The sequence below is a fragment of the Periplaneta americana genome, chromosome 11 (genome assembly GCF_040183065.1).
Source record: "Periplaneta americana isolate PAMFEO1 chromosome 11, P.americana_PAMFEO1_priV1, whole genome shotgun sequence".
Classification (NCBI taxonomy): Eukaryota; Metazoa; Arthropoda; class Insecta; order Blattodea; family Blattidae; genus Periplaneta; species Periplaneta americana.
In genome coordinates this window covers 39,089,149-39,233,327 of record NC_091127.1, presented here as the reverse complement: position 1 = coordinate 39,233,327, position 144,179 = coordinate 39,089,149, and the positions used below count along the sequence as shown (strand labels likewise).

The following is a 144,179-nucleotide window of genomic DNA, read 5'->3' as shown; positions in this document are numbered from 1 at the left end:
TTTTTTCCGGGGTTTTCCCTCAACCCAATGCTGGGTAACTTTCGGTGCTGGACCCCGGACTCATTTCACCGGCATTATCACCTTCATATCATTCAGACGCTAAATAACCTCAGCGTCGTAAAATAACCCAATAAAATAAAATAAAAGTCAGTAAACAACCTGCTTTGCATTGTATTGTGTAGGATATTGCAAGGGTGTGGATAGAAGAGGAAAAGCATGAAGTCATTCTCTGCGATCGATTTTCTACAAGGGGTAACACCTCATGTAGTCAGGACTACACGAGTGCCGACCCCTCAGGTAGCTCAGTGTGAGAGGGAGGACTAAACATTTGCAAGAAACCCAGACTTAGCTGGAATAGATACGCCTTGTGGTATCAAGAGTCTCTCCGTACGTAAGCCGCATTCTGCCGAGGCGTTACCACTCGCTCGCTTCGTCTAATGGCTTGAGTTTAGAAGGTTTTAAAATTAAATTTACACAAAAACCATGCATGCTATTGAAATACGCCAGAGGAATTAATTATTCTTTATTAGATTTCCTATGGATATGGACAAAAATCACGATCTTACTTACAACAGTTACCCAATAAGAGATTGTTAAACATTTGGGAAAAAAAATTCTAAAAAAGCTATGAATTTTCCACCAATACGACATTAAGTTTTTTGCTATAGCGAGCATCACGTAAGAGCAGTTCCTAAAAGAATAATTTGGCCGTCTCTTCAGTGTTGCCAACTAATACTAGATATCACCAAAAGAGGGTAAAATCACAATGCCATGTACTATAATAATAATAATAGACGTAATAAACAATAATAATAATAATAATAATAATAATAATAATAATAATAATAATAATATAGTATTAACAATAACGATGTCTTACTTATTTACCGCATCTCATCTTAATGTTGGGGAGGTGTCTTCTAAATGGTTCAATAATTTGTGAAAGAGTATATTTTCCTTCTAGACCTCTCGCACATTATGTTAGTAGTTAGTAGATTAATGTATGATCTAATATTAAAATATATTTTGTCTGATACCATGAAATTCATTCCTTTGATTAAACTGTTTATTATTCACGAGACCTAACCTCAAAATGTATTTTGTTTGATTACGTGTTATGATTAGTACGAATTCCGAAAACGAATGCCACTTTGAAATGTATGTTTTAGAATATTTATTCCATTATTGTAATAAAAGTCTAAACACGAAAGAAATTAATTAAAATGTGAAATGGTATTTCTATCGATTACCCGAGGGCATGTATCACACGAAATATGTTATATTTATTTACACTTAGCCTACCTGACTCTAATCTTGAAATTGTAACCACAACACAAAGCAACACATACAATATCTATTATGTATGTATTAATATTAATACTGATATCAATTAATTATTAGTATATTCAAATTTCATTAGCTTCCAGTAATCGGCTCAGAAATGTAGAACAATTTGAATTCTCAGAATTTAAACTACCGACAACTTGTGTCACTGCTGCCAACATAACAGTTATAAAATCACTACCAGTTGTAGTATTTCTCAGTACCGAAATTCGAAACGAAGTTGGCAAAAGAAAATTCAACCTGCAAACTAGAAAATCACCATAATCCACTAGCTTATGTAGTAATGGGGGAAAAATAGTTAGGTTTCACCCTTCGGGTATGAAGTAAGCTGGTCCGGACTATACATATAACATGAGCTATTCGCTCTGGAAATCTGCAAGGCTATTTCACTTCCACCCTGTATATTACACAAATTAAATTTTTGGTCGAATATTTCGCCACCCTGCATATTATAGATTGAAACATCGACGGTATATTTTATAAAAGAAGCACTAGGAAAGTGCAGGGATGAGCTAAAGCAGTGTTTGGCACATCGCCAACTTCTTTGTTTACTTTGCCTCTTTTTTTTTTTTTTTTTTTTTTGGCTGTAACAGATTTTATTGCACTTAATGTCGGGGATTGAACCCGAGTCCTCGGTCTAGTAACCCCGTGCTTTAACGCTGAGCTATCGAAAGGGGTAAAGATTGCCTTGATCGTACAGACCCTGTCACGATGCGCGGGGTAAGATTGGTACGTTGAATAATATCGGCTCTCGACCGGACATTGCGGTGCTATGCCAACAATGAGATGGAATATACCGGGGTTCGCGAGCATGGGCGTGGCTACTCTGTCCCCTGCGAGTTCAAATTAGAAAACAACCCCCAGCAGGGCTGTCCAACTAGCGGTCCGAGTGGACTCGAAAGGTAAATTGCTGTATAAGACATTTCAGGCTTCCAGATGACAGTATTGTTGATAAACCTAAAATCCTCCTAAAAAGTAGCGCTTATAACTAAGGAGCGGATTCCTATGTAATTAAATATTCTTTTTGCGTGTGATAAAACACAATTAACAAAGTTAAGAATTCCGAACATGAAGTTTCAAGTTTAAAACCCGAATTTTATTTCACATAAAAACACATGTTTTCACAAAAAAAATTATGTAAATACATATTTTCAGGAAATCCATTATAAACACATAAATCTTGGAGTTTTTTTACTTAAATAATTTTTTATAAGAACTTTTAAATATTTTAAAACTACATCAATTATATCACTCAGAAGTACGTTATTTTTTAAGAATTCTTGGTTGCTTCGTGTTTCTAAGCGCTGTGTTTTGTATCCGTGATCCATTTTCGTAATAGTATCACCTCAAGTTCTGAGAACTGCTAGGCAGCATATCAGTGTTATTATTAGAGAATAAATTAACATGGACAAGGAGGAGAGATCTTGCAACACATAATTAGGAAAGTCTATTGTTGCTGAAGATGTTTTTATTCCACGCTTTGTTTGTCAAACACAATAGATAAGAGCTCCTGTATAAATATTAGGCTATTTAATTTAAACAAATCTCTCGTCTCTCGCTCATGCCTGTCAAGTAAGGCAATACATCTTGTTGTGATTCCCTGTTATCGGGCTTCGTCAATCGATATCCTTCATGATATACTGAAAGATGGTTATTTAAAAAACGATTTGGCTTTCCTATTAGCAAATTTAAGCTCTTTGTGTGACACCATAAAAAAGTTCGAAACATCCAAAAACCTATTGTCTGAAACAGGGAGGTGCGTGCAATGGAAATTAAACTAGACTCGCTACCAGGTTCAGAAGCACAATTACTAAGGGACAAATTCCAGAATCTGTTTGGGAAAAACAGTAGATATAAAAAAATGTGTGAAGGTGCTCAAGTATTGGAGGATGTGCTTGTAGGTGAAATTGACGGCGTTTGTATTTGTGACATTCCTCTCTTTAAATATATACGTCTGACGTCCTGTGATGTGGAAAGATCGTTTTCACAGTATAAGTCGTTGTTCGGAGATAATAGGCATGCATTTGTGATGGAGAATTTGGAGATGACCTTTGGCCAACTACTAGCACTCAAGTGTGGTTGGTGAGTACCTAGTAACGATTTTTTTTCCAAGCTAAGTAAGGTATTTTTGTCATATTAAAAATATATTTTTTTATTTTTTGCAAATATTTTCGTACTTTTTAGCACATAAAAATAAATATATTTAAATTTATAGCACATAAAAATCCGCTCCCTACTTATAACTATATTCTTATAAATTATCTACAGGGTGAACCGTAAGTAATGTCATTAATTTCAAAGGGCGGTTCTTTGAGATACAGTAAAACCTGTCAGAAAGACCACTCCTCCTAAAGACCGATTTTTTAAAGAACCGAATTAATCATCCGTAAAACCAATGTAAATCACACTCCATTTAAGAAACTACCTCCCTCCCCGACACCGATCGGTGATTGAATAGTCATTTTCTTAATTTTACTTCTTTTAAAAGACCAAACTGTATTTTTTAAATTTACAATTTAATATTTTATTACATAACTGTAGCCTAAATAAATTCAAAGAAATTCGTTACAGTACAATACAGCAGAATATCAGATAATCATACCGTAGTTGACACCCCAGCCATGAAATATTGAAAACAAATTAACGTATTGCATGCCTTGCTGGAGTATGTGCCATGTCAGCAAAGACTGCAGATGTGGTTCGTGCATGATGGCACACCAGCACATTTTTTCCGCGATGAGCGTGAACACCTGACGATGACATTTCAGGACCGCTGGATTGATTGGGAAGGCTCCACACATTGGCCTGCTCGTTCCTCAGACCTAAATCCCCTAGAATTTTGGTTATCAAGAACAACCAGGTCAATTTCAAAGAGTGTGTTGTAGGACCCATGTTTATTAGACATTATTTTCTTGTTTTGATGCATACTAGCACCTCCTAAAATATTGGATACTTTCTTTTACACCCTGTATTCATTGCCCTCAAAGAAAGTAGTAGACTATTCAAAAAGAACTCCTTGCGCTCCGAAGCAAATGATGCAGTGTCTCAACATTGGTCGATCAAAATGTTCAGGTATCTGTGAAATTCGTCTATTTTCCATTTATGTAAATTATTTTACTGTATTTCTCCCATTTCTACATCCTCCAAATATAGTTTGGATTCAGTTTCATTATTTACTTTTATTTCCTTACGTCGAAGGGCAGAGGAATGCATTGCCATGAATGGACATTATTTTCTTGTTTTGATGCATACTAGCACCTCCTAAAAATATTGGATACTTTTTTTTTAACTCTGTACACATTGCCCTCAAAGAAAGCAGTAGACTATTCAAAATGAACTCCTTGCGCTCCGAAGCAAATGATGCAGTGTCTCAACATTTGTCGATCAAAATGTTCAGGTATCTGTGGAATTCGTCTATTTTCCATATATGTATATTATTTTATTTCCCCCATTTCTTCATCCTCCAAATATAGTTTGGATTCAGTTTCATTATTTACTTTTATTTCTTTAGTTTTGTGTTTATTTAGATGCAGACCAGCTGCATTCGCTAACCTGTCCAACTGCTGTAGTTTTCCTTGGATATCTGAGAATCTGTATGCTAACAAACAAAATCACCTGGATATTACACGTCTTCTAATCTCTCCTTTAGTCCTCATTGTATGTCTCTTCGTCGTTCACTGCATACTACTTCTATCATGTCATCCAGCACTACGATAAACAGAATTGGAGACAGAATAAGTTTCTACGAACCTCGTTGCAAATAGTCTGCAGTCAGGACGATAATCGATTCGTCAGCAGATAACATTCTGAAAATGTAATGTATTTAGAGACTCAACGTAAAAACGTTGCATAGAGGCACGAACTCAGGAAAAGAGAACGTTTTCACGTGAAATCTGCTGTATAGCCATCAGGTAGCACGGTGAGACCTTGAGCAGAGTAGCTGTATTCATTTCTGTCGCGTTTAATTGTGTTGGATCATAAGTGAGGCCGTACGAACGAGATAGACTGGCCTTGCCCGGCGCTGCAGGAACGAGCGAGATGCTGTCTGGGGGATGAGATGGAAACCGGGAGGGTGTTTCCATGGCTACGGAAGGGAAGGAGAGCCAGAGTGTGCAAATAGCTGATCCGGAGGACGCTGCAAGCAACTCACTTGCGGGAAAACACCGCACTTAAAATATCATAATCGTCGTTATTATTATTATTATTATCATTATTATTATTATTATTATTATTATTATTATTATTAGTGATGAATTCAAGAATGGTCAAGAGGAAGAAATTTCCTAATCCAAAGTGGGGGGGGGGATTTCGATCGAAGATAACTGTGTATAGTGCATTATTAATAAGACATTAATATTTACCACACCTAGAAAATGTATCGTTATTTGAAGGAATCATTTATCATTAAATCGTAAACTGCCTGGTACAAAGTAACGGTTATATTAAGGTATGTATTAACGTTTGAAATGGCGTTTTTATGACTAAAATTTCTTTGTAATAATGTTAGCTGCAAAATCCTAGTACAGAGCATTGTACGCATAAACAGCAATAACTCAGTGAAAGAAATTTCAAAATTGAGTAATTTTTAGAAAATATATGGCATTTTGAAGAAATAGAATAATTTTTAATTAATTATTTTTTTAAGGAATCAAAAAGTGAAATTGAAGTTTCTGATATATGGTTATGTTAGCCTACTTTCATATGTTGTCTGATAAATATCTTAAAAAGGTTGGTTAAAAATGTAGATTTTCCTCCAAAACGTTAATACATACCTTAAGGGGTCAGGTATAGCTTACAGCAATAAAATTTTGGAAATATTCAACATTTTTTTCCTTCATTACTATATCTTGTATAATAATGAAACTTATATGTAAAACACTGTATTTCTGCTATATGGAAAAAAAAATAAAAATAAATAAATAACTATATTTACTTTTTTTTTTAAATTCAGTTCACTGAGCAGTGATGAAGCGTTTCCCACATAACTAAAAAAACTCTCCAACATTCTGTGATGCAATTTTTTTGTGTGTCATAACTACAATATCTACAATACGATGCAAGATCATTTCTCTACCTTTGATGGATTGTCTGATAAAAAATAAATTCATTTTAAAAAATGGTCAAATATCAGTATTTTCTTCTAACACAAAATAAAAAAAATATTATGTACTAGCCGTAGCCGTGCGCTCCGCTGCACCCGTTAGAAATGAATATAAAGTAATTGCATAATTAAAATAGGACATTTGATCCAGGGAACATTCGTGTTTGATAGAAAGATAAATCGTTTAATATGTTACTTAATTTAAATTGTATTTACATAATTAAAATGCGATCACTTTGGTCCAGAGAGCACTCATTTGGTGCAATGACAATTCCTTTAACATGTTTCTTAATTTTTATTGCATGCAACTATAGTTTAATGAACATTGACATCATTTAGATTTAATGTGTATACTTTACTTTAATTGCTATATGTTTCCATTGAATTATGGTAATAACTTAATTTTAACCCTTGTTTTCTACGTATTCAGTAAATGGCGCTTGGCCCACTATGGTTCTAAACCCTTCAAATAACTTAAATTATATTATATTATATTATATTATATTATATTATATTATATTATATTATATTATATTATATTATATTATATTATATTATATTATATTATATAAAAAGTGTGTTGATAACGGATGTAACTTACATAAACATTATTTTAAGAAATACAGGAAACGAATGTACAGAATAGCCTATCAAGTTTTCTGTGCATAAGAAGCTATCTTAATCTTACCTGTCCTCAATTCACTCAGAAGTTACTGTAATAACATTATAGCATTATGTCCATCTAGAGAAACTACATTTTCAAATGGTGAAATAATAATTAATTATACAAATCGGTTAATGTAGCTTCCGATATTACTTTATACAAACACAGAAACATTCTCTGTACTATGTTACATAGCTTTCGATTGTTGTTGTCCAAGGCCCCTTATAGACGAAGTCATTTGTTTTTTATTTCATTACACCGCCTTAGATGGCAGTTATTTTAATTTTAAAACTCATTTATCTCATTAAATATCAGTCCTATCAAAATTTTTCAAAGAATAAAACTTATCGGAAACGATTTTTAAAGAAACTTTTGTTCAAAAAAATCAATAATAGCCTAAGCGAGATATTTCGATTTATTTAATTCAGGCCCCCTTATAACCCCCCTTTTAAATAACGTATTTTGAATGCCATATAGCCTAAAATCTAAGTTTCAACGAACTTAATTTATATTCTAGTTTTCATCGAAATCCGTTCAGCCATTATCGCGTGAAAAGGTAACAAACATCCAGACAGACATACAAACAACAATTTCAAAAAAGCAATTTTCGGTTTCAGGGTGGTTAATTATACAGGGACATCATTTTATTTTTACTTCAATTTTTATTGTACCTGCGTTTCTAAACGTACTTGACTCCCACCCCTTTCACTAATGTTCTTGCTAACGTCATTCACACAAACTTACGGCCGCTGTTGCTAGCAGTGAAATAAACAGTACAGAGTACAGTGTGTTTCAGAAATATGTTGCGTTTGCTATAGAAGAAAGAGCTTATATTATTGAAGTTTATTTTCACACAAGTATGTTGTGTAGCATAACTGAATTTATCTGTGTGGACTGAGCACAAGTGAAGATTAGAATTACCGAAAGTACGGTACCCTATAATATGGTAAGGTACTTAACAGCATTATTTAAACAAGAGTTTTGTTTTACTGTTTGTAGGTATGAAGGACGATGATGGAAACTGAAATTACAATATAACCGAATGTGAACAACAGTTTTTTTCACAATTTCCTGATTATATCATTACGGAATATTTTCGTAGAAATGTCATTAATCTGGTAGATAAATTTAGAGCAACAGAGCGTACAGAAAGGAAGAAAAATGTAAGATGGCCAACAAAGGTGACAGAAGATTCTGTAGAAGATGCTAGAGAAAGGATGCAGCGAGGTCCTAATAAGTCAGTCAAGAAAGTAGCTGTAGAAATTGGGGTTTCTTACGGAAGTGCTCACAAAATTCTCAGGAATAAATTAGGTTAGTAATATGCTGAATAAAGTAGACATTACATAATATATATAACCGCCTGAAGACTTGAGTTTGTGAAAAAAAATTGTTGCTATTCTAATGTTTTTTGATAAAATACTGTAAAGTAATGACCAAACTGAAAATCGTAATACTATATTTCCCTGTAACATAAATGGATACACTACTTTTCTCTCCTCCTATAGCTAGTAAAATGATTTGTTTACATATTGCACTAGCAACTCCAAACTCCTGTAATGGAAGGGGGGTAACAGCGTTTTCGAGTATAGCCAGGTTAATGTTAAAAATGTTAGTAAAAATAAAGTGATGTCCCTGTATATGTTAGGACCAATTATTTTTGGAAAATCGAAAATTACTAGAAAAATTTCGGCTATAGGAATGTAGTTGAAAGAGCATGAAATTGTAAACATGAGTTTCAGCAGTTGGGGATTTTCTTGGGGTCCTCCTGTTTCTTCATATTAGGCATCTACATAATTTCGTCAACATTTCTCCATTTAGTCATCATTCCATAGAATTCCCAGAACGCCGTCTGGCGACGTATGGAGGGGTGTGGCCTAGGGACGAGAGGTATCTTGCTCGAAACCTGGATACGCAGCGAACCTTAGTGTAGTCAGCCGGTGTGGGTTTGGGAATGCGCCTAGCTTGAGGGTTAGGTCAGTGCTGGGTGATATTGCCCCTCCCGAAAAGTTTATTCCATTCTATAATCTATAAAATATTGTAGTATATATTTCTAAATTTCGGAGACAATAATAGTACAATATGCAACGAGCCTATAATGGTAGTAATTAAGACGCAAGTATGTTTGTTTATGATACTCGCTTGCGCTCGTTTCATAATTTTCATACGAGCGTCTTAATTACCATTATAGGCAAGTTTCATACGACTTTCTATTCTCGACCATATTTCTAACTTGAAATTATTCAAAATTAGGTCATTTTATGGTTATGTGCGAACTGACCTGAATTGTGAGATGTGCGCAGACGCGAAAGTATTGATTTTTTCCGAGGCCGAATGTCATTGACCTTGATAGAGAATAAGATGAACATTAGTCTGATATAACCTCGAAATTGATTTAGAATTGAAAAACGAGATGACAAATTAAATTTATTTGAATATTATTTATAATTAACGCTAATTATTATAGCAACAGAACATAACCTTCTGCGACAGTATTGGATTTCCAGCCTCCGTGACTTTTCGCTAATTGTCTTTCGATTGCATATCCGAGAATAATCGATACTTGCGATTTTATAACGGTACAAAGGTGACTTGTCATTGGCTGAACACCTGAACTTTAATGAATAGATGTACTTTAATGAGGTGCATTAAAGGGCTTCTACCAGGTGTATAATTACTACATTTCGGCATGGTCCAGCATATGTACTTACGAGCGTTGCTTGTGTTGTACCGATGAAAATATCACTTGTGACTAAATTCTGACTCTGGTAATGGCATTACATGAAAGTAACTTCCAGACGAAAACAGAAGGGATATTTTGTGCAGTACTTTAGTGAAACGTAGACAGATTAAACGTATTGTAGTCTGGAAGCTCATATTAGCACCTATGAAAATGTTAATGAGTCCAATTATCAGTCAACGCCAGCGGTTCCTGAAGCTATGTTAAGAAAGGAATCAGTATATAAGACATTAGAGCCTATGCTCTGTACATGATTTTATTTTTTTACTACCCGTACCCGTGCGCTCCGCTGCACCCGTTAGAAATAAATATAAAGTAATTACATAATTAAAATAGAACATTTGATCCAGGGAACATTCGTGTTTGATAGAAGGATAAATCGTTTAATATGTTACTTAATTTAAATTGCATCCAAATAATTAAAATGCGATCATTTTGGTCCAGAGACACTCCTTCGGTGCAATGACATTTCCTTTAGCATGTTTCTTAATTTTTATTACATGCAACCATAGTTTAATGAAGATTGACATAATTTAGATTTAATGTGTATATTTTATTTTACTTGTTATAAGTTTCCATTGAATTATGGTAATAACTTAATTTTAACCCTTGTTTTCTACGTATTCAGTAAATGGCGCTTGGCCCACTATGGTTCTGAGCCCTTCAAATAACTTAAATTATATTATATAATATTACATATTATATTATATTATATTATATTATATTATATTATATTATATTATATTATATTACAGTATATTACATTATATTATATCAGAAGTTACTGTAATAACATTATAGCATTATGTCCATCTAGAGAAACTACACTTTCCAATGGTGAAATAATAATTAATTATACAAATCGGTTAATTTAGCTTTCGATATTACTTCATACAAACACAGAAACATTCTCTGTAGCTATCTTTCATAGCTTTCGATTGTTGCTGTCCAAGGCCCCTTATAGACGAAGTCATTAGTTTTTTATTTCATTATACGGCCTTAGATGGCAGCTATTTTAATTTTAAAACTCATTTATCTCATTAAATATCAGTCCTATCAAAATTTTTCAAGGAATAAAACTTATCGAAAATTATTTTTAAAGAAACTTTTGTTATGTAACATTTGTCACAAAAATCAATAATAAGCGAATATTTCGATTTATTTAATTCAGGCCCCCTTATAACCCCCTTTTAAATTTTAAATGCCATATAGCCTAAAATCTAAGTTACAACGAACTTAATTTATATTCCAATTTTCATCGAAATCCGTTCAGCCATTATCGCGTGAAAAGGTAACAAACATACAGACAGACATACAAACAAAAATAAAAAAAAAGCGATTTTCGGTTTCAGGGTGGTTAATTATATATGTTAGGACCAATTATTTTTTGAAAATCGAAAATTACCAGAAAAATTTCGGCTACAGATTTATTACTAGTATAGATTGGGTTATTTTACGACGCTGTCTCAACATCTGGGGTTATTTAGCGTCTGAATGATATAAAGGTGATAATGCCAGTGAAATGAGTCCGGGGTCCAACACCGAAAGTTACCCAGCATTTGCTCGTATTGGGTTGAGGGAAAACCCGGGCCACCTGGTTTCGCGGCCAGACGCGCTGACCGTTACTCCACAGGTGTGGACTCTGTACATGATATTCTATGAAATGGTGTACCTTGAAGAAAACAAATACACATAAATAAATAGTTAATTCTTACTTTTATGACGATATTTGATAAAACAGAAACTATTCCTCTCGTCTTTCGAACAGGTAACTTATGTACAAACATTATAATATTTCAATAGATTCAGAAGCAACTGAACAACCCCAATCACAAACAAGAAATGAAAGAAATGCCACAACTTCGTCTCTCAACTGCCAACATAAAGTTGTTTTACAGTCGTAATTTTCCTATTGTGCAATCTTTAATTTTTTTTGTAGGTTATATTACTACGCTTTATCAACATCTTAGGTTATTTAGCGTCTGAATGAGATGAAGGTGATGTCGGTGAAATGAGTTCGGGGTTCAACACCGAAAGTTACCCAGCATTTGCTCATATTGGGTTGAGGGAAAACCCCGGAAAAAAAACCTGAGCCAGGTAACTTGTCCCGATCGGAAATCGAACCCGGGCCGTCTGGTTTCGCGGCCAGGCGCGCTAACCGTTACTCCACAGATGTGGACGCAATCTTTAATAATGAGACTGTGATCACTTATAAAAATAAACGGTGCGCTGTAAATGGCACATATTTTCTCACGCATTTTGCGCAATAACTAATAAAATTACTATTTTATATAACCTTGTGTCAATTGAAATGTGGATGATCATTGTTCAACATAATTTCCTCATCGAAAATTCACAAGTCTTCCATAATTATAACAAAATTAAGCCAAAATGGTCTTTTCAGTTTAAAAAATATATAAAAATGAGTTTAATTTCTATCCTTGCGTAGCAATAATATTTGCTTTTGCGAAGAAAAACAACAATTAGAATTAGTTACGGATTTGACTTTAAATGGAAGTCTGCTGTATTTTAATAATAACTGTGCGCTATTCCAACGAACCATAGTTTTAATATGTATGTAAATATAATAATTTTATCCAGTCCTCTTGATAAACGATTTAGCAGATATATTCATTTCTTGCTTTCATTGGCGATAGAGCCCTTATGTAACTCCGAGATGTTGAAGATTTATACGTCTATAATAGGGTGTACAATACCAAAATTTCACACCACAATAACGCCAACATTTGTCTAGTTATTTGATGTGTTCATTCTAACTTCAACAATAATAATTAGTGCTTTTCTTCTTATGGAGAAAAAGGTGGTGGTACTCCGTATATGATATATTATAGCGGACGGGAGATGATTTTATTACCGTCCAGTGCACGGGAATTTTGTCGTTCTTAACCCCCTTTTCGTCCAACTTAAAGACTTCCAGTGCGTATGCTATGCCTTTAAGCGGAGTTCAAAGAAAAATTGTTAAAAACATAATTAACGCATTTCGCGGTTCCATGATGAAATATTTCCAAAAAGAAGCCTGAACGGTTTGGCGCGTTCCGCCAGAAAAGAAAAGCACTGATAATAACAATTATAATGTTCTCGATAACATGCTGAAACTTTCCTTCTGGAATGTCAAAATGGCTTTAGAAAAGAAAGATCATGTGTAGATCCATTATTTAGTATCAAACAATTGTTAGAAAAAAGAAGAGAATTTAATTTGGAAACCCATATAGCTTTTATTGATTTTGTGAAAGCTTTTGATAAAGTCCGAAGAGACCTTTTATTCGACATATTACAAGATAAAAAAAATTCCAAATTTGCTATTACAAAATATAATAGAAATCTACACAGACAGCAAAATAAGTGTCAAAATAAATAACTGTATATCCGAAAGAAAATTTAGTTAATAATGGAGTTCGACAAGGTTGCCCACTATCACCAACTTTATTTAATATTTATATAAATGAAATTATTTTAAAATGGAACCAAATCTACACACCAGGAATCAAAATAACTAGTGCTTTAACATTAAATACCTTACTCTATGCCGATGATCAAGTCATTATTTCCAATTCAGAGGATAATTTACAAAGAGGATTACAGTATATACATTAAATACAATATTAAAAGATTTTGGGATGGAAATTTCAGCACAAAAATCAAAACTAATGGCAATTTTAGGACAAGACCCAGTCAGAAGTAAGATAATACACAAAAACCAATGCCTCGAACAATACAAAATTTCAATTATCTGGGTTGTGAAATATCTTATCAAAATGAAAAAGATGTGAACAAGAAAATTACCAAATTTACACAAATTCTAGGAATAATAAACAATACATTAAAAGCTAAATTAGTACAAAAATCTACAAGAATAAAAATACATAATAATACACTAGCATTACCCTCCCTTTTATACGGAAGCGAGATTTTGACATTAAAGAAAAAAGACATGAACAGAATCAAAGCAACTGAAATGAAATTTTTCAGGAGGAGAGCAGGATATACTCTTTTAGACCGAAAAAAGGAATGAAGAAATTTTAGAACAATTAGAAGCAGAGTCAGTAGAAGAAAAAATCAGCAGATACAAATTCAATCGGCTAGATCATGTACGAAAAGAAGGAAACAAACGGCAAACCGACGCTGTAAAGCACCTCGACATTTCCCCCGTTAAAGTAAGTACAGTGCATATCCCTTTCAGTTCTTCGGTAAAAAATCTTGGCATTCACATGGATAATAATCTCAACTGGGTCATGCAAATCACAGAAATCTGCAGAAAAATATATTCTATTATCCATGTGCTAAAAAGGATAAATGTTCATCTTCCCTCTTGCTTAAAAAAGTCCCTTGTGCAGACGCTTGTATTTCCCTATTTTGACTATGCTGACATTTTACTGACTGACCTTTCCAGCGACAACAAAACGAAACTTCAACGTGCTCATAACTTGTGTGTACGTTTTGTAAGTAATGTTCGTAAATATGATCGTATTACCCCATCCCTGGAAACAATAGGTTGGCTTAAACTAGATAAGAAAATAAATTTACATTCACTTCTCCTTCTCTTCGAAATCTTGAACTCTTCTATTCCTTCGTACCTGTCGTCTCGCTTCACTTACCTTTCTTCCCACCACAATCTGAACACACGCTCTCGCCATGAAACAATACTAACAATACCATCCCATCGCACCTCCTCATACTCATCCTCTTTCACAATAGCCCTGCCAAGACTCTGGAATTCGTTTCCTGCTAGCATCAGGGACTGTCGAAATAAAATTGAATTCAAACGCAAACTTACTAGGCACTTGGCCAGTAATTGAGACTCGTTCAGACATGGTTTCTTGTAAATAGTTCTCTTAATCTATCACAAAATATTTCAATATCCGGTAATTTCATTACTATAGATTTTTGTTATTGTAGGTTGAATTTGTTCAGTAAATACAAAAATATTCTTTGTTCTTAACTTCTATGATAAAATGTCTAGGTTTCATTAATCAGGTAATCTTGTCGTACTTTAATTTTTATTGTAATTGTAATTGTAAATTTAATGTCAATTGTAATTGTATTGTTCATATTATAGTTGTAATCCCCTGGTAGAGGGGCAGAGAAGGCCTGACGGCCTTATCTCTACCAGGTTAAATAAATAAATACTAAGTAAATACTAAATACTAAGAATGGAAAATTCAAGAATCCCAAAAATGATGATGCAGTATAAACCTACAGGACATCGTCGACCAGGAAGACCTTTTTTTAGAAAACTGCTAGATGGGGCCGAAGCAGGTCTACAGAGGCCTAATTCGTGAAGGATGATGATGATGATGATAATGTTATCGATGTAATTATTTCAGTCGAGAGAAGTATAATAAAGAAGAAAATTGATAAACTCGTAAAAGTGCAAAGTACCATCACATAAATTACACTATGTAACAATATTTTACATTGAATAACTTTTATCTACGAGTCTACGCTAGACATAAAATGAAAGTCACGTCGGCGCGTAACATCGTAAAGGCGCGTATCCTCTCGCGGCAGCATCGCTTGTTGTTTGCCTCGCGGTTTTGTTCGTTTGGTACTGAGGCAAGAACGCAAAGTAGCGTGAGCCACCAGTTATTGCGCGGCAATTGAGGCAGTTAATATCGGATTACGTGATGGCATCTTTACCAACGAATAGTCCACACGGAGCAAGTTAATCACTGCGAGGCACCTTTGACTGGAATTGGTTCACGGGTGAGACAACATCGCATCATTGCGAGGGCGCCGCGCACTACTGCGAGCGAGGTATCCACTCAGCGAAGTAAGCATCATGAGTATCATGACTAAAGATAGGAATTTACCCACTGAAACTATAAGGTTAGGTATGCATAGAGTGTTCGTTGTTGAAAGAGTGAGCGTAGCTAACAATGCAGGTGCATGGGTATCTGTTAACGAACTCTGTTGTAGTATAAGCAGGATGAGATTGTAGCTTGTGGTTAACCAATCAACGAATCGCAGTGCAATGTAAACAAACCAATTGCTGGAGCACAACGCTGAACCCCACGCACGAGAAACGTATCCCCATTCAATTGCTACGATACAAAACACATTTCAGTTGTAACCTGGCCATACTCAGGCTTCACCTCATTCATGACGTAACGACAGTCTAAGCGCAACTAGCCTAATATCCTCATGTTGTGGTACAAATTTCTACTTTTAATCATGACTCATGAGACAGCCTGGCTTCGTGGATACGTGGCTTTAGATGCTAATATCTCAGTATCTATATAAACCATAAAAACTTAAATCTATGTGCAACTTAAAGATAGATAAACAGCTGTCTACCTACGAAATTTATTTGATCCTATAATGAACATTTTACACATTGTTACATAATTACAGAAAATGTGCAACAATTTTCGCTCATTCTCCATCTTCAATCCCTTACCATACCCAAAATACGAGAGTTACATCTGTACATAATTTATTGAGAGTGAAATACGTAAGTAAACACAAACTTTTCAAACCTGTATTCAGATTTCAGCTAACTTTTATGGTTTAACGTTTTTGGAGTAACGGTTAGCATGTCTGATCGTGGAACGAGCGGGACCGGGTTCAAATCATGGTTGGGACAAGTTACCTGGTTGAGGTTTTATCCAATTCAAGACTGACTTTGCCATCATAATATTATACTTGCCTTTTGCTCATCATTTCCGTTACTTTCTCATATTCCAGGCTTGCTCCGATGTAAAGTCGACCTGAGAATCGCTACCGAACTTGAACTTGAACCCCATGGCATGTGGCCATTAGTTGCTGGTGGTAGTGCTATGCTGGGGTTCTTAGTGGTCGTAGAGCCTGAGGTTGAGGAACAGCGGGGATTATAAGGGAATTCTGTAAGCTATAGGGAAGTTCGGAGACGCCCATAGGGGAATCTATATCGCGCAGTGCCTTAGAACGAGCACATCGGGTAGTAAAATGGCCCCACCTAAGCGGCCTACATTTAAGGAAAGTTCCAGCCCATACTCCTCCTCTCAAGGGGGACTTGTCGATAGAAATTCCAGGGTCTTATATAGCAGGCGAAAGGATTAGATCAGCGGTCCTCAGCACAGAGCACCTTGGGGCTAGCGTGTCTTACCCGCGGAAAACACAGTGCACCATGGTGCACTCGTAGCTGCTAGCGGGTATGCTCTCTACCTCTTCCTGCTGCACGACGGTGCACACGGGACGGCACCGCTTACCCTTTGCACATTTCAGCGAGTGCTGACGACCACTGGATTAGATCAATGTAGAAAATCCATGACCTCACCTGGAATCGAACCCGCGACCTTTCGGCTTGCAGCGTTACGCTTTAATTGTGACGCTTCCGTGCTCCCCAGGCGGTATCAAAGCAAGGGGTAAGTAAGAAAAAGAAAGAAAGAAAAAAAAGAAAGTAAGCAAGAATGTTTGATTGAAAGAAATATAAAAATATGCCAGTTGACCCACTATGTCTGACAAGGAGTTCCCACATTCACTTAGACCAGGAGTCGTCATCTCAGTGCACTATGGTGCAGGCACAGTTTGCTCGCTAGCTCAGTTCTATCCCTTAGACATCAACTGTGCAGCAGGAGTTGGGGGGAAGGAATCAGGTGATGGCAGTGGCGTCCGTTCACTTGTTCAACCCTTTTAATCAGTCTCTAATAATTATAATAAAAATAAACACGGAAGAAGCATGTGCTTAATTTATTTTAAGAGGAATTGTGTAATAAGTAAATCACCTTTAATTTAAAGACAAGAAAAAAGTTGTATTTTTCCGTCATATTGGACGCAAATAGTTTTTTTTTTTTTTCATATTAAAATAATTGAGAACTTACAGACCTATAGGCCTAATGCATTTTCACTGTTACAAAATATTATACAAATCGAATCCTTAGTAATATTTAAATCTTATCATCCTATTCCTTTGTTCAAGTGTCGTCAATAAATTAAAATAAATTATCCATATTTTATCTGACACTATATATCACAAAACCAATTATTTGTTATTATGTATAACATATGAAATATATTATCGTTTCTGTTACAAGACTGAAGTAGGTCCAAATTATTTTATTACAATGTAAATAACAAATGATAAAACGTATTTTCGCTGATCATTAGCTTTGGTTTTACTGGATTTTTTAATTTGTTTTTCCCTCACCAACTGGTCAATGTTAGGTGTCAATGCTCGTGTAGAACACAATCGAAGAAGACATTGTAAATTATGGTCAGAAAGTTGGCTTCTGTGATGGGATGCATTGGCTTGGCTCGACACATTGCACACTACTACCTCCTCAGCCAGCGTCTCGGCGCTCCGAACTAGTATGCAGGCCAGTTGACGATGGCTGACTTAGACGCATAATATCTAGAAATCTCGTTGAATTGGACTGCGATGTGTTGGTAGCAATTAAATTTATGCGTTTCAGTTTTAATATTTGCGTTGATTACGTTGTTTTTCTGTTATCTACATTGCTAACTTGATTTCTGCGGTTATGTTCAGGAATTGCATTTCTGCGGTTTCCACCATTACCTTATCTGTTATGCTTATTGTTCACATCTCAGACCCGTACATTGCGACAGGAACAGCAACTGCTTTACATATATAGGCTAATTTAAGTACTGTATCCTTTCATATCATATTATTTAGAGATCTATAGCCGTATGACACGTCACACTAGAAATTATTTGAAACTCTGTGCCCATTCAGTAACTTTGTTACTTGCAACAGCTTTCGTTCTTATTTTATACTAGCCGTACCCGTGCGCTCCGCTGCACCCGTTAGAAATAAATATAAAGTAATTACATAATTAATATAGGACATTTGATCCAGGGAACATTCGTGTTTGATAGAAGGATAAATCGTTTATTATGTTACTTAATTTAAATTGTATTACAAAAATTAAAATGCGATCATTTTGATCCAGAGACCACTCATTTGGTCATAAAAATTATTTTAGGAAATACAGGAAACGAATGTACAGAATAGCCTATCAAGTTTTCTGTGCATAAGAAGCTATTTTAATCTTACCTGTCCTCGATTCACTCACAAGTTACTGTAATAACATTATAGCATTATGTCCATCTAGAGAAACTACGCTTTCCAATGGTGAATTAATAATTAATTATACAAATCGGTTAATTTAGCTTCCGATATTACTTCATACAAACACAGAAACATTCTCTGTAGCCTATAGTTTCATAGTTTTCGATTGTTTTTGTCCGAGGCCCCTTATAGACGAAGTCATTTGTTTTTTATTTCATTACACCGCCTTAGATGGCGTTGTTATTGTAATTTTGAAACTCATTTATCTCATTAAATATCAGTCCTATCAAAATTTTGCATAGAATAAAACTTATCGGAAAATTTTTTTAAAGAAATTTTGTTATGTAATATTTTTCATGAAAATTAATAATAAGGGAGATATTTCGATTTATATTTAATTCAAGCCCCCTTATAACCCCTCTTTTAAATAAAATATTTTGAATGCCATATAGCCTAAAATCTAAGTTACAACGAACTTAATTTATATTCCAATTTTCATATAAATCGGTTCAGCCATTATAGCGTCAAAAGGTAACAAACATTCAGACAGACAGACATACATACAAACAAAAATTTCAAAAAAGCGATTTTCGGTTTCAGGGCGGTTAATTATATATGTTAGGACCAATTATTTTTGGAAAATCGAAAATTACCAGAAAAATTTCGGCTACAGACTTATTATTAGTATAGATTTACTACGGAAAATATAACCATGGGCATCAATAATAATTATTGATTTTTCTACAGTCCGTTATGTTTTCAAAGACGTTCAAAATTAATCTTAGAATGTAGGCTTTCACGGCCGGCGTTGTTAGGATGGGTATTTTCCGGGCTAGAGGGCCGTGGTATATCTGTAACACCGACAGACCGCGGCCCTCTAGCCCGGAAAATACCCATCCTACCTAACGTTCAATATTATTCAAAATTATTATTATTATTATTATTATTATTATTATTATTATTAATATTATTATTATTACCATTCTTATTTATTATTATTATAATTATTACCATTCTTATTTATTATTATTATTATTATTATTATTATTATTATTATTGTTATTATCAATAATTGTCTTATTTTTTGATACTTTGTATATCTCATTTATTTTGACCTGCTGTTCACATTTTATTATGCTTTTTCCTTTCTTTCTGTACGTTATATATTATGTCTGATTTCTACTTACTTGTTGTTTACATTTTATTATTATTATTATTATTTTATTCAGTTTTGTGTGTAAAATTGTTGTGTACTTTGTAAATTTGTAGTGTTTTTTGTAACGCAGTTTTACTCTTGGTTGAGTGTTAGAGAAGGCCGTATGGCCTTAACTCTGCCAGGTTAAATAAATAAATAAATTATTATTATTATTATTATTATTATTATTACTATTATTATTATTACATCATATTATTTTTTGTTTTTACATGTTCCATACCCGAAAATCTAAAAACGTTCGTTATACTTATGAAAATTTATACACTCTTCTGCAATATTATTTATTTTGCAGGAAGCCTTTTGAAAATCCTCTTTTCAACTTGCTAAAATAAGCTGGTCATCAGGAAATAAGAGGCTAGTTCTTGTACCTTATATTTGGGATGCGAATCTGCGTATGTTGTAAGTATGTTCAGATATTAAAGGTAGGTCTAATTTTATTAGTTGCGAAATGTACCAAGATTTGAGTTTCTGGTGGAATCTGGCACAGATTACATTGGATTCTGGTGAGAAAGAGGCTTACAAACTCAAGCAAATATCTCCCTTCAATAACACGATTACTGGAAAAGAAAGTGGCTTCGACTAAGATATTCGAATTCAAGTTCTTGAAAATATTAAGAAGTGCGTGTACAATTACGACAGTCCCAGATGGACACTGAATCCTATTTTAGACATTTGCCTTAAACTGGCTGAAAATAATACACACACACACACACACACACACACACACACACACACACACACACATATATATATATATATATATATATATGCGGCGGAAAAATACATCGAAATATATACGTACTAATGGAATGTTGAAACAGGCTTTTTCTTTTCGCAGAGCGGAGACTGGTTTTGGATTTAAAAAATGCAAGAATCCCTCGAAGCTGCAAACTAAATTCTTAAATTTGTTATAACATTTACAACCTTATAATTATGCAAAATAAGTTTCTCGTGTATAACTGCAATAAAAACAAAACCGAAAAATCTCCTTGAACTTGAAAATGCACTTGTGTATCAAATATAGAGTCAAGATTTAAAGTTACTGTCAAAAAAAGACACATTTATTATATTATTTTTTACTTTAAAATTACTGAAACATCTCTTTTTATTTTAATGTTTAGCACTGTTGATATTTCTTTCTGAATACATTACTGTAATTACAATAATAAGAAATTTTCGCTTCATTTTGTAATTCATTTCGCGCCCTCTTCAGCTCTTTAAGCGATTCCCCCCCCCCCGGGGTTGCGACCCACACTTTGGGAACCTTTATCTTAAAGAACGAGTTTTTATGGTACGTCTAACAACCCTACAGCAACTGAAAAACGCTATCTCGGAAGAAATCGGGAATATTTCAAGATATTGTCTGTAAATTGCTGTGTATTGTGTCGCAGAAAGAATTGTGTTTATTGAACAAGAGAACAGAGGGCATTCCCAGTAATCTGTAAAAACCAAACCACATTGCTTCCCTAACACAGTGATGTTTTAGATTCTTTTTTTACCTTAGTAAATATTATATTTACAACTAGGGAACGGAAGTTGATGAAATATTATCTTTTCTCTGAGATATCACAGACAATGCAGAATGCAATACAAACTCGTTTTTTTTGGTATGTTATTTTACGATGCTGTATCAACATCTTAGGTTATTTGGCGTCTGAATGAGATTAAGGTGATAATGCCGGTGAAATGAGTCCGGGGTCCTGCAGCGAAAGTTACCCAGTATTTGCTCAAATTGGGTTGAAGAAAACCCCGGAAAATACCGCAACCAGGTAACTTGCACCGACCGGTATTCGAATCCGGGCTACCTGGTTTCGCGGTCAGACGCGCTAACCATTACTGCACAGGTGTGGACCAAATTCATTTCACTTCAACACGAACTAATACAGCCTATTTTTTTTTTTTTTTTAATTTTTCGTCTTTTATTCTCTAATGGTCATTTTAGGAAATGTTCTACTTTTTATGCATTTTTGCCCTTTTCTGCTTATGAACAGATATTTTTTGCGATGAGGTCGTAGCCTATATTCAAGAACCCTCTGCGGATAGCTTACGAAATTCGATTGCATCTTGAATGAATTTTCTTTACGGTTGCATCAGCCTTTGATTCCTGATCACGTGTATTCCGTGCTTCCCGGTTCCTCCCATTCAACGCAACAGAACAAACACTGCAGCCGCAGTGCCCGCAGTCATCATATTGTATCTCACAAGTGAAGACGTAAAAATGTCGAAACTAAAACAAAGTAGACAAAGTTTTTCGCGACAGTTAGTGACTGAGTTTGGTGACAATGTATTTTGTTTGCATTTTACTATTAAAATGATAATCTTTTGTTATTTAATATCGAATTTTTCAAAATTTACGGTCATGTTATGTAATTTTCTGTGATTTTTAGATGAACTTCCGAGATGTATTTATAACTCCTCAAAGATTGAAGTGGCTCTTGAATTAATGTCTTTTAGTCTCCTCTAAATTATTATTATTATTATATTATTATTATTATTATTATTATTATTATTATTATTATTATTATTATTATTATTATTATTATTATTTTACACAGTCATTACTTTATTTTTCCATTAACACTTACATCTAGGTAATTCACATTGTCTCAATGTAACACGTGCTGTGCTGATCATACTAATTCTACTATTCCTTTAGTTGTGAGATTATATTCATATGTATTAATTCTTTTTTTTTTAGTTAATACTGTATACTAGAATGTATTTTCCTGTTTGTGATTATGTATTCAGTCTCTTTTTTATTAAGTTATATATATTTTTATTATTGTTATTTTAAAGTTAATACTGATTGTGTATATGTATGCAATCTCTCTTTTTTACTTAATTATGTTTATTATTATTTTTAAGTTAATATTATTTTGTATACCGGTATGTATTTTTCTGTATGTGATTGATTCTGGTTGAGTGGAAGAGAAGGCCTGATGGCCTTAACTCTGCCAGGGAAAATAAAACTATTATTATTATTATTATTATTATTATTATTATTATTATTATTATTATTATTATTATAAAACTAAATGTGTCCGCTCTAACTCCATTATATCTTAACGTCACAGAATGTCATCACCTTTGTTGTGGGAGGGAATATCAATAAACTATGTTCGCCATACGTAGCGAATAAATTAATTTTTTAGTAGGTTATTTCACGACGCTTTAACATGTTAGGTTATTTAGCGTCTGAATGAGATAAAGGTGATAATGCCGGTGAAATGAGTCCGGGGTCCATCACCGAAAGTTATCGAGCATTTGTTCATATTGGGTTGAGGGAAAACCCCGAAAAAAACCTCAACCATGTAATTTGCCCCGACCGGGAATCGAACCTGGTTTCGCGGCGAGACGCGCTAACCGTTACTCCACAGGTGTGGACTAAATTAATTTATCGATACTAAATACGGAATATATCATCCAACAATTAGAAGTAACAGGCACATAACGCAATAGACAGACTTTTTCGACATCAGAGAGTCTGTATTCTGCAGAACGTAGAAATCGATACCTCGCAGTATCACAATACTTTGTGTGCCCAGTTCTCGCTTCGTAGTGCTGGGAGCTCGTGCCACTGTAAGCATGGTCTGTGTAACATAAAATGCATGTTGCTTGATGGATATTTCGCATAACATCATAATGGCAGCCGTGTTTTCACTCTTGTATCATTTCAAACAGCGTCAGCTTTCAAAAACATTGTAATGAGATTTACGTCGTATTCTTTATACAGAATGTATCAGAAACCGTCTTTTCACTCATGTATCATTACTAGACTTCGAATTTTAGATAAAAACCTATTTTAATCCTTAAAAGATAAGTTCATAAAAACTTGCAAATACACGTTTCATATAAAAATATGCCTAAAATTGGTATTTTAATTGCACCTAAAAAGTCTATTTTGACGTCAAAGCCGATTTTGACCTATTAAGTATATTTTATCTCTAATAGGTCAAAACAACCATTCTTGTATTTTAAATTTCAAATGTGTTCCTGGTTCTGTTGGAAATAAAGTACGGGATAAACTGGAGCAAGTTCTGCAGAGAAATGTAGGACTGAAGGATATCCTAACAGGGAAGAAGACGGATTTACAATGTAACATTCCTGTCCAAGTAGTGTCAAAATTGAAATACGCTGCTGTTACTTCAGTGGATGTGGAGCGTTCATTTTCAGCATACAAATATGTGTTGAGTGACAGACGATATTGCTTTTTAGTTGAAAATTCAGAAAAAGTATTATTCATTTATTGTGAAGCTATTTATGGACATTGTTGGACAAGGCTTGGTAAAAATTGATTATATTTGACTTGTTTGTGTACTGAATTTGTCTAAAACTTATTTTTCACATTTAATTGTTTAGTTTATGTATAACTAACTTAGATAGATATTTGTTGTTATTGTACTCTTAGTAGTAGTGGTGGTAACGGTGTATAAGCATTTAAAATTATTAAATTCTACAAGTGAATTCCTAATGATTTAGAATATGTTTTTAAAGAAAACATTATTTTTTTGTTAGAGCCTATTTTCAATTCTTTAGAGACTATTTCCTACACATTTAAGCCTATTTTAGGGACCTAAAATAACATTTTAACGACCTAAAAATCCGTACTCTAATCATTACAAACAACGTCAGCTTCCAAAAACATTATAATGAGATTTACGTCGTATTCTTTACACAGAATGTATCAGAAACCGTCTTTTCACTCTTGTATCATTACTAGACTTCGGATTTTAGATAAAAACCTATTTTAATCCTTAAAAGATAAGTTCATAAAAACTTGCAAGTATACGTTTCATATAAAACTATGCCTAAAATTAGTATTTTAATAGCACCTAAAAATGCCTATTTTGACCTAGGTAAGTAGCCTATATTTTATCTCTAATAGGTCAAAACAACCATTCTTGTATTTTAAATTTCAAATATGTTCCTGGTTCTGTTGGAAATAAAGGACGGGATAAACTAGAGCAAGTTTTGCAGAGAAATGTAGGACTGAAGGATATCCTAACAAGGAAGAAGACGGATTTACAATGTAACATTCCTGTCCAAGTAGTGTCAAAATTGAAATACGCTGCTTTTACTTCAATGGATGTGGAGCGTTCATTTTCAGCATACAAATTTGTGTTGAGTGACAGACGGTATTGCTTTTTAGTTGAAAATTTAGAAAAAGTATTATTAATTTATTGTGAAGCTAATTATGAACATTGATTGACAAGGCTTGGTAAAAATTGATTATATTTGACTTGTTTGTGTACTGAATTTGTCTAAAACTCATTTTTCACATTTAATTGTTTAGTTTATGTATAACTAACGTAGATAGATATTTGTTGTTATTGTACTTTTAGTAGTAATGGTGGTAACGGTGTATAAGCATTTAAAATTATTAAATTCTACAAGTGAATTCCTAATGATTTAGAACATGTTTTTAAAGAAAACATTATTTTTTGTTAGAGCCTATTTTCAATTCTTTAGAGACTATTTCCTACACATTTAAGCATATTTTACGCACCTAAAATAACATTTTAACGACCTAAAAATCCGTACTCTAATCATTACAAACAACGTCAGCTTCCAAAAACATTATAATGAGATTTACGTCGTATTCTTTATACAGAATGTATCAGAAACCGTCTTTTCACTCTTGTATCATTATAAACAACGTCAGTTTTCAAAAACATTATAATATATTCTTTATATAGAATATACAATACTTAAAGAAAATGTTGGATAAATAAGGAGCATCATTTCAAATCATATTATGACCAAGAAACAATTTTTACAGGAAAAACGAAAAACTGGAATAATCATAAACCGGACTAGTTTTCAAAAAAAGAAAAAAAATTGATGTTACACCGCTTCAGGTGTATGTATAGGAACTTGCAAAAATAAAATCATTTCTTATTTGTATTTCCAAAAATTAAAGGAAATGTTTTGAATATGCATATGAATGGCAAAAGGAGCTTTTACGAGGAAAAGGAGCATCCTCTGCGGACCTCTGGAAAAAAAAATAAGGAAGAGACTAGTGAAGTGTTTTGTGTGGAGTGTGGTATTGCATGGGGCAGAAACATGGACATTACGACGCAGTGAAGAGAAGAGACTAGTTAAGCATTTGAAATGTAAATATGGAGAAGAATGTAAATGGGCAGCGAGAATAAGAAATAAAGCTGTGTTGGAAGAGTGGGTGAAGAAAGAATGATGCTGAAACTGATGAGGAAGAGGAAAAGGAATTGGTTGGGTCACTGGCTGAGAAGAAACTGCCTACTGAAGGATGCACTGGAAGGAATGGTAAACGGGAGAAAAGTTCTGGGCAGAAGAAGATATCAGATTGTAGACATTATATGGATCATATGCGGAGACTAAGAGGAAGGCAGAAAATAGGAAAGACTGGAGAAAGCTGGGTTTGTAGTGAAAGACCTGCCTTTGGGCAGACAATTATGAATGAAGATAATACATGAAATGAGGGTGTGGACTGTGTTGGCGGAATGAAAGAGGAATATGGGAGTAATACAATTTGCAACATCAGCTTGTCTACCACAAATTCCATCACAATCTAGTCGAGGATCGAACCCAGAGCCTGGGTGAGAGACCAGTTAGTGCTGAACCACATCTGCAGCGACCCCACCCCACATCGCACTACTCAAGTAGAGATCTGATCTCGTGGTTGGAGGTCAGTAGATTGAGTTTTGAAGTAAAGAACGGTACAATTAGAAAATGTTCGTGCTTGTTTGTGAAACACTAGAAATTCACGATCAACCACGTAATACAGATTTGAAAACTGATTTAAAATACAATGTATAAAAACATAAATCACAGAAGATGCTCTCACTATCAAAGCAGAAATCAGAAACACTGATTTTTTGTCAAGGAATTCTATGTAACTATCTCTGCTAGACGGTTTGAAATTAGAACGATATACGCCGGTATAGATTTACAGGGACATTATTTTATTTTTACTAACATTTCTGCTATTAACCTGGCTATACCTTTCAATTAACGGTTGGAAACGGAAACACCGTTTGCTACCCCTTTCCACGACTGAAGTTCGATGATACTGGCGTAAAATACAAACAAATCACTTTATTAGGTATAGGAGGGAAGAAAAGTAGTTCATCCATTTTACGTAAACTAGGAAATATCGCGATTTTGAGTTTGATAATTTTCATTAGGTTTTTTTAAATTCAAAATACAGTACAGTATTAACAATAAGTGGTTTTAGTCACGAACTGAGCTATTCATTCGGAAGTATTCATTATGCAGTGTAAATTATACTGCCTACAGCACATTAGCGTACAATATAAAGAATGAAGTTAAATTGAAAAATAAACACAATATGGATATTTAAACACATTTTTGAAAATGGTAGCCGTTCATTTCGATACAGGCTTCAGTTCTTTTCTGCATATTATCGCACTATAGAATATTGTCCTATCTGATTCCAATTACCAGGTTCGTGCTTCATACTAGTAACTTACGTTGAAATAATTCTGTACCTACTCTATAAAAGAGTACCTTACGTACTGTAAATTAAATCTTCACTTCTGCCCGATCCGAAAAGATAAAATTACTCAGACATTCTATCTACTGTCCATCCAAGTGATTTTGTCGCAGGGTGTAGAAAGGAGGAAAATCACGTGACAGTTAATTACTTAACAAGGCCCTTTTATTTAAATTATTTTAAACAGTTGTATAATATTACGTAGACATCCAATTTCTAACAGAAATTAATGTTTTCAGAAAAGAGCTAAGACAGCCCAGCCACTAGCCTTTACAGAGGGGTGAGCAGAAAAGGGTGAAGGAAACCGGGATGCGACGTAGGCAAACGGACGACAGTACCTGTGCGAATATATGATTCAATATTGAAAGCTCTTTCGTCACTGGAAAACGCGAACATATTTCTGGAACGTACTATGCTCACTAACTCAGTATTGTTTACTATGACCGCAACGCGACTTTGACTGTATACGCGGCCTTGGTTCTGTGTGTGTGGAGGACGGACGGTTGGAAGTTTACTGGTAGAGGGGGGTGAGAGTGAAGTACATTCAAAAACTCAGGTACAATAAAAATTTGAGTAAGCTACAAATAAAATGATGTCCCTGTACATACTGTACGTTATAACCCAAGAGTCGTAGCTATCATGCCGCTCTCAGAGCTGTTGTTTTCTGGCTTGAATATAAAAGGAATAAATAGCAATAAAGGACATAAATGAAATGTTTGTTTCAAAATGAAATTTCAGTACTCAGTATTCAAATTCTTTTACAGGAGAGTCTACAGTTGTAATACCGTTTAATAACAATTTACAACACAATTCTGCATTATTTATTTCACTTTTGCATTTAACGATTCTGCATTATGAAGTACAAATCTAAACAAGAATAGCTTGGTTTTATATTACTTAATAGAGTTGCGTGTACAGACATCTTACACTAAAGTCTAAACTACTTCAAAATTATAATTATGTAACACGGACATCATCGCAATTGGCCGTAAACGCATTCTCATTTATGCTAGCATACATTATTATTGAAATTATTTAAAATATTTAAATTAAGTCTGTTATTCATCACTAAACCATTGTCATTTTCAATACGATTGTTTACCGGTTATATATAATCAGATTTCTTTAAAGCTATAAATTTTCTATACCGGTACTTATTTTATTGTGGAATTTCATTATTATTAGTCCCGTCGCTCTAATTTCCGGCAGCCAATCACGTTGCAGGTCGGCTACATTTAAAAGTTTGCGTCTTGTAATTAGCTGATAATGACGTCATGCATTTCCTAAAGCTCGATAAATACTTAATATAATCGCCCGCCATTTTGACTCTTTCGTTGGCGTTCGCAGAAAGCACACGAGAACGTTATTTGCCGCTCAATTATTTCCTGAATTACAGTGCGTTTGATTTATTATCATAGGAGCTACAACATGATAAAGTTTAACGGTGTGGCAAATAGTTTCCTCATCTGGTAGCTCGGCAACGAAAGAAGAAAAATGGCGAACGATACTACCTACCTAGACTTTATAAAGCCTTCACTTCCTAAGACGTAAGCAAAGAGGAGGAGTCACGCCGGGAATAACAGTGTCGTGACTATAGTGAGATAAGTCCAAAAAACGTTAGATTGACATTGAAAATAGGCCATCTTGAATACCTAGTATATTAATTGTTTTTAAACACAGTTTTCCTTTCTTTAGCATGTAATAAAACAAATTTTCACCAAAACTTCACCAGAAAATACAGTTCACATTGTGGACGTGGCCCTGGATGTTGTTGGTAAACATAGTTACAGCTCTCAAACTACTTGTAATGGGTGTTACAACAAGGACCTATATTTTAATGACGCCATATTTTTTAATGGCGCATTGTTGCGAGAGGTATCAGCACATAGTTTGACGAGCACAATGCCGAGGAAGGCAAAAGCTTCAAGTAAATACAAATGTTGACAGCATTAATGTTGCACTGAATTAGCTTCCACTTGATATTATTATTATTATTATTATTATTATTATTATTATTATTATTATTATTATTATTATTATTATTATTATTATTATTATTATTATTATTATATGAAAGTTAGAATTTATAAAACAGTTATATTACCGGTTGTTCTTTATGGTTGTGAAACTTGGACTCTCACTTTGAGTTTATTTATTTTTATTTTATTGGGTTATTTTACGACGCTGTATCAACATCCAGGTTATTTAGCGTCTGAATGATATGAAGATGATAATGCCGGTGAAATGAGTCCGGGGTCCAGCACCGAAAGTTACCCAGCATTTGCTCGTATTGGGTTGAGGGAAAACCCCGGAAAAAACCTCAACCAGGTAACTTGCCCCGACCGGGATTCGAACCCGGACCACCTGGTTTCGCGGCCAGATGCGCTGACCGTTACTCCGCAAGTGTGGACTCTCACTTTGAGAGAGGAACATAGGTTAAGGGTGTTTGAGAATAAGGTGCTTAGAAAAATATTTGGGGCTAAGAGGGATGAAGTTACAGGAGAATGGAGAAAGTTACACAACACAGAACTGCACGCATTGTATTCTTCACCTGACATAATTAGGAACATTAAATCCAGACGTTTGAGATGGGCAGGACATGTAGCACGTATGGGCGAATCCAGAAATGCATATAGAGTGTTAGTTGGGCGGCCGGAGGGAAAAAGACCTTTGGGGAGGCCGAGACGTAGGTGGGAAGATAATATTAAAATGGATTTGAGGGAGGTGGGATATTATGATAGAGACTGGATTAATCTTGCTCATGATAGGGACCAATGGCGGGCTTATGTGAGGGCGGCAATGAACCTCCGGGTTCGTTAAAAGCCAGTAAGTATTATTATTATTATTATTATTATTATTATTATTATTATTATTATTATTATTATTATTATTGTATCCCTAAGGGAGCTAGCCCTATTTTACAAATTCATGTTTAAAACTACAATAAAAATACATGAGAGTTCAGTCTAATATTAACTTTAAATTCTGTACAATATAAAATGCAGCTTCAGTTCGCGGAAGAAATCATACTGTACTCTCCGCCAGGGTTGCAGCTCGAGTCGCCTGTAATATATGCAGCCAAGCAGGACGTATAAAATCTTGTAGTCAGAGTTCTTGCGAAACGATGTGTCTCATCATTGGAGACAGGCAAAATAAGATTCCTGCTAGCGATATGGGAACAAGTATTTCATGATTCACGATGTTTAGGATGCAATGAACGCGAAAGAGAATTTCACATTTCATGTTTTCTTAAAATTTCAATATTTCATAGAAGTCTTCATATACCTGCAGATACTTTTTTATATTTTGCATGATTTCCCCTCCCCCTCCATTCATTCATATTGTTCTGCCCAAGGACAGGTCTTTCACTGCAAACCCAGCATTCTCCAGTGTTTCCAATTTTCCCTCTTAAAATACCTTACAGAAAATAACAGTTACATAGAATCGTAATATAAGCAGCCGATCCACAAGAGAAATATGACTGTTTTTGTATTATTTCAAGTGACCCATTTGTTGCAGCAGAAATGACACTGTAGGTAGATATTCATAAACGAAATCACTTCTGAAATTTTCTATCACCTAATTCCTCGTAAGAATACTCTCTTTCCACTAAAAAAACTTCACGCTCTCCATCATCTCTATCCAAGTAATTCAAGTACTGTACAATAATAATCGTCTTCGAAATAATCAGCTGTGGATCTGGCCGCCATTTTGTTTTGCTTGGCCTACTAATCATGGTTATCTTCTTTAATCGCTCGAATATGGCCGGTTAGAGATTACCGAAAGGGCTGATGAACTGGCAAAGAGTGCTGCAGTTTCGAACTTCAATTTGAGCTATAGTCTGTGTCCTTATTCATATGCAAAAAGAAAAATAAATGAGCACATAATGAGTAGGTGGAACAATCAGTGGCTGTGCAGTACAAAGGGTTCAGTTACGAGAGAAATCTTCTTTCCTAGCGTCGACACCCGCTTAAATAGTAAAGAAATTATACCAGATTTTACACTAACACAATTTTTATCGGGTCATGGGAAATTTGGGTCTTATCTAGAACGATTTAAATTACATAAGGACAATGGCTATTTATGTATCTGTGAGGAACAGCAAACTGTGGATCACCTTTTGTTTCATTGTCCAGTGTTCGAAAACAAAAGATTTATTTTGGTCGGACATTTAAATTTTTGTAATGTAATATATGACAAACCACTATTCAATGTATTCACAAAAACGTGCTGTTATAAAGAGTTTTGTAATTTTATATGTACTATAATTAAGAAGTAAGACTGGGTTACCCACGCCAATGTAATTTTATATGTAATATATTTAAGAACTTGTAAATAATTCAAATTATTGTAGTAGATATAAGTGTTAATTTTAAGTAGCAAGACTGGGTTACCGACATCAATGTAATTTTATATGTAATATATTTAAGAACTTGTAAATAATTCAAATTATTGTAGTAGATATAAGTGTCAAATTTAAGAAGTAAGACTGGGTTACCCACGCCAATGTAATTTTATATGTAATATATTTAAGAACTTGTAAATAATTCAAATTATTGTAGTAGATATGTGTCAAATTTAAGAAGTAAGACTAGGTTACCCACGCCAATGTAATTTTATATGTAATATATTTAACAACTTGTAAATAATTCAAATTACTGTAGTAGATATAAGTGTCAAATTTAAGAAGTAAGACTGGGTTACCCACGCCAATGCAATTTTATATGTAATATATTTAAGAAGTAAGACTGGGTTACCCACGCCAATGTAGTTTTATATGTAATATATTTAAGAACTTGTAAATAATTCAAATTACTGTAGTAGATATGTGTCAAATTTAAGAAGTAAGACTGGGTTACCCACGCCAATGTAGTTTTATATGTAATATAGTTAAGAACTTGTAAATAATTTAAATTATTGTAGTAGATATAAGTGTTAATTTTAAGTAGCAAGACTGGGTTACCCACGTCAATGTAATTTTATATGTAATATATTTAAGAACTTGTAAATAATTCAAATTATTGTAGTAGATATAAGTGTTAATTTTAAGTAGCAAGACTGGGTTACCAACGTCAATGTAATTTTATATGTAATATATTTAAGAACTTGTAAATAATTCAAATTATTTTAGTAGATATAAGTGTTAATTTTAAGTAGCAAGACTGGGTTACCAACGTTAATGTAATTTTATATGTAATATATTTAAGAACTTGTAAATAATTCAAATTATTGTAGTAGATATAAGTGTTAATTTTAAGTAGCAAGACTGGGTTACCAACGTCAATGTAATTTTATATGTAATATATTTAAGAACTTGTAAATAATTCAAATTATTGTAGTAGATATAAGTGTTAATTTAAGTAGCAAGGCTGGGTTACCAACGTTAATGTAATTTTATATGTAATATATTTAAGAACTTGTAAATAATTCAAATTATTGTAGTAGATATAAGTGTTAATTTTAAGTAGCAAGACTGGGTTACCAACGTTAATGTAATTTTATATGTAATATATTTAAGAACTTGTAAATAATTCAAATTATTGTAGTAGATATAAGTGTTAATTTTAAGTAGCAAGACTGGGTTACCAACGTCAATGTAATTTTATATGTAATATATTTAAGAACTTGTAAATAATTCAAATTATTGTAGTAGATATAAGTGTTAATTTTAAGTAGCAAGACTGGATTACCCGCGTCAAAAGAATTCTCATTATAATAATATAAACTCAGGCTATAACTATAACCCTAATGTACTTTCGGGTAAAATAGGGTTCAAGAAATTGTATATTCAAATAATAAACTTCCTATTTAAGTCCTAACAGAGGTTGAGGCACTTTAAAAATGCTTAACCTAGGTTTAGGTAGAAATTTTAACCGGTGGTTACACTAATCGACGTTGATGCACGTGGGCATTAAACAATTTCCCCAATCTATATTTATGCTTTTGATACAACTGATTTTAATTTCCTTCCAATTGGAGGTTTGATGACGTCTTCAATTTATGAATTTTTGTTTTAATAATTATTATGAGTCTGTTTAAAGTCTAAACTACTTTTTCATTTCTTTTTTACTTATCGTGTCTTAATTACATTGCATTGTGCATTCAGAAGAATGATTCCATAATCTTTTCCTGCATTACACAACTAACTTACACTCAAATCACACAGAACATCGTGTAGCAAAGTCGTATGACGGAACTTGTGATGAAAGCCGCTACGTCACAATCCGTCAACGCACGTTAATCAACCAGCCAGTATTTTAAACAGTGGAGACTGGCAGCCTGAATGACAGGTCACCGTTAATGGACGCTGTCACATCGACGGAAGTGCGAATGCCCTTAAAATGAATACTTAACGATGTTTTAGTAGGCCTAAGTCAGTACAGCTGCTGAAGAAACTTCAGATACAAAACAGATAGCTGGAGGGCATGGAACCCAGTTTCCGCGATGTTGTAGACAAAGTTTAAATGACGCGCGCTACTCCCACCAAAGTAATGGCTGCCGTCTGGGTCGCCAGGAAAGCTGGATGTCGGTTATATATCCTGCTCCCTAACCCGGTAGTCGGACTGGTACTCCAGATCGAAACTTCTTTTGAGAAATCGTCAACTGATAAGGTAAAGGCAAGGTAAATATATATATTTTACAGGTGCATAGCTTTGATAACTTGCATATCTTTGCATAGAACTACGAATTCTTGTGTTTTCGTTATTCTCCTTCTCTTCCCCTTGTATTCCACTAGTTCTTCTTGTCCTCCTATTCCACTTGATCTGCCTGTATTCCCCTTATTCTCCTACACTTCCCCTTGTCCTCCTTGTATTCTCCAGTTCTTGTCTCCTATTCTGCGTTATCCTTCTCTTCCTCCTGTCCTCCTTGTATTTCCCTGATATTTTAATCCCCTTATCCTCCTTGTAGCCTATTCCCGTTCTCCTTGTACTTCCCCCGCTGTCATATTCTCCTTGTTCTTTTTGTACTCCTCGTTTCCCCTGCATTCCTATGTTCCCTGTTCACCTTGTATTTCCCTGTTCTCCATGGATCCCCTTGTATTTTTTCTTGTATTCCCTTTTTCTCCTTGTATGTAGTTCTCATTCTCCTAGCTCATTTGTATTCCTTTGTTCTCCGTATATTCCCCTTGTTCTCCATGCATTCGTCTTATTACCATTGTTCCCATCTCCTTGTATTCCCCTTATTCTTATATTTCTCTGATCTTTTAATCCCTTTATCTTCCTTGTATTTCCTTTGTTCATTTTTGTATTCTCCCTCCTTCCCGGGGGTAAAAGGCGGTCAGAGCGTGGTGCCGACCACACCACCTCATTCTAGTGCCGAGGTCATGGAAAGCATGGGGCTCTACCTCCATGCCCCCCAAGTGCCTTCATGGCAAGTTACGGGGATACCTTTACCTTATTCTTTTTGTTTTTCCCTGTCTTCCTTGTATTCTACTTGTTATTTTTGTATTCCTATGTTCATTTTTGCATTTCCCTGTTATCCATGGGTTCCCTTATTCTCCTTGTTCATTTGTGTATTTCCTTGTTCTCCTTGTAGTCCCTTGTTCATCTTGTATTCACCTGTTCTCTCTGTCTCACTCTTCTTCTCCATGTATTCCCCTCTTCTCGTCTCCTATTCGGCGTTATCCTTGTCTTCCTCTTGTCCTCCCTGTATTTCCCCGTTGTCATTGTATTCTCCTTGTTCCTTTGTTTTCCCTGTCCTCCTTATTCTTTTGGTACTCATTTCCCCTGTTCTCCTTGTATTCCCCGTGTTAATTTTTGTATTTCCCTGTTCTCCATGGACCCCCTTGTATTTGTTCCGTATTCACCTGTTCTCCATGTAGTTTTCATTCTCCTTGCTCATTTGTGTACTTCCTTGTTCTCCGTATATTCCCCTTGTTCTCCATGTATTCCTCTGTTCGGGTCTCCTTGTCTTCCCCTTATTCTTGTATTTCTCTCATCTTTTAGCCCCCTTATCTTCCTTGTATTCCCCTTGTTGATTTTGTATTGTCCTTATTCTTTTGTTTTTCCCTGTCTTCCTTGTATTCCCCTTGATCTTTTTGTATTCATTTCCCCTGTATTTCTCTTGTGTTCCCCTTGTTCATTTTTGCACTGCCCTGTTATCCATGGATTCCCCTTGTATTCCCTTATTCTCCTTGTTCATTTGTGTATTTCGTTGTTCTCCATGTATTCATCTTGTTCTCCTTGTATTCGCCTGTTCTCTTTGTCTCACTCATCTTCTCCATGTATTCCCCTGTTCCCGTCTTCTATTCGACATTATTCTTGCCTTCCTTGTATTTCTCTGATCTCTTAGTCCCCTTATCCTTCTTGTATTCCCCCGTTGTAATTGTATTTCTCTTGTTCATTTTTGTGTTCTCCTTGTTGTCTTTATATTCCCATTGTTATTTTTGTATTCTTAGTTTCCCCTGTATTTCTCGTGTTCCCCTGTTCATCTTGTATTCCCCTTGTTGTTCATTTTTGTATTTCTCTGTTCTCCGTGGATTTCCCTTGTATTCCCTTATTTTCCTTGTTTTTCCCCTGTTCTCCCTGTTAATTTGTGTATTTCCTTGTATTCCGCGTGTTCTCTTTGTATCCTGTCTCTCTCTTGTTCTCCTTATAGCGGAAAGAGAGCTAGCATTTTTTATGAGTCAATTCCCAAGTTACCGCTATGCCTTGTAAGGAGAAAGACGTAGTTCTGATTAAAAAGAAACTTTAACACGAATGACTTCCAAAAATAACTTATAATCTGCATCTGTAGTCGAAATGTTAGAGCACATGCACTTGACATGTTTTCCCGCGATCCTTCACCTTTTCTCATCAGATAGGTATTGTTTTCGGCGTTTTTTTTATCATACAGTACAGTTTATCTACTTGAATTGTGACTACGTAATCGGACTCCAATGCGGTGTAGGTGTGACTCACAGTAGGCTATATCACTAACAAGTAAGAAGGCTGTTACGGTATAAAGTAGAACCGTAAAATGGGTGAATAGGAATGAATTTTTACTATATTTTACTATTTATTTGTGTCAAAGAGTAAATACAATAAGCAGACAGCTGATTTTGTCCCTACACAGCAACAAGACGTCACGTCCCTTGGCGTACGGAAAGAGCGTAGCAAAGAGTTCAATGACCTCCCTGTAAAGGCTGGTTCACAATAAACCGGGAACGGAAACGACGAGCACGAAATATTGTTAAATACATTTATTTTAACATTATTTCCGTTCTCGGTTTATTGTGAACCAGCCTTAACTGACGTACACCTAACGTTCAGTATCGGGATCGAAAATCCGCTGTCTGACAAACTGTTTATTTCTTCACTCGTTATTAAGAAATAGTAAAAACTAATTCATATTGGCCCTATTTTACGGACCGTAAAATTTCAAGTCTAATTTTTCACAGCAGCTAAATTTCTGTAGTTACTGTGTCTTTACAATTTCAATCTGAAGTTCTGGAACGCCATCTATGGAAAAAAAATAGCGTACATGGAAAATCCGCAGTTCTAGAATATCACAGCAACTGCACTCAAAATGGACGGTGTAGGATTGGATGTGGAGGACTTACAGGTGGAGGGTAGGATAAATCCTTGTATGCTACGGACACAATACAGGCTCACTGTTATATCTAGAGTCCAAACATTGCCGTGGCCGATAAATTTTACCTTATGCATTCTCTCGCTCACAGTAGATCTCTTTTCGGGCCATAAATTGCAACATGGGACCCCAGCTTTACTTCCGTTTCGAAGAAAGTCATACTAAGCCTTTACAGCCCAAAATTCTATTGCAAGGGAGTCTGGTCGCGTCCTATCTCTTATTTCTCTTCCTATTTCCCTTTCTTTCGTTACGTCATTCCACAGTACGTCTCGCTCCATTGTCTAATTATTGGATAGCGTGTACTTATCCTGCCTGTGATAGTAGCATTTAACCTTTAAATCCATCCTTGCCTAACCTACAAATCAAGAATAATGACGTTCCACGCAATCCAAAGGATTTCATGCATTACCAGTCACTTTTTAATATTAATTCATACGTTAATTTTTACTCTTTTAGATAGAAATCTGAACCTTTAGACTGCTTGTTTCTCTTCTGATCAATGTTTCCTCAGCTACAGATCTAATGAAATTAATTTTAATACGCTGAATTCCCTTCCTGGTTTCAGTTAGTGTGTAGCTCATCTCAGGTTCTAGGCTGTCCTTCGCATTATTCCTAGCAAGGAACTGTCGGCGCTAAGTTGGGAAATTTGATACTCTAGTGCATGTTCAGGCGGACATCTCTAGCCTTCAAACAAGTAGTGACGTAGAATATCTTTTAAGCGTGTGCCTGCATGTGATACTGAGATTATACGTCACTGTTGCACCTCATTTAAGGCTAGAAACGCCCGCGCTGAACTGTCTGCTGTAATATCTAATGTTTAGGACACACTTTTACGGACTAGGCTAAATAACATTTTATTATTACTAGTGTTGTGGGATTGAATCGATCAATTTCTGTTGTAAATTAATCGATCAAAAACATTTAATCGAATAATCGAGTCGATTAAAATTAATCGGTTGTAATTGATATTATTTTGTTAACACAAACTCGTACTAAAAATTTCGACAATATTTCTCTCTAGGAAATTGCTTACTTAAAAGCAAAATAGTACTGTTATTTTCTAACTATAAACCAGGTAGTGTAGGGAAAATCTTTGCACAAACACTTCTGAAAGAGACTGAGATATGACAGTGATCTAGTCTACCTCTATTGAAAGTTGAAACACAATGCGAAATCCTTATTAAGTTTTGTGATTTTCCAAGAAAACTACCACCTTGTCAGCTCATCTTCCTAGCATATGAAATACATACTTTTCTGGGATTCGTCCCCCCTCATCCCTTATAAAATGGCCATGTCTACACTGTGTGCAAGTGACAGAGTAACTACCTTCTTCTCTTTCTAAGATCTGGTAATTCGATTACAATAGGGGCCAGTCTCCTGTTTCGACCGGTGTACTGAGTTTGTATATGAAGGTTGTGTGTTTAGTTTGATAAAGAAAAAACCAGTTTCCTGTGGTTTGTGAAAAGTGAAAACTCCATTATGTCATATAAGAATTTGAGAGGTAAACTTGGTGAAACGTTTGGATTTAATTTGAACGATCGTGAAGTGCTTGAGAGAAAAAAAACTTTTTCCGTGTTTAGTGATGCAGGAAACATTGTTACTGAAGGTAGAGCGGCACTTAATTCGGAGCATGTGAATGCACTCACATGTTTAAAATCATGAATGAAGCAGTATTAACTAGATGAGTCTTCATACTTTTTGTTATTTATGTTTGTCCCAAAAATTCCCGGAGAAATTAACACAATAAATTATAAGCCTCATAATTAATATGTTAGTAAGTAATTAAAATAGTTGCTTTGTAATATAACGATACTATATAGATATACAACATTTAATACGAACACAAGTTAAATTTAACAATAATTGAGTATTACAGTATATTAAAACATTTTTTCAACTCGATCAAAACTCAACTGATTAAATTCAAATAGTTAATCGATTAAATATTTTGATCGATCAACAGCACTAATTATTACACTAAAAAATCAGAGAAAAACAAAACCTCAAGAAACGATAAAAGCACATATTTGCTTTGTGTTTACAGCCCTGCAAAATAATTAGGGTGGTGTTCTGAGATCTCATCCACTTTACAATTATGGGTGAAAGGTTGTTTATAGTCTTGCAATGAAAACATGTCACAACTACTAATTGTGCAATAACGAAAAATTACCTATCTGTTAACATATTTATTCGACAGAACAGTGAAACTCTTGAGTGAGACAAGTGGCCAATAGGCTTGGAGCTCACGTTTGGTTTCTCTCAGCCCCGATCTCTCTTGCAAGGACGCGTTTTCGCGTACCTTTTAATTTTTCTCCTCTCATTCGAGTACTGCACAACTCTTAAGTGGGCAATAAAAATATTTCTAGTAGTCCCCTCAACTAGAGCGACTGTTTCCCCTCCTACCTAATACACTAAAATGAATGAATTTCTTTATGTCAAGTGATACTTAACAGAAATCCTACCTAACACACTAAAATGAATGAATTTCTTTATGTCAAGTGATACTTAACAGAAATCAAGTTTCCTTATACATCCGCCGATTTTCTCTCTTAACATCTCGACCTTGCAAATTACTATTCAAAATTGTTCGAAAAATATGTAAGCAAGGAAGGCGAGTCTAAAGTGGAAGAGAACCGGAAAATAGAATTGCACATTCAGATTTATCGTCTTGCAGATACCATTCATTAGAAATTGGGTGCTATCTACTGGTTTCTAGTAAAATTACCGTTTTAGATTTTACAGGGTTCCTTTTTTTTTTTTTTTTTTTTTTTTTTTTTTTTTTTTTTTTTTTTTTTTCCGAATGAGGTTCAAGTACAGGTATGGTAGTCAGGATCGAAAAAGTGGGTCGTGTCTTTAAAAAATTTGAGAACCACTGCTCTAGACGATCGTCGATAATTTCGTATCATTACCAGAGACCGGAACTTTGTCAGAATGCCTTTTTTAAATCTGTTATACCTATCTTCATTTTGAAAGTAAATCTGTACGAATTACATCTTTGTGATTGAAACGTCACAGTTTTATGTTGCCCTTTTCTGCCTTTTTAAATATAAATGCCTAATTTACAAACTAAATGCTTTTTTTGCCTGTATTTGACTATCTATTATTTATTAATTTATTATTAAAAATTGCCTACATGTATATTTTAATTTATTTCTATAACGGCTACAGTGACTTCACCGAATGTATATTATTGTCTTTCAGTCAGCTCATATTCTCTTTGGAACAATGAGTGCTGCCGTGCAAAAATGTGTAACAGTAAGCGTTTTGATTATCGCTTGTGTTTATTTGACAAGACAACAATGAGTGCGGGTCTAACGTTATTTTTCTTTCAGTTTTCATTGCGACGTTTGTTGTAGTATGACCCCAGAGAACTTAAAAAAAAAACATTTGGTTGTCGTGTGCAACGAATAAGATATTGCAATACATAGGCCTTTTAAAAACATTTCATTTTTGTGTCAAGTACAACACTAGCATTTTGTTTAAAATTTTAAAGTTCTTTCAAATATGACGATCGAGTTATTGAATAGTGTAATCTAGTAAATAAATGGGTGTAGTGAAAGGCTTTTGTAATTGCCTTTTATTGCGCATTTTAGCTATTTATAATGCCTTCTTGCCTGCCTATTTGAGCTATTTATGAGGCCTTTTTGCCTGCCTATTTTAATTATTCATAATGCTTAAACTTCCGGTCTCTGATTATTACAGTAAAGAGTATCTTAGAAACATTAATTTGATTTGGTGCAATGAATTAATATATTCCCTATTTAGATAATTCCATTTGTTCTATACGAAGTTCCTACAAGTTGAAGGATTTTACCACGATTGATAGCTACGGCTACCTGCTCTGAATTCACGGAGTGTACAGACAGAGCGGCTGGAGTATTAAACGTGCTTCCGTTCCGCAGAACTTCTACCAACGCTAGGGGGTTGCCACGGCAACGGGAACTGATGTAACGGAATAATCAGGTAAATTTCTGGAAATTTCTCTTCACCTGTGTCATAGCACAAGCTAAAGCTGTTCGTTTGTCGGCAAGAGTGTAAGCCAAATACGTTGCTGCCACGTTTCCTGCAGGCAGAGCTACATCAAGATGGACGAACAGTCGATATGGAATGGCGGCAAGATAGGGTGTGGAAAGGAACGCAAAGGTGTAAACGAAAATCGTTAACAGGCGTGTTCAGTTACAAATACGATTTATTTTCTAGAGAATCATTCCTAGTGAATCATTTATTCACAAGTCTGAAAAATAAAATATCAGCAAACATGAAAAAATTAACATACATTATTTTAAGTACTCTTTTACCCAAAAAGGAGGTAATATGTTGGAACTTCAAAATACATTTGTTCAAAGATTATCTTACGCACATTAAAACATGTATAATAAAAATATATGTGAAGAATTTTGCATGGAACTATCTAAGATATTTAGGCTGAGTATATTTATTATTCTCTTTGGGTATAAACACATCTCCAAATAAACAAACCTATGTATGATTTCTTAAACATTTTTTTCATTTAAATACGTAAACTTTTTGTAAAATATTTAAAACACACACACACAACCCTGATAGTTCTGGATTTGAGTTTAAAATGGGCAAATACTTTTCTTTATACTGAGCATATGAGGGGAGGGGATAATAACTTTTCAATGTGTAATTTAATAGATATATTATGAAAGATTAATCTTATTCTATATGTAAATGAGTGTAAGTATATGTTACTTATACCATGAAGACATATGCATTCTTTACCAGACTCACAACAATATACCGAGTTGCGCGGACCCATCCCCCGATCGGAGCAGGTTCCGGCGCGGGGGGCACGCCCCGTGATGTCTCACTCCTCGGTCCAGAGTATTGCATATTGGAATGGTGGAGGAAACGAGGGGTGTTGAGCAAACTGGTGGAGGGGGTTCGCGGGGCCTCCTGTCGTCAGGCCGGGGGGTGTGGCGCGCGCAACCCTCAGATCATATAGACTACAAAATTCAGAGATGAACAACACTGCCAGGCTTGGGACTTCTATCAAATGTGTACAATACACTTGGCACCCGATTCATTTAGAATCTGCGGTTCACAATAAATTATTACGTAGTGATTTGAATTTGTTTACCTCGATGCGCATGTTCTCACACATACACACATACAATCAATTCAGACCTCCATCCCAAACCTAACATTAGTTACTGTTTCTCCAAAAGTTTATATATATTTATATATATTATATAAAAATCAAGAATAAAAAACATTATACTGATTCCTACACAAAAAACATCTCTCCAGTTCCATAATTATATTAAATCTGAACAAGCAAACTTGCTTCCACAACAATGCACCTCAAAAAACACATAAGCCATTTGCTTTATACCCATACTCTGCTCTAATATATTATACTAACAACTACGACTACCATGATCAGCATTGTACAATCATGAGAGGGAAAATACTAGAACCAGGAGAGCAGAGGCGTTCAGGACAGAAAGCGTTCAGTCAGATGCTACGAGAGCATACAGATCCCAAATTATTGCATAGAATCTGGCACCTCTGTGGTCCACACCGACCTCTTCCCTCCCCCATCCGATATAAAAGACAACGACTAATTAACCAGCTTTGAAAACCTTGAGACGTCACCAAATGAAACTCGTCCATACTCTTTTTTTTTTTAGAATGTGAATTGCAGTTCTATTGGATATTATGTTAAAACCTCTTAATGTTACCCGAAGATGCAAATATGAACGTTAAATGTCAAGATCAACGTGTGCGTCCAGGAGTTTTCCAAGAGTTTGACCAATGCTCCAGTGCCATCCACAAAGCCATTCTGCTTCCTCTGTAGAGTCCGAACACGGAGTCGCACGGCTAAAATCCCGGGCTATACAGTGGATATCTCCCAATGTATTCACTGCATGCTCTGCTGAACGTCACTCACACGACACAAGTTAGGTAATACACAAGAAAACACCTGTCGTCAGTTTCTGTTCTTGATCGCTTGTGAATTTCAGCAGGTTGATAGTTTTTGGAACTGAGAAACTTTAATTACCCCTACTCTGTCCGTTGTGGACAGACTTTGCACCATAACCATCTTAGAATGAGATTTCACAAGTATTTTTTACACTGACCACCCAGGTTTATTCCGATGGGTATGGAAGTGCTTTAGAAAGTCTGGCACAAGCGACTTCGAACCAGCTAATACTGGTTCCAACGCGAGAAACAAACCAATTTCATTTGATCACGCCTTATTGGAGTACACGAGTTCATGTTAGACAAAGAAATGTGCCCTGCTTTACAAAGTGCCGTCTAATCCACCAAGTGTGGCTGTCTCGAGTGTTGAGTGTCGCCATCAAACATTTCTTGGTCATGCATGACTCATACATAAAAAAAGACTTCACTTAGTGTAATACTAGTATTTTTGTCAAAACTGGAATAGTACAAATACAACTATTACTGTTATAAATATAAAATGTTACGGTATTTTAATGGCCATTAAGCAGAAAAGAATTGACCCGTCTTTGCTGTTGGCGGATTTTTTTAACCTTTTTTTAATAATCTAGGTTTTTAATGTACTTGACACAATTGCAAAAGTGAGGCTGCTGTTTGTATTAACACAGAAGATGTAGTCGACCACTTGGTGTGAGGAGCCATACTCCCTCTTTTCACAATCATTGGCAATTTTTCCCATTTTTTTATTTTTCTAGCTTTGTTTCTTTTTTCAAAAAAACACATAATCAGTCTTTCAAATCACAGTAAAGCTTTGATATGGGATGTGTGTGTGTATTTGTCGCTGTGCTAATGTGAAGGAATATAAGCAAATGATATATAAAAAAATAGGGAAATATGTAATAGAATTTTCTCAAGATCAAACAAACATAATTCAAATATAAACACTTCAACCGCTCTTATGCCACTCTGCAATAAACAGGGAAGGAAACGATTCCGTATGGATATTGTCACGTGTTGGAAAACAAGGAGACACGTGGAAACCAAGAGCGTCTCGGTGGGGTTTACTGTGATCAACAAGCTACTCAACTTAAAAATCGAGATTCCTGACCTTCCGACCTGTCCACTCAGTCAATATGGAACATCCACGTCTTTATTTTTTCTAGCCAACAGCAAAAAGGTCTTCAAATTTCCTGTCCCCTGTTGTAAGGCAGCGTTACAATACAAAACACTTGGCATAATTCCTGTCGATCTTGTGTTTTTAAAACTAGGCTTGGTGCAACAACAACTTTACTGCCTTTGCAACGTCCTGACAGTTTTGTGCGCTGATGACTCTCGCATAGCTTTTAGAAGTAGTACTCTACAAGGATTTGAACTGTAAATTAACTATGTGATCACACAGTACGACTTTGAGCCCAGGTTTCCAAACACAAGACCTACACTATATGATACTTCTTGTAACAGTCTACACATTCACACACACAACAAACATACTAAATAGAAGTATTTGTTAATGTATTAATGGTGAGCAGGTTTCTTTTTCTGTTTCCTTGATACCAGTCGCTAAAGACCGAACTGTTGCAGCATCACTATTAATTATTGCTTTCAGAGTTAGAAAAAATGTTGTTTTCAATATTAATTTTGCAAGGCAGAACGTGGTGATGGTGATTCACTCGAAGGGCCGAGACCGCTGATTCCCTTAGCAGCTGCAGCAGATCGGTCCTTTGCTTCCGGTAAGGAGTCAACAAAATCAGATGTCTAAGATTTATTATTATATTATTATATATTATAAATAAATGTTATGTATATTTTGTGCTTCCGAGCTGGAAAACACGACGTAACATTTCAAATTATTTTTTTAAATATATTATAGTATATAATTAGGCCTGGACCTTTTTACACATTAAGAATGATAACAACGCTAAATGTTGACACCTCTTCAGTCAAAAGCTAGTTGCATTTACAGTTTTCCTCCTTCTCCCAACAACCCCCCTTAATAGTATTATTTTATAAGCGGAGGGGAGTTGGAGAACCTTCTGACTTAACGTCCCATCGAGCTGACATCGGATCCGGTTTGTTGACAGACCAAACAAAAAAGAAGTGTAACACTTTAAGAAACGCGACAGAACCACTAACAATTCTTTTAAAACATCTATTATTCTTTAAATTAAATTATTTGCATACAGAGATCCTGCACTTTAATTATTGCATTGAAACTAGTTCCACACTTTGATTGAAGGTAGCAGCACTATCCATGGGTCTACCAACACTCACATATGCAATCTCCCTCCATCAACTTTTAGTATATTTATTCAGAACAATCTTTCTAAGTTAAACTGTTCGAGAAACAAGAAATGCATTACATCTCGTAAATTAAACCTCCGATGTCTCCAAATTTCTTCCTAAAACTAAACGACGATATATATATATCTGAAAAAAAAAATTAAAAAAATGCAATGGAGGCTTTCTTCAACCTGACCCCTAGGAAGACAAAACGAGAGCTTTTCAAAACTCAAATCGAATCCAAGATGGCCACTGCAGTCTCAAATGAAAAGTTCACTCTGGGCCTGTCACATTTTGAGCAGACTAACATAAAAAATAACTTCTCCAGTGTCACTAATATTTCTTTATAGCTACATCATATATAATATATAGTATAATATATATATATAGGATCATAATAAAATAGAAAAACACTAAACTACTACTCTGAATGTATCTTAAATATTGTGCAAACTCATCAAGGGGAGAAAGAATTTGCCACAGTATACCATTTGCAATTGTTTCTATAGTTGAAATTTATCTAGAAAAATGCAAAAATTGTCTATAATGCTAAGCATCATTCCAAGGGGCTGGCAATAAATCATGCAACTCTTAAATTTCAAAAACGCATTCTCCACGATCAAAATATTTTATAATTTCCCCAAGGCATGCAACTCTGCGCAAGCACTAGAATCCAAAAGCGACACTGAACAACCCGTTCAGAGGTAGTGAATCTCGGCTGCAATATTTACAACCAACCCCAAAACTAATTTACATGTACTCGATACTACTGTAATAATTATCATGAAAAATGTAAAAAAATAAAAAATGTTTAAATTACCATGAAAGAAAACAAAAAGATATTGTACATTTACTATGGTGAACTTCTTTTCTCCTTTGTTGTCACTTTGATAATAAATCTTACACAGGGTACAGCTACACACATGCCAAAAAAATAATATACAATTATTCTCGAACATCAATAATAATCATAATAATAAAAACAAATACTGAAACTTTTTGTGAGGCACGCCACATCTCAGCCAGGCAGAGGACAAGGGTGGCAATTACTTAGTTTATATCATTTGTATTATAAAAAAAAGAACTTGAGAGAGAACAATTACAACATTAGTACGCAAAAATCTCCTCACCGCCTCTTTGGAATGCGGAGAGCAAATGAGGGAGTCATCCGTTAAGTAATTGAGCAGTTTTTCTTTTTGTTAAATTAGCTTATTTTTAAATAATGTGCATGCCATGTATGTAGCCAATCATCTGTCAGTCGCAAGGTGATGTGCAATACTAACTACATACAGCAATGCCTGATTTCTTAAGAGAATAAATGTTAAGGATACTCTAGATAAATAATTTGATAATTAATACTCTTCAATAACTTATGGCTATATCACATGAAAACAGAACAAGCAACACACGGCTAACAAGGGATATGTCTCTTCATAAATATCCAGGCAATAACAAGGAATGACTCCTTTTAGCTTGACTTTCTACCTCCACTCCTATAATAGATGAAATGGCGATGGTCATGGTAATGCAGGCGAGCATGGCAATGATCTGATGGGCGGTGGCGAGAAGACCATGACAGTGGTAATAATAATAGTAATAATACATAATAGTAATCATAATCGAATCCTGCCCCCCTTTGGATACTGAACGGTTTACAACAGCCGCTTTTAAGAATGGAGGATGCAACGCAATACTAGCGCTGCCAATGGCAGTTTTAAGAATCACAGCCAGAGCTAGTGGAATCCTGTCCTCTGTCTGACCGAGTGCTGATTTTTATTATCGTTTAAATAATGAGAATTGCCTACAAGTTCAACTGGAATTCCCCACACAAGAAAAAATATAAGAAATAAAAGAACATCTCACAAGAGATTTCTAGTCAACATGTCTTTTTTTAAGAATTTTTTTCTCTCTGTTAAATCTACATCCACATCCACACATACACATAATACAAAAATCTAAATCTCGTTAAAATATTTCATAATACTCTTAAAATGTGTGATATTATTAATATTATTAATATATTATGTATGCACTCTTCTTTTGGATGAATCTCCCCACACGTTATTAATGTGTTGGGGCGGGGATGGGGGTGGTGGCATGCATTATTATTATTATTATTATTATTATTTCCTTATTAATGACAAGAGACAGCTTTCCACAGAATGTACCCGAATATTGTATTGGGGCAAAGGGAAAAATCACACTCCATACACTCAAAAACTTAAACATTCAAACAAAAATATTTTAACATAAAATATAGATTTAAATAATTTACTTAATTTACTCTTTTCGTTGTATAAAATTTTTTCCTTTTATCCGGACCCCGCTGGCACTGATACATTCTGTCAAAAGCTGGTTTGTGTCTCCAGATGACTTCGTTCTTAACCCTAGATGCTGCAGTCAATCAGTCTGGATTCTTTAGAGTATATAGCATTAAGAACAATGTAACAAATGGAAATGAAAATGCTAGCGTTACTTCATTTTGTTGTTTATATCTTATGAGAAGATTCTAATAGCCTGTGCAACGGGCAGCTGGCAGACAGGGCAGAGCGGAGTGGAGTCTGCATCGCACACCCGATTGGCGCAGTCCAGGCAGAACAGATTGTGTCCGCACGGAACCAGAGCTGCATCGACTTCCTTCTCTCCACAAACGAGGCAGTCACGCCGACCACCACTCCCGGCACCACCACTGCCGCCACCTACCAGTCCTCCCAAACTACCCAGACTTGTCAGCGAATCGGTAGGGGACACAGATGCCGCAGGGGATGGTCGAGTTGCCGGTACAGATGAACCGCCTGATGGGAAGGACCAGATGCTGGAAGGAGCTGTGGCTGTCTCAAACGATGGAGACTCTCCAAGCCCTTCATCACGGTCCAAACTGCCATTCCAGATAGACACCAAATCCCCCAAGCGACTGCCTTGTCCACCAGAGCCGGACGAGCTAGAAGAAGAGCTGCAAGACCCAGAGGAAGAGAATGCGCCGGTGCTGCCAGTTGATGACGTCATGGTTGGAAAAGTCAGTGGCACAGTGGAGTCTGCGAGTCCAGCTGTTGAAACAGGAGTATTTGGTGCCAGGCTGTTGTCCAAGTAACTGAATAGCGAGCCAAGGCCAGACTTATACAGAGAAGCCAGCAGATCTGGGGAGTCGTCAATGAGGCCGGTGCTCCCCAGAAGTGTGCCGGCAAGTCCTGCAGCACTGCTTAAACTCCCGGCCAGTGTGCCGTTCCCAGTCCGCATGGCGATGTGGGCTTCTATCTCACGTCTTGCAGTCTCCACACTCTCTGGCAGGCCTGTCACCTCGAAGACTGGCTCCTTGTCTCGCGAGGGCGTCACGATGTAGGTGTGGGTCTGGTGCTGGATGCGCTTGATGGTCGCACCCTTTGGACCCACCACAAGGCCCACGACTCTGTAAGGAACTCGGACTTGGATTGTGACGTGGCCGGGGACGTTTGCTGGAGGTCCGGGAGGTGCTGTAGAGTTGCCTCCCACACCCCCCAGACCTCCGCCCCCCAAGTTGTTCTTGCGAGATGCTCTGATCTGCGAGAAGTGCTCTGCTGCTGACAGAATCTCCCGCTTGGCTTTGGCAACGTCTTCCTTGCGCCCAGTCACGACAAACACTGGCTCTTCCCCTCGCACTGGAGTCTTTATGTATGTGTTGGTCTTTGCTCTCAAGGCCTTGATCTTGCAACCTGAAACAGGAATAATACATTCAGTGCTCAAACAGTGCATTTCACACAATATACAATGATCCATTTAGGTATGGAAAAAAACAAAAATGCTGAACATAATAACCGTTTCTATTTTTTTTTTTGTAAATACATTCCAAAATAATGGAAGTTCTTCTTTCTGCCCACATTATACCTCAAGGATTACTTCAGTTCTCAAATCAGCAGTACATCTCTCCCCTCCCTCAACACCAAAAAAATCGTGTATTTTCAAGTATAGTGAATCGAGATCAGCCATCTCGGGGGGGGGGGGGGGGGGAGAACCACCTTACACTTTGGGAATCACCGACATGGATGTACCAACAGCTTATGTTTCAGGTTAAACAACTACCACTACCAGGATGTAGCTTATAAATTAATTCTATTTTCACAATACTGACTATATGGTCAAACTGCAGGAAATATGAATTTTGTTTCATCTTCAACATAATTTTCACAGCAATTTTAATTTGCTCATACCCAAATGGATGTCATCATCAATACAACATCAAGATTATAGAAAGTTTATAAATTCTAGTTTGCTCTCAAGGACAAAATAAAGCAATGGTGCCTTATTCAGAAATAGACAAACTTACTTCTATTCCTGATTTAATATTGAAAATATTATAGATTCCTGTGATTCGATTTACCTTAGATTTTTGGTAGAAAAGTAAAGAAATTCTCTTGGATAGGATCGTTACAAATTGCAACAAGAACCAAATCTAAGCTTTTATTCTTTCAAAAGTACGGTCATGCATTATTTAGCACAATACAAGAGAAAATGTAAGTAGACATTGAAGCAGTTTTATGACAAATTTGGTATACAGCTGAACAATCCCAAAATTATGAAAAATTTCACAAACACCTTCAACTTGCGTGAAAATGGATATGTTTGGTATTACTTTATGCAAAATATTAAAACTTATCCTACAAAGTCGGTATGGTTGCACCATTCACTAGGACATATACTTCGACGTTGTTTTAAATAATACCGGTATGTGGTACATAATAATTACAAAAGGTATGCAATATGTAATCATTCCACTCCTGAAAGATATTAACAACCCTCAGCTCTTCCTACTTAGTACACCTGATCTCCATTCCAAGATCTGTCTTTTCTTGGAGAAAGAACTCTGGTAACAGCTCCCTCAAGAAGTAACGCATCTACTTTCAGAAACAAAGAAATTCGACTGATCGAAATCCGAATAATGGAGATAAACATTATTCAACTTACATAAAACGAGGTTTGTTTTAAGTTTCATCCTTGCAATATACTAGAGATTTTTCTTACTTTATAAATAAACATGAATACGAACTTCTCAAAGATGCACAAAAAAAAAAAAAAATTCAAAGAATGATGACCGTATTCCGAATAATCTGTTATGTTCCTTATCTTTAAATTATTCAATCTAATGCTTATGCACAGACACAACGCTGTAAAATTTACATCCTGTGGAACGTTTCATTTCATTTGAGGCTCATTACTCAATGAACTCCATAAATACAAATGATGTCAAAGAGGAAAACAAGACCTATCGCAGCCCCAACCCGCAACTACTGGGGCTCCTCTGGATGTCATTCACCTTCATCACAGCTAATTGAAGCAGATCCTGTTTAACTGTTACAGTTGCAAAGCAAACTAAATTTCACGTTAATAAAAATGAAGCATATCTGTAGTAATAGATAAACTAACACTGTGAAATGGAACAACGTACACAAGTACATCTGTCACTAAATCTTTCGACATGTATTTAGTAGTTTCATTTTACTGCACCTTACCGTACAACTAGTGTTTGAGTCATTTAATCCAGAAGAGAACTGGAAAGTTATGCTTTGTATAATGTTTTCACATACTACCCACATAGTACCAGAAGCATAGCCATATTACGACCAGGATGAGTTCTGGCTGTATTCTAAAGTCAGTTTACTGAAGTTCCTCTAGTGTCAGAGATCCAATGTTCCATCTGCCTTGATTCCTTCTCAGAAATCTGGTAATGAAATGTAGGAAATAATTTCGGACTAAGAAGCACGCCTGAAAATTTCTCGACTGACGAAATATTAGAAACCAAAGCAAGCCTTCTAGGATTCATGCAAATTTGGACACAGTACACACTGCGGATACGCTTTACCAGCATATCGATCAGAGTCTTCGTAACTTTCAAAATCCACAAGATTAAACCAGCAACATCCCAAAGATGTCACTTTATTTTGCGAGTTTTGGAAGATTAACTTATTACCGATTTGTCTGGATTCCAGGAATTTCAACTGGCAACTATTTTGGGTTGTAAGGAATACAGTTAGCATTGTTTCCCATAAAAGGGACGACAGATCCGCTCGTCCGGTTAAGAAAGGAAAAGTAAAGAATACAGTTACCAGTATTAACTACTGAAGCTTTCCTGGCGATGTGCACGATATCCCCCTAATCACCAGTTAACCATGAAGTCGAGGAAAATGAATACTCTCGAAACGTCGGTGTATCAGAAAGTTTCGGATCAGTATTAACATTGTTTCCGAAAGATGCTACAACGAAACTTCTACGAGTCGAACGTATGTTCCACCTGCTATGTTACTAAACATACATACCAACGTCTATTGATTTACTTACATAAACAGACTATATCTAGAGTGTGGTAAGACAGATTGAAAGTAATAAAACTCCAAGAAACAAATTACGTAACTTTTTTGTTTTTGCATCCTTATTAATTTTATCTTTGTGTACAGTTATTTAGAATATTGCACAAACATAATTTTTCAATTGTGTATTTTTGCGACAATTATTTATTTTCTAGCTTAAACCCTGGTTTCAACCAATCATGGCTGTTAATCGCTACAATTTTATCACTTTCTCAACATCTGTTTCATTCTTTGTCATCATTTCAAAGTGCAAATTCTTTACGGTACTATAAAACATGCTTTGCGATCGTCATTTGTTTACCACATAGTCAACTAAAAATGACGGCTCGGTTCAAACGTTTTGGTGAAGCTAACATCGAATGAAATTGAATTTTAGTAAGTCAATATTTTATTGTATTAGAGTACTTTATTTCTTCTAATCGTGTAGTAATCAATTAAAACCCACTAGAGTTTTTATTTTTTCTAGATACAGGTCACGTGACTATCTTACGATTGTTTTTCTTAAGTATATCACATCCGGTGTTTACAGATATTAAATATCCCACCTTGTATAACGATGGCCGAGCTTCGGATTCTTAAAAGAGGCAGTTCCGTGATTAAAGCCACATCTGGCTCCAACAACCTCACGTGTAGCATTAAAATGAGAAACCAGGAACGATGTACGCAATGTTACGTATAGAACTGGAATGCCTTACGATTTCTGTGTTCTGTAATTTACTAGTCTACCTCACTTATCTACACAGCAATTCCGATAACGATTGTCTGCAAGTGTGTCGGAGGAAATGTACAGGAAGACCGTCAACATCTCATTAGGCCACAGGATATGTAACACATGATTAAATGGGGACCAGCAAAAGCATACAGGAGAACTGAATCGGCAAATGAAGTGGAAATGGAGAGAGCACGTGGCGATACTATTAGTTTGGATAGGTTGAAGGAATGGGAAAAGCCAGATCCAGATACCGCTGCGCTGGTCAAACTTCAAGGAAGCGGTGCGGTAGTAAGCTAATGATTACAGAAACAGTAACAAAAAATAACGTGGGAGAAACTTGAAGACATACCCAGAGCGGCGTCAGAGGTTTGTGTTGCACCAACCACGTTATTTGAAATACTGTATTACACGATTACTTCTAACAGCTTGCAACAAAGTTTGATACCTCATACAGTTAACGCGATTACTGTGATCCAATACACCAATAAATGTGCAAGTTTTTCGATATATAGTACAACCCTGTTAATACGCTTGTCAAGGGACAGTGACCTTAAAGCGTTATAAACGGGACAGCGCTTTAGACGGGAAATGATTTATGAAATGGGGAAAACAATTTAGACACTACTTCATCCTATTATATTTGCATTAGTTGCAGTGCAAAGTGCAAATACGAACTCATTTCATATGAAAATACTCTGTTGTTTGCCGTATGTTTGTACAGCTATAATGAATGATAACTTTTCTCTGCGGTTCAAGTAACTACAGAATATTTTGTTTATACGACGTCATTCTATTTTCGGCCAATGAAGTGTAATGAAATTTTGAATTCCAACCAATCACAGTCATACATCGCGATAATTTCTGAAGCTCGATTTATCACTATCAATTTATCGCATGGTCGTGCTTTTGTTTAGTCAGTGTCGCCAACTGTTTTCACATAAATCGATGAGCATGAATCCATTGTACTAAGTAAAGTGCGAAATCCTACTTCCACATCTACATCTTCATTTTCTAACTCCATGTAGGCCTACATTGTATCTAAAGAAAATGACACTCCTTCATAACAATTGTTCATTTAATTAACGTATTAATCAGATTATCTGTAATTATACTATAAAATGTTTAAATTAAATTATGATTTCAGCAGTATTTCTGTTACAATAACAGGAGAAGAGCGCAGTACACGTAATTAACATTTTTAAACCTATATTTCGCTTTTCTCAAGTGGCATTATTGAATAGCATTCAATTTCTTTATTGCAGTAATCGTTATTCATCTATTTCGAATCCACAATGTCTGAATTTTAGGGATATAATATTATTTACATTTTATTTTATTGACGAAATAGTCCTAATAAATGTCACTCGAAGTCTGAGATTTCCCAAATAATTATCGGCAAATCTCAGACTTTTAAGATTATTGATAACTTCACTTGGTACACCGCTAGGAGCAACACTAATGTAATTTTTCACGTATAGACAGATTTCCGCTTTGCCATTTTGCATGCACACGCCACAAAATTCAAAGGATGACTAAATTTTTCAGAAATTACAGGAATGTATTAACAGGGAGACTTTTGAGTGTTAAAATCATTTCATACAAAGAAAAGTGCCGGTAAATACAACTTCCGACAGTGCTGCCGGTTTTTTTTTCCTTCAGGTAGAAGGCGAAATTTATTTCTTGTATTATATTCGTGGTGCAATGGCCCTCAGTACTGCTACAGCAACATATTACTTCAGCACGCCTTTAAAACACAAGTTTCGCAATTTATACGAAATTTCACACTAATTTCCGATCCGATGAAAGCACAAGTGGGATTTGGAAGCGTTACAAGAGGGTAAAATTATACATATATTAAATGTCCAGGAACCGTATGAGAAGAGCATATTGAACGAGATAGCGTTATAAGCTGGTACGTATTAACCAGGTTTTACTGTACTTTCGGTTCACTCTGCATTAAGATATGACCGGGTTCTGTCACGTGGATTTAACCATTTTAGCAACCCTAGACGAAAATAGTACTTTTCTTACCCTGGTTCTTTTTTAGCTCACGATGAAAATAAATCCAACAATCGAATAGTTAAATGTTTATCTTTTCCACCAGCAATGGACCAAATTCAATCCCAACATCTTCTATCACTATATAATCACTATATATATATATATATATATATATATATATATATATATATATATATATAAAATTGTGGCTAGATATGACCCAAAAGTAAGAGATTAAAATGTACTATAAATTAACTACGCACAATTTAAACAAAGGATACTGTATATCAAACACAAGGCATGGGTCCAATGGTCTGTTCCGCTCCTCTCAATATACAGTTTTCCAAAAGTTAAGGACACTCCTTCAAAAGTGATGTTTCACTCCTGTCCTTATATGAAACACCCTGATGTTCATATAGGGACCAAATATCTGTTAAAAATGAAGTTTTTACTGCAAACCCAATCTATCTTTCAAACTGCGGATTATATAACAATTTTTCTGCTGTGAAAAATCACATTTTTTGTAAGAGAAAAAAATACTCCAATTGAATGCACCTAGATTAATGAATTTTGGGATAAAGTTAGAAATAATTTACAGGCTTTTTGCGGAAATATTACATTTTGTTTAAACGAATTGTGACACCTTGTTCACGCATTAAAATCCAGATTTTCTCTTTATTTTCTTTAGGAAAAGCTGCCATTTTAAAAAATGCTCTTGACTTTGAAATTCGCAACAAATTGACTTGGGACCACCACTACCACTTGCATCATAACATTGGGAATTGTTAATACTGGCCAATCAGCTTATTCCTTCCTTTTTAGTGAACAGTTGTGGAGTTCACTACAAGCGTGGAGAGCTTAGATTTCTTCCTTGAAAAAAGGTGAAAATGGATCAAAATTCAGAAGTGTGGTCATGAAGTGACATTATTGGAATGTGGAAGAATGGCCTGAAATAATATCTAACTCTATCCCACTGTTCTAAATACATACATCTATTCTGTAGTAATTTTTCCTGCAAAAAAAAATTAATTTTTCAGTAAGTTTTCTTAACAGAAAAACTGTTATTATAATCCACAGTTTGAAAGATAGAGATTGGGTGTGCAGTATAAGAAAACACACAGGCATTTGGTCCTTAAACTTCTAGTAGAACCTCCATTTCCTCAGAGTGTATGTCTACCCAGTTTCTTCGCCCTACTGGTCTGTAATTCAAAGATATTTTTGTTATTAGTGTTGCAGGCATTCTATCAATGTGCTGTGGCCATTCTTCTCCTATTATGGTCTATTTTGTCGATCAATTTGTCGTGCGCCTGTCTCCGTTGACGTCCCTCTGGCGTTTCGTCGAGGTGTGTAGAGAGGGGAAACTGGAGTAACGGGACAAGAAGGCCTAACATTGTTGCATCACACTTCCCATAAGCTTCGACCTCTCGACAAATTTTAAGATTCCTAGTTCATTTCTGATGCCTCCGCTATGTTTTTGATCTAGTGAGGATATTTCCGAATTATCAGAAAATACATTTCTGTTGATTGTTTTTTTCTTAACGTCCATGTGCCAAGAGGCATACCAATGCCTAAGAAGCGATACCTCGTATCTGTAAATTTGCAGCTGAATAAAAAAAACTGTTATAAAAATTAATTTATCTGAAAATAGACCCAACTTTTCTATAATTTTCTGCTTCGCAAATTCTTCTACTCGAGGACAAAATATGAGTAACTCTCCAAATTGTGTGGATGTAATAAAAATGTAGTTAAACTGAATGCCCATTTCTGCAAATACGAAATATCACTTCTTAGCCATCAATTCTGCAGTGCCTGGGAAAAGTGACATAAGTCAGTTTCCACAAACCTTTTTTTGATAATTTATTGACAACTTACACTGGTTTATGTCGATTTGATTTTTTTCTGTATGAATTATTGTAATGGGAAAATACTTAAGTCTCTTTTTCCAAGCGAGCAGATGTTCCGTAAGTTGTCAATAAATTATCAAAAAAGGTTTGTGGAAATTGACTTATGTCACTTTTCCCAGGCACTGCAGAATTAACAGTTTAGAGAATACCATTGTTTGTTTTCGTTTCGATATCCAAGTTTCACAATGTTTCCAGACCATGGGCGAACACAAACATTTCCCTTTAAGGAAAAATTCCTGTTCTAAACGGAAATCGAACCCGGGCCCTCATGAATTGTAGCCAGTTCTAACCACTAGACCATGAGGCTTGTCATTTTGTAAATACAGTTCACTGATCATTGCTTTTCTAAATACAGATTTCTTATGACAATGTTCCTAGACAAAAGCTGAAGATGCACGTAGAAATGTTGGAAAAGCCCAAAGACAGCAAACAAAGCAGGGCGAGCGCTGCTTTCCAGCTAGCACATGTTCTACAACCACGTGCTCGGCAGACGTCAGATCAACTCTGACTGGCCCCTGTGTACCACTGTAATGGCGACTCATTTATACCTGTTCACCAATTAGAATCTGTAGGAACCGCAGCACACAATTTTCGGAAATGATCACATCCGTGTGAATTGCTGTCTCGCCTACGCATCGATGACGTATCGGAAATTCTTGTAACAAAGACAGCGAGGGAGGCTTGTTCTTTCTTTCTCGGGATTGTTTCGCGTCCTTTCCGTCCTTCAGCCACGCTCGGTCGTGCGGCTTCACCTTGGCTCCGGACTTTCAACTCCTTCGCCTGATCTTTGTTGTGGAGCTCCTCGCACTACATACTTCTTTGGCAGTCAAGGCCAGCGCTGGGCCGTGAGCTCGTCTGCCACAATCTCAACGAAACGCATTTTTTTCACGGAGTTGACAAATTTGAGGTCTTGAGGCCAAAATCATAAATAATTAATAATAACTTATTTCATGTCTCGCTGTCTATTGGTCAGTTATAACCCTCAATATAATCTCCCTGTCCAGTTAAGACATCCCAAGATCTCGGTGTCCAACAGATTTTTTTCTTATTCTGTTCCAGTTTCATGAGTTAAGGCCCATTCACAATGAAAATTAAACATAACCGTAACATAAACACAGAAGTTTGCGCCCAGGCTACCAAATGGGATCATTCACAATGATTCACATAAACAATGACATAAACATTGCCGTAAGACGTTAACATGAAAGTTTGCAAAATCCAAACTTTCATGCTTATGCTTACGTTGAAAGAGTAATGGAACGGATAAAAATTCTCTCCTGCGCCGGGATTTAAATCCGGGTTTTCAGCTCTACGTGCTGATGCTTTTATCCACTAAGCCACACCGGATACCACCCCGGCGTCGGACAGAATTGTCTCAGATTAAGCTCCAACTCTTGGGTTCCCTCTAGTGGCCGCCCTCTACACTACGGCATAAATGTCTATGAACATAGGACCGAAGTCCACACATGTGCTGAGGTGCACTCGTTATCAGTGACTAGTTGGCCGGGATCAGACTGAATAAGCGCCGTCTTAAATCACGAAGTGATTTACGCATATCATATATATTATTTTTTTTATTTTTGTTTTAAGTACCGAAGTACATATGATATTTCCATGCAGATATTCTGCGTCATCATACAAAAAAAAAAAATATGCTTACGTGATTTGCAAACAGAACACAATCGTGGAGCGCTGAAGTATATGACAGAATATGAGGAAATGGCGTCGTTGTTATGTTTCCATGGTTACCAAGTATGTTTGCTGTTGTATTTATGTTCCCATCGTGAATGATGGTATGACTTCTTGATTCGTTTACATTCTTAAGTTAACGCTTACGTTATGTTTAATTTTCATTGTGAATGAGCCTTAACACTTAAAATAATAACCACTCACATAACGTTTTCATCTGTTGTGACTGAAATTCAGTTATGTTTGGATGGTTTAGAATGAACATTCCTGGTCAGTGGTAATTAATAGAATTCTGTAAAACCCTTGGGCAGAACACTAAATGAATGCCTTTGGGTCATAATTCTTCAAATTTCTTTGGACTAATGAGATTGTTATTCTATACGATTACACTACACAAATCTACACTACCTGAACTATTACACAACATCTAAAACAGAAATCGATAAATTTGGGCTTATAATGTTTTTCCCCTATGCTCTTGTTTTTTAAACATCAGTAATGAATTATTCCCTTACAATATGTGTCATATTCAATTTTAAGAAGAATTTAAATTGAGTCAAGACATCCGAAATCTCTATTCTAATATTGTCTCTTCCAGATTTTATTTCAGTCTGGATTTACATCCATTCCGTGTTGCTCAATCTGCTGGTCTACATCAAGAGAATTCATTCTTCTGTTTAGTAGAGAGAACTTCTGTCATGTGAGTGTCCTCTGGGTATCTTCTACTTCACACTTCAGACATTCGTTTGCTTCGGTTCCAAACTGCTGCGACTGATTTTTCTTCCGTAGTCCCTTTTTCTCTTGGTGCACAATTTTTGGAGTAAAATTTAAAAAAAATAAATTCGGAATTATTTGTGGGTTCCAGAAGAGAAGGGAAACAAGGAGGAACCTGTGGATTTTTTTTTACCACGAGCTGTCCCCCTAAAAGTACGCGTGTGTGTACAGCCATCCATACTATACACTATTTCCAGGTCAGCAGACTTCTTTAGTTGACGGATTTAAATAAATAACCTCCCTTTGCCTTCGCCGACGGAACTGTATATCCACGCATTTAAATTAGTCGTATAATCCAGAATAGCTCTTGATAACAGTTTTAATTGGTTGCTCTTTTCTAGCTTTCCTTGTTTGCGATGCGTAGCTCCAAAGCACTGGATACTTTCTTATCTGTAACACAGTGATCCAAATGTCTCTCACTATGCTGAACTCCGTCAAAGTCTTGTAATTTCGAACATTTTTAGGTTGTTTCAGTAATGCGTGTGCTTTATCCCTAAGTTCTCAAGTAGGTACAGACATCTCTCCTATACACGTGAGAAGGTGGTTGGGGGGAATGGAGTACACCACCACGCTTTCGTGAGGCGGTGTGATCGACACCAGGCTTCGACAGTCTTTTAACCCAAGAGGCGCCCGGTACTGAATTTGACAGGAGGCTGAGTGACCTCGGGACCTTTCCGGAAGCTGTGGCAACTAGAGAACTTAGATCTACTTTATTAATATCTCTCATGAGCGTTTAATTTGTTGCATGTATCGTCGAGATCACTCCCAGACCCGTGGCAGTACGATTTCGTCCTACTTAATTTTATGGGTAATAGTGAATTGAGACTGGAATGACACTAAAACTTGCCAACATCGTTTTTGAACTCGAAACATCCACTTGTACTAGTCGAGCTTTAAACTCGGGTATTGGGAGTGTAAAGCCGACTGTGTCGTTCGGCTAACGGTTCACCCCAAGGAAATTTAATTTTAACGACTAATATAAATCCCTGACCAGAGAGAGACCTTTCTCTCGCAAACAGTGTCTTCAACCTCATAACTAGGGCTACAATTTTGATGAAATTGCATCTTTTTTCTAGTAAGCCAGAAACATAGCTGCTTTAGTATTTATATGTTATGTGATAAACTGAGTGTTTTAAAACATATTTGTTAGGGCATTTTTTTTTAGAAATTTTTACCTCTTATAACTTATAAGAGCATTTTATGTTTTATTCGGTCTTTTTTTTTCGGATATTTTCATTCAATATTTGCCATAAAATCCCCATTATTAATGTAAAATATTATTCATTTCCTTGGATATTTTCTCTACATTTTTTAAAATTAATATCTATTATTTTGTACATTATTTTAATCGTTTTTCTAAACAAATCTTGTCATTTTAACATAATACACCCCCACGTAATGGATAAGTCCAACCCCCTTCAATATAGACTCCTCTCTGTTAGTTCCGGGTAAGAGTGGCCTTGTGGTGGACTACATGGAACTGCATCAGGTAAAATAATTAATTAAAGTGTATACTACTTAGAAAAATTATGTAAAATTAAATAAACTTGAATGTTGGTACAAGTCTAAATATTAATATTCCTACAAAGCCAATTATGTAAGATCAATTTTTAGAGTATTTTTAAGGGCATTTTTGAAATATTTTTAGTTCATAAATGCATTGTTTTAGGACATTTTTTCATGATTTATAGGTCATCAAAATCCTAGCCCTACTCATAAGTATGTATACGTGAAAAATACATTTAAACAAAGGGAAAAAACAAACAAGTGTAATGATATTGTAAAATCATTCTTCTACAATGGCATCACGGCCCAAAGTCGGGCCTTAGCCTTCTTTATCCCCTTCCATCCTTCTCTATCCAAAGCCATCCTCCTCCATGCTGTAGTGTAAAATCATTAACGGCAAACATGAAAAAAAGGCAGCAAGGGGATTCCAACCGAGATCCTCCACGGAAATTGGTCGCTGTTCACAGACTGTCCCACCTCGGAAATCATCGTGTACTCCGTGTTTACAAGCGTGCGTTTTACATAGAGCACAAGCGGGCAAAATGCGTGTAGCAACACAAAAACTCTGTGATCGCCGTGAAGTCAGGCTACCCCCTCAATTAACCGTAGATAACAGTAATGTATTTGTTTTCCCCGCCTTGTCATTTTGTAGTCGTGCAGACTGCATCAATTGCTCCTTATATTCTGCCCGCCTCTGACAGATTCGAAGCCCGGTCTTTGTAACGAGAAGAAAGAGTTCTATCGCTAAGCCATAAAGGCTTCGTAGGGCTTACGTCGTTTTGTGACATACAGGTAAGTTACATCGCTGCTATGACTTGATTTCATCCTCGGATCTCGATGTTTAATATTTTCCCGTGTGAATCTCGCGTGAACCCGAACGACAGACCAATTCACGCTACAGGAGAGCGACCATTTTGTGTCGAAAGGGTGTACATCCACTCGCTATCCATTATGTTATTGTTATATAGGGTTACCATCCGTCCGGCAAAAGGAGGACGTCCTCTTTTTTAATCATTTTATCCTGTCCGGCAGGCATTAAAAAAAAAAAAATTGAAATGTCCGGCATTTCGCATTTAAACTAGAATTAATATGAACATTGAACGAAGTGCGATATTATGCATAGAATATCTAAACAAATGGTGAAAACCTATGAAAGAATTTAACTGCTTTCAATGGTTGAAACTGGAGCACATAAAAAAACGAAATATGATGACCTATTGACATGCAATGAATTCTTACACTCTAAAAATTTCACTATTCATGATTCTAAGCTATTTTATCAATTTTATTCTGTAATGTACAAAGATATGCCAATCAAGTTAATTTTGATAAAGATTTAAGTTTAGATAAACAATGGTGCAAATTCTTCAATTACAATAGTTCTGCGAGCACTGAAACTTCATCAGAATTCTTAAAAATGTCAGTTCTATTTATTCCAAGTCACAATGGAAGTGCTGAGAGAGTATTTTCCGTAATATCTGCTCAATGGACAAAAGAACGAAATCGCATGCTAACGGAGACAGTCATGGCGAAATATAATTTCAAGTACATGTCCTGTGAGAAGTTCCATAGTTATCTGTTACAAGATATAAGTTTGTCTCTTCAAGCTCTTGTTCACAAAGTGGGCTCCACCGATAAGTAGGATACAGATGTAATACTGATCCAGCAACTAGTGAGAAAACTATGGTGAGCCATTATTTTTATCTTTAATTTTGTTCATACCAATTTTTAAAAAGTCTTCCTTTTTTTTTTTTTCAACAATGTCCTCTTATTTTAGATCTCGTCTTCCTATAGAATTTCTTCTCATGGTAACCCTATTGTTATATCCACTCTCGAATTATTTGTGGAAGAGACTAATCGTCTATACCTGAGTCTACTCTTCGAAATCGCCAACTAAACTTGGGCTTCATTAAAATATCTCGTTTCGCGTTCACTGCCTCCCCTTACAGCATTTCGAACAGTCGAAATTTCCTTTTCAACCCAGCTGACGCAAAAAATGAACTTTCCTACTCATAGGTTACACGGTGGAAAGTACGGCTCTCTTGTTCCTTTGTTAAGGCCAACCAGCTGTCCTTAACCAAAGCACAAAGAACCTTCAAGACGAGTAGAGGAACATGCTGAGTATGTTCTACACTGACTACAGTACTCCTGGCATCTGCTGCGAATCGCAAAATAAACGCAGTTCGCAAGATATGTTCCAGTAGGGGCAGCACTAGAGAAAGTTCCACTCCCGTGTGGACGATAAGATAAGCCAGGCGCTGATGGCAGACACAGTAAAAACAACACATCCCACCAATCAAACAGGCCAATGTGAACTTACACCTCGGCCGTTAAAAGAACGGCTCCGACAGTTCCTGCAAAGGCCGTTCCAAAACCTGGCCAGCCTTAAGGTTTGATTTACGTTACCGTGGTGACACCAACAGTGTTGTCACATTTCTCCGGAAAGCACGTGCTCGGTTCATCTGAGAAGAAACAAGCCCGTGTATTTTAGTTCCCACAACTATCTTACAATATGACTACACCAGTGCGCAGAATGGAAATTTATCGGTTACGGCTTAAAGTAAGCCTACCACTCGCCCCGAATTTCCAGGGACAATTCGGATTTGTAGCTAAGAGTTGCACGTCCCATTCTTCGGGTTGTCTAAATGTCCAGTTTCTTAAAAATTAATTTAAATAATTTCTTAAGTTTATTTTTACGTTACATGAAACCGATAGTGTCAGTTTTATACTTCTATGCCAGTATTATTGTAATAAAAAGTGTGTGCTGTCTTCTGTACAATATTGTATACGAGTACGATACTGACCACAGTCGACTGAAGGCATCGATATAGACCGCGAAGTGTTAGATGTATCGTATCAACTTGGGCAGATGTAATCGCACTTTGATTTTTACTGAGAATGTAAGCTCTGTGAAAGTAGATTCAGTTTAAGTTTTTCGACGAGTTGAGTGTTACGAAGTCTGTAATTACAGATAATACATTTCATAGACATGGAATATGAATTCTGTAAAACTGGAGAAGAATTAATGGCTGCTCGTTTTTAGAAGTGCTGAAAGATCAAAATATCTTTTGTTCAACTCTTGTTTCGTGTATTAATAATAGATTTGTAACATACATTCAATATTCCAGTGTAGTTTAAATACCAAGAGGCCACTTCTTCTTAGGGTACAGTTGTATCAAACTCTCAAACCACAGTTACAGACTGCAATTTCAACTTGCATAAAAATGATTATCACGTAGTTTACATATTTTCTCAATGTAAATTTTATGCGTTTCGTAATGATCAAGTTCATCTTCATAACGCTATGAAAGATTAAAAAGATTAATCTACATGAAATCATTACACAGGAAAAAAAAAACTATGAACATTTTCTTTCTGGATTACATACGTCAGGCATATGACTTCATTTATAAAATGTATAGTTAGTTATACATTTTGATGTGTTTTATTTGGAAAAAAAAATCGGTATTTAAAAGTGGCATAAAGTGTTAAAATGTTACACTTTATATTGTCCACTTAAATACAACAAATCGTCGTTGTTCCTGCAATAACTCCTATGTGATTTATCGATTTTCAGATTTTTGCTCTATTAAATAACTTAAATAGTAATACAGCAAATAAAATCTCCTATATGTAATTATATTTCTTTCTTTCGAAAATTTAAGAATTCACAATCCCCTATGTACGGCTGCCATAGGATGAATAAATGTTTTTCTTCCTACTGAAATATTGTATATTTTGCACATAGGAGATTTGCAGGAACAACGACGAAATGTAGTTATGGCAATTAATAATTTTCTTCTTCTTCTTATTCCCTTTCTCCCCCCCCCCCCCCAGTACCTATAACTTGCCGTTATTCGCTCCGACTATACGAGAGTGGCCCATAGATATCGCCAGAAGAGAAGCACAGACCACATAGCTCGTCACAAACTATGCAGAGTGCACCACAGGCGATGGGTCTACATTAGGCCTACTCTCGTAACTGACGAACTACTGTTGGAAATGTCACGGGGGAACGGGAGTAGCTGAGAAGCCCCTTGTGCTGTCTGGACCGTGGATGGATCGACAGGGATCTGAACCCGGCCCCCCTGGTTTATAAGACCAGCGCGCTAAACTGAGCCATTGCGGCGATACATGGAATACTAAATCCATTACAATAAGATACCCTTCACTAAGTGCGTGAATATACTTCACGGTCTATGAGATACTTGGACGTGGAACATTCACAACGAAAAGTATAAATAATTCTACATTTAATTGATTTGTTTGCAACATCGGATCTGGGGACATACCGAGCTGTTCATTTTGTTATTTTTTTTCCTCATCGTACGCAAGAAATGTTTTAATTAGGTTATTTTACAACGCATTATCAACTGCTATGGTTATCTAGCATCTGAGTCAGATGAAAGCTACACAGCATTTGCTCTTAATGGGTTGGAGGGGAAATCCCCAGAAGAACTTCAACCAGGTTACTTATCCCAAACCAGAATTTGAACTCGAGCCCGCTCGTTTCACGGTCAGACATGCTAACCATTACTCCACAGCAGTGGACCGCAAGGAAAAAAAAATGTTTGAACTCATCTAGGTCACAGCCATTTTACAGTTTTTGATTTTTAAATACACTCCTAACTCTGTTATAATAATGTGCATCATTTCGTGATATATTGACTCGTAGGTAATACTGAACATAAGATATAAAGTCCGTACAAAAGCTTAGACGAAATCGCTGTATACGGTCAAACTGCTTGCCTCGAAACTACTTCTCGATATCAGTGATACTGATAATGTTTTCCGAGCGAATATCCAAATCCATCTTTACAGCATCGCAATACGTTCTCCAGCGAGAAAGTAATATGGCGATCAAAGGAAGGTCAAGGATAAATCTTTTTTGCCGCATCGCAATACTTTCCATAATGGCGAAGTAAAGGCGGACTATAAAGCCGAAAGAGCAGAAATGAAAGAAAGGAATTCAGTAGGAGAAAATAAGATGGAAGAGGCCAGAAAACGATAACAGAAAACCAGGAAAGGAATACAGAAAGAGATGAGAAACTGCTTAGAGGAGCGGGAGAAATAGCATGCCAATAGAGAACAATTGGAGAAGGAAGAAGGCAGAAGGAGATAATGAGGGGTGACTGGGATACAGGAAGGAGAACATTAGGACTAACAATAAGAGCAAGGGGGTCTTGCTTCTGGGACATGTGTAAATTTAGCGACATCCCGAATTTTATAAGACACGTCCAAGTAAAGTTTACTGCAACCCTCATAAAACTGGACTTGCTAATAAATATCTTAAGCGATGGAAACTCGATATCTGTGTAGCGAACTTTATAAGAACAGGAGCGAAATGGACGATGTGATCAATTTATGGGAATACCACCATTCTTTATTCACTTACTGGTAACTAGATCACAGATTTATGGGCGCTTAAAAACTAACTTTTAGGCACTTAAAAATACTATTTTATGCAGCTAGAATGTAATTTCTATTTACAAAAGATACAGTAACTATAAATATTCAATTATCGAGTATTAAGCATTACGGTATAGTAACAAAAACAGTAAAAAAATATATATTGAGGTTAGAAATTTTATTTTTGTTAAGTCTTAAATTATGCATACCGGTACGAAATTTTTAATGAATTCGTCGGCCTCATTGCTCTAAGGATGCTAACACATAAGTGCTCATATTACAATTAAATTAATTAATTTGCCAATTAATTTATAATTAACACATTATTCAAAATATTGCAATACATAACGTTTTTCTCTAATTTTCTGTTGTGAAACTTAGCCTTTTCATAGACAACCATTTTATAACCGAAAAAAATTCTTCCCAATAATACCGAAGTAATGGATGCATATTTAAATCTAGCAATATTTGCCATGCTGATTTCTTTAGGGAGAACTGCATCCTCCCGATTCAACATATTCCTACTGTAAGCTCAAGTACTCAACAAAACCAGACACCTTTCAGGAATTTTTTCATTCCTACAACCAAACTATTACAGGATATTTAAACCGTACCCACCCTATGACATTCAAAACTTTCTCCTTCACTGCTACACGAAAATTTAAAAATATATACGTAAAAAATATAAATAAACAATTTCAGTGGGCGGGGTCCATTTTGTATCCCATACCTACCTAGCTTACAGAGTGTGCATTTCAGGTCACCTTGCTGAGGGTTAAAAATAGGTCTCAATGGGCAAAATAGGCATTTTAGGCACCATGAAACCGCATTCGAATGTTCATTTATTTATTTAATGCAGGGCTGTAGAGTTTATCTTTAGCCGAGTTCATATTTTATATAAAATGTGAAGAACAAGTTTTAGTTTATCCCTACAGAAAAAATAGGCATTTAACCTAAAATCCGATGTCTACTGACAACTTATGGTATGAATGACATTGTCTCAGACTGCCAGATCAGTAGCAATAGAACAGTAGCACTATAAACCCCCAACCAGATAATCAGCGCAAGCGCGAATCGAACCCATGCCTGAGCGCAACTCCGGATCAGCAGGCAAACGCGCAATCGCCTCAGCTATACCGGTGGATAATAATAATAATAATAATAATAATAATAATAATAATAATAATAATAATAATTATTATTATTATTATTGGTAGGCGGATAGGGTTTATCACCTCCTTTAAAATGATGTGTCTGAAGACAGGGTTGCAATTTCAAATTCAAAAATGGGAGCGGGGAAAAAGGGATGGAATAAAAAAATTTAGCCAGTAGTGATTATGAACTTACCCCTCGAAAACAAAATCTTACGTCTTTTTCTTCAAATCGTATCCTCTGCGCATCTAAAATTATTCAAGCTGGGGTCCACACCTGTGGAGTAACGGTCAGCGCGTCTGACCGTGAAACCAAGTGGCCCGGGTTCGAATCCCGGTGGGGGCAGTTACCTGGTTGAGTTTTTTTCCGGGGTTTTCCCCTCAACCCAATACGAGCAAATGCGGGTAACTTTCGGTGCTGGACCCCGGACTCATTTCACCAGCATTATCACCTTCATTTCATTCAGACGCTAACTAACCTATATGTTGATACAGCGTCGTAAAATAACCCAATTAAAAATAAAAAAAATTCAAGCTGGGAAGTTTTGAGTGTTATGTTATTCTCTGCATTGCTAACTTAAATACATTAAGTGAAATGTGAAGCATTAAAACATACAGGGACATCATTTTATTTTTACTTCAATTTTTATTGTACCTGAGTTTTTTTATGTACTTCACTCCCACCCCTTCTATTTGTAGTACTACTAGTACTACATAGTAGCCTTACGGTCACAGTAACAGTACGTTCCAAAAATATGTTTGCGTTTTCCAGTGATGAAAGAGCACAGGTATTGTCGTCCGTTTGCCTACGTCGTATCCCGGTTTCCCCCACCAGCTTTTATTCGCCAGCTAGTGGCTGGGCTGTCTTAGCTCTTTTCTGAGAACATTAATTTCTGTTAGTAATTGGACGTCTACGTAATATTATAAAACTGTTTAAAATAACTTGAATAAGAAGGCCTTGTTAAGTAATTAACTGCCACGTGATTTCCCCCCTTTCTACGACCCTACGACATAACCACTTGGACGGACAGTAGATAGCATGTCTGAGTAATTTTATCTTTTCGGATCGGGCAGAAGTAAAGATTGAATTTACAGTATGTAAGGTACTCTTTTATAGAGTAGGTACAGAATTATTTCAACATAAGTTACTAGTACGAAGAACGAAACTGGTAATTGGGATTAGGTACAATAGTCTCTAGTACGATAATATGCACCTTAGAACTGAAGCCTGTATCGAAATGAACGGCCACCATTTAAAAAAAAATGTGTTTAAATATCCATATTATGATTATTTTTCAATTTAACTTAATTCTCTATAGTGTACGCTAATGTGCTGTAGAGTGATAATACACACTGCATAATGAATACGTCCACATGGATAGCTCAGTTCATGAGTAAAAACACTCATTGTTAATAATGTAGGCCTACTGTATTTTGATTAAACAAAAACCTAATGAAAATTATCGAACTCAAAATCGCGATATTTCCTAGTTTACGTAAATGGATGAACTACTTTTCTTCCCTCCTATACCTAGTAAAGTGATTTGTCTGTATTTTACGTCAGTATTATCGAACTCCAGTCGTGGAAAGGGGTTGCAAACGGCGTCGATCCAGAGGTATAGGCAAGTTAATATTAAAAATGTTAGTAAAAATAAACTGATGTCCCTGTACAACTTATAAACATAAAAGCAGAAGATACTGATCTCCCAAACATGTTACCATGAAGCAGTCAGTAACAAAATTACTCAACGAAAAGCTGTGAAAACAGTGCTCAACAATAATATTATATTACAAGGAAGTGTGCCAGTCTCGGTTTAAACCTACATGGTTTAATTGGGAGAATACGTCAACGACGGGAGCCAAGAAAAAGACAACTTGTATGGTTGAGCAATGCTTCTACCTTATTGTCCACGACTCACTGGAGGCGGAAGGGAGTATAAGGTTCACTCCAACCTCCAACGCGCCGACATGAATCCTGTGAAGTGCAACACTTGTACGGAATTTCTTTTTCCGTTAAATGAAGGTGCGCGTTTTCGGCAGAAAGGTGTTACATACAGCACAACGACTTACATGTGCAAACATAATGCAGAAAATAATATTCGAGTCTGTGTATGAAGAATATACAGCAGTAATACAACCAGAGCATCACCATAGTGTGATTGACGCTATGGCTTAGGTATTTTGTCTGGCAATATGAAATTCATTGATTTGACTAAACAACTGATTCACGAGACCTAATCTAAGAATGTATTTTGACCACATGAAATTATTAGTACAGACTCCGTATTTTACTTTATTTTTTCTATTATGGTATTATTTTCATATTGCTTAGTGTCAATTTTGTTATGCTATTATTATCAGTACGTAGGATCGTGATTTTACTTCATATAGTGATATCTGGTAACAGTTGGCAGCACTGACAAGACGGCAATATTTGCTGTCTAGGAACTGTTCTTACGTGACTCTCACTATAACTAGAACAAGTGCGAGGGAAAAGAATTTAGCGTAAATAAGTAGGGCGATAAAAACTTTTTCACCACCATCAATTATTTCTAAGACTGTACGTTCTTTTAAGATGTTCCGATGATATATTCACTATCATTAAAAGTATTTTCAGTTTGATTGGGAAGCAGAAACAGAAAAAAGGACGAAATAACAAAAACATTTCTTCGAAATAGGTTATGTTAAAAACTTGTATTTATGTCAAAATCTAAATTCTTAATTTTACAGCAGCATCACTTTCCCTGTACTTCCCATACAGCAAGTAACAACTAATGCTACCACCAAGAAGGAAATTAAAAAAAAAAAGCTTAAAAAACAAGGAAATAGATAACATATGAACTTCGAAGCCGCAATATCACAGAAAACGTGCAATATACACAATAAGTGAGGTAATGAAAGGGAAATGAGAGATCGACCGCTAATGGAAGCATAATACCACAGAAACGCTATATTCAAATAAAAAATGCAACACACTGCGTTAATATGCAATAATTTGCGAAGAAATGCGTAATGATGACAATATTCATCGTTCAAGGATTGATTAGAGTCAGCCTGTCCAGTCCAATCTTGCGAGAATTTAAGATATCAATATGGACAGTCATAAATAACGTCCTGGCCATGTGGTCACCATGGTGAGGGAACACTCATAAATAATTCAAGTGCCAAGGAACACACAAGTAATAAGTATTACAGGAAGAAAAGAAACAATTCTCAACTGGCAATCAAATCCAGATATTTGTTGCAGAATACATATACTGCTCCAATCATCTTAACCCTTTCTTACCTACAGATACCATATGGCAATAATTAACTTTATAGCATTTATATACTTGTCGTATGAAGGTAAATTTTGCTGGATAACTTCTATTTCAATACATTTTCATCAATATAGTTTTTTTTTTCAAATGTTGCCACTCCCGTAACTTGGTCACTGAATTGGTCCTAATACAGCTATTTGTTTCAACATGGATTGCTTGTAAATTTAATTTGGGTTAGAAAGGGTTAAAAGTAATGTTCACTCATGTAATCAATGTAGTAAATCATAATGACGGCTATTAAATTTGATTAGTGTTATTCAAGGCAACTTTTTAATTTGTGTTTTTATGAACAATATTTTCATTTTCATAAGGAATTATCACAACCCAGGTAATAAAAGTTCATAAAATTTCAATTGCTCCAAACATTTCATTTGCTTCGTGTACAGTCCTGTCCCAAGCATGAGACTTTGCAACTTCTCGGAACATCAGTTTCAAAATCTGCTTGATATGTGGTGCCATTAGCTTCCGAACCACAAATTATGGTAACGTCATCCGCAAAAAAGACGGTATAGCCTTATCTATGAATGTGATGCATGTTTTGTGAATCTGATCCCATATGTAAATAATTTTATCCGAATAAAGAATCATGTCTGACCCCATGATTTGTTAAATTGCACTGGTCGACAGCCACTTTGCATCTGGTGTGTGATACATCAATTCTTATCCATCTTTGGTTGTTGACTCCAAATACGACCTTCAAAATTGCTGTATCACGTAAGGTTTTCGGGATATTTTAGATTTTATATACTGATTGTATTATTTTATTTCTATTTCTATTATTGTAATTACATTCTGTAGTCTGATGTATTATTCTGCATTATATGTTCTATATAATAATAATAATAATAATAATAATAATAATAATAATAATAATAATAATTATTATTATTATTATTATTTACAATTTTTATATATTTTTTGTGTTCTCATTTTTCTTTTCAGGGAAACTGTCGGCCTATAATAAATTAGTGGCTATGCTGGTTAAACTCTGTATTTGGATGTAATAATATAGGCTACAGTGAAACAAGTTTTGAAAAGAAAATGTTTCCATAGCGACTGGTCTACTGGATAACTATAACAATATGGGATTTAAAATGTCCCTGAAAATTCATTTTTTTACATTTGCACTGTGACTTCCCCCCCCCCCAAACTGTAGTGCCTGTAGCGACGAACAGGGTGAAAGATTTAACTAAGACATCCTTACCATGGAGCGCCGTTACCAAGGTCACTGGAACCCGTCAATGATGAGTAATTATTGCTGGTTTCTGTTTACGGAGACCGATGAGACAGCGTAAAAAGGAAACCATTGCCATCCCATTTTACTGAAGGAAATTGTCATTAAACAAATAATAAGATCTTCACATAGTGTGAATTATTTTAGTGCTTTTATTGATTTATATGAATGTTTTGTTGCCAAGAAAACTTTCGTGTGTTCCGAGTATTATGTTTATATTTAAAATGGCGTTTGTTAATATTGTATTATTATCTTTGTGTTAGTACTGCGTATATAGAAAATGTAACGTGATAAAAAGAGACTGATTTTTCCACTAAATTCAGCACCCCAATACACCCATTTACAAACCAGAAACAGGGAAAAGTTTCAATTTGATTAGTGTTATTTTTAATGTTATTTAATGACGATATATCAACTGCGCGGGTACCTATCGTTGAAAGAATTTCAGAGAGCTGCTAAATGAATCTCAAAGGGGTTTTCATCGAACCACCCAAAAATCCAAGTAACCAGACGAAGTGGAATTTGAACCCAAGCCCGAGTGCAGCCTCGAAGAACGAATCTCGCTTGCTATCCCTACACAATGTTCAGAGTCAACTGGGTAAATAACAAGCGGATAACCTAGAAAATGAAAGAGCATACTTGAATACAAGATGTGAAAAACTCGTCCTACACAAATGCCTCCGTTATGTAGGATATTTAAATTTTCTAACGCCATTTTCCGCGATATAACTTGAGTTTTCCAGCGACACCAACGATTTCGATTATTTGGTCCAGGGCAAACATTCGTTTTCCATTCATTCACTCTTCTCGTCTTTCAGATCGTCACCACTGCTACTCCGACGACAACGAAATCTAGCGAGAGATTTTGGAAATCGAGTGACTACAGCTGAAGGAGAGAGAGAGAGAGCAAATGATTGTACTATTCTGTGCAAAAAAGTAAGACTACACTCTTATCTTACACTCACGAAAGCAGTAACCACTAATCAGAGCACTGTTGGAGCACAACTATAATGCAGGTTCACACGTGTGGATTTTCTGTAGTATGAAAACGCGATTTTCAGTCCCCTCCCCCCAAAAAAAGGCATTAATAGAGTTTCATTGCTCAGTTAAACAAGTCCACCTATAATTACTCCGAAGCTAATATGCAAGGATCTTTTTGTTGCTTCATGCTAAGCTAGAAATAATGCAGAACTTAAAAGTTACATTCGACTTTGAGCAAGTTGGTCATTCTGTGTTACTCTCCCAAATAGCATTTCTGTATTGGTAAAAATTTTATTTCACGGGGATCATTTACAGATAAACTTGAAGTAAAGATACCGACAATTAACAAAATTCATTCAGCTACTGCCAGGAAGTCAAAAGAAGGATAACAACGGCAAAGGAAGCTTTTAATAGAAAAGAGAACATCATATGCGGACCTCTGGAAAAAGAACTAAGGAAGAGAGTAGTGAAGTGATTTGTGTGGAGTGTGGCTTGTATGGGGCAGAAACATGGACATTACGACAAAGTGAAGAGAAACGAGTACAAGCATTTGAAATGGGGGTATGGAAAAGGATGGAGAGTGTGAACTGGACAGACAGAATAAGAAATGAAGCTGTGTTGGAAAAGTGTGTGAAGAAAGAATGATGCTGAAACTGATCAGAAACAGAAAAAAGAATTGGTTGGATCACTGGCTGAGAAGAGTCCAGGGCAGAAGAAGACATTAGATGAGACAACATTAAGATATATGTATTATATGCAGAGACTAACAGGAAGGCAGAAAATAGGAAAGATTGAAGAATGCTGAGTTTACACTGCCACTTGGCAGAACACTATGCTATGTATGTATGTATGTAGTATGCAGGAGATATACATAACAGCAGTCACATGTTTAATGGTCGCCTCTGAACGTCGTGATCCGAATTAAACAAGAGCGCAATGGAAGTCTTACGAGGTAATACAAATCCTTTAACATGTCTGCCTTCAGTTGAAGTGGACGTTAGATGTCTGATTTCTGGCAAAATTACCGGCAAGCCATTCCTCGTCAAACAACGTTCCGTGAGATACAGACCTCTTAACGAAAAGAGGAGAGTAATACAGAAAAGGCGAAACGAAATTAGATTTTCAATAGCAGCAGCTAAAAATTATTTAGATTTATTTTTCGGTGATACATTTTTTTCAGTCATTGCGAGGTCAAATTTACTGTACATCAGTTAACTAAGAAATAACTTAATATTGCATATAATAATAATAATAATAATAATAATAATAATAATAATAATAATAATAATAATTGCACAAAAATGTTTTGATAAACTGCAGGTCAATAGCACATCTTTTTTTTTTATTGTCAAGTTACACAGCGAACGAACCTAACCATTATTTTAAACAAATGACAACGAAACGACAGGTATGATCGCCTTTCTTAGCGCAACAGAAAAAGGTGAACAAACTTTGTTCAGAAATATGTGCTACTAGGGGACAAGACTCGGAATGTTTTTTTGTGCTGCCAGATTTCTAAATTTATACATCTCTCTTTGACACAGTTGCTTACTAAAATAGAATGAAATCGTGCTTCTACTGGAAGTTCTGAACATTTATTTCGTCTGTTTAGGGGAAAATGCGGGATCCTCGCTCTGTCACAAGCAGGTCAGTGCTGTGCGTTCACGTCCATGTTGACAAAAATGTTCAAGTGCCACTTCACTCTGGATCCCGTCCAATTTGGACGAATTTGGAACATGTCTCGGCATCCACTGTTGTGGGTATTCATTAGCCAATTTCCTAGTGCTGAGTCAAGAGTCGTTTTGAGGAAGCTGCGGGGAATGAACGACCCATAGTGATCCACTCTCTTCCTCTCACCATCTCTCTCTCTCTATTCCTCCGTCCACTCTTTCACCTCTGCCTTCTTATATATTCATCCGTCCGCTAATGCATCGTTGTCCATCCATCTTGTTTTGTCCCATCTTTCCTTTCATCCTGCCTGAAAAGCTCCTGAACCCTTAGATTTATAAATTATAATGTAATATTTCAGAAATCTAATTTGAAGCGGCTTCAACGTTTCAGAGCTATTTCACAGATTCCACCATCATAATATATTCTGGGGAAATTCCACAGATAGTAACAGTATATTTCTATTACAAAAAAGAGTAATTACAATAATAGTAGGTGCCAAATCTAGGGAATCTTGTAGGACTATTTTAAAAAAACTACAAATAATGCCCATGGCTTGTCAGTATATCTTTTCATTAATAGTCTTTCCCGTATGTAATCGTGAAAACTTTGTAACTAATTCAACAGTTCATAGCATAAATACGCGTCAAAAAATGACTTTCATACTCCATCGGCAAGTCTATCATGCTATCAAAAAGGAGTGCGTTATATGGCAGTAAAATTTTTAATAGCCTCCCTATCGATATAAAAAATGAAACTCAAAACATGATTATTTAGGGCCAAATTAAAGAAGTACCTAATTTCTCACGCCTTCTATTCTGTAAGTGAATTCATGACATTCAATAACACTTCATGAAATTGATACTAAAACTATGTGTTGTACTAGTAGACTATATTGTAAATCTCGTCTGTATATATAAACTGATCAGACTGCGACTATAAATTAAGACTTTATAATAGTATTAAGTTTTTTTACTTGTTCCATATTCTAGCTGTAAAGCAATGTATGAATACCATGGAATGTTAATAAATAAAATAAAATACAATCAGGATCATGTCACAAGATCTGAAAGGTTGCACGACCCTGGAAGTTTTTTCTTATAATTAAAAAATATATATTAACTTATTTTTCTTCAACATGAAATTAACAAATCAATTAGCTAATATTTGTAATATAAAAACTTCAAATATACTGTAAAGAAATAAAGTGAACCTGCATATAAGATGGGTCCAAAGTCGCTTTCCCCAATATCTGTATATGTGTACAAGTATGAAACACAAGAACGAATATAGAGTCTAATATAGGGTCAAAAGTCGCTTTCCCCAATAATCTGTATATGTGTACAAGTATGAAACACAAAAATGAGTATTGGGGAAAGCGACTTTTGACCCACCTTGTATTTAGAAAAGGAGTACAGTACCGGACACATTTCTAATGCTCACAATAATCGGATTCATATCTGTCTAATGTTTCCGGAACACTAGCACAAGTTTCGTAGTCCACATTTTACAAAACGAACATTGGATCCAGTCTTTCATTACGTGTTTCTCCACACAAAACGCAGGCAGTTTCAATATCTTCAGAGTTTCTTTCTGCTTCTTTAAGTTTTTATTTGGCATTCGGATTCCATCTTTCTTTCGTTGGTTTAGGACTAGTACTGGCTGAGAAGAAACTGCCTACTAAAGGATACACTGGAAGGAATGGTGAACGAGAGAAGAGTTCGGGGCAGAAGATTATATCAAATAAGACAACATTAAGATATGTGGATCACATGTGAAGACAAAGAGGAGTGCGGAAAATAGAAAATATTAGAGAACGTTGGGTTTGCAATGACAGATCTGTCCTTATTCAGAACAATATGTATGTATGTATGTATGTATGTATGTATGTATGTATGTACGTATGTATGTATGATGTTAAAAAAAAGTCATACGAATGCCACATTGTCCCAGAAACTACAGAGTTTTAAAAATGTGATTTTTTACAGGACGTTTATTCATTCCCCTTAAATATACTGATCAATATTTTAATAATGGTTCGAAAGAAATACATATATTTTTTTTTATCAGACGGTCTACTTTGCAATACATTTTCAGATATTTTATTTAAGAAAATTTAGTAAAAGTTTATCCACAATGTCACAGTGTTAGGTTTTGAGAAAATAGGTCGTATCTGTCGAAAAAAAAAATCACTTCTGAGTAAATCGCGTTTTAAGTAAACCTTTACTTTATCGAAATGCACAGATATTTCTTACAAATTATTTTACAGTCCTGAATATTCAGAACATTTTAATAAAACAAATATCAACTTAAGCAGAGTGATTCATATTTTTAAATAATAAAAATGCGCTAATAGTTTTTTTATGTATCAAATACCGGTATAATAAATAAATATTCGATTATTTTAATAAAACAAACGATTGAATTAAGCAGAAACATCCACATATTCATATACTGTATTTAAAAAAATAGAACAATTTCAGTATTTGCCAAGACCTTTAAATTTCCCCTTAACCCTGGACTGCTCACCCTATTTTGGACTCATTACATATTAAAAATTGACTTACAACAATACAATGGTGTTCACTATTCTTATGCAGATGACACAGTTTTACTTTTTGGTGGAAAAACCTGGTGTGATGCATATAATAATTCAAATAATGGACTTAAATTAATAAAAAAAATGGTTTGACATAAATTATCTTTCTATCAACGAAAATAAAACCATAATTATTCCATTCTCATTATCTGAAAAATGTAACAAACCTCCTGCATATACATTAAGTATTACATTACATAATTCTGATTGTTGTCTTATACAGTGTAAATGTCCGATTATTAAAGAGTCCTCTGAAGTTAAGTATTTAGGCATAATTTTCGATAATCATTTAAAATGGAACCAACACATTAATTACCTTTGTAATAAATTACGTAAAATAGTATATTATTTTATTTTATTAAGGAATTACTTGCCAATAAGTTTATTACGTACAATATATTTAACTTTATTTCAATCGATAATTATGTATGGAATTATAGGATGGGGTAGCTCATTTAAATCCAATTTTAATCCACTTTATTTATTACAGAAGAAAATAATTAAAATATGTCTTCATAAACCTATTGATTTTCAATCTCAAAATTTGTTTCTAGACTTTAATGTACTTAACGTAAGACAAATTTATTATATTGTATTAATAAAATTCATACATAAAAATGGAAATAATTTTGAATTGTATTCTCATAGTTATGAAACAAAAGGTATGAATTCTTTAAGATTGTTTGAACCAAAATGCAACACTGTTACAGTATTTAATCATAGTAGTAATTTAGGCCCAAGAATATATAACAAATTTATATTTAAATATCCTAATCTTGTCAATTCTAATAGTTCTAGTATTAAATTTAAAAAGTTATGTATGGATTTCATAAAAATTGAAAAATTTTAAATTTAAATTCATATACTATAATTGCAGTAGGCATAAGACAAATTGTATTGTATAATTATTAATTTCAATTCAGGAATCCGCCCCTGAGCACGAGTTCTACTCTTTCAGGGGCGAGCTAAAGTTTTTCTGTATATATTATATTTTATGTTACAATTATTAGCAAAATAATAAATAAATAAATTACTGCCCACCTGGGGTATGTTGTCACGACTTTTCTCTCTTCCCTCCCTCCACTACAAGTAATTGAAAGTTTTTGTTGTCGTTGGATAGTCCAAGCTTATTAGATTATTATTAGACTAAATTACAGAAGAAAATAGAGTCCTCTGGAGTGACGCGTCACCCCGGGAAGCATTGCAGGGTTAAATTCTGTTCTAAAACTGTTTCAAATGTATTGTTCTCGAATAAATCAGCTAACGGGTAAGAAACGTTCACATAAAGATGGATTTGCGGTCGGCCGGAAGAGGTTGAGAAGGGAGTACTGAAGCTGTGTACATACAGAACTGAACGTGAACTCTGCCTCGGATATGCTGCAGAACCACACGGGACTCGTTTGGTTAAGGATTGAGGGGCAAATGGATATGGCCCAGTAAGCTGGAATAGCCCGATGTAATGGTCACCGACGAGTAGATTCTCTCTCCTCGTCTGACGACGGAATTAGACCTTTCAAAACAAAGAAAGCACAGCTCCAAGTTCGGCACACCTGATACCACAGTGGGATGCTCGACACCTGAACGACGCTACGGGCCATAGACTGGACTGTTTTCCAGTCAAAACGTACAAAACTAATTATTTCTTTCACGTTACAAGTTCCAATAAAGCGAATGTTATGATGCCCAAAAAGACAAAATTCCATTTTTTATTTGTAACCCTCGTGTCACTTGTGAGATTCAAACCTGTCTTTGGCCAGTTGACTAAACAACACACAAAAGGGCAACTGCCTGTTGTATTTTCACATAAATTCTGTACTTATTTACTATACTTTATTTTTCACTTATCCACGTATGATGAGAGATTATCTTCGTAACGCTGATCTTGTCACGTCATTTAGTAGCTCGGATTTTGAATTTTGTTATTCGCCATAAAGTCAAAAGGAGGGTAGCAATGGCAAAGGAAGTCTTTAAAAGAAAAAGAAGAATTTTCTGCGGACCTTAGGAAAAAGAATTACGGAAGAGACTAGTGAACTGCTTCATGTGGAGTGTGGCATTGTATTTATTTATTTTATTGGGTTATTTTACGACGCTGTATCAACATCTATGGGCAGGGCATGTAGCACGTATGGACGAATCCAGAAATGCATATAGAGTGTTAGTTGGGAGACCGGAGGGAAAAAGACCTTTAGGGAGGCCGAGACGTAGATGGGAGGATAATATTAAAATGGATTTGAGGGAGGTGGGATATGATGATAGAGACTGGATTAATCTTGCACAGGATAGGGACCGATGGCGGGCTTATGTGAGGGCGGCAATGAACCTTCGGGTTCCTTAAAAGCCATTTGTAAGTAAGTATCAACATCTAGGTTATTTAGCGTCTGAATGATATGAAGGTGATAATGCCGGTGAAATGAGTCCGGGGTCCAACACTGAAAGTTACCCAGCATTTGCTCGTATTGGGTTCAGGGAAAACCCCGGAAAAAACCTCAACCAGGTAACTTGTCCGACCGGGATTCGAACCCGGGCCACCTGGTTTCGCGGCCAGACGCGCTGACCGTTACTCCACAGGTGTGGACGGCATTGTATCGAGCAGAAACATGTACATTACGATGAAATGAAGAGAAGCGACTACAAGCATTTGAAATATGGATATGGAGAAGGATGGAGAGTGTGAAATGGACAGACAGAATAAGAAATAAAGCTGTTGGTAAGAGTGGGTGAAGAAAGGATGCACTGGAAGGAAGAGTAAACGGGAGAAGAGTTCGGAGCAGAAGAAGATACCAGATTATCAGACGACATTAAGATATACGAATCATATGTGAAAACTCAGAGGAAGACAGAAAATAGGAAAGATTGGAGAAAGCTGCGTTTGCAGTGAAAGACTTGCCATTTTACGGAACACTACGTATGTGTGTATGTATATATATATACACAGTATTATGTAAGTCTGTTGTATTTGCCAAAGTACTGGAATACAAGTTAATACAATTTATTCCTATTCTGATGCATCGAAATCCTACAGATGAGGCACCAGAATCAATTTTCATTCCATTTAACACGACGTCTACAGAAATTACTCCCCAGTATACTGACTAGTAGTGAACATATGGATAGTAATCGTAATGGGCAATAACTATGCATTACATATACAGCAGCAATGAGGCCAAGAATGCTGCTTCTGTAGCACTGTGTAGTCTTTCCACTTACATACCTGAAAATCACTTCATACCTGAAATTTTCGTCTCTTTCTTTACAGAGTCCACTTTCAGATTCAGGTAGAAAACCTCTGCACCCAATGAAAACAAAAACAGAGATGGGTCCTTTTACTAGAAACGTACATTTCTCTGGAAAGGAACACGAAAGCTTATACTTTTAGGAATTCGTTAATTGCATAGGACATCAGGATTAGATTTATGTCCTTGTATAAATTACGATTGGGACTAAAATCGAACTCGATGATTGTGCTCTGAAGAGCTTGCTCATTAAAGCAAGATACCTGCGAATATTCCCCAAAACACTTCACGAGTGAATTAGCTTGTTATAGAAGTAAAGTTTTATACTAAGCTTTTCACATGCGTTTTATTTTATGACTGCATATTTAAAGCTTACAAGTGAAACTTATGTTGCCCCACTAAACGCTTAGTGACACCCATTATCTTGCTGATTAAAAAGGATCACACACTCAAATAGTATGACAAGGATGCCCATCATCACATACCCTGTTCAACATCTACTTGGAGGATTCAGTGAAGAACATGGGAAGGATGATCGAAGGAGGAAGAAGAATAAAGTGCGTAAAATTTGCTGATGATATGGCGTTGTTAGCAGAATAGGAGATGATACTAAGGCATATGCTACTGGAGCTACACGACACCTGTGACCAGTATGGGACGAAGATAAATGCAAACAAGACAAAGACCATGGATGTCAGAAGAAAAATAAAGGAGGTAAAAGTGCGAATATTGAATGAGGCAGTAGAGCTAGTGGACAGCTTCAAATACTTGGGCTGCCAGGAAGTGAAGATGAAGATAGCAATGGAAAAGGAAACGTTTAACAGAAAAAAAACATCTTCTGCGGACCTCTGTAAAAAGAACTAAGGAAGAGAAGCGAATAGCAGCATTTGAAATGTGGATATGGAAAAGAATGAAGCCTGTGAAATGGACAGACAGAATAAGAAATTAAGCTGTGTTGGAAAGAGTGGGCAAAGAAAGAATGATACTAAAACTGATCAGGAAAAGAAAAAGGAATTAGCTGGGTCACTGGTCGAGAAGAAACTGCATACTGCAGGATGTACTGGAAGAAATTGTAAACGAGTTCGGGGCAGGAGAAATCATAATTTTTTTAGTTGGTTATTTAACTATGCTGTATCCACGAGGTTATTTAAGGAAGATGTATCAACTACGAGGTTATTTAATGTCGATAAGATTGGTGATAGCGAAATGGTATTTTGGCGAGCTGTGGCAGAGGATTCGCCATAGATTACCTGGCATTCACCTTACGGTTGGGGAAAACCTCGGAAAAAACCAACCAGGTACTCAGCCCAAGCGGGGATCGAACCCGCACCCGAACGTAACTTCAGACCGGCAGACAAGCGCCTTAACCGACTGACCCACGCCAGTCCCGATATCAGACATTAAGATAATAGGCCTATATGGATCATATGAGGAGACGAAGTGGAAGGCAGAAAATTGGAAAGACTGGAGATTGCTGGGACTGCAGTGAAAGACCTGCCCTTGGGCAGAACACTATATATATATATATATATATATATATATATATATTTTGGCGGCCGGGTAGCTCAGTTGGTAGAGCAACTGGCTACGGACTGGAAAGTCCGGGGTTCGATCCCAGATGGCGACAGGATTTTTTCTCGTTGCCAAACTTTCAGAGGTTCACTCAGCCTCCTATAAAATTGAGTACCGGGTCTTCCCCGGGGGTAAAAGGCGGCCAGAGCGTGGTGCCGACCACACCACCTCATTCTAGTGCCGAGGTCATGGAAAGCATGCGGCTCTACCTCCATGCCCCCCCAAGTGCCTTCATGGCATGTTACGGGGATACCTTTACCCTTTTTATGTATGTATTTTATTTTATTGGGTTATTTTACGACGCTATATCAACATCTAGGTTATTTAGCGTCTGAATGAAATGAAGGTGATAATGCCGGTGAAATGAGTGATCCAGCACCGAAAGTTACCCAGCATTTGCTCGTATTGGGTTGAGGGAAAACCCCGGAAAAACCTCAACCAGGTAACTTGCCCCGACCGGGATTCGAACCCGGGCCACCTGGTTTCGCGGCCAGACGCGCTGACCGTTACTCCACAGGTGTGGACATATGTATGTATTTATGTATGTATGTATGTACGTACGTATTTACTGGTATTTATGGAGTATATTTACGTCAACTGATTTAAACGTTGATCACCATTAGTACTAAACGTGATAAATAGGGCTCGGAATTTGAGGATCAAAAAGTTAAAAATGACAGTGAGTATATAATTAGTTGTGTGTTAGAATATGTAAGGTAAGCGTCTGGTTTACACTTCTTTGGAATTCAAAGAGTCTTTGCTCAACACATGGTATTTCAAATGAAAAGAATTGTTTTTTTTTTTTTTAACCGAGCCACAGATTTTGTTACCTGTGGGAAGGGTACTGTAATCTTCCTTTTGTTTACGTTTATTGTCGAAAAATTGTGAATAGATTTCGGAGTCAATGTTCACCAGGCGTAACAAATTACCTAGTGATAACGAGGATTCTACCTGAGATAGGGGGAATGTTTGCTTAGCTTGAACTATACTACGTTGCAATATTAACTTTTAGGTCCTCTAGTCCGAGCCCTAGTGATAAAGAATGAGGTTTACCGCATCTATACACACAGAATAAAACAGTTTTATTTCTAAACACAGAGTGCAACTTCAAAATCTTACCTAACATGGGATATGACCAAGAACACAATATTTAGAAACAATGCATTGCGGTCTAGTTGACTGGTAACTGCACGACTTAAATTATTCAACGCACCAGAAAAAGCACCAAAATTCTTATTTTCAGTTGTTTGAGACGTACACTGACGTCATTTGTAACTAATGAATAATAATAGCATGAAATATGACTACGAACAGGCTGTTGTAGAAATTACGAATCTTTGGCTGGAATCAAACCCACGTCCTGTGCTCTGAAGAACTTGGTTAATTACACCGGACACCAGGATTCGAGTCAGAGACCTCTGGCAGCGCACCGTGAAACCAACTCACGCGATGTTTCCTGTGAAGAGAGCCTCAAGACAAGGAGCAGCCGCGAAAACGTGGAAAAACAGCGCAGAAGTGAACAAGAGGAATACACTTGTTCAATGCCACCTTTTATACAGGTGAAGTGGCAGGTAGAATTCCTTTATTTACGTGTCCCTCGAGCTAAAGATTTTGTTCATACTTCGTAACAGCTATGGCTATAGTGGTACAAAGTTAAAATTACAAAACAAAAGCAATATACAATTAATATTTGAGGAGAAAAGTTCGCTCCGGCGCCGGGGATCGAATCCGGGTCCTTGGTTCTACGTACCAAGCGCTCTGACCACTGAGCTACGCCGAATCCAATCCACAGTACCGGACCGAACCTCTCTCCTTCAATGTTTCCCTTTGTGGCCTGACTCCAAGTTAGGCATATATGTTGACGTATATGTCCATTGTCAACTGCTATTACACTAGGAGCGCACTCAGCTGAGTGACTTGTTTGGCCGGGATTCCGCATAGTAATCTGTACAAATATATGCACTGCAGCTATGAGAATGTTATATATTTATTAATTTGTCCTACAGAATAATATCTGTAATATTGACAATTAATATTTGAGGAGAAAAATCAGCTCCGGCGCAGGGGATCGAACCCGGGTCCTTGGTAATAGCAGTTGACAATGGGCATATAAGTTAACATATATGCCTAACTTGGAGTCAGGCCACAAAGGGAAACATCGAAGGAGAGAGGTTCGGTCCGGTACTGTGGATTGGATTCGGCGTAGCTCAGTGGTCAGAGCGCTTGGTACGTAGAACCAAGGACCCGGGTTCGATCCCCGGCGCCGAAGCGAATTTTTCTTCTCAAATATTAATTGTCAATATTACAGATATTATTCTGTAGGACAAATTAATAAATATATAATAAAAGCAATATAGTTTTATCCATCCATTACAAATATCGAAGGATGTCCTTTTGGTTAGAAGTCGACATAGTTGGCAACTCGCAGGCTTGAACGAAGTAAAGGTGCACACAATCCTGTGGAACTTCGGGCCACGCCCTTACATTAATGGAAAAGGTGGGAAGCTGGCAGTTTCTAACAAGGGAAGGTCGCGATGCTTGAGGGAGAACTGTACAATGCTGCAGGGTATGAAGCGTAGACCCAAACACTGAGGTTACATAGATTTTTACAGAAACAGTATTCGTATATCTGGCAACTAGAGCCTGGATTTCCATGCAGTATCAAATGTTAAATCATGCATGCATCACACATTATCAAAACATAGTTCTTTTACATTATTGTTTAGCCAATTGTCCCGAAACCGATCTAAACCTCACAAGTGATATCTAGAAAGCACCACGCATGAGGCAACTAGGCCAGCAGATAATGGGGTATGGTGGCCAGTTCTCCCCCCCCCCCCTCAGTTGCATGCATCGCCGATTATGTTATTTATTTTTGTACTACAACTAATTTTTCACAATTTTCTCACTTAAGGGGCTTCATGCATTAGCGGGTGCACTTTCTACAAATTATTAAACAACTTTACTACCACTTCATGTATTTTCTTCAAATTTTACACACTTATTCTACATGATTTTGGCTTCAATTTGATAGACAATACATCTAGTAACCATGAATATGTTTGAAAGTTTGAATTTTTCAAGAAAAAAAAAAAGTTTTGCAAAAAAAAAAGATGATTTGACCTAAACTGAGAAAACAGCCATTTAATACTATTTCCCCCCCCCTTAAATCTGAGATCATAGTAGTTATTGATGCAATAGTAACAATAATGATTTACGTAAAATGTTATTCAAGCACGGAAAAACGAGAGCTGATATTGCAAAAGAAACTAGAATACACTATAATAATTATCAACAAGTATAAATAAAATAAATACGTCAGCATTTTTGCATAAGTAATCAGTGTAATGCGTACCCCTTGAGACAACCCCGCGTGGAGGTACGAGCACGATAGATTAAATATCACTGATCTAGGCAACGTAGCCACAGCAAAGTTCAGAAGAAACACAAACATCGTCACTTTGCTTTCACTTGCGGTAATTTACATGGTAAATTATTAATATTAGAGGAGAAAAATTCGTTCCGGCGCCGGGGATCGAACCCGAGTCCTTGGTTCTACGTACCAAGCGCTCTAACCATTGAGCTACGCCGAAGTTCAATCCACAACACCGGATCGAATCCCCTCCTCCAGTGTTTTTCCCTTTGTGGCCTGACTCCAAGTTCGACATGTATGTTGACATTAAATTAACTGCCATTATACAAGGAGCGCACTCAGTTGAGTGACTTGGTGGCCGATTTCACAGTAATATGCACTGTTGCTCGAAGAATCTACGTAAAGATTAATTTTTTTGTCCTACATAATATGTCTGTTACGTTAACAATATTAGAGGAGAGAAATCAAGGACCCGGATTCCATCCCCGGCGCCGGAGCGAATTTTTCTCCTCTAATATTGTTACCGTAACAAACATTCTGTAGGACCAAGAAATTAATCTTTACGTAGATGGTGAATTATGACTACGATGCTAAAGGAGAATGAAGGAGTATTTAATTTTACACAATGCCACGAAATAATAATCGGATGTAATCAATTTACTTTTATTTCATTATTTCAAGGTTATTGCCAAAATTAATATACATTAAATTTGCATTATTTCCTGAGAAAAAGCTGGTTTAGCTTTGAGTAAAATACACGAACAGGCAGAAAGAATCTCCTTCACTAACTTATCTATATTTGATATTGTGAATCAGTACGTCAACAAGGCACTGCCTGCGAAGTCACTGTCATCTTCCAGTAACTCCTCCAATAAATGCGTCACTCAATCAGTCGTCACTTCCCGCAGTAACTGAAATTGCTCTCGCCTGAATGCCATATAGACTAGAAGAAGTGTCCTTCGGAATACCTTTCAGAACTGGGATCCCTCGTCACGCTTTCCATGACGTTCTCCATAACCGTCTAAAAGCTATAAAGCTCATAGTTCGTTCACAGAGTTGTTACTATGAATGATACGTGAACGTTCTTTTCCAGAATTCTCTTTCGTTAGTATCAATGCGATAAAAGTATATTTCAGAAGTCACAATTCTGTCGCATTATTGCAGATACGAGTACATATTTTTACGAAGATTCGTGGGAATGTTATGTCTGCGCATTCACGTGATCCACCATAAAGACTTCAAGGCAAATCTAAAATTGTAAAATTCCTTTGCAGGACAAATCGGATCAAATTTCTGCACATTTGAAGGATAAAACTAAAATTATTTCCATCATTTATTACCATATTATCTGATTGAGTATTGGAAATTAAATCAATGGCTTTTCCAAAACACGCTATGAAATGTTTGATACAAAACTATTTTTATCTCAAAAAGGAAGCAAAAATAAACAAAATTGTATTAAAATTTTTAGTTTGAAATATTTCAAAGAATAACCCCTGAAATTAATTAAATTACTCACGGTTCACCCTGTATATTATATGCATTTAAGTACTTTATTTACTTCCTGTAGATTGATAGATTTTTAGTTGGTTATTTAACGACGCTGTATCAACTACTAGGTTATTTAACGTCGATGAAATTGGTGATAGCTAGATGGTATTTGGTGAGATGAGGCCGAGGATTCGCCATAGATTACCTGGCATTCACCTTACGGTTGGGGAAAACCTCCCCCAAGCGGGGATCGAACCCGCGCCCGAACGCAACTTCAGATTGGCAGGCAAGCGCCTTAACCGAATGAGTCACGCCGGTGGCATAGATAGATAGATAGATAGATAGATAGATAGATAGATAGATAGATAGATAGATAGATAGATAGATAGATAGATAGATAGATAGATAGATAGATAGATATTGTCAGAGGCATAAATATGCATGGCATTGTCAGTAAAATACATTTAAATACATTAAAATGACAATAAAGTCAAATATAAAATACATTAGGCAAGAGTTCAAAGGACCACATGTTCATCCTCTAGACTGTAAGGACCCGAATGTATTAATTTATTTTTTATATATTTCCTGAATTTAAGAGTATTCTTTGTATATTCCATATCCTCAGGCAAGCTATTGTAAATGTTAATACCAAAAACCATATAAGTTCTACTAATACTTGTAAGGTGATGTACCGGAATACGTAACTATTTTTATTGCGACTATCATATGTATGAAATTCACTATTTTGGTGAAAGAAAGATTTGAATAAATTAAATACAATACATTAAAAATATACATACCATAAACAGTAAGATTATACTGTAAAAAATATTCCCTACATGAAGGTCTACTGTCAACACCCCCTATGCACCGGACAATACGCTTCTGAGCCATAAAAATGTGATTCAACAAGGTTCCAGAACCCCAAAAACAAAGGAAAAAACACTAGAGAAGGGGGATTCGATCCGTTGCTGTAGATTGAACTTCGGCGTAGCTCAGTGGTTAGAGCACTTGGTACGTAGAACCAAGGACCCGGGTTCGATCCCCAGCACCGGAGCGAATTTTTCCTCTATTGAAATATCTTATTTTTCGCATAAAATCTAGTTTTGCAATATTTTGGGCTCATCGCGAAGAATAATTTGTTGTGAATAATAAATGAACCTCGGTCTGGGAATAGGAATAAATCTCCCTCCTATTGAGGCTGCTCTCGAATCCCGCTTGGTCTGATTACCTGGTTTTTCCGAGGTTTTCCCCAACTGTTAGACGAACATCAGGCAATCCCATGATTAATATCTGATTCATAACTCCAAAACACTATCTTGTTAACACTAATTCCATCCATAATACAACTGATAAGCTGTCAATCGATGAAAGAATACCAAACCTATATTTACACTAGACATTCTGCTAAAAATTACACACAGCTATTAACAAAGTTATAGTTTCTACTTACACGACAAATAGAACTTTATTTTAGAGCTGCAGACAGATCGACCTTGTCGCGCATGCGTATTAATGTGAATACGCAACAATGGCTAGTCTCATTTTTTTTATAACCAAATGAGCTTCATAAATAAATATGTGAATGGATCTGTGTGCCCGCTACGATTGCTATGCGGCACGTGCTACGACGGAGCAGGCGACAGGCGCCCCCCCCCTCCAGGTCGACGCCGTCAGGGAATCAATAACTGCAGCAGTAGTAAAGTTCCCCGCACTACGGCGAGCAGATGCGGCAGAGTTCGGCCGGCCGCACGTTTCAGAATACTCTAGAACCTATATACACAAACAACGCATGTTGGATGTAACGTCCTCGATCGCATTTGATATCCTGTAACAATGACGTTCTTACATGCATATCATTGCGCGCATAAATGCATATTTTGGTTGACAATGATTGCATGTAGATATATTGTTTTGCTTCTACAATAAAAATATTACTAATGTCATTTATTTCATATTATTAAAGAAAGACACTCTTGAATCAACGGCTACTATAGGAAAAGTAATATGCGTTACAAGAGCGGTATGCTGAAGTTTTCACGTTCGAGGAAAAGTTTGAAAAAACGAAACGTAGTTGAGCTTTTTTAATTTCCGAGAATTGAAAGAAAACATACCGCACGTGTATCGTACATTATTTTGTGCGAAGATCGTTTATTACATACCTGAAAGAGGAATTTCTAATTAGTTGCAATGAAATCTCCATCTTGGTTTCTGTTCAATGACGGCAAATTTGCAAAACAAAAATATCTATCTTCAACATTGTTGCTTTAAAATGTTTTCTGTGTTACTATATGCCAGCAGGCCGTGATATACGTCTGTCTCCCCCCCCCCCAGTCTATAAATGCGAACTTAAACGGTAAGGATATGTAATGATCTAGAGTTTACTTAATTTTTGCAAATATTTAAAAACAATAATTAACTGTGTAATTTATGTGAAATTGCAGTGGTAAGTTTCCAATTTATAATTATTACTATATTGAACGTCTCTAAAAATAATATGTTAAAAGCCTAAAGCAGTAAAATCAATATGTCACTTAAGCGGTAAGAAGAGGGAAATTGTTGTGTGTGTTAGGTTGGGAATACTGAATGTGGAATTTTAGACTTTCCGCGGATTGGTTTTGTGCGGAAACCAAGCAAATACGCACGATCTCGCACAAAAGTATCGTAATTCATTTTTTGCACGATAGTGTTCCCCCCCCCCCCGTTGTTACAGCAAACTGCCACCACTATTGGAAATTGATTTTACTGAATTCAGGAGTTGCCAACCCAGATAAATATGTTGAAATATTACAAGTAACTGCTCTAGGATTGTAATTAAAACTACTACCACTACTACTAATACAGTCACGAAGCTCAATACGTAGTAAATATGCATCCAAAGATAGTTGCTAACTACTAGGATCGCTAATATCGCTTCATTACAGGCAATGCGAAATAGTACCGGCACAGTCTATTGTTTCTAGCATCCTCACAATTCAAGCTTCGTGACTATATATACTAGACTGTGCTACTACTATCATCTACAGACACCTATGACAAACTTCTTGCTGAGAATCAGTCTAATGTACATAGGTACTTCGTATTAAGATTTTTTTATATAATTTTCAAAATATACTGTCGTCCAAAAAATACTGTACAATACACGTTTGTGAAGTTAATTACAAAATTTCGGAAACTGAAAAACGAGCAGAGCGAGTTTTTCAAACTTTTCCTCAATTTTGTAAATATCACTTCCCAACCTCGTATCGTAATATACTGTTACAGTCACGAACGAGTGTGAAAGCAATGTAAAATATACAAGGTTTCACAAAAATGACACATACTTTCTCAGCAAACGTTTATACGCTTCACAACAGTTCAGATAACTATCTACTCTATGTCACTAACGATACTAACATTTTAGTTAATAGTTATATTTCTTTTACTATTACCCAGAGGATGCAAGTTTATGCATCCATATTGATTGCACACAAAAAATTATCTTTGTAATTCCTAGAAGTACGGTATCAAAGTTTATTTACACTGTATCGTGCAAGACAATTTAGGATGTTCATTATTATTATTATTATTATTATTATTATTATTATTATTATTAATTGTATTTTTATTAGTCGTGTGTATTATTAATTGTCATTATTGAGTGTAATCAACTAATTAGTTACCACTGCCACCGAGTATATACCCATTTGCAGTATGATCAAATACATACATACACATATACACATACATACATACAATCTGTCAATTTTACAACAATTTCTCATAAGATTATTATTCTCACATTACAATCACTTCCATTATAATTTTCGTACTACGAAAACAGTTTACGACAAACTGACTAAATCGTTTAAGATACTGGTGGTTTATAATGAATTGAGACTACCTTATTGTCAAAAAATTACTGGTTACTAAGGAAGCCCGCATTTCCGTGAAAATCTCGAAATTTTTTATCGAAAAAAAGTCAAAAAAGTTTGATTAGTGTAATAAGTATCTAGTCGGCGATGTATGCAATGGAGAGGGAAGGGAACTGGTCACCCTACCCCATTATCTCCTGACCTAGTTGCCTCATAAGTGATGCCTTCTTTGTGTCACTTGTGGAGTGCAAACTAGTCTTCGGGCAGTTGACTAAACAACAATACTGTATATCGAAGGATGGTTCTACCACAGTACATACAGTTACAAAGCTCGAGTTGTTGAGGGTACTAGAAACAATTGACTGTGCAGGTACTATTTCGCATTGTCTGTAACGAGGCGATAGCGTTCCTAGTGGTTAGCAACTATCTATGGATGCATATTTACTACGTATTGAGCTTCGTGACTGTATATACTAGACTGTGGTTCTACTTCAGTCTTCAGTGAACGAAATGCGAGAAGTGCAGAGTGTAAACGATATGAACCGCACATAAAAAAAAACCTGGTGGAAGAACATTAATATATGAATATGTAAAAAGTCAAAATATTTTTCTATAACTGTCAAGGGAAAAAAAGTTTTCCGAGTCTAAGGTTTAGAAAATGAGAATAGACAGTCATTATTTACTTTGCCACATACATACACTGAAGCAGTCGTTTGTTACTCTGTTGTGTATTGGTGTGTGTTGGGCGCAAGGTCATTGATAAAGGCATTCACGTTCAGTCGAAATGTAAACAAATAATTTCACGACTATCAGTCTTAAAAACATTTTCCAGTCTGGATGGCGCACACGGTAGAGGACGGAATGTCTACCGCTTGGTCCGAAGGGTTGTGGGTTCGACTCCCGTCTCAGGCATGGGTGTTGTTTCTATTAGTTTAAGTAAAAGGGAAGAAAACAGGAAAACAAAGACAATTTTGGAAAATGAAGCCGGTAAGGTGAGTCCCGTATAATAGCTCCAACGTTCTACTGAAATATCACATTTTTTTTTTAATTTGGCACTTAGCACCTTTCTACTGTTTAAGTATGCAATTGTATTCTACTCATCTTGAATCGTGAAAATTTTTGTTCTCATACCGCTAGAACGAAAGCTTTGGGACTTGATATCCCATATGTTCCCCTCTCTAGTAATAACTAAGAAGAAAGTAAAACACTCACCCTAGTACACGACAAAACTCTTCACAGATATCATGCATAATGTGGCCCGCTGAAGTGGTGTGCAATTTGAAAATGGGTCACAGTCCTGCCATCTATACGCAGTATGCGGAACCCGAATCACGCAAAGTGAAGTGGGTAGGCATTACACACACATCCATTCTGATCAAATAATTTAGTCAAGAGAAGTTTGCAATGCTGCTTTCAGTTCCTGTATTGTTTGGATACCGGTACTGGTGACGTCCCGTAGAGCAGAAAAAGTATTTTCACTTTTCTTCTAAGCATTTTTCCTCCTACAAACTTACTAGTTTCATCAAGAGAAAATTTCAAAATGACCACATACTACAACACTAGACGATAAATTAAAGAGGGGATATACAGGTTTGAGTACTAAAAAAATTAGAAAAATTCTTTTTTTTTTCTCAGCAACTAATGATTCTTTCACCTTGCAATTTGACATGCTCAGTATTCACTGCTTCTGCAATTATACACTATTTTCAGATTTACTGAAAGCTTCACCGTTATGAGTAATTATAACAAAGAAATGGCCGTTTTTCTGCACTGATGTGCCGTTTTTATTACTTACTTACAAATGGCTTTTAAGGAACCCGAAGGTTCATTGCCGCCCTCACATAAGCCCGCCAGCGGTCCCTATCCTGTGCAAGATTAATCCAGTCTCTATCACATACCCCACCTCCCTCAAATCTATTTTAATATTATCCTCCCATCTACGTCTCGGCCTCCCTAAAGGTCTTTTTCCCTCCAGTCTCCCAACTAACACTCTATATGCATTTCTGGATTCGCCCATACGTGCTACATGCCCTGCCCATCGCAAACGTCTGGATTTAATGTTCCTAATTGTCAGGTGAAGAATACAATGCGTGTAGTTCTGTGTTGTGTAACTTTCTCCATTCTCCTGTAACTTCATCCCGCTTAGCCCCAAATATTTTCCTGAACACCTTATTCTCAAAGACCCTTAACCGATGTTCCTCTCTCAGAGTGAGAGTCCAAGTTTCACACCCATACAGAAGAACCGGTAATATAACTGTTTTATAAATTCTAACTTTCAGATTTTTGGACAGCAGACTGGATGATAAGAGCTTCTCAACCAAATAACACGCATTTCCCATATTTATTCTGCGTTTAATTTCCTCCCGAGTGATGTCCAAAAATATATTTCTGAGCCATTCTTTTTTTCTATTTATTCCTAAATGTCAAATAAACAATATGAACAACAATCTTTGAAATGTCTACAATAGAAGTATTTTTTTTTTTAATTTCATATTCATCCATAGTATTCTGCCCAAGGGCAGGTCTTTCACTGCATACTCAGCATTCTCCAGTATTTCAGATTTTCTGTCTTCCTCTTACTCTTTGCATATGATCCTAATTTCTTATGAGAAGTTACATTTTTAATGCTTCTGGTAAAAAAAAATTAAGCTATAAATGTTAAAGCAATAATTGTACTTCATCTTTGTTCACAAGTATGGAAGACACAACGTTGCATGCAAAATTTTACTGCGGTATCTTAAAAACTCAGAGTTATCACTTTTTTTTTTATTTTAGTTGGTTATTTAACGACGCTGCTTATCAACTACTAGGTTATTTAACGTCGATGACATTGGTGATAGCGAGATGATATTTGGCAGGCCGAGGATTCGCCATAGATTACCTTGCATTCACATTACGGTTGGGGAAAACCTCTGAAAAAACCCAACCAGGTAATCAACCCAAGCGGGGATCGAACCCGCGCCCGAACGCAACTTCAGACCGGAGTTATCACAACAACGGTTTTTGAAAAATACAAGTTACGGGAAATGATCGTTAAATATAGCTTATTTGTGGAGAGCTAAATATGCGCACGCTCGCATATTTATGGTCATGTCTACCAAAATATCGTAAAAATTTCTTCACTAAGATAAATGTTCAATCTTTACATTTAAAAAAAAAAGGGGTAAGGTATCCCCGTAACATGCCATGAGGGCACTCGGGGGGCATGGAGGTAGAGCCCCATGCTTTCCATGACCTCGGCACTAGAATGGGGTGGTTTGGTCGGCACCACGCTCTGACCGCCTTTTACCCTCGGGAAAGACCTCGATTTTATAGGAGGCTGAGTGAACCTTTCTGAGGCCGTTCTGAAAGTTTGGCAACGAGAAAAAATCCTGTTACCACCTGGGATCGAACCCCGGACCTTCCAATCCGTAGCCAGCTGCTCTACCAACTGAGCTACCCGGCCGCCATTTAAAAAAATAAATTTAAAATGGCCTTTTTTTTACCCTCAAATCTGTACATTCCCCCTTAAATTTTGTGGTTCCAAGGCAAAAAAAATGTGGTACACTGATATGTAATTTCTTGCATTTTTTCAGAGAGAGTATTTAAAGTTTGATAGACTGTATAAAATTATAGTAATCATGTTTCATAACAGTGAATTAGAAAAATAACAGATATGCATGTTAGCTTGCTATATTAAAGATAACATCAAGATGCACAACATATCGCAAAACCTCATTTTCGCCAAAAACTGATATAAGACTTTTTGCCTTGGAACAACAGAAAACAGAATTATTAGCATGAAGTGCAATCTATGACACATATGAAATGTAATAAATTTCATATTTATAGCGCATACTAATACATTTTTGTGCATTACGACCGCATATTCCAGTACCGCTTTGTGTGAATGCATTCAGGTTATGTACATAATGTTCGCCAACCAATTTAACACGCATGCGCTACTTCAGCAAGGTCAAAGTACAAAATGGCTCCCACATAAATGTATTCTAAATAAGTGAACTCGTGTTTTCAGATTTTATTAGTTCGAGTTCTAACGCTGTGTGGTTTTCCAGACAAATGGCGGCAGTGAATAAAGACCTTGACCTGTTTCCTGCCACATTCTTCACTATTCGCCTCAGGAACAGCACAAAGACCTGAACAGGTACCAGCGCCCTGTACTCAGCTTTTTCTTAAAATCGGGTCTCAATTATTTCTCTGAAACGTAACAAAAGCATGAATCAGGTAGAAGGACGGAAAACCTAAGGAACCAGGTTCAAATTTTATGGCATTCCAGTTTTAAGTTACGACTCACAGTAACCACGCGCAAGCTGAAAGAAAGGAATCTATCAGCAGCTTTAAATGAAACCTTTGTAGTCAGTGGCAAAGGCATCTTTTCCATTCAGCAAACAGGATTACGAAAGAGATTAAAATATGTCCATATTTAACGCACAGAAACTCTCCTCTACGTCTAAATACTTCAGAGTTCTTTATTTCCACTAGGTACCATTCGTATTGTTCCACATTTAACTTATTTTATATCTTCATGAAGACAGTATGGCCCTAGGTAATTACAAGTTATAGGCCTACTATTTCTACAGCATTATTGTTTAAAGTTACGGTATGTTGCTTCCTTAAAATGTTTTATTAATCAGAACTTATCACTAAGAACCGTACTTAGTCCCAGATGTTCTAAAGTTAAGTATTGCTGGAGTTTTTACTGTAGCGAATGATGTGCGTGCATGTAGCAAGCGAAGTACTTGTGTCTGCTCACGCGACTCCTGTTTGGTCAAGTTGTGCAGAATAAAACATAAGACAACTTTAACAATTACACTAATATTTACAATTTATATTATTTAAACAATGTACGAGTACACTAGAATACGCTACTTTTTTTACTATTTACACTATGATAAAGAAAGTAGGTCTACATTGATCAAACGTTATTTAAACTATGTATAGTATTGTGTATTATCTTGAACATTGTCAACCACTTTTCGAACTATCACAGATATTAACCGTCATAAATTTATATATACGACCTAGTCCTTTACACCTTTACACTCTACAAAATACAATTACTCATTAGTAGCCAATATACATGATCATGAAATCAGAAATAGTGAACAAATACTTTGTTTACATTTTCCGAATATACAAAATAAACTTTAATGCAATTTTGAAATTAAATTAATTGAGTAAGGGACAAACTAGAAATTAGCAACAAAACTAAAGGATGCGAAATACTCTCTACAGCTCTACACGAAATAAAATATTTCTTCCAACGATTTAGATTCTGGAAAAGTCCCCACAACACTTTTAGCGTTCTCTCGTTGAATGGCAATACTAATTCTTTGGCGGAGGAAAGCCGTAGAACGAGTCACCGTTAAGTGCTGATAAATACTTGCCGATATCAGAAGTTAACAACTTCGCCTTGGAACACCATGGGCCCATAGATTCTACGGCGAATATTAAATTAAACAAATTAATATTCCATGCTGTAGATTACATAAAACTAGTACAAATTTTTGTCATGGGGATGAAATTATATAATAAGCTTCCCAGTCAATATTATAAGATATCAATCAACAGTTTCAAAACTAGATTCAATAATTGGCTTTTAATTAATCCTTTCTACTCTGTAGAGGAATTTAACATAAATTTGTAGGAATTTTTTTTATAAACAAAGCTATTTACATTTGTTACAAATATTACATTAAGAGTGAAATGTTTTCATTATTTTTTAAAGTTTCAAAATGTTTTGTGTTTTCATTCTAATTAAACTTTACTGTTTTCAATTATATGTGTATTTTCAAATATATGTTTTTCTTTCCCCTTCTGTATTGTGACGAAGCCTATCACCATGTTTACTGGCTTAATAAATTTAATTGAATTATTATACTGAAAGTTATTTTATTTCATATAGCCTACTTATTTTGTAAATAGTGTATAAAGAGGCTTCAAACATGGAATATTTTCAAAAGCAGATTGTCAAAAAAACTGCTTTTCTCTCTAGAATATGATCTTCCTTCAATATGATTTTTATTGTTAATTTATCAATTATTCTTAATTATAACATATCATTTCTTTCAAATTGTCTTAGCACTAAATTCTAATTGTTTAACTCTAGGAAATGTATATAACTAAAAGCGTATACTATTATTATTATTATTATTATTATTACTATTATTCCATTATTTTCTGTGTTGCCGTTATTTATATTTGTTATGCATTTTTATACTGGTTGAGTGGAAGAGAACGCCTTATGATCTTAACTCTGCAGGTGAAAATACATGAACAAATAATTTAAATGGTAGGAAACATCATTGTAGTATCAGTCTTTATCACTATAATGCATTATGAGATTAGTTTTGAATCATGAATAGAACGTCCAACTTCTGCACAAACAAGATGCTGTGGCACGCGTCAAATATGACGTCACTTCAATATAGTGTATGAACAGCTAACCTTATCTTCGTACGCTCAGAGGACAAGATACGATCCCTACTTATCACTTACTACAGTCTGAAGTTGCAATTGATTTTTGAAGACACTTGAAACGCATTGATTTGCAATCTTTTTTCCTTAATTTTCTAACGAATTATTTATAAAATAATTTATTCAGAATATTGCTACATTTCAAACTGCAGTGATTTTACCCTATTATCATTTTCATTATTATATTATCATCATGCCATTATCGTTTTCGTTAAGATTGAGATGTATTCCCTTGATATGCTACAATTTTGTACGGGGTATGGATAAAATTTCAATTGCATGCGACATGAGTTTGTTAACTGTTCTTTTGAGACTGAATTTTATAGACAGATAGCGTTAGTAATACAAACCAGTAGTAATAAGCCAACTAACCAATGCGGTAAGATAAAAACAATAGGTAAGGTGATAAATATTTGTTACTTAAAATGTTTAATCTCGCTGAAAAATTTAATTAAGAACATTTTCATATAACCGTCATGGTAGTCCATTGGCTAGATCCAGGGCCAGGACCCGCGTTCGATTCCCGGCGTAACCCCGATTTATGACTTATGTTGGGGAAGTCCGTCGTCCAGGCAACACGGGTTTTCTTCGGGATTTCCGGTTCTCCTGTGGCATCCCAACAAATCATAGTCATAATCTCATCACTCGTGTAGATTAGATAAGTCCCCTATGGCACCCTGCGCAATAACTCTGTCGGTAAATTGGTGTATACAACTGGCTTCATATGGGTGAATGACGAACAGTACCCGCCATTAGACAAAAAGAAACATACTGATTTACGGCCGGGAATCGTAACATGCACTCATCTCCGATCATATTTTCTTGAAATTTACAACGCACGAACAAGTAAGTTCCGAGTCACTCTTCGCAGATAGCGGTTTATCTGTTTCTTCCAGATAAGGAGATCATAACGTTCATCAGGTCCGTGTCTGGGCTTTGCAACAGACGTGCGAACTTACACTCTACGTCAGAGAATACAACCCTTCTAGCCCATTCCTATCATGTTGAAACATATGCCAAATACTTATCTTTTCCACTATTTCGGCCATATTCTCTCAATTTACGTTCAATTCGGCATTTTTACTTCCTACGGGCTATACCATATGAAATCGATCAGTAAAAAACCTCGCATTTTTATACTCTAATTTTTCCCTACTTATACAAGGTGCTGAGGGGAGTGCATTTTCAAAAATATACTATCGAAAGTCAAACGGTTTTCGTACTATTGAGCGACAAATTTAGCGTATTTTATAAAAACAAACCTCTTTCAACGCTCAGAACTCTGGAACCATTTACTGCAGAACATTGAACGAGAGCTTATTTTGAAGCTGACATTTGGTAGGTTATGTTAAGAAGTAATCCTTATTTTTATTGTACACAGAGAGACAGATAATCTAATTTTACTTGCTTTTAGGCTTTTTGGTCATTTGTAAAAACGTAAAAAAATATTGGGGAAAAACCTTGCATTATTAAGAGGGATTCGGCATTGTTTGCTTAGTGGTACGGCAATAAGTTTCGAGGGTATTAAAGAGATTATTTTCACACTCCTAGACTTGAACGGCGCAGTACCGCACGCACTGGCCGAGAGCTGAAGATAAGCGAGCGTTGGGCGTCATTTTACTCCTGTGTTTATGAAAACCTGTGATAAAGCTAGCACAGCCATGCGCTGCTAGACGACACATCACGTGTTTGTCTCCTGGCCTTGCTTGTCTCGGCTAGCTCCCGTCTCACAGTCAGCTGGTTACTTCACGCGCGTACTATTTATTTTCTTTATTTGATATTTTCAATAATTTCTTATCAACATACCATCAGTAAAAAATATTTTTATTTGTACTTTCAATGCGGAATGTAACTATACTTTTAAAATATTTTTTCCTAGCCAAAGGCGTCTTAATGAGGAAAAATCTAAATTTCTCCATTTCCATAAAAACTAAGAAAATCTGTTTATATGTCAATATAAACTTTAATTTCTCAGCATCAAAATAAACCATGATTTTGATCATTGAATGAAAGGGTTTCGGAACTACAACACTTTAAAATTGCCAATTTTATGAAAATACGATAAATTTAAATATTTTTAATTTAAACACTATAAAGTTCTGATGCCTCAAACTTTGCACAAAGCATTGTATCACAGTTCTCTACGTACAAAAAAGTTTCATTGTATTTAGAAATTGTAAGGTCAATTTTCTCTATATTTCGGTCGATTTGAGATGGAATAGCTTGTACGCAGTTAAGTAACAAAACACAGTGACGCTACAAAAAAAAAAAAAAAAAAAGTCTATTTCAAAATTTTCACGAAAATAAAAGTTTCAGCAAATGTTTTCCGGGTTGCCGGGTTGCGCGCACGCGTGTGTACAGAGATTTCTCCTAAATTATTGGACAAATATTGTTCATATTCAGCATCCATGAGCCATCCAGGAATGAAACACGTGAAATAACATTGTGCAAAATTTAATGGATATTTAATAATAACAGCGATTTAGTAGAAGCCAACTATCGATACTATCGATTAGGCTACTTTTTTTTTTCTCCCGATGCAAGTTAAGGGTATAAGACATCTATAGTAGAGAGCTGCAGCACAGGGCTTACAACTGGTTTTCATTCGACCGATCAGAGAGCGATTAATTATTAGTGAGAAATCGAGCTGCAAAAATTATCGCAATGTCTGTGATTGGTTGGAATTCAAAATTTCATTACACTTCATTGGTCGAAAATAGAATGACGTCATAAACGAAAGTCTCATTAATTCTAGATTAAACAGAAATTACGTTCGTCAGGAGCTGAACAAGTATAAATTAACAGACATATTAATATAAAACAGAAACTAATAAATTCATTTAAATATACTTCTCCTAATTGCAGCCATATTTATTTTATTGTTATCTGAATGTTTTAATTTCATACTATGTTTGACGTTATGATTTATAACTTTTTTTTTTAATGAGCAAGCAAGGCTAAATTTTACATGTGTTTTGTGTGTGTGTTTTATCATTGTATCTTTTCACCTGCGATCAATTGTATTTGTGAGCAAATCACATCACCTGAAGATGACTTACTTCAAAAGTGGAAAATATTCGTGATGCATAATTTAATATATTATAATTGATGTAACAGAATTCATTTCTGCTTTCATATCTTGATAAGTGACAGACTGAAAATTAAACAAACTATTCGATATTATAATAAACATTCGTTGAAATGAGATCTTTTAATCTCAATCTGAAATTAATACAAACTTCTGAAGGAGAAATTCCGAAATCAAGAGAACAAAAATAAATTAAGTTGTCAAAAAATTCATGAAATCCGAGAAAAATTAAGTTTCAGTGGTTCTAGTCTGTCCATGATCTAAAAGGGATGCGAATTGAAAACGAAACCAAGTAGACAAATGAACTGGACGAAAATGTTTACGAGGACTGAATTTTAAGCCATAGTACAGCTACGATGTATGGATAATCGATAAGTTTATAGTCTTTAATCACAGTGTGTATTCCTGGAAGAGCGGCAACATCATATAGGCCTACTACTGTAATTTTTATCAGTAATGTTGGTCGCAAAGCCTTGTGTAAAGATCAGTATTAATATGCTCTTTTTGGTATATCTGCTGTTTAGTCAACTATCCAAAGACAGGTTTGAACCTCACGAGTGACTGATGAGGCGACTAAGCCAGGAGATAATGGGTAGCGTTGCCAGTTCCTTTCTCTCTCTCTCCATTGCATACTGTTCTCCAACCAGGAGATAAACCGTGAAAGGAATGTGCTTACTATTGCGTCATCTATTGGAGCGAAGTAGATAATATTGGAGTTATAACGTCAGTTTAAAAATCATGCGCTCTCCTGCATATGTTATTTCCTGTATGGAGGGATTAAAAGACCAGGAGATTAACAGTGATCTAATTTTGTAACTAGGGTAGTATAAAAATGTGTATATCAGTGTTATGGTTTGTGCTTTGAGAGATAGCCCATAGAGATACGAGTACCCACGTGTGTGATCTTATGACATCTTAAGACATCAACATTCATTCACAGCATCACCTTGCTCCGTCTCATTCCCTGAAGACTTTCTCGTGGTTGGAGTACAGTACATCGCAAACTAGCTACATATCACACTAATCAGACTTCAGCCAACAAAGCAGGCTTTTAGGTGAGGAAAAGATGAGAAATCCGTATAAAAACCCGGAGATACGGAGAAGCAGATATAGAAGGAACAGAATTCTATTTTAAAATATACTGCTAGCAAAACTACGAAAATGCATTATCTAAGAGCAACCTTTTGTCCAAACTGTACACCATATAAATATGGGTAACAGTGGGTAAATGGCGGCAGAAGAAATTTGAGTACGCCGAAAAAACCTTCCAACGCAATCTTTAATACCACATTTCACTTGCACTTCCGCGATCTGAAAGAGTTTACGTGAAAAGCAAAGTTCTAGACTATCTGTTAACGATCCAGTGTACAGTAGGCTACGTGAACTTTTTTATTACAGTTTTATAAAAATCTCAGGCTTGTACAAGTCCTCCACGTTGCAGGAATCTCCGCAGACACCTCTACGTTTCTTCCCTCTCCCGCCACGAGTAAAAATTTTACAAGGCGCTCAATCCCCTTCCCACCGTAGGACACGCGCCCCGCGCGGTATTGATCTGAGCGGTGCTGCGTTCGTCGGCTATTTCATTACCAAGGTTGCACGGGAAGAGAACCTCACAGGCTTCGAACCTAGTCTACGCTACGAGACAGATTTCTCTACGAGATAATCAACCATCTCTCAATATTCAGTCCCTGTCCGTCTCTACCCATTCCTCTCTGACCGTTTCTTATATATCATCCTCTTCTTTCACTGTCCGATTATTGCTATCTCTGTCCACCTATATAATATTCTTCACCATTGCTCTCTTTCCGTCTTCTATTCGTCTCTCGTATCTATATTCCTATTTCTCCCTCTCCATTCCAGACGCTTCCCCGGTTGGTAGGCTGGCTGTTATCAGACTTCTACACAGTAGTATCATTTAACAGTGTTGCCAATTCAGGGAAAATTATCTAAATCCAAGGTATCTGAGAAACATAATAGCGAATAAAATTCATGTTTGGGATTAGTGACTTTCGTGATATCAGGTCGGATATTTTATGGAAAAAATCTGGGGATTGTTGAAATGCCAAACTCAGATGCGATTATTCCAAAATTAATGTTATACATTCAATATTCCATTCAACTAGCTACTTTTATTTTAACAATAGAGGAATATGGCAACGAAGATGAGGTCAAGATTTAAATTAATGACTATTGAACAGTGGTTGGTATCTGTATGAGGTTTTTCGATAACAAAAACAATAACAATAATAATAATAATAATAATAATAAATTGGCCACCTTACGCCATTATCTCCTACCCTAGTTGCCTAGGAGTGGATCAGGACAGCACGTTTGCACATCTTTTTATGTTAGGTTAGGTTCTTTTCAAACTGAAATGACGAGTGAAACGTACAGTTAAAATTACTCTAACCTAACCTAACCTAAAAGGTTAGGTTAGGTTAGAGTAATTTTAACTGTCCTACGCTTCACTCGTCATTTCAGTTTGAAAAGAACCTAACCTAACATAAAAAGGAGATGTGCAAACGTGCTGTCCTGATCCACTCCTAGTTGCCTAAGTGGTACCATGTTAGTATCACTTGTGAGGTTCAAACCTGTCTTCGAACAGTTGACTAAACAACAAAAAGAATAACAACATAGTATTTTACGCGAAAAATTATAATTCAATTTAAATTTGGAATATTTTATTAGAAAATAGACTTTTGCGTAGCATTTAGAGACATTCAGCATGACCGAGTTGGCAATACTGTCAACATGAAAGCCCTGTTCTGCTCGGGATTTCATTCCGGCCACACTGTGCAGTAATGACCAGATCAAGATTCACAAAAATTCAGCAATGCGATATCGTGCTCTCTGGCCCGTTCGCTATCCTGCCCCGAAAACACTGGTTTGTTGGTTTGCCTAACCTTAGTCTCCTTCTTTGTCTACCTCAAGTCTATGCGGTCTGATACGACGTCCTCACAAAGGCAGGAAGAGATGCGGATGGAAAAACGTGGTAGGAGAGAATAGGATCGGACAGAGATAGGAATAGGGACCGTCAGAAAAACAAACACGGGCACGCAGAAATATAGATGAATGGAAATATTTAATTCGCTGCTGAACCCAAGTCGCCAGTTCATTTTCTTATACTGAAAAAGAAATAGTACAAAAGAAATAGACATGTATTTTGCGCTGTCAGGTTGAGTGACTGTAGAAGTTCCGATAAGACACACTATTGGTGTTACTGCGTTGATTGTTGCGCTGGCCCAAGCATAAAAGCTAAGATGGTCAACTGTGATATCGATATGCATACTATAACAGCGCTCTCGCACGGTGGCCACCAAGGAGCCCTGATCTCACTCCGTGCAACTTTTTTCTTTAGGGATTTGTGAAACAATGTTCACTTCCCCTAGTAATTTAGATATGTTGAAACAGCGCATTACGTTTGCTGTGACGTGTCGATGCAAGTATGTGTTAACATCGGGTTTGGAATGAACTAGACTCGTGTGTCATGTGACACAAGGAGCACATATTGAACAATTGAGAGTTACCAAAATTTAAATAGAATACAATGATTCCTGATAACTTCAATAGTTTTGTATTTATAAAACATTGAAAGTTTATTTCTTTTGTACTAACCCTTTACATTTCAGCTGCCTCGCTATTCAAGACGCATGCGAACATAAGTCCAGAATAAACAATTCGTACTGAACTGATCTCATCAACATGAACACAGATTGGCAGGTGCTTATGAGGCTCAATTTTATACTAATTTATATCTAGCGCAGAAACGTGTTCAGGGCTGATTTAAATTTGTTACCATGGCAGTCTGAACTAGTGCCGAGACTAGGCAGCACGTTCTGGTCACGCAATCTCCCCTATTTCCATATTTATCAGAATTTCGGAGAGAGAGTATTCCTGCAATGAGGCGCTCACGCTATAGCTGCAGTGATCAAGCTACAAACTCGTCTGTCATCATACGTATAGCAACGGCACTACTTTTTCTTTACACCTATGGAACTACAGCTGCAATGTGTTCCAACATCAGATGTGGAAAATGAAAGGAGCGTTTTATTTGCTGACGACCAGGTGATCCTTTCGAGTGGATTAGATATTTTGCAGAAAATAAATATTTGAACAATACAAGATAACACAAGGAGTGACGCAGTAGCGTTGTGGGAAGGCGTTCGGAAGATCGCGGTTCAATTCCCGATGGGGTTATAGATTTCCTTCACTGATACAATCCTCTCGGCTGCACTATGAACCTGGAGGTTCGTTCAGCTTCACCAGAGGGGCGAGGACGGGACGCAAATCGGATAGTCCTGCTACTACTCAGTGCAGACTGAGGCGGAAACCTTAACTTCTCGAATTTAAGATGACAAAAGTGACTAGACCAAAAATGGAAACTGGGGGGGGGGGGGGAGAAAGAAAGGTAAATACCCATAGCTCTACCGTTCTTGATGACTATGTACTGTATCTTATTCCGGAAAAGTATTGTGGGAAAACCACTCGGTACTAGACAGGATTTATACCAGCGTTGTCAGACACAGCCTAAACGGAGCGGAGCGCTCCACTATAACTCGTTGCGAGCTCCGGTGCTTCCACAGACCTAAGCAAGTTCACGCTTCGACTGGACGTCTCTAGCACCACAACCGGTTTCGGAGCTTACAACTCTGACACTACTGATTTATACTCTAAGTTTTGATACAATAATAGCAGCAGCAATTGGCCCCTATTGTTCCGAAATATGGTTAATAACGAAGAGGCTATACTTTTAAAGTAATGAATGGCCATTAGAACGGAATCTCAGTGGAAATTATGAAAATTAGGCTTACCAATTTAAGCAAAATGAATACAAAATAGTACTATCTTGAACAGAAGCGATATGTGATCGAAGAATTGAATAAGTAGACCTATACGTACATAAACATTAGATTTTGTTTAGTTTCGAAATGTTAAAATCCGCTTCAAGTGATGATAATAATAAGATTACAGTATTATCACAGCAGTGTTTTTAACCACTTCTCTTATTATCCCGAGTTAACTCGGGTTGCTAACATGTGTCAAAATTTATTAACCCGAGTTAACTCGTTTTGAGTCCCATTGTCTATTTCATAGTGATTTTTTAAGTATGTAAGAAAATTAGTGATGTACAGTGATTCTGCAATATTAAATGACCTCTTTACGAAAATAAAAAAAATATGACACTTTTTTTCACAAAACTGGTAAAATATATAGTAAGGGAAGAGGTTAAGTACAGACCCAGAAACGAAAGCAATTTTACAGTTCCAGATACAACGCATTGCGCATGTGCAGGAACAAGAGCGCCTAAATGTATGCTACTTGTGGACAATCTTGCGAAGCTTGTTGCCTACATAGAGAGGGACTGCTACCAAGACTCAATACATAGAAAGTCACCAAGCACTACGCGAAGTAATGGCTATTCTACAATACCCTATTATGTGTCTTAAGTTCGTTATGCGTAAATACTTATAGCTAGCTTCTGAAGTGCTTAATATGCTATAAAAGCAAAGACTTGCTAGAGACATGTTCCCTCTGAAAGATGTGACCTATCTATAACCTTAACGAGCTATTTTTTTTTTTTAGACAGCACAAGGAGGAAACTATTTCAGGCTTTTGAACATTAACAGTAAGTTTAGTAATACATTACATTCAACATTTTTTGCTGTTATGCACAGAGACAAACTGATATCAAAAGACTATACAGACAAAGTGGCAAGAAAATTCTGATAATGAGCTAAGAACAGATTAACGGTGTATGATTCATTTTCGTATTAATTTTTTTTTTAATTCTAGTATGGGTATAATTTCATGTAACTGCTGTGTACCAAAGCAAAGTCAAATTATTACACAGGCAGGCAACACTTATCACAAATTTCGGTATTATGTGAGACTATGGCATGACAAAGGAAACTTGACAGTGAAATGTAACAACGTGTCGAGTTGAGTTAACTTAATGAATATTGAAAAATAAAGAAAATAATAAACTCGGTATTACAAAAGAAAACAAAACGGAATTTACACAATATGTAGGCGTACAGGCTGCAGAAATGTATCCTGACAGGCCTAAATTGTGAATTCCGGTATTACATAAATCAATTCTCAAAATGTAGTTAATAATTTAGCATAATAATTTAGCATTTTAATTTAACATTCAAAATGTGATGATATGGCGTTGTTAGCAGAAGAGGATATGATAGTAAGGGACATGCTACTGGAGCTAAATGACAGCTGTGATTAGTCTGGGATGAAGATAAATGCAAATAAGACTAAGATCATGATCATAGGAAAAAAAAAATAAAGAGAGTAAACGTGCAAATTCTAAATGACACAATAGAACAAGTGGACAGCTTCTAATACTTCGGATATACTATAAGCAGTAACATGAGCTGCAGCCAGGAAGTCAAAAGAAGGATAGCAATGGTAAAGGAAGCTTTTAATATAAAAAGGAGCATCTTCTGCGGACCTCTAGAAAAATAACTAAGGAAGATACTAATGAAATGCTTTGTATGTAGTGTGGCATTGTAGTGTGGCATGTAGAAACATGGACATTACGACGAAGTGGAGAGAAACGAATAGAAGCATTTGAAATGTAGATATGGAGAAGAACGGATCGTGTTCAGTGGACAGACAGAATAAGAAATGAAGCTGTGTTGACAAGAGTGGGTAAAGAGAGAATAATGCTGAAACTGATTAGAAGAGGAAAAGGAATTGGTTGGATAACTGGCTGAGAAGAAACTGCCTATTGAAGGATGCACTGGAAGAAATGGTGAACGGAAGAAGAGTTCGGGGTAGAAGAAGATATCAGATGATAGACGACATTAAGATATATTTAATTTAATTAGCTAGCTAGCTAGTAAGTACAAATTAAAATTATAAAACAAAAATGTTTCTAGCCACTACCATAAGAGCCAGGCCCGTGTACGGTGTGGTCTTAGCCAATAATATAACATAAAATTTACAAGGACAGTTTACTAAATACAGGAAGTAGCTTAATTCAAACCAATAAATAACACACAAGAGCAAAGAGAAAAAGAGAGAAAAAAACACATTTAATGTAAATTGACAATCATAAGCCAGTGACATTCAATCAGAAACATTTATATAGTCCACAGAAATAAAAGGTAAAAAAACACACATTTGTTAATATTATATATCATGAATAATTTTATAAATTTCTTTTTTAAAAGTTTCGATTATAAAGTATTTCAAATGTGGAAAATGATTTGTAATTTTATTATAAAGTCTTGGACCGAAACTAGCACCAAGGAAAACAGGAAATACTGGAGAAAGCTGGGTTTGCAGTGAAATACCAGCCCTTTGGCAGAACACTATAAATTAAAAAAATAAATATGATTTCAGAAATACTTATTACGGGCATAAGTAAATAAGCTATCTCATGGCCAATATTATGTATTAAAAATCGTACTATATGTATTGTAGGCCTATATTATTTTCTAACTTAATTTCAATTCTGTCTCTATTTGTAAGTCTTTAGCTCATAATCTTCATTGCCTTCCTTGCCAAGCCGGCAAAAAACTGGTTCACGTTTGCCACATTCGTCCCTGGATGTCTGTATCAGATCCTGATTCTGCTAATATTATGCACATCGTTACCCATGCAACAAACAAGTGAACACGTAGAAAATCCAGACAGGCCTCCCTCTCGATTTTCGGGTTCTATGTGCAGCATTAGTTTTTATCTTTTCGTTATACGAACTACATAAAGAGACTATTGTGATGCTGCAAAAACAGGATCTTCACGAAGTATGTTTTTTTCAGACAGCATTCTCAATACTGAAAGCCTTTTGTCCCCTGTGCATGATTTCTCCAAACTAAAGGCTGGTTCACAATAAATCGGGAAGGGAAACGAGAACGATAAGCTTGCCGGAGCCCGGGAACGTGGAAGTTAATTTTGAATGCTCACATTTAAATACATTTATTTTAACATTTTCGTTCTCGTTTCCGTTCCCGGTTTATTGTGGACCAGTCTTAACTGGACGGATTTTCTTCGACGTTCTGTACACGAATCAAGTGATCCAGGAAGAGTAATCTATTTACAGAGTTAATTATTTCCATAAAAAATGCTTGTCAGATAAAAAATTTAGATATCTTGACTTCTAACACTCTTAATATATTACCTGCTACATTATATAAATTGTAACTAAAAAGGTAAAAAACTTTTCATCAGTAATATTACGTACTGTGAGTCCTTCGATGTGTACGCGCGAACTACTTTACAAAATTAACGTCAAGGAAATTAAGAGAAAATAATTTGAGATTTTTCACATAATCAGAATTCCTTCATCACAAATAATTGAAAGACAGCTAAACCAGAATGGGTCACTTCCTTGTGATGATTTACACGTTTTCATAGTCAGCTGTAATGGCTAATTTTGTACGCCAGAGAAATTGTCCACGAAATGTTTTCTTGAACGATTTACTTTCACAATGCCACTGATTGAATGACAAGTAATAATTAGAATCTTATTACACAAGACTAATATGTTTTCGTGTTTATGTCTATTACTTCAACAGATTGTGTAACGATGCTGTATCAACTATTAGGCTATTTAGCGTCGAAGAAAATGGTAACATATTAATTGGCGAGGTGAGGCAGAGGATTCGACATGTATTACAGTACTATTATTTAGTCCTGACAGTCGCCGGCGATCTGCGCCTGGATCAGGCGAGTAAATTTGGTTACGCCAAGGGGTGTTTGGGTTATTCACTCGCTTGCCTCCGGAGCGATCGGATGTCATGCGTGCGGTAGAGCGGTATGTTTCCAGTACAATTAAGCTGTACTGCATTCCTTTACCGACATCTCGCCCTTATCTTTACTCCGGAACTCTCCTCACTCCTCCTACTACTTCCCCTCTTTCGCATTGCTGAGCTGTCAGGACTAAATAATCAGTCTGTACGTGACATTCGTCTTTACTTTGGGAAAAGTTCAGAAAAAAATCCAACCGGGTTATCAGCCCAAGTGGGAATCAAATACAGTGTGTCTAATTCAAGTGCCCATTTCCGTAAATAGCAAAATAACATTACAGACCAATAACCCTACAATAGATGAAAATGAAGTCTGTTATTGGCTACCTTACTTATGGGATAACAAGAAATGTATTTGGACACCAGAATAACTGAGTTTTTCATAGTTTTTGCCTAACTGTAAAACGAATGTCAGGTAATAACAGTGAATCCACTTCATCTCCCTAACTACTATATCGCTATCACAAATTCTATCGACACTAAACAACCTAATAATTAGTTGATATAACGTCGTTAAATAGGACTAAAAAAAGAATGTGTTGTATGTAATGTAGGCCTAGATCTTATTTTGGGTTCACATGTGATTTCCGTTCTGTATGTCCTTTTAAATGTTAATTCAAGAAAAACTACAAATGACAATATCATGAAACTAAATTCTTTCAAAACTCGAAATATGAGGAAGTATGTGTCATCTTCACGACATCGATTTTTTTTTTCAGCTTTCTTCCAGAAATTTCAAAAGAATTCCTTCACTTTGTTGAGGAGACAAAAGGTTTATAAAAAAAACTGGTCGTATTACTTGACAGGGGCAACACAAAGAGCATCCTTTCACAAGAATTCAGAAAACAAGACCATTACAAAAGATATGGAACAAGCGAATTCAATGCCATCGTGTTCCAAGTGGACGTGGATACCCGCCTGAAGACAACCTGAAATTACCTACTTTCAAAGTATCTGCCACAGCGAACTCAAAATTTAAAGATCAGTAAGAGCGAAGAAGAGTTTATTAATGCACATTTAAAGGATTTGTTTTGAAATGGACCTAAGTGAGCAAATGTGAGAGAAAATTGGGTCAAGAAATCGTCATCTATTTGATGCTGTATATTAAATCAGTTACTCAGAACCATTGGTAGCAAAAATAAAGAAATCAGACAGGATTGAAGCTTAATGCATTATTTGTCCATACATAACCTTAAAATTCACACGTCTATTATAATGCTGCTCATCGGAGTGACTACTGGTTTAGTGCTATTGTTCCAAAGGTCCACAGTCTAGAAAAAAAGTCTTGAAATTTCTATAAAACGTAACTTTCGAGGCAATAAAAATCATACATAACTTATATGGAATATTTAAAAGGCAACTTGAGTTATTGGATTAAAATATTGAGTTTCATTCTTAAACTAAAGAAACTGTGGTAATAACATAATTACAATTATCCTTAAGTTGATATATTTAAAAGGAAACTTGAGTTATTGGATTAAAATATTGAGTTTCATTCTTAAACTAAAGAAACTGTGGTAATAACATAATTACAATTATCCTTAAGTTGATATATTTAAAAGGCAACTTGAGTTATTGGATTAAAATATTGAGTTTCATTCTTAAACTAAAGAAACGTGTGGTAATAACATAATTACAATTATCCTTAAGTTGATATATTTAAAAGGCAACTTGAGTTATTGGATTAAAATATCGAGTTTCATTCTTAAACTAAAGAAACGTGTGGTAATAACATAATTACAATTATCCTTAAGTTGATATATTTAAAAGGAAACTTGAGTTATTGGATTAAAATATCGAGTTTCATTCTTAAACTAAAGAAACTGTGGTAATAACATAATTACAATTATCCTTAAGTTGATATATTTAAAAGGCAACTTGAGTTATTGGATTAAAATATTGAGTTTCATTCTTAAACTAAAGAAACGTGTGGTAATAACATAATTACAATTATCCTTAAGTTGATATATTTAAAAGGAAACTTGAGTTATTGGATTAAAATATCGAGTTTCATTCTTAAACTAAAGAAACTGTGGTAATAACATAATTACAATTATCCTTAAGTTGATATATTTAAAAGGCAACTTGAGTTATTGGATTAAAATATTGAGTTTCATTCTTAAACTAAAGAAACGTGTGGTAATAACATAATTACAATTATCCTTAAGTTGATATATTTAAAAGGCAACTTGAGTTATTGGATTAAAATATCGAGTTTCATTCTTAAACTAAAGAAACGTGTGGTAATAACATAATTACAATTATCCTTAAGTTGATATATTTAAAAGGCAACTTGAGTTATTGGATTAAAATATCGAGTTTCATTCTTAAACTAAAGAAACTGTGGTAATAACATAATTACAATTATCCTTAAGTTGATATATTTAAAAGGCAACTTGAGTTATTGGATTAAAATATCGAGTTTCATTCTTAAACTAAAGAAACTGTGGTAATAACATAATTACAATTATCCTTAAGTTGATATATTTAAAAGGCAACTTGAGTTATTGGATTAAAATATCGAGTTTCATTCTTAAACTAAAGAAACTGTGGTAATAACATAATTACAATTATCCTTAAGTTGATATATTTAAAAGGAAACTTGAGATATTGGATTAAAATATTGAGTTTCATTCTTAAACTAAAGAAACTGTGGTAATAACATAATTACAATTATCCTTAAGTTGAGATCCGCTTATATTTTTTATTACAGAGGAAGAGTGACGCGTTTTAGATGAGGCAGTTCAAATACTGACACCCTTTAACACAATGATCACAATCCTGTCTGGTGAAGAATCTTAATAAATTATTTTGGACAGTAAACTTTAACCCATTGATACCACACGTTTCTTTTGTTCCATTCTGAAGCTCCGTCAATATATTTTACGTTAATCTAAACCGATTAGAATAATAATTGACAAAAATTGTTTGTGAATAAACGAATGTTTCCAGGAAAATTATATATGTTTACATTAGCTACTGAAAAGCTTTACTTCTGCGTTAGTTTTCAGTTAATTTTAATGTTATTAATTTGATCAATGACATAAAACTAATATGCCTTTCCACATACACTATGAATTTCAAAACTAGAAAAAAATCTGTCAGATAACATAGTACATAGGTACTTCAAGCAAAACAAGAAAGAAAGAGAAGAGCCGAAGAAAGAGAGAGAGAGAGAGAGAGAGAGAGAGAGAGGGGTAAATAAAAAAGAGAAAAAAAAACAACAAAAATTACACACTTATTCTAAAGGATACGCGGACGTCAGCGGACTCCAATCACTACCTGATCCGATTAAAGGAATGCTCAGCGGAAAGTGTATGTCTGCGCCACAGCACATATACAACCTGCGCGGCATCAATCGGAGATAACCGGAGGTCTCCGATTGAAAGCGTGCAAACAACCGCTCCGGAGAAAACCTAATCATAAGCAGCACTAGTCTATTATACACATTCCCCTTCCATTGCATACATCGCTGTTTAGCTACATATATTACACTAATCAACTTGAGATGCATACAAACAAATTGTTGTTCCTCCGACACATATCGTCAAGCGAGATGTACTGCCTGATAATAATAGATATAACACATCAGCCAGAACCTCAATAAGAAATTCCGCAGTTGATTAATAATTGTAAAATATTAAAATATTACACGGATAACGTGACAATGGCCCTACCACATTAATAGGACGATTATTAGACTGTGATTTATCTGCATTCATTATCGCAGCTGTAAGAAAAATATTATAGACGTGTGAATTTCTAGGTTATGTTTGGACAAATAATGCATTAAGCTTCAATCTTGTCTGAATTACTGCACAAATTCACATGTACAACATAAAAATGAACTTACGTATGCTGTACAAAGGAAAAATTATGTCCGCTCGAAACAATTTACTTTCTTAATAATTCTACCACAATCTAGTACACAGTCAAGAAGCTCAATACGTAGGAAATATGCATCTATGACAGTTCAACTTTAGTTGCTAGCCACTAGGATCGCTACAAACGCACAGTCCATTGCTCCTAGTAATCTCAGTTGCTAACCGCTTGGAGCATTGCATCGCGAGAAATGCAAAAAATCACCTCAAGCTTCGTAACTGTATGTACTAGACTGTGATTCTACTATCGAAAACTATCATGAATGAGTTACATAACACGTCATCATTTTCAAGGAAACTAGGCCACTAGTATCATTATAGAATATAAATTAACTACAACAAAACCAGATCAATGAGTTCATTTCTGGAGATGAGCCTACGCGCCGCATGCGTAACCATGCTGAGGTGTACTTTCATACTTCCGCCACGAGATGGCATTGTTAGCAACACCACACCTATAACAGCAGTCGGAATGGGTTACATCCTTGAGATTCGTATAGCAATCCCTCTACCTTACTGAAGCCAGTAGCTTTACCAACAGAGCTAAGTTGACACAGTAACGATCAGTCGTGATTTGTAACTATTTCTAGAGTTTAAAAAAAGGGGGGAGTCGTGTGAAATGTGTACGAAATCGTGGACCGCTGGCTCGACTCCAAGCAGGGAGCATCAGGTGAAAGTGACGCGACAGCCAATCACAAATTAATTTGCTGAGCATTATGCCACCAAACATTAGGCTCTACTCTTCTACCCGTTATCTGTAGTTACCATCGCTATCTCCAGTTAGTTATTACTGGCAGCTAAATTTGCAGTTTCATTCTGCACCTACACCCGCAGATCTATATAGTCTACATCTTACCTCGTCCATCCTGTACGGTGAGGTGAAGGGTAGAGGGAAAGACACCAAGTAGGAGGAACGAGTACAGTACACAGTTTATGGACGTACTTCCAAAGACAATGACTAAGTTTGCTTCACGTAACAACTTCAAGGAAGGCGAGTATGTTTTGAAACAAAATGCAAATTATCTATTCTCGTTCACCTTTCGCTAGCCTAGCATTTCTTCCAGCAGCCCCCACCACAAACAAACACAAGGAAAAACACACATACAAGCAAAAATAAACACACCAATAGAAACAAACTTACTTACTGGCTTTAAAGGAACCCGGAAGTTCATTGCCGCCCTCACATAAGCCCGCCATTGGTCCCTATCCTGAGCAAGATTAATCCAGTCTCTATCATCATATCCCACCTCCCTCAAATCCATTTTAATATTATCTTCCCATCTACGTATCGGCCTCCCCAAAGGTATTTTTCCTTTCGGCCTCCCAACTAATACTCTATATGCATTTCTGGATTCACCCATACGTGCTACATGCCCTGCTCATCTCAAACGTCTGGATTTAATGTTCCTAATTATGTAAGGTGAAGAATACAATGCGTGCAGTTCTGTGTTGTGTAACTTTCTCCATTCTCCTGTAACTTCATCCCTCTTAAGCCCAAATATTTTCCTAAGCACCTTATTCTCAAACACCCTTAAGCTATGTTCCTCAAAGTGAGAGTCCAAGTTTCACAACCATATAGAACAACCGGTAATATAACGGTTTTATAAATTCTAACTTTCAGATTTTTTGACAGCAGACTGGATGATAAAAGCTTCTCAACCGAATAATAACAGGCATTTCCCATATTTATTCTGTGTTTAATTTAACGCTTCTGACAGAAACTGACCTATACGGACTCTGCTGTACGTTTCACTGAGACACAAAACAAAAACAAACACACATACACAAAAGCACAAAATCTCTCAAACACACACCATTTATTATCGATTTTATGAAGCACGAATGTCCTTCACATTCGGCGGCATATGGCACCAATAAAGAAAGGATTGTTCATTAAAATTGTGGCTTAAGCTGAAACTGAAGTGCTTGGATGAAACCTCATACACTGACTATTGCGCTCCATCAATCATCCATCTCTCAATACAACAGGGTGACAATTATGAATAGTTCTTATCTTATTCAAAAGAAAACCGCTTTACTGTGCTCCAACCACGAGAAAGTCTTTGCGGAATTAAACGGAGCGGGGTAATGCTGTGAATGAATGTTGTCATAAGGTCACACACGTGGGTACTCGTATCTCTATTGGCTCGCTCTCACAGCACAAACAATAACATTGTTACACACATATTTAGACTACCCTAGTTACAAAATTAGATCACTGTTGATCTCCTGGTCTTTTAATCCCTCCATATAGGAAATAACATATGCAGCAGAGCGCATGGTTTTTAAACTGAAGTTATAACGATAATATTATTTATCTATTTCGCTCCAATAGATGACGCAATAGTAAGCACATTCCTTTCACGGTTGATCTCCTGGTTGGAGAACTATACACGCAACTTTTAATTCGCCGAGGAATCCAAGATATTTCGTTAACTGAGAAGTGAATGTAATTCATACCTTCATTCACTTCTCTGTAACGAACTTAAAAACATTTGCGCCCTGAAATTGCGGGCGCCGGGATCAACGCCCGCCTGCACGTGCACGCGTAAGCCAGCTGGCACGAGGAACGTGCAGACTTAGCTAAACAAATGGAAAAGGTCCAGAAACTAATGACAGTGTTCTTACACTACATCTTTTTCTGAACCATGTTTGACTTTAGCCATTAACTAAAACTTAAAAATTCATCTTCGTAGCTAATATACAGTAGCACACCGTTTTGTGCTAATCGCCTAAAAATACGCAATTGGTTCGGTTTCAGTCATCTCAGCCTATCCGTGACTTTCCACGGCTTTTCTACGACCGACGCACAGGCAACTCAGGAAGAAATGGGTCACAGACATTCTTGCCCTCAATATCAAAATAATGCTTTTCTAAGTCATGGTTTAACAGTGCGATTTCCGATCAATGGCGCCACTGACCTCGAGTTCAACTCCCGATGGCTGTGGAGAGATGGCGCTCAACGACAGACGACTCCCACGGTATGAGCATGCTGTGTTTCATGGACTAGTGACTTGAAGTTGTTTCTCCTTCCTCCTTTCTGACTAGTGGAGTTAATTCGCTTTTCAGAACTTTTCCTGCATAGTTACAGAAGTCCCCTGTAGTAAACGACGTTGAGGTACCATTTAGACCACTGCAAACATTGTAAATAATCAAGATACAGAATCGATGATTTAACAATATGATTTTTGGCACACTTGCCAAACCAGTATCTGCTTGTAACATTCCCCCCCCCCCTATTTTAAATAGCATTTTTTGTAGTGTTTGGGCATTTTCGTTTTTATGCCGGTATTATTTTATATAGGCGCTTTTCTGGCACAAACATGGATTTTTTGTGGTTCATTTAGGCGTTTTAAGTCCTATAGAATTTTAATAGAATCCTGTGTACATGAAATGTAGAGATATCTGAATAACATAGTCTAAAACGTAGCAAACAAAATAGGTACAGAACTAGAAATCCGTTCCCTTAGTTATAATAAAGATCAGAGTTGTTTATTAAGCAAGAGTTGTTTATTAAGCAAGAGTTGTTTATTAAGCAAGAGTTGTTTAAACATGGTACCTACTATACTACAGTGAAACCTCTCCTTACGGACACCCCCAAGATACGGACACTCCTCATATACGGACAGACTTTTATGTCCCAACTGAAATAATATAGAAATAATGATGAATTTAACTCTCGTTTACGGACATTCTCAGACACGGACAAGGACAGCTGTTTCACAGTCCTAAAGCTTGCTTTACCTCCTGACTAAGGACAGAACTTTGATTTCAAGACATAATGTGTTATAAAAATGAAACATTTAGTTTTGAGAGCTGTACAGAAATTCCTTAACATGAAAGGAGACAATAAGGGTCTCGTAGACTACCACTAGCCCAGCCGGCTATTCCTTGTTAGCTGGAAGCGGGTGGATAAACAAAGTCATAAAATTTAACCTGTTTGATTATTCCAAGGTTTCCGCGATCGTGAAATTGTATTCGACACATAATAGGGTTAATAGGATTATTCTCTTCACTTCAATCAGTTGTACTGTTTCGAGAGACATGGCACCTGAACGTAAAGGGTAATTTGAAAACTGTAAATTACAGTACTGCATAACTGTAGACCTAGAATAAAATTGCCTTGCACAGTACTGTATTTTCCTATTTCGTTCTTATCTACTGTAGTTCTAAGTTGCAAAGAATTTACTGTAGTACAGTAGACTGTACTTAGAATTAAACTACAGTAATACATTTCATTTAAAGCGTGAAGGGATACATAATGCATTATTATAAATTTACTGTTGGATTGGGGAGCCTCCCTCCCAATTAAGGACACCTCCAGATGCGGACAGATTGTTACGTCCCTTCGATGTCCGTAAACGAGAGGTTTCACTATATAGCGGTTACGCTTTAATCTTTCAACTTCCTCTCCTGTTAATAAAAAATTAACGCACAATAGGAACCTATTTCTTTCAACATCCCCTTAATTTCACTAATATTGATAACGACGAGGCACACCTCGTGAACAAATCTATTAATTCCATGTTACTGCAAAGTACAGATATCAATGAATATTAATTAATTTCTGGAAAGATTCTCACGCAATATTTCGAGAGTCAGACCTACGTCAGAATGCGTATCGTTACCTACGAACACGTTCAATAATTATAGTCCTTTAGTCGACATGGTTGGCGAGTTGGTATAGCGCTGGCCTTCTATGCCGAAGGTTGCGGGTTCGATCCCGGGCCAGGTCGATGGTATTTAAGTGCGCTTAAATGCGACATGCTCATGTCAGTAGATTTACTGGCATGTAAAAGAACTCCTACGGGACAAAATTCCGGCACATCCTGCGACGTCGATATAACCTCTGCAGTTGCGAGCGTCGTTAAATAAAAAAACATAACATTAAAAAAAACATAATTAGTTCTTTACACTTGATTTATGAGAATATAGTTAAGAGATGGCAACAAGATCGCCAAGCCAACGATAATAATGTTAACCTCAACTAAAATCACTATAGTTGAAACATTGGTTGTTCGTGCTCTAGGGAAGGTTCCTAATATTCCATCGTATCTAGAATAGTCGACTAAATCCAGAACGGTATTATTAAGCTAAAGAAAAAGTTATAACCTAAGGAACACTGTTGTATTGCCATAGCAGATAAGACAGACTATAGTTTCTGTTTCTAACCTGTGTGATAATTATGAAGGCGTACGATAATATTGAAATTTTAGTACAACATTCGGTTATCATACTGAAAAAGACCCGAAGTCTGCGATAATTTCAGTCTAAGACATGAAAAGAAAGTAAAATGGTCTTACGGCACGCCATTATGGACAAACTGTCTTATACTTCATTCTTTCCTCAATGTTTTGCATTAGCTAATTCACATTCCTTACCTATTACTAGTTACTACAGTCTCTGTACTACGGTTTCATTCTAAGTTCATATTCGTCATCAACGAAGCATCAAGATGCCAAAGATGGTAAAGAAGAGCGGGGAATTTGAGAGAGTTTATCGTTGTAAGATCAACATGCAAAAACATAATAGTTATTTGAAATACAATGTCCAAACCTTATTTAAATCAGCTGACAATGAAATGCAATGGCGTTCAGAGATATGTCCTGCGTTTAGACATAGACATTAGGTGATTTTTTTAACATTTTTATTTATATTGCTAATGGAGCAGAGGCTATGCTAGAAGTGTGTTATAAAGACTTCTACAGCCAATTAAACCACTTTAATAGGCCTATAATTTTACTAAGTAGCAAAATTTATGTAGGCCATCTTGTACATGGCACAACGGCCTATGGAGGGCCAAGGCCGACTAGCCGACTGCTGGTCTCACATACCTCAATCGAGGTGAACGATCATCCAACCAGGTCAGATCTTACGAAACCGGATTTCACTACTCACTACAGCTCCTCAAATTCATAATGTTGGGTGGGCACCGGTCCCTACATTGGTAGAAATTCCATGAGAAAATTTCGTTCACGAGAACTCTGATCAGCGCCCATTTCTAAACATATGTCCGACGTCTGACGGTTTTTTAGTAAGTTATTTTACGACGCTTTATCAACAGCTTAGGTTATTTAGCGTCTGAATGAGATTGTGATAATGCCGGTGAAATGAGTCCGGGGTCCAGCACCGAAAATTACCCAGCATTTGCTCGTATTGGGTTGAGGAAAAACCCCGGAAAAAACCTCAACCAGGTAACTTGCCCCGACCGGGAATCGAAACCAGGCCACCTGGTTTCGCGGCCAGACGCGCTAGCCGTTACTCCGCAGGTGTGGACACGTCTGACGTCTCAGACCACACAGCTGTGGGTCTTCTAGCAGGAAATGCACATGAAGTTCGAGGTGAACATAAAAAGAAAGCCATCCATTTTTCGAAAATCAAACCAAGTTTATAACAGACGTTGCAATTCCGTAACCATGAATTTTAATATACATTATAAATATAAATCTATAAACATAAAAATCCTCTGATTGAGGTTCTGGCTGATACATCTATTATCGGGCAATACATGTCGCTTGACGATGTGTCAGAGGAAGAACAATTGTTTATATGTATCTGAAGTTTGACTAGTGTATATGTAGCTAGTCAGCGATGTGTGCAATGGAGAGGGAGAGAAACTGGCCACTCTATCCCATTATCTCCTGGCCTAGTTGCCTCAAAGTGGTGCCTTCTTGATATTACTTCTGAGGTTCAGATCTGTCTTTGGACAGTTGACTAAACAACAACAAAGCACAAAAATATGACTAAAAATAACATTGGAAATTTCAATCCATGAAAATAATTATTAAATAATTAAACCAATAATGCACTCCCTTGTGCATTCACTAAACATCTGCAAGAAATTACAATCCTCCAAACAAGTTCCTAGCAGTTAAATGAGGTGAACTTCCCAATTATGATTCATTTATCAAGTTCCAGTTTCGATACAACGATCAACTGCCAAGACAACTTTAAATCATTTGGCCTGTTTCGATACAAAGTTTAAGGCTCGTACACAATAAACCGGGAACGGAAACGACGAGAACGGAAATATTGTTAAATGTATTTAAATATGAACATTCACAATTAATTTTCACGTTCCCGTTTCCGGACTCCTGCAAGCTTCCCATTAATTCTGAATGCTCACATTCAAATACATTTTAACAATATTTCCGTTCTCGTTCTAGTTGTTTCCGTTCCCGGTTTATTGTGGACCAGTCTAGCAGATCGATCAATTCATCTTTCCCTCTTGGGCGGTCCCTAAGAATTTGTCTTAATTTTTTCCTATTTGTCCTGTTAATACGGTTTATTCAAATATTTCTCTGTAATGGTATATAATTTACTACAGCTTGTCTTCATTTCTTAGGAAACTTCAGTAATTTATTACATTTAGTAAAACCTGCTGTGAACCTTCAGGAACGTCATTTCCGGTCACGTTTGACGCACTTCAGCCCTTTTTAAATTGTCCATGTTTCACATTTATATGCCAGAAAATAAATACTTTCGTAATGCTTTAGTCACTGTTGTAGATTGTTTCAAGATAACTATGCTTAGGCCTACTGTCTTTTTCACGTAATGAAACCTTTCAAGTTCAGTTTCAATTTAATAATAATAATAATAATAATAATAATAATAATAATAATAATAATAATAATAATAATAATAATAATAATAATAATAATAGACTATCACTTTCATTTATCTGTTCACTAGCAGATATACGCTAATTTACTACTAACGGTTGTAAGAGAAAAAAACTGCATTCAGTCAACCTAATGATTCACACAGTAAACGGAATCTTCATCTTAGCCTCCACCTTGCTCGGATCCTTCCACGGAATAAGCAGGGCTGACGCAGACTTTCAATGAACAGTGGCAGTCTACGTGTCCTTGAAATGGCGGAAGAGACGAGGAAAGCGACAAAAGATTAAATTTATAATCAGGCCCTGTAACAACTACGTATTAAGTAATGTTATAGCGAATTTGGGTCGGACTGCCTATTCCTGATCTATGTATCACCCGCGAAGTGTCTCGCTATTATTATTGCACGTAACTTCAACAAATGTATTTCTTTGATACAATAGAGTAATAGACTCTAGAATGATTTTTTTAAAATTCTTATTGATAATCGTGAGGGGGGATGAAAGTTATTTAAAGACAGAAAGAGAGGGTGGCTATTCAAACATATTGCCGTTATCTGCACACAAAGGAAAAACTTATCTAACATATCTTAAGGGTGAAGATTTATTTCATTTTTTTTAAAAACACGATTACATTTATTCCATGTACTAAGTAGCCTAGAAAATATGACGGAAGCACGAACAATCTTACTCTAAATATAGTAATGGTATTAGCACAGTCTAGAATATAGTCACGAAGCTCAATACGTAGTAAATATGCATTCATAGATAGTTGCTAACCACTAGGATCGCTACTATCGCCTCATTACAGACAATGCGAAATTGTACCGGCACAGTCTATTGTTCCTAGCAACCTCACAACTCAAGCTTCGTGATTGTATATACTAGGCTGTGGTATTAGTTTTTAAAAACTTATCAATATATAACGCACAGTAATATAAAATCTTTGTCAAACTCATCTTGACAGATTCATCTTTGATGCACAAAATTATTGTTACTCCGAGAAGTCTTGATCCATGAACTGAATTGTCTGTTTTGTAATTTAATTTTTCCACGTGCAGATGTTACATTTACAGACTAACAGACTTACATTATTGTGGTAAATTAGTTACAAATTTAAAGTAAGAACGATTTACAATCCGAGTTTATACGGTACATTCAATGTGGATTGTACATTATTTCCTACGAGTATCTCGTGCAGATCGGCCAAAACAAACATGCGCGCCGGCGAACGAGGGGGGGCGGGGAATTGAGGGTGCTCATGTAATGAGGGTCCGTGAAAGAGCTGTACAGTTACTGCCAGTGACATCTGTGGCCCTGAAATGGATTTGGAATATTGTCATTGTAGACTCACTCCCTTAACTGTTATCATGGGTAAAAGAAACCTTCTACCCTACTATAAATCAGTGCATTTCGAACTGGAGGATGTCATGTTCAAACGTACAAACCACGCACGAGTCACTGAAGTGAACCACTGGTAATCCCGACTGTCCCAGCTGACACTAGTTTAGGAGAATGGTCCAGAAATGGGGTATTACTGACTGTACAATAGCGAATAATCATCTAGCTGCTAAACTAGTCTTTTCGAACTCTGAGTGAGAGACCATAAAAGACGCAATTCCAGTACAATCGGTTGTTCGCTTTCTCCTCGTCAAATTATCTACTTAATGTATACCTTTAATTAGCGTGGAATTCGTACCCAAGGAGCCAAACTACACCAAATCAATACTAATTTTGAACAGACAGAAAAACACAACTTTAAAAAATGCATTTCTGCTCGATACAACACGCTCTAATTTTTTTTCTTCTTTCTTATTGGTTAATTATTGGTAGCAGTTGTTTGAAGGATGAAAGATGAAGGTGGATGTTCGGACATGTCGTCTGGATGCTAAATTCGAAAAGTAAGAGTCATTCCCATAATATTTCAAGTTAACCTCACATGCCAAGATGTCTGACGAGCTGTAGATCCTTGTCACATAGTACAGGGACATCATTTTGTTTTTACTAACATTTCCAATATTAACCTGACTATGCCTTTGGATTAACGATTGAGAACCGGAACACTATTTGGTACCCCCTTCCACGACCGAAGTTTGGCGACACTAGTGTAAAATACAATACAAATAACTTTACTAGGTAGGCTATAGAAGGGAAGAAAAGTAGTAGTGCATCCATTCACGTAAACTAGGAAATGTTACGATTTTGAGTTCGATCATTTTCGTCGAGTTTTTATTTCAAAATACAGTACAGTATTAACAGTAAGTGTTTTTTACTCACTAACTGAACTATCCACTAGGACGTATTTATTATGCATACGTATAGTATACTGTCTACTGCACATTAGTATATAATATGAAGAGTCCATTTAAATCTTAAAAATAATCAAAATATAGATATTTAAACAAATTATTGAAAATGGTGGTCGTTCATTTCGATGCAGGCTTCAGTTATTTTGTGCATATTATCAAAAACGTTTTCAAGCATATCTTCTGAAATTGAATGTGTGGTTTCTTGAATATAATGATTTAATTCTTCTATTGTTGTAGGATGTTTGGCAAACAACTGCTTCACAGTAACTCCAAAGAAAAAATTCAAAGCACTCAAATCAGGCGACATGGATGAGCCTGTTGAAATAATTCTGTACTGTACATACTTTACAACAGCGTACCGTACGTACTGTCAACTCATTCTTCACTTCTGCCCGATCCGCATAGATAAAATTACTCAGATATGCTATCTACTGTCCGTCCATGTGGTTATGTAGGAGGGTCTTAGAAAGTGGGGAAATCACGTGACAATTACTTTACGAGGCCCTTATATTTAAATTATTTTAAATAGTTGTATAATATTCCTTAGAAGTCCAATTCCTAACAGCAAGTGTTTTCAGAAAAGAGCTAAGACAGCCCAGTCACAGAGGGGCCAGCAGAAACGGCCTGGAGGGAACCGGGATGCAACGCAACTATACGGACGCACAGTAAAAGGTAAAGGTATCCCCGTAACATGCCATGAAGGCACTTGGGGGGGGGGGCATGGAGGTAGAGCCCCATGCTTTCCATGACCTCGGCACTAGAATGAGGTGGTGTGGTCGGCACCACGCTCTAACCGCCTTTTACTCCCGGGAAAGACCCGGTACTCAATTTTATAGGAGGCTGAGTGAACCTAGGGCCGTTCTGAAAGTTTGGCAACGAGGAAAAATCCTGTCACCACCTGGGATCGAACCCCGGACCTTCCAGTCCGTAGCCAGCTGCTCTACAAACTGAACCTGTGCGAAAATATGATTCTATCACAGTCTACTATATACAGTCACGAAGCTTGAGTTTTGAGAGTGCTAAAAACAATAGACTGTGACGGTACCATTTTGCATTGCCTGTAATGAGGCGATATTAGCGATCCTAGTGGTGAGCAACTATCTAATGTTTGCATATTTACTACGTATTGAGCTTCGCGACTGTATATACTAGACTGTGATTCAATAGTGAATGAATGCGCTTTCTTCACTGGAAAATGCGATCATATTTCTGGAACATACTATACTGACTCTGTACTGCTTACTATGACCGTAAGACGACTATGCGGCTTTGTTTGTGTGTGGAAGTTTGCTACTAGGAGTGGGAGTGAAGTACATTCAAAAACTCTGGTACAATAAAAATTGTAGTAAAAATATAATGATGTCCCTGTACATTTCAACCTGTGCTTCATTCTCTAGTCAGACTCACAACATCGTACATTTAAATTACATGCAAGTGCGTCTTGCTACAGCAATGTATTTTGTCTTCGTATCTACTCATGCATTATCGCTAACTGTACACACAATTTTTATCGTAAATAATGGCGTTTTCAGTGCAAGGCACTCATAAGTTTGTCATGATACGATGCGGTACTTCTAAGTGGTAGCAACTTTAGCTATGAATTCCGCGGACAACATAATTTAATCCCAGTAGGAAGTAAAATACACTGGGACAGATCATACGGTCTTGTTCGTCTTGAGTGATGTTAGAACATGTCTAGAGTTCTTCTCATGGTACTCCCATTTCTCATTCCATCAACTCCACTCTCCTATAGTTACAAATAGGCTGGGGTGAAATCTTGGGGGGAGGGGGGAGTAGTGTGGGTCTCCGACGCTGATATAGGATTGAAGGGCTTTGTGTTCATCTAGTGTTAGGACCTGGCTGTCACAGCTAAGGCAAAGTGGCCCGCATGTCAGCATCGGATTCACGAATAATGGAACTGTGTCTATCATCGCCCTTGTTCCCAATTTCGTACCCTTTGGTATTGAGTATGTTACATGCTGCATTCTGCCGATAAGCAGTGGAAACTGTTCAGTGGCGTTGCTTTAGACGTTCTTTGTGTCATTGGAGTGAGAACAGTGCTAGAAAGAGAGTCGTTGTGATTCTTAGTTTTAACGAGTATTTGATATTTTTCCAGAGTTACCTTTGTGTTGTCAGTTCAGCAATAAAGGTATCCTACAAAAACAAAGTTCTGTCATAAAAACATGTGATATGTCTAGTTGCATTTCTAAATTGGAAATGTACGTTGTCAGCCATTGTTTTGATGCTTTAATCGGACAAGTTTCTTTCACATGGTGTTCCTAATTTCGCCCCCTAGGATAGGAATGTTCCTTAATCCGCCCCAATGCTATATTAGGAGCACAATTTTTAGCGGACGGGAAAGGAATGAATGGCTTTGACAGGTGACGAATTTTCTGGCGGAAATTATGATTTAAATTGTCTTTTGACTTTTCTAGTTGCTATCATTTTTAATTGTTGGCGAATTTTACTTTTTCTTTGAACAGCCCTGCCATTGCAGTACCATGTTAAGGAATCAACTATTTCAGATTTCCTCGTAATCAAGTCAGAGTTTGACGAATTATTATTTTAATCAAGATTGGTAAGTTGTGTTAAAAATTTGCTTTTTATTTATATATAGATACATTGAGTGGGTCTAATTCACTTTTTTTTTTTTTTAATTTTGACGGATTTCCAGATGTTAGACTGATGGAATTTATATGTTGGCAATACTGGTTCCATGAAAAGCTTCAGTTGACCACCGACGGCTGGTTTACTAATGCTTTATTACACAACATGATATTCCTCCATCTCCCTACATTTTGATAATTATAGAAGGATATCGACACGAATAGGAATTCAGTTCACAACTTTATTATTTAGAGTTTTCACTTGCAGCGTAACCCGCTTCCGAAGGAGCACCTAAGCCTTTCTGATGCGTCACAACTATCTTCATCCTTTTAGCTCCACGTGTAATGTAGAAACCTGCATGAAATCCACTCGAGGAACGCGATAAAACGCACATACATACATACACAGCCTGCTGAATATGAATCGGGTCTGCAGACTCCAGAACGGAATCCCCGAACTAATACACTCAGACGGCCTTGACCGCATCCCCACCATTCAGCATCGTCAAGTGCAAATACGACGCGAGACGATTGTTACGATTCTACTTTCTTCACAATGTTGAATAATACTGTCATGGCCTTCAAATAACGCACTGCTTTCGCATGAATGGAGAAGTCGTGTGCTTCGGATGGATGACTTTATATTCACGCAATATATTCAGACGTAATTAAGCGCTCCTAAGGAAGACAAGTTGGAATGGGACCGAAATATGCCAATGGGAGGCGTACATCACAAGAAAACAAACCATAATAATGTGTTAAACATTTCATCCTTAAGACGTACAAAACATATCACAATTATTATTATTATTATTATTATTATTATTATTATTATTATTATTATTATTAGTCATTTTTATGTCATATACGTCCTTAAAAGTGTTATTTGTTTATTTCTACGAAATACTTACTTATTATTATTATTATTATTATTATTATTATTATTTTTAAGTAACAAGTCTGTATGTAATATGCCAGCATTTCATATATTCTGCATCTATTTCTATATATTATATCTATTTTATCTTATATCTTTGCATTTGTATAATATAAATATGACTTTTGTCATACACATTTAATATAATATGTGTATTTTATGTCATAATTATGTATGTATTTTATGTAACTATTTGTACAGGGCTATAATATGTATGATTTAATTACAGCCCTAATATACCTCCGGGTAAAATAGGGTTCTATAAACTTGGAAATTCAATAAATAATATTATGACCTTCGGGGAGGCCGAGACGTAGATGGGAAGATAATATTAAAATGGATTTGAGGGAGGTGGGATATGATAGAGACTGGATTGATCTTGCTCAGGATAGGGACATGTTGCGAGCTTATGTGAGGGCTGCAATGAACCTCCGGATTCCTTAAAAGCCATTAAGTATTATTATTATTATTATTATTATTATTATTATTATTATTATTATTATTATTATGCATTTATTAGCTATGTAAACTTTGTATTTATCTCGCAATATTGAAAAGTCTACAGGCTAGAAAGAAAACCTACATGCTCGGGAATTAAAAAAAATCTACTCCTAAATAATACAGAACTGAACGATAAAATCACGTGTTCCTGTTTGAGAAATGCACAAACAACTAGAGAAAATATGCGTAAAATACTTGTTAACATACTAGGCTCTGATATAAAGATATAAAAAATAAGTACATACTTCATCGCAAGTATTTCAAACAGAAGATGCGACAATCAAGAATTCACAGAACACCAAACCGAAAATACAATTTCATTCACAAAAGAATAGACTATTTATATAAAAGTTAATACAGAATTAAATTGCAACAATCACTTTTTTAACGATCATTAATAGCTTCTAAATCGAATATTAAGACTAGATAACACGACCCAAAGCTGAGACCATTCAGCATTTCAAATAATCAAAACGTTGGGAAATGTTCTATCGAATATAACGAACTCTCAGTAAGATCTTAATCTTGTGCAAAAACGATATCATTCGAGAAACGAACTTGGGGGGGAGGAACTGTTCAAGAATTCCCTGCATTTATTTGTTTTATATGGAGATAGAATCCCAAAAGTCATGCTCCACTATCGTCCAAACGGGAAGAGATCTCTCGGTCGTCCAAAGAAGCGCTGGATTGAAAATTCTACTGAGATCGTAACAGCCATATGGCCTAATACTTGGAGGAGGAAGAGATGGAAATCTTCGCTCTAACTATACAATTACAAGTTATTAAACGAATCTAATTTTCTATACATTACACTCTGTTCTAGTTTTGTCATCAGGTAGTGCATTCGTAGCTATAAATGCAGCTGACTTGGGTTCGAAGTCTGGCATAAATGGAAATTTATCTCCCCTTGTAACTGGGTTTCATGTTCTGAATTTTCATAGCAATCCAGGGCAGAATGGAACAAAGAAAGAAATTCTTGAAGGATGATTCTATTCACTGTAACCTACGGACCAAGCATTGGCACTTACTTCAGACTCCCGCAGTTGTTTGCCCTATAGAACGTTCATTCGTCGGTCACAGTGATCTTATGGCACGTTGCTACAGCGTCCCTTACTTTTTGCACAGATAACATGATATTAATGACTTGAAGGTCATGGTACAAGATTGCGAGGAAAATGAGAACACTAAACAGTTCCGAGATTTGCGGCCCCCAATTAGAACTCTTGTTTTTACGCAGAACATGAAGTAACAGCGAGTCAAAGAGAAAGAGCAATTTAAAAATGTACTAGTCGACAAAGTAAATAACTTCTTTGCCGCTTCACTGATTACAGACACGTCCATGTACTATGAAATCATTAAGAAAGAACTTGAGTTTTCCATATAGTAATTACTCATCATTAGGAACCGGAAATTCATGCATTTATCTACATAAACATTTCTTTGCAAGTGCGCTCACTTTCGATCAGATACTTTCCCATAACTATGGCCCTGAAACACAACTATGGGTCCACGATACAACCATTCAAATTTTGTACTTCATAACGTAGTATCTCGTTTAAATATATTTTTACTGTACTGTAATTTGGAGTCAAGTCACTACAGCTATCTACGAGCGATCTATGTTACTTCTACAATGTTTTGAATGGTTTTATCATGAACCATAATTGTGTTCCAGGACCAAAGTTACGGGAAATGACAGTAGCACATTAAGTACATTTTTCATATTTTTCATTACCGATTTTAATCCTCTTTTGTCATCACGCAAACATAAGCACGCAGTTGAAGATAGCATATCTGATTCCTCGTGTTGATTATAAAATCAACATCACGGTCAAAGTGTGGGGGTCTCGCCACAGTTTTCCAATGCAACCCAAACAAATGTGTTATTATGTGGATACCAACATACTGTATCTGTGAAATTCGAGACGGTTCCAAAGGTAAACCTTCTACCTCACTAAAAACTTATCTCTGTCGAGACTGGTCATGAACTGCAAATCATGGCCAATTCTAGACTATGAAAGTACATTTCTTACTTACTTACAAATGACTTTTAAGGAACCCGCAGGTTCATTGCCGCCCTCACATTAAGCCCGCCATCGTTCCCTATCCTATGCAAGATTAATCCAGTCTCTATCATCATATCCCATCTCTCTCAAATCCATTTTAATATTATCCTCTCATCTACGTCTCGGCCTAAATACATTCTTTACCTTCCAAAAAAAATCATAATAAATATGTTTAGTATACATTCATACTTTTCCAAAAAAAAAAAAAAACAACTTTATTAATTTATTTGTGTAGGGCTATATTGATAGTTGTAAACATTGAAATTATTGAACTATCTAGTTTCCATTTGTCATACTGTGCTGAAGAATATTTAAATACAAATTTAGACAAATGACTGGGATAATAACATTAAAAATAAAAATACTAAAAACAATGCAAATTAAATTTTACTAAGCCATGGCAATGTTAATGAGAACCCATGGATGCGAGAATTAGGCTTTGAATATAATTGCTAAACTGAAAATAGGATCCACTGAGTTGAGGTTCTTGAGATCTGTAGCTGGATTTACTCTCTTGGATCAAAAGAGAAGCATAGACATCCGCAAGGGACTACATAGAATATACAGTTTAAACTCACAAAAATTGCGGAACCAAAAAATCAACTGGTATCAACATTTTAAAAAAGAATGGAGAACGCTTAGTGAAATATTAAGTTATATAGGCTAGTATATACAGGGACATCATTTCATTTTTACTAACATTTTTAATATTAACCTGTCTATACCTTTAGAGAACCGGAAACACCGCTTGCTCCCCCCTCCAAGACTGGAGTTCGATGATACTGGCGTAAAACACAAATCACTCTACTAGGTATAGGATGGAAGAAAAGTAGTTCATCCATTTACGTAAACTAGGAAATATCGCGATTTTGAGTTTGATAATTTTCATTAGGTTTTTCTTTAATCAAAGTACAGTACTGTATTAAGAATAAGTGTTTTTACTCACGAAGTGAGTTATCCATGCGAACGTATTCATTATGCAGTGTATATTATACTGTCTACAGCACATTAGCGTACAATATAGAGAAAGAAGTTAAATTGAAAAATAATCATAATATGAATATTTAAACACAATTTTGAAAATCGTGGCCGTTCATTTCGATACAGGCTTCAGTTCTTTTGTGCATATCATCGCACTATAGACTATTGCATCTAATTCCAATTGCCAGTTTCGTCCTTCGTACTAGTAACTCATGTTGAAATAATTCTGTACCTACTCTACGTACTGTGAATTCAATCTTCACTTCTGCCCGACCCGAAAATATAAAATTACTCAGACATGCTATCTACTGTCCGTCCAAGTGGTTATGCCGCAGGATTGTAGAAAGGGAAGAAATCACGTGACAGTTAATTACTTAACGAGGCCCTTTAAGTTAAATTAAACAGCTGTAAACGTCCAATTCCTAAGAGAAATTAATGTTTACAGAAAAGAGCTAAGACAGCCCAGCTTTTACAGAGGGGCGAGCAGAAGCATGTGGGGGAAATCGGGATGCAACGTAGGCAAACGGACAGTACCTATGCGAAAATATGATTCAATATTGAAAGCTCTTTCGTCACTGGAAAACGCGAACATATTTCTGGAACGTACTATACCCAGTAACTCAGTACTGCTTACTATCTGCGGTCTTGGTTCTGTGTGGAGTTGGAACTTCCTTAGTAGAAGGGGTGGGAGTGAAGTACATTAAAAAACTCAGGTACAATAAAAATTGAAGTAAAAATAAAATGATGTCCCTGTACCTATGGAATGTAAAAGTGTAGGCAGACCGAAACAAAATGGCAAGACACTCGCATGAGGACGGAACAGACCATTGGGCCCAGTCCCTGAGAAGAATGAAGAAGATTGGAATATTATTGTTACAGTTAGAACTGCATGAATCTTCAGCAGGTTCTTAGCTCATCAACTTCCTATTCATTAGCAAACGAAATGTCACTAATCCTTAGTTCTAGAACTTTTATCATAAGTATGCGAGTAGTTGAGACTTCGGTTCCTTCATTTTATAGTAGGACCCACTCTTTGTCAACCATCCCCACTCTTCTTTAATAATACCTGAAGTAACATCACGAATGAATGGCTATGGCAGGAACTCGAAACCAAGCAGTAGGTGGTAATCAGCCCCAAGACATTTGTAGTAAACAAATGCTACTAGAACTCGCCGGGATTTGAACTTCTGCGTGCAAAATCTGCGATCTAGCAAGCTTTTGTACCACAAGTCTTGTTAAGTCACTCCATCTTTAGACTACAAAGCACACAACGCAAAAGCCTGTGTAACTTCTAAAATTTAATAAACTGACTTACGGAAAATTGTCCCCCCCCCCCAGCTTGCACCACTTTTAAGATGTTTATATTAGTTTTATATTAATTTAGGTTTAAATACACGGCTTTCAATGTGCCTGAAGTTGCTTAAAATGAGGTATAGCCTACCTATGCCTATTTGCTCAGCCTGTACTGAAGGACCCAGTGTCTTAACTTTTCCCATTTCACCTTTTGTAATATCAAGAAGGCTTCAAGAAACGGTGACCTTGAGTCTCGTGACGCTACTTTCATGGGAAGCATCCCCCTCCACTTCCCGTCTCTCATTACAGACTAAGGAATCCCCCAAACATTCCCAACAACATTTCATCTGCGCTCCAAATGAAAGGTGTAAATTACGTGTGAACAAATGCCAAAAATTTCCCAGATATTTGAACTATAAACAGTAACACTGTCCACATTTCTCACTAGTTAATTTCAGAAAAAGAGTAGGTATTTTCCTTCCCGAACAGCTGAAATATAAAAGGAAACCTACGTTACTTTTTAGAATGAAGAAATAGATCTAATCATTTTTACATATAAAATAGTTCATATTTCAACCAGATCTTCGAAGTTCATCGGTTTCGCAGCTTTATTATTTCCCGGTATAGCCTGTTGGTTCGGCTGCTCTCGGGCGTTGGGTTCGATTCCCGCTTAGACTGATTACCACCTGACAGTTTCTTTCGAGGTTTTCCCCAAATGCAAGACAAATCCTCTGTTTTATCTTGCCAGATAGTCTTGCTATCACAAATTCCATCAACAATGACAAAGTACTATGCAGTTATTGTAGTTCTTTCAATGTAGTAAATAACCAACTCAGAAAAAAAAGTATTAATTAAGAACTTCAGTATCAAAATATTTTAAGCATTCAATCAGATAAGTCTTCGATAATTTTAGTCGTATCTTGAAAGTCTTAAGTCAACATCGTAAAAAGCTATTACAAGTATGGAGTTCCATTTTTAGATCTATAAAACCATGCAATATTCTTACGTTATCGAGAATGTAATACCACATTTTATAATATAATTGCAAATAACCTGAGTAATACATTAATTAAATGAACAATTGTTATGAAGGAGTGTCATTTTCTTTGGATACAATGAACATGGAATTAGAAGATGAAGATATAGATGTGGAAGTAGAATTTCGCACTTAATTTAGTACAATGAATTCATGCTCGTCGATTAATGTGGAAACAGTTGGCGACACTGACTAAACAAAAGAACGACCATGCGATAAATTGATAGTGATAAATCGTGCTGCAGAAATTATTGCGATGTACGACTGATCAGTTGGACTTAAAAGTTCATTACACTTCATTGGCCGAAAATGGAATGATGTCATATAAACGAAATCATCAGTATAAACATGAAGCATTTGCCGGGTGGGTAATTTAAAGTTTGTTGTTCAATCAGTGGCGGTCTTATTTTGTTTTATTATTTTTTTTTTTTGTAAATAATGTATTTCAATCCCAAGTTCTACAGGCAATATTTACCAACAAATTGAAAGGTAAATACAATGCATACAGACCCGAACGAAATTCTGGAATAGGCCTATACGCCAAGAGAAAAATTTAGCACAGACTCAAAATACGTGCAATAACGTAAGCCGTACTAATAGACATGGGCCTGGATGATAAGAGAATACGCAAAGTAAACTTATTTCGAGCTGAGAATTCACCATGTACTAGTTACAAATTATAAGCGTGGTGGAAGTTCTACAGAAAGCCAGAGCTCCCGGAAATGGCTATGACAAGGGCCCAAAAAGAGATGTTAATTTTGCGCCCTTGTTCAAGAGGCGCCGCAGTGCCCTGGAAGGAGCTCCGTCCATAAATCGCCCCCCCCCTTCTACACCGCTGCATCGAGGCGAGGGTTGGTTGACCGGGCGAGCAGACCGACTCTTCACAGAGGGGGTTAAACCCAGGGGTTGCTATGGCAACGCATGCTGCAGCAACACGGGACAGCGGCAGGGACGCGGCTCGAAAATCACGTGGTTAAGATGGAGCGCCCTGACACGAACATATTATTCAAAGTTCATGAAACAAATCAGACTTTTTCCGTATTTACAAACAATAAGACATGTTAATTGAAACCCCAAAACATAGTACTTATTTGCTAACTTCGAAGTTTAAACAATCACAAAGTGTCAAAACAACATTATTGATATTGGCACTGAAAAGTGCCTTTTCGTAAATATAACGTTGCGCATTCGACAAACGCAGACAAATCTGCTCTTTTTAGTATTTTAGACATAATTTGGTAGGTGCAATCCATGTTCTAAAATTTTCCCAAACTCAATTAAGGAAAAAACGGCCGATGAAAACTAAAAAATTGAGATCGATCTTGACAGTTTTACATTAACATTTGCCTTCATAACATTTTTATTACTATTATTAGTACATCACTAACTTGCCTCCTTGAAAAAGGTTACATAAATGTACAAAGTTTTTATCAATATACAGAACCACACAATTCAAATTAACTACGTTAAATGGAAATAAGCATGAGAAACAGAAAAGAAGAAATTTCGTGAATTTCCACACATTAAAACCTTTGTATCAATATAACATTTGCATTGTCACATGCTTTTGTGGTTTAATGTGCAATTCTGAATTAGTAACCAGCTTATCCACAAATCTAGTCATAATATTTTTGGTGATGGTTACTTATATCCCAGCCACTATAGGAACTTTTTTTTCAGAGTATGTATTACCGTTAGGAATTATTATTATTATTATTATTATTATTATTATTATTATTATTACTACTATAATAATAGGTAATTTTAAACATATGGCCAAATTAACAGGCTACCAACGTTCCGTCAATGCACGACCTTTAATATTTTATTTCAAATTAAGTGTACTTGATTAACTATGTATAAAACAAAACGACTTGCTTGAATCGAACACGTCGATAACGTGGGAAGTCACTTCATAGTCTTCAAATTATGCATCCAGACAAACTAAAAACTGTTATACGTCACACGAGAAATAAAAGACGTGAGTTTGATACTGCAACCTCATATCTGCTCATTTCCTGCTACAAAGAGATTGAGATTTAAGCTGTTTAATGTGTTAATGTTTTGTCTAACACAACTTGCATTTTTCTCGTTTGTTTTCTTTTAGTGCAGCGAGAAAGATTTTCTCCTTTGCCTTGTTACATAGAGACAATTGTTTAACGCGTTAGTGTTTTGTCTAAACACCGTGCTCACTTTTCCCCGTTTGTCTCGTTATATATATATAGCGTTAGGGGGAACCCGCATAGGCAGTGGTAGTGCTCATTCAAAAAGAACGAAGAGGGGGGGAGGCATTTTCGTGAGAACGTAGCATATGACCTTCCCCTAATAATATTATCAGAGGGAGCCACAGGATAGAGCAATGAACTAATCCTGCGTTGCCAAACATCTCACCCAAACACACCCACTATTCAATTATCTAAGTACAGACAAGTAAAGTTGTTATGCACCATGAGATAAGCGCATTCAAGGCTAGCTGAACATTAACCTCCCACTTTTTGCGCTTCTATGGGGTGTTACTCGTAGGTCAATTGCAGGCACCACGTGGAGATAGTTGAGTCACCTCAGATTTCTTTGCGTGTAGGCAGAGATAACATTACAGGAAGTGGACGAAGTGTTTATTCAGCCTTTTCATTACAAAACAAAACGCGCACACATAGCAAGCGAAGTCGGAACAGATTATTGATTACTTTATCTCGCACCCAGACGTGAGTTTCAAGCCGTCGTCGTCACGGTTTTCTTCTCTCTCTCGCCTCGACCTTGATGGCATGAAGACTGGTTTTATGGTTCAACGTTCCAAAGAAAGGGAAACCATGCAAGCGAGACCAGAGATGTGCGGCGTAGGAAAGACATGACCTAGGGTAAAAGTAACCAAAAACTGAGAAAATGTATCATTAAAACGTAGGAAAACAGTTATTGGTACCTCGTGAACTGAAGCCGAAGTGCTTTCAAACAAAGCCTTGAATATATAAAATGATTATAAACAATCTTCATACCACGTGCTCGAATGAAAGATTACGGCAGCATTGTTGGCGGATTACGAAAGATTTGAATTAGCTCTGACGTAACAAAGCACAGAATGAAGGTCTCAAGAGTTCATAAAAAAAACAGGAACATGGTGGCGACACGGTAACATCTGCTCCATTGGCCCTTTGTTCGGAGTTTCCTTCGTATCATGCATGGGTCTGGTCCCGTCTACCAGCCCGAGGGTTCTTCCGGCCAGCTGCTATGTTCAGCTTGCTACCAACCAAATATTCTTTGTTCGCCGCGTCTGGCCCATTTCAAGCAGAAATGCGGGTTCCCAGTAAACACTGTATCAATACATTAATAGGCCCACTGAAATTCATTACCACTCAGTAGCGGTAATACTATTACTTTTAACATTATTATTATTTGTATTAGTTTTCTCGTAATTCCTTCATCCGGCGTAAAGAAAAAATTCAAGGACATTTCTCAATATTTCATTCTAGAGTAGTTAATTTTTAAGTTCAGTTCGCATGCTTTAGAGACAATAACCAATATTTTCAATATTATTATTTACAACGTCCACTGAATTACAGCTGAAAGGACAATACTAAAAATTTAAAAACTATAACCAACTGGTACAAGAAACTTACAACTGGGAAGGAAATATTTGACTGGCTAAATGATAGCTACTACAAACAAACATAGGTAACATAACATAAGTACTGTACGGTGATTACAATAGAGTTAAATGCAGCCTTTAAGTGCATCATTACAAAATACAAAATCGACACATCTTCAAGATCACTATTACGAACGTTCAACACTACAAACATTATAACCTATATAGGCAATCACTTAGAATACCGGCACAATTTTTTCTTCTTGTTTTTAGTACGATCCATACAATGCACTCGGGGATACCTGCACTCGCTCTTCACGATACTGCAGTATATTTCTTTATCCACAGGCTACGAGACATTATTGCAGGCTACTACCGGATTATTTCAGACCTAATAATCGACTTCATACCCGCCTTCAAAACAGAAAACAAAAACATCGCAAGATTCAACGAGCACTAGCAACATTATGCAATGGTCGTAACGTTGTTAAATAATTAATGAGGGAAAGTGGACCTGTCTCAAAGAATGAGACAACTCTTGACTAAACGTTCATTTAAAAACTGCAATTTGACCCCAAACTTCAAGGCTGCACAACAAAACACAAGCACTCGTGCACATGGTGACGCCATGACGGGCACTTACCTTGTCTGCCCACGATTTCGGCTACATGTTCGGAACTTGGCACGGGTACACACTCCGTCATATTCTGGCTCTTCTTGCCTCTGTTCTCGTCTGGGAAGGCGGGTGTTAGTGTCTCTCCGGGCGACGGCTCAGTCGTTGTAGTTGAGGAATCATTGAAACCTAGCATCGACAACTCGAATGCTAACTGTAGTGCTCTTTGGTCTTCGAGACCGCTATTACTTCGATCCATATCGGAAAACAGACTAGCAGGCATCACAGGATATAAAGGAATTATTACAACATACAATAAAAAGAACACTGTACAAAAATAAAACTCTACTCTTTAACGCCGCTGCAATGACGGGGTGCCGACGCAGGAAGGCCGGCAACGCGACTGGACTGCAACGCCTGTTTAGGATAAAGGCATGTGCTCGAACGAAACGTCACGAACCTTTGGCGCAGTTTCCCGGCGCGGCAAAATTGAATCCCGCTCCACGATTGGCGCGCCGAGACCACGTGATCACACGGTGCTCCCGCAGTGTGCCCCCCAATTGGGTGGATATTTTCCTCCCCTCGCTCCGCCCTAGCAGGGCGGATGGAGACATGGCGATGCTAAAATTACCAACTGGCAGGGCCGAGGCGCGGAGCTAGACAAAGGAAGCTGAACACGTGTTCCTCGTGGCTGTGCTAGACCGCAACCGGCATCGTACACATACCGTATTTACAATAAATGCATCAGAAACATCCAGAACACACAGAGTGACCTGGTCTTGGACATGACAACAATCAACATGTAGCTCGCAGCACAGTTGATCTATTCATTGTTGTTGTAAGTCAAGTTTTATTGGCAACATAATCATCATCTTCGTCAATGGTCTTGAATGAATGTTGTTATTACCTCCAGGAGGGACATAACTCTGTACAAAACAATAACTAAGTACGCTATTATAAAGAAAAATTTAAAATAACGTGATTAGCTTGGAACTATACCTTCAACTGTTTTTTCAAGTATTTGTAAACAATTTAGAAAATATGTCCTTGAAACAGTGCTCTACAGCCTAGATTAGAATTTACGTCCAGTCTTGTTTACATTTATTTTTAACTTCACATAAGTCATGAATGTTAGACTATGACTCGTGGAAAGAGAAATGGAACAGTGGATGAGGTTGACTGGAATTTAATAATCACATAAGGAAATATATTCAGAGGTTAAATATTTAGAAACTGAAATGGGACAAACAAATCGACTACCTCTGTAACAAATTACGTAGAATTGTTTTATATTACTTTGTTCAGTTACGAATTTATTTACCAGGGAAGTCGCTAGGGGGGGTGCGAAAGGGTGCGCAAGCACCCCATAAAAATCGGAGCACCCATTTCCGCACCCCAAAGGGCAATTTATTAACAAAATACTAGGCGTAAATTATTTTGAAAAACAAAAACAAACAAACAATTTCTTGGATGTGAAAAAAACAGCTACGTCTCATAGTGTATCGTAATGGATGTGATGAGCAATAATAATAATAATAATAATAATAATAATAATAATAATAATAATAATAATAATAATAAACAGATGTATAGTATGCGCGCAAGTGCATGAAAGAACATTTTGGATTTTTATGTACCACATTTTTACAGCTCGCACCCCATTTTAAAATCTCGCACCCCATCCGCACCCCCCTTGCTCTGATCCTGGCGACGTCACTGTTATTTACCAATGGATGTACTACGTACAGTTTACCTTGCCTTATTTCAGTCTATAACCCAGTATGGAATATTAGGATGTAATAGTAATACAATTAATCCACTAGATTTATTACAGAGAAGAATAATTAAAATATGTCTAAAAACCTATTGATTATCCTACCGAAAAATTGTTTTTAGAATTTAAAGTCTTGAAAATACATTAAATTTATATCAATGCGTTGTTAAATTTTACACATAAAAATCACACATATTTCAGATCATACACTCAAAAACACAAAACCATAGGTAGACTACAATAATGCCCATTTCTTTGCAAATAGAAAAATTAGGTCACAAAACATTATGTAAATTTTAATATATTTTATATAGGACAAATAAAAAATTAATTGCATTAAAATAAATAATTCTACATGTCTGAGAATAGTCTACTTTTCAGAAATAAGTGTTTATTACATGCAGGAAAAATATTAAAGATGTCAGAGAGACCATAACAATGTTATGGTTACCAAATGATGTAACTGTAATTTTTTTTTTTTCATACTTACTGGCTTTTAAGGAACCCGGAGGTTCAATGCCGCCCTCACATAAACCTGCCATTGGTCCCTATCCTGAGCAAGATTAATCCAGTCTCTACCATCATATCCCACATCCCTCAAATCCATTTTAATATTATCCTCCCATCTACGCCTCGGCCTCCCCAAAGGTCTATTTCCCTCCGGTCTCCCAACTAATACTCTATTATGTATTTCAGGATTCGCCCATACGTGCTACATGCCCTGTCCATCTCAAACGTCTGGATTTAATGTTCCTAATTATGTCAGGTGAAGAATACAATGCTTGAAGTTCTGCGTTGTGTAACTTTCTCCATTCTCCTGTAACTTCATCCCTCTTAGCCCCAAATATTTTCCTAAGCACCTTATTCTCAAACACCCATAACCTATGTTTCTCTCTCAAAGTGAGAGTCCAAGTTTCACAACCATAAAGAACAACCGGTAATATAACTGTTTTATGAATTCTAACTTTCAGATTTTTTGACAGCAGACTGCATGATAAAAGCTTCTCAACCGAATAATAACAGGCATTTCCCATATTTATTCTGTGTTTAATTTCCTCCCGAGTATCATTTATATTTGTTACTGTTGCTCCCAGGTATTTGAATTTTTCCACCTCTTCAAAGCATAAAGTTCCAATTTTTATATTTTCGTTTCGTACAATATTCTGGTCACGAGACATAATCACATACTTTGTCTTTTCGGGATTTACTTCCAAACCTATCTCTTTACTTGCTTCAAGTAAAATTCCCGTATTTTCCCTAATCGTTTGTGGATTTTCTCCTAACATATTCTCGTCATCCAATAGACAAGCAGCTGATGTAACCCGTTCAATTCCAAACCCTCTCTGTTATCCTGAACTTTTCTAATTGTATATTCTAGAGCAAAGTTAAAAAGTAAAGGTGATAGTGCATATCCTTGCTTTAGCCCGCAGTGAACTGGAAAAGCATCAGATAGAAACTGGCCGATACGGACTCTGCTGTAAGTTTCACAGAGACACATTTTAATTAATCGAACTAGTTTCTTGGGAATATCAAATTCAATAAAAATATCATATAAAACTTCTCTCTTAACCGAGTGATATGCCTTTTTGAAATCTATGAATATCTGATGCACTGTACCCTTATACTCCAAGTTTTCTCCATTATCTGTCGAATAAAAAATATCTGATCAATAGTTGACCTATAAAATACTCTGGTAAAACTGGTTTGAAAAATATTGTTAGTAACCTTTTTTTATACTTTTGTCAGATATTTAAGTTCTAATAAGTCTTGTAGTGGTACCTTGTAATTTTTGTCCAATTGTGAGTTCATTTTCTTATAAAATTTTAGAAATTTAGAGCCTGCATTTTCTGATAATATTTGTGGTCGTTCACGTACATATACCCTTAATTTTTTTCCCTCATTGAGGATTGATTTCCTAACAACCCGGAAAAATTCCGGACGGTTGGCAACCCTTTTCCTTGGGATTTTTTCATGAAAAAACCCAGGTCTAAGCAGGACTCGAGCTCGGACTACCTGCGTAACAGGCTGATGGCCTATACCACACAGCCATCGTGAGGGATTGCCTAATAGTTATAATAAAAGTGTAATAATTTGCTACATTTATTAGTTTACGTTTCCCGTACATAAATCTTTCTTACGTGGAAGCAGCGTAAAAGACTGCGTGGTTCTCACCACATGGCCCCCCTCTGGTGGAGAGATCCAGAATGTTTCGTATACACTGTTTTTCTGCTACGTGTACGTCTCAACGACACCTATTGCACAATTTATCCCAGTCATAAGAACGCTTTGATTCGACAACACTGTGATTCATACAATTTAATGACGACAGCATACGTATTAGAATATTATTATTTTCGAAGGGAAGCAGCAGTCACTATGTAAACACACGAGTGCAAAGACTTTATCTTAAGTACACGTACAAAGGTTAAGGACTTAAGGACATATTCTGGTTCACACAATGCGAACTATGTATCTGCAAAATATAAACAATCATCATCTAAATAACTTGCCAAAGTGAACTGCGTACTAATTGTCAGAACTGTCTAGGCAATGAATTAAATGATATAGGCCGTTAGCAAAAGGATTATTATGGGCAGTGTTGCCAATTCAGCGGTTTTCCCTCTAAATCTAGCTTTTTTGGATAACCGTCTCGCGGGTAAAATTATATTATCCCGCTTAGCGGGAATACTAGCGGTTTTTAATATTTAAAGTTTCTGTAATGAAATTCATATTAGCATTATAAGCGGCTTTCATAATTAATTTAATTCGTTCAGTGTGTTTTTTGTGAAATAATGGATGTGTTAATGTAGTGATAATTCCACCGAAATCCGTCAAAACCAGTTTCAACTAGTAAAAACTAGTTTAAGCAAATAAAGATAGATAGAAAGCGAGTTTTCATATGATCTAGAATCAGTGTCAGGTTAGGTTTGGTTTGTTTAGGTTTTTTTGGTAAAAGCCTAAAAAATCTAAACAAACCAAATCTGACGTCATTGATTCTAGATCTTACGAAAATTCACTCTTTTTTTATCTATCTATGTTTTAAAAGTAGTTTTTACTAGTTGAAACTGGTTTTGTCGAATTTTGGGTTTTAACGGTAACATACATAAGAATTTAAATATGTTGTTTCTGTGATAAAAGTGTTTGAAATTGCTTTATAGCGCCACATTGGCAATGATAATAGTGTGCAATATTCGTTACATTGGCGGGTGGATGCTCTATCTTGACCGTTATTATTATTATTATTATTATTATTATTATTATTATTATTATTATTATTATTATTATTATTGAATAATAAGTATACATTAAAATCTAGAGATATTTGTTAGAAAATCGCTGGTTTTCGGAAGCCATCTAGCGGGATTATACGAACAACTGTTGGCAACACTGATTATGAGCCACTGGTGTGGTCTACGTTGGACTTGGGCATGGGTTCGTATCCCGCTTGGGTTTTGGGATAGAACTACGTCTTTCCCCTCACTAGGTCTGGGATATAAATTGGTAATTGACCGTCACGTAAAAATGCAATCCCCCTTGTTCTCCTTGTACTGTCCACCTTTTTTCCTGTTTATTCTCCTTGTATTTCCCTTGTTCTCTTTGTCTTTCCTTTGTTCTATTCGTATTCCCATTTTTTCTTCGAATTTTCCTTGTTTTCTTTATCTCCCACTTCTAGTCCTTCGTTCTCTTTGTCATACCTTTTTTCTCTTTGTCTTCCTCTGATCCTCCTTCCATTCCTCTTGCTCTTCTTTTCTTTCCCTTGTTCACTTTACATTGCCCTTGTTCTTCTTTTATTCCTTGTATTCCCTTTGTTCTCCATGGATTCCTCCTTTTCTCCTTGTCTTCCCCTCGTTTTCCTTGCTTTCCCCTATTTCCTACCTTTGTCTTTACCTTATTCTCCTTGTGTTACCTACTTTCCCATTCTCTTCCCCTTTTTCTCCTTATATTCTTCTTGTTCTTCTCGTACTTTTAATTGCTTATTTTACAATGCTCTAACAACTGCTATAGTTATCTAGCGTCTGAATGAGGTGAAGGTAATAATGCCAGGGAAATGAGTCTAGGCGTCTATGACCCAGCGTTATCACGATATGCCAGTACCGTGAAAAAATTCTTTTAGAATAATTTTTCTTTCACATCAGTTACAGCTTATTGTGCTGATGCGTGAACATAAGAGTAAAACATAAATTTTCTTTCCTGCAGTTCATTTCGTCACATCTTACCTAAGCACATACGTTTCATTTCATGGCACTCTTTCTTTTAATGTAGACACGTTCACAATTCAATATGTTTGGATTGACAACGCTGTACTGTACACAGTGTACGTTACTGTAGCCTATTTCGTAGGGCAGGCAAAGAATGCCTTTGCTTAGTATTAGTGGTAGTGTATAGTACAACATTTGCTTTTTTGTGTAGTGGTTAGGAAATTAACGTGGCTTCAGTATAGGTCCAAAGCATTGTAGCGAATTTATTTTAAACAAATGTTCATTCACAGATTTAAATTAATGTGTATGTTAACGTGTTAATATTTTGTAAACAAATGTGCTTTTTAGAGTTTTACATAATCAAAAGTAACACAGGACAAGACATAGAAGTTTACAGTGACTATTACACTTTTACTACGTCACACTACTTTTGACCAATAAAACGGTACGAAAGGACGTCTTTCAACCAATCATGGCTGCTTATCGCACAATTTTATCGCGTCCCTAGCATTTGTTTAATTTTATCGCGTCCCTAGCATTTGTTTATTTTTATCACTACCCTAGCATTTGTTTCTTTGTTTTCCAACATTTCAAACTGCACTGGTCTGGACGTCAAAAACAGAAAATTACAAACCACTCCAGTCGATGCACAGCACTTTCAAAATATGACTCGCATTGGCATTCAAGAACAAGAATTAATAAAGATCACTGGCCATATATGAAGAGCACCATTCGGAAATCCTGAATAAGTTGAGGGATACACCATGTACATCAACGAGTTCACTTCTTTTACGCACACGTCCAATATAACATCAACTGAACCAACAACCACTAAAACATTCAAATTTGAAAATTGTACTTTCAATAACTGTTTCTTTCAAAATTATTCATGTTTATTTTTTATTTCATCATCGTTAATTAAAACGTTTCTTGTTTATTTCATCATCCCTAATTAAAACTTTTCTAACACTTGTTTATATTATTTAGGTTATGTTTGTTATAGCTTCTGCTATATGATATTATGGATAGTCACGTATCAGAGATTGTTTAATACTAAGATTTACTGAAAATCATCTGCCAAGTGACGTTGATTACTGGGATCCGGATGATTGGAATGCAAATGTTTTAATAAAAATGACACTGAATCATCAAAGCCTTCTTGACTAGTAACCGTCCATAGAGTTCAATGAAGATTCCATAGTTGGCACAACTGATAACAAGAAAACATAATCACAACGAGTTAGAAAACTCGTTGCATAATCATAAAACACTACTGCCATCTAGCGTAATGTTGAGATGGTACAATAATACATTTGAAGACAGTTATATTTTCGTAAGCCAATTAATATTTTATTGTATTGGAGTACTTTGTTACTTCTAATCTTTATATACTTTCTTCTAATCGTGTAATAGTCAATTAAATCCCTCTCGAGTTTTGATTTTCTCTAGATAAATCAAAACCTCTAGTGAGATTACTGTTGAAAAGATCATGAGAAATAGAAAGTTTTAAACGTTGACAAAACAGTGTATCATGACAATGAAAACATTTCATCATATCTATTTTAAATCAAGAAATTCGTACGGTATTGAAAAAAGGGCAACAAGTGATTTATATACAAAACCCTTGAAGTATATTAAGGCTTAAATTAAAGAAAATAATAATAATTTTGAGATTTTTTTTTCTGAAATTGATCCGTTCAGGCAGCTAGTTTATAGGAAACGTTATAAAATGCTTTCTCCGGTTCCTTTTTCCATCAATGAAGCCTTATAACATGCTTCTGCAGAAAATGTAGTAGTCAGACACTTTTGAGAACAGTTTTCGTATGTAAACGGAAGCAGTAAAATTGTCTTTTTTTTTACTTGGTTATTTAACAAAATGGATATTTTACGACGTTCGGCCAGACATTCTAAACTTGAAAAAATAAGAAATGAAGTGATCAGACAACTGATGAACAAAGAAATTTCAATTTTAGATTTCGTCAGATATAGACAGAATGGTACGGACATGTAAAGAGAGTGGATGATGGAAGGCTACCAAGAAGAGTTTTAGATTGGATTCCAGAGGGAAGGAGAGGCAGAGGTAGGCCGCAAAACACCTGGTTGCAAGACATAAATAAAGCGTTGGCAGAGAAAGGACTGCAAGAACGGGATTGGGAAGATAGAGAGACTTGGAGAAAGCAATAAGAACGTAGGACATTGGTCATAGGGAGACGTGATATTACACTGTAAACCTGTTTTTCATAATAATATTTAACGACGCTCGGTTAATTAATGTCGATG

At 36.1% G+C, this 144,179-nt stretch overlaps 1 protein-coding gene and 1 non-coding gene across 2 annotated transcripts; one reads left to right on the top strand and one right to left on the bottom strand.

Moving 5' to 3' along the window:
• Positions 1–43,223: 43,223 nt before the first annotated feature.
• Positions 43,224–136,357, bottom strand: LOC138708953 (RNA-binding protein MEX3B). The gene is made up of 2 exons (XM_069839342.1): positions 135,957–136,357; positions 43,224–49,049 (listed from the first exon to the last, which is right to left on the bottom strand). Exons 1-2 carry the CDS (start codon positions 136,207–136,209, stop codon positions 47,857–47,859), a joined length of 1,446 nt encoding a protein of 481 aa, XP_069695443.1. The 5' UTR covers positions 136,210–136,357; the 3' UTR covers positions 43,224–47,856.
• Positions 83,648–83,720, top strand: TRNAY-GUA (transfer RNA tyrosine (anticodon GUA)). Its single transcript has one exon. It is a non-coding gene; the product is annotated as a tRNA-Tyr (tRNA).
• Positions 136,358–144,179: the final 7,822 nt, after the last annotated feature.

Bases quoted from the DNA above. Each gene is read 5' to 3' on its own strand.
- LOC138708953 (XM_069839342.1), bottom strand. From the start codon at position 136,209: ATGCCTGCTAGTCTGTTTTCCGATATGGATCGAAGTAATAGCGGTCTC. The intron at 49,050-135,956 runs GTAAGTGCCCGT...TTCCTGTTTCAG, and splicing joins CGAAATCGTGGGCAGACAAG to GTTGCAAGATCAAGGCCTTG.